This window comes from Bombina bombina, chromosome 7, assembly GCF_027579735.1.
Source record: "Bombina bombina isolate aBomBom1 chromosome 7, aBomBom1.pri, whole genome shotgun sequence".
Taxonomy (NCBI): Eukaryota; Metazoa; Chordata; class Amphibia; order Anura; family Bombinatoridae; genus Bombina; species Bombina bombina.
Genome location: NC_069505.1, coordinates 505,084,324 through 505,228,502, shown reverse-complemented (window position 1 = coordinate 505,228,502; position 144,179 = coordinate 505,084,324). Strand labels below are relative to the sequence as shown.

The following is a 144,179-nucleotide window of genomic DNA, read 5'->3' as shown; positions in this document are numbered from 1 at the left end:
CTGTTGTCTTGCTGGATTAGAAAGGTGTCCCTGTTTTTTTTAAGGTCGTAGTAAGTTTGTCTTGTTGTATGAAAGGGATTAGAAAGATAATTGTTATATGCCTCTGTTAGTTGTGACAAAAAATGTCTGTCTATTTTTTTGGACAATTTGCTATAATGAGCAGTGCAGGAAGTAATGTGGACTCTCATGACTGCTTTAGAAGCATGCCAGAATAAGTCCAGATCTTCTATGTGTTGGTCATTGTCTGTTGTGTATTGTGCTCATGCCTGTTTTAGACATTGTCGGAATTCTACGTCATTATATAAGTGAGAGGGAAACCTCCATGATTTATTTGTGTGTTCCTGCACTATTGGCTGAAGCCTCATATGGATCGGTGCGTGGTCCGAAATTGTTATTTGTCCAATTGTGCTTGAATGAATCTGAGGTGTCAAAGCGGTAGAAGTCAGGAAGAAATCAATACGCGATAATGTGTTGTGTGACTTAGAGATGCAAGTATCATCCCTCTGGTCTGGGTTCTGTGCCCTCCAGGCATCAACCAGGCCCAAGGTTTCCTTGAATGTATTCATCCTTTGTGGTTGGGGTAAATGTCATGGGGTCTTTGAATCTGTCTAATGGCAAGGTTAGTGCCAAGTTAAAATCACTGCCTACAATTAGGAATAGGTTGTCATATGTGGCCAACTTTGCTAGCAGTGTGGACCAAAAGCTGGGGCAATATGCATTGGGGCCATATACGTTGCACACAACATATGCAAAGGTGTGTATGTGCATTAATGGGATTTTATGTATCTGCCCTTGTCATCTATTACGGTGTCTGTAAAAGATACTGGGAATCCCTTTCTGACGAATATTGCTACTCCACGTTTTCTGGGGAACGTTTTTTAGAAAGAATGAAACTCAAACTTTACTAAAAGAATCTATGGCGCTATGCAGCTTAAAGGGACAGTCTAGTATAAATTAAACTTTCATTATTCAGATAGGACTTTTAATTTTAATGAACTTTCCAATTTACTTTTATCATCAAATTTGCTTTTTTCTCTTGGTATTCTTAGTTTAAACTAAACATAGGCAGACTCATATGCTAATTTCTAAGCATTTGAGGGCTGCCTAATATCACATGTTTTTTAAATCTCTTTTCAACACAAAGAGACAGAAAGTACACGTGGGCCATATAGATAACACTGTGTTCAGGCACAGGGGGTTATTTAAGATTTAGCACAAAACAATGCTAAATTTAAGACAATAGATAATAAACAGTCACAGTCATGTGATCAGGGGGCTGGGAGAAGGTTCCTAGATACAAGGTAATCACAGAGGTAAAAAGTATATTAATATAACTGTGTTGGTTATGCAAAACTGGGGAATGAGTAATAAAGGGATTATCTATCTTTTAAAACAATAACAAATCTGTGGTAGACTGTCCCTTTAATGTAAATTTAAGGGCCTAAAATGATTTATATATGGAATATTCCAAAATATGTATATATGCAAAAGAATATAGATATGTAAATTTTAAGAATTCTAAATATCAGATGGCGGTAGTATAATAAATAGATATATTTTAATACATAAAATAAAAATGTATACTAAACACAATAGACTCTAAATTACATCAGCATAAAAACAACAATTAAAATTCATAAATGCATAAATGATCCTTAATAGTTAAAAACAAATCAGTTAGACAATATTAAAAATAATAAAAAAATAGGACAATAAAAAACACTGGTGCAAAAAACAGTATCCAGGTATACTGCTTAAGTATAATGATTTTGTTAACCCACAGTCTTAAAAAGTCTTTAGAATTTTTTGAGGTTTGATAATTTCCTAAAGGAAAGAGAGAGAGACAGACAAGAGAAACTTGTCACAATTACGGCAGATAGTTCAAGTAGGTATTTTACGTCTTACTTACACCGGATGGTGTTGGACGTCTCTCCAGATGCTGTGGCGGATCCAAGAGTTCTCCCAGAATCGGCAAGGTGTGGATCTCACTAAACCACAGGGGGTTGCTGCGTCCAGGTATCAGTTGCCGGTTAGAACCAAACACAACGGCTACGCTTCTTGCCGTTCCTGCGTCTGGGTATTAGTCACGTGAAATTTCACAAATATGGATCCTCAAATGGACCACAATTAGAGCAACGCGTTTCAGCTATTACGCCTTTCTCAAGCTCTATCTCACACTCGCATCCCAAAGCCTTTTATAGGGCTATTCGTTATTCAATTATTTAATTGAAGTTTATGTAATTTAATTTTGGTGTTCAAACTTTATAGATTTGGATGTGTCAACACACTCACTTTAAATTAAGTGTATAAGTAATTGATGTAATAGATGTAAATACAGTTAACAAATTGTTTCAACCTTATAAGAGGAAATGGTAGCGGTATGTTCACAATCTTAATTGCAGAATACAAAGTTAAGTCCAATTTATACTTTAAAGGGATATACTAGATTATTATACTTAGATGGTTTATTTGTGCATTGTGATTTACTTATGCCATTGTGGTTTATTTTACCCATTTCATCATGTTTCATTAATACCTATGATGACTAGTATAGGGTGTTTGGACTTAATGTGATATATTGCATATATTTTCTTTACACATTTTTTACATTTTGTTTTCATGTTTTTTCAGTAGTTGGTGTTATCCAGAGAATTTTGGTACCACATAGTCACAGGTGACACAACAGAACCACAGAAACTAAGTTGCTGTTGTCTCAGCAGATACGCTGTAATACAGGTCATAATAATAACCGTCCCAACTCCACAGTGGTCCACCTCCCCACAAGCTAGCAAAATGATCGGGGCCCTATAGGTCCTAAACTGATGTTTGTGAGGGTAATGCCCCCATCTTTAGGTATTTGATGAAACACTGCAGTCACATACACTGCAACATGGGTCAAATGGCTGTCAGTATTATGATTAGGGATGCTTGTAAGTGACCCCCCACTGGCACAGGACTTGACAGTATACTGTAAAGGTATGTGAAGTCTGGAGGGGGTTGAGAGATATCTAATCATAACCCCCATGGTACTATGGTCCTTTGTCTTTCCAGGTGTTGCAGTGACCAAATACGGCGTAGCGTGTCTGCTGGTGATTTGTATTGTAGTTGGTTATGATCCCCGAAAACCCTTTCGAAATATGAAACTTATTACTATAACTCTGCAGTATTATACTACTGAACAGCCCTGGGGTAAACTTACCCATACAGCCCAGGACATAACAACAAACAATTTTCATAAACAAAAGAAAGATGACAGTAAACATTTGTCTATGCAAGACAAGGTACATCGCTGAAATACTTAGGGATCAGAGTTCTTGTTGCTTTAGTTCAGCCATCTTCCTGTCTTCTCTCTGAGTCCAAAAAGGCCTGTACAGCTGCCGGTGTGGTGAAGAACTTTGGTCCTGATGGTGTCTGTAGCCGTAGTTTTGCTGGATATATGAGGGCTACCTGACGTCCCTGTTCATGTAGGAACAAAGCGGGAAAATTATTTTCTTTTTTTTGTTACTTCAGCAGAAAAGTCTTGGAATAATAGAAGAAAATGATCTTCAAATTTGACTTCTTTCTTTGTCCTGAAGTCTCTCATCACAGATAACTTTTCCTGATAATTGAGGCACTTTAGAATCACTTGGCGAGGTCTTGCCTTTATGTTGTCTAATTGCCATTCAGGACCCAGGCGGTGCGCTCTCTCTATATCCAATGGTAGATGGTCTGAGGAGATGACCAGTAGCCTTGGGAATGTCAGTGCTGTAAATTCCAGCAGGTCTTTATCTTTAATGGATTCTGGTACCCCGACAATGTTCAGATTATTTAGTCTGCTGCGGTTTTCTAGGTCTTCCAGACCAGGGGTCGCCAACCTTTCGGACCTCAGGGACCACTAAACTCACAATTTTGAATCCCGTGGACCACTAACAGGATTTTTTTTTAAAAGGTACAAACCTCTATGAGTGTGTGTATATGTATTTATATATATATATATATATATATATATATATATATATATATATATATATATATATATATATATATATATATATATATATATATATATATATATATATATATATATATATATATTGAAGTGTCCATAACTAGTATAACCATAGCTAAGTTTACATGATGTATATATTTACACATTTTTAAGAATTATTTTTTTGGAATTAAATAACTGAATGACAGAACAGAGGATACTTCCAAATGACAGATGAAGGGTGAGTGCCAACTTTTGAGCTGGAGACAGAGAGGCAGAAAGTGGGAAAAAAAGAATTATGTTTAAAAGGACCACCTGACTTCCAAGTCTTCCAAGTTACCTCCCCAGTTAGGAATTATTCAAAACTACTTATGATCATGGACAGACATTGGAGTGATAATTAAGTTTATATCAGAAAGCTCTCAATATGGATGTGAGCTAACCCTGACTGATGTTACTGACAATTACTATAATACTGGTGGGATATGGCTGATCTGCTGGATGGCAATTACTGGAATTCAGGTGGAATGGCTTTGTGTGCTGGAAAATTATTAGAATAAAAATAATTAATCCAAACACACCATCCGCCGCTGCAGATCCAAAAAGAGGCTATGTGACGAAAACAGAGCAGTTGTAGGAATGAACCATCCACACTAGGTTACGGGGGTGCTAGGCTGTAAAACCGGCCAGGAGGACCGTATGTAATGCAGAAAAAAGAAAAAATAATAGCCGCACTAGTAAGGCACCAAGGAGAAAAGGCTGATAAAACCAAAAGTTTTATTAATGCATATTAAAACAAGGTAGGTGGCAGGCAAACATCCGAATGGATGTTTGCCTCCCACCTACCTTGTTTTAATATATATTAATAAAACTTTTGGTTTTATCAGCCTTTTTTTTTACCCAGTATCTGATTCTTGGGGGAATAAAGAATTATAGTAGATCTTGTTACTCATTGTTACGGTTAAGTAACTTTGTCCCCAGGAAAGTCTAGCAGTCCTCCTTTAGTGTCTGCCTGCCTGTGTCCGTAAAATGCAAGCCCCACACTAATGTAGCCCTGCAGGGGCCAGTAAGAAAGCGAGAGACTGTGCCCGCAGTCAGATGTGTATTGCAGCATGTGGCGACTATTTTCCTCCTCACTCCGGTGGCAACTTATTCTGTGTCCCCAGTATTGTGTATGCAGTAAGCCTCTGGTGTAATCTGCTTTATATTTCCTTGCCTTACCTCCTCATTTGTGGTTGTTTGGGCAAAAGGGGGGGCTTGCTGCCGTGTAGGTGTTCCATCCCTTGCTCCGGCTGCTCGTTATTGCCTGCAGAGGTATGCACAACAAAATGGCCTTGTTTTTGTTTTTTAAATAATTTTTATTAGGATTTTTTGTATTTTCAAAACATTTTCACAGGTATATCAGAATGTGAGAAGTTACAATCATCATGACAGTTTAAAATATTCACTCAGGGTTAGAATCACAAAAAGATATGAATAACTCTTTTGTCCTCTCTCTAAACTGAAGTATTGAGTAAGACAAGACATCTATTAGTTTTCTTCCTAATGGGAAAGAGTCCACAGCCGCATTCATTATATGTGGGAAATTAGAACCTGACCACCAGGAGGAGGCAAAGACACCCCAGCCAAAGGCTTAAATACTCCTCCCACTTCCCCTATCCCCCAGTCATTATTTGCCTTTCGTTCTAGGAGGTTGGCAGAGAAGTGTCAGAAGTTTTGTTTTTATTTATTTTTGAAATGTCTCTTATGGAGGGTACTACTCTTCGACTCGGGACTGGAGTTTTAAGTAGTCCTGTCAGTCTCTCAGTGAGGCCCTGGGGCGAATGTTAGAGTCCGGAGATGCAGTGGGATTTTTCACTGCGACAACCATCCCGACTCGATTTAACAGCTCCTTTAGCACTTGGCGTTGCCGAATTTCGTTTTGCTACATGCGGTCTTCTCTCAAGTTCATGGTGGAGGCGATACTACTATCCGTCACACTTGAAGGACCGTGTTCCTGTTCCACGGCGTTGATTCCGGTAAGATTGTTTAATTTTATTATTCCGAATGTGATGCGATTATGTGACAGTTGAGTATGGACCTCAGTGTGGTGCCTATTTACCGATATAGGAATCATGGGATAATTTCCTCTTTAGGGGGGATTTTTTTTGAACTGGGGTTTTTTTCTTTAATCATGTTTCTTATGTGATTCAACCTGCTTTGTGTAGTGGGTATTGGCTCTGGGGCTGGGACATCTAGTTTTTCCGTGTTTGCACGTGGGAACCTGTGACTTCTCCTGCATATCAGTTTTGTTTGTACAGTTTTTCAGTGGGGCCCTGTTACCGCATTTTTGGTGGTGCGCTTTCTGGACTATATGGTTCACCTTGTGACTGGGCGTTGTTACGCTTGGTTTTTTTCACTTCTGCATTCTTGACTTTGTGGTGTCACAGTGAATTTCCCTTCGCCAAGGTCTGGTCATAGGAGGTGGTGAGTGCCCCAGCTATTGTGGGTGTCAGGTGTCGTTAGTTTTTTTCAGTAGTTTTTCAGCTTTGGAGGATTCTGACGCTGAGACTGTTATTATTTCAGATTCTGATTCGTCCTCCTGTGAAGTTAATGCTTTGGCCCCGCTGACGCAGGTTTACCAGTCATGTCTCTTGTGCCTTTTTAGAGCGCCTGGTTCCTCAGGCTCGGGGATCCAGGGGCCTGCTGAGCCTTCAGCCTCTGGGGGCTCTGTTCCTCAGGAGGTGACTTCCCAACCACTCCCTTCCACTACATAACACCCTATTATTGATTTTGCTTCCACATAGGGTGGATTGTTCCCCCGGAGCTTGTTAGTCATTTTCGTTTTAACTTACTAATGGCCCGTCTAAATGAACCGGAGGTGTCTGCACAGTTGTGTACTTGCCCAATTCTCCCGGATGTTTGGCGCTTGGGTGGGGCCGATACAGTTTTTCCCCGGGGGTAGTTGTTCCCCCATGTTGTGTCTTTAGTTATAGGATTGCGCCACTGCGTTTCCTACTTCGTCGTCTTTTCGAATTTTTCGGAGATCTTGACTCCTTGTCAGGGGTTTTCTCTCCTTGGGTTAATTTCTGCACTTTCGCAGTCTCCTCCCTAGGTGGTTTGAATATTTCCTCAGTCAGGGATTGTTTGTACAGAGTGGTCTGGTTGTGGCTCATGTCTTATTGACTTGGGTTCCACCCTGGGGATTTCTCTCTGTAGTGTCCTCCTTCATTCAGGTCTCCTCGCGGATCTGGGGTGGGCCTGGGATTCCGTGTTTATGTTGGTATAGTTCTGCTATCCCTGTCCTGTTTCCCTATGGGGTTCGGGGTTCCGTCAGGAAGGGTTCTTGTTTCTCTGTTGAGCGAGTCGGGCCTTTTCTTTTTCCCTCTGATTAGCGGTGCCCTGTTTTCATTAGAGAAGGCTTGTTCTTCTTGGGCCCTGGGGTTTCCAGGGGCCTTTGGTTCGGACATTGCGTCTACATTCCACAGTGGTTCTGGGGCAGATGTCACTTGGGCATGAGTGCTAGCATGATAGTTTTTATCATAGGGTCCAGAGACCATTGTCTCATGGGTGTCTTACATTTTTCCAGGTACTGGCTCTTGTTTCCTTCGAGCCTTGCGTTTCTGTAGGCAGGTCTTCCCTGCATTACACCTCCTTCAGGAGTCGTTTGACCCTCGGTAGGAGTGTCTGCCACGTTTGTCCTTCTTCAGGGATAGAGCTAACCTTGTGAGCTTGTCTCTTTTGGTCCCTGTTCCTCCAGTTTTCTGGGTGGACTCACACCAAGCAGCTATTTTAGCATAGTGGTTAGTTTTGTGGACTTGCAACGCAAGGGTTGTTGGTCGAAACAAGCCGCTGTAGCTGGATGTCCAGTCTTTTGTTTTTTTTAGGGTCGCTCTCTGTTGGGGTGACTTTTTATGTTCCCTTTTGTTTGAGTGGGGCTCTGTTCCCCCGGATTTAGCCTTGTCTGTGGCAGGTTTGGTCTACCCGTATGTGGACAGTCTTTGTTGAGTGCGGACGTTTCCTGTTAGCTCAGGTTTCTCAGACAAGGTTCTGGTCTTTTTTGCGTCTTCAAGCTTCTTCTAGCTTTTTCAGGCTGTGGGGGGTCCCTGTTGAGGGGCTTTCCAATCTCTCTGTGAGGGTTGGTTTGCTAGTAGTTGGGGGATGTCGCTCAGGGGCTGGTTTTTGCTTGGTTCCTCCCTTGGTGCTGTACAGTTTTTTGGTGTAGGTGGCACTCTTAGTCTCTTTGCTAGTCTGGGGCCCACTCCTGGGTCCCTTCTGCTGGGTTGCTTGGTGAGGGAATTTTTCCCTTTTTTTGGTTTGCTTTCGCAGTTTACCCTTGGATGTGCTATGTAGCGGTCTGTGCGGTTGCTGTGTTCGAGATCCTTTTCTTCTGGTCTCTGACCTTGATGCGTTTTGCTGGTAATGCATTTTTCGGGCATCTGGTTGGGCTTTTTGAGCTGGACTTGGTTGGTCTTTTGGAGGAACTATTTCTAATTCCTTCCTTTTCTGCATTGTTTCTTCCCTCTGGGGTTGTTCGCAGGGTCCCCTAGTTGTTTGGGGGTGTTGACTGGGATCTTCCTTTGGGCAATAGTGTTTTTGAGGTCTGTTGGCTCGGTTGTGTCTGCTCATGGTCTCTGGCCAGGCCTTGGGGCTGTCTGTTGATGGTTTACTTGGGGCCATTTTCTTTCCTTATTTTGTTCCCTGTTTTTGAGAATGTGGTCTAGGTCTGGTGCCCTCAGATTGGGCCGCCTTTTACCCTCCCGTTTTGGCATTCAGTGTCCTCTTTGGCTTGAGTATAGTTTCCCACAATGTGGCTGTGGACTCTTTCCCATTAGGAAGAAAAATATAAATTATGCTTACCTGATAATTGCGATGGCTCAGAGCTGTCGTTAGCACTCAAGGGGTTAAGGCTTCAGAGTACATTATCCAAGGTTCCCAGATCTTTAAGAAATCATCTCTCTGATCTAATAGGCTTGCTGATAAACTAGATAATTGATGTATATGTTACATTTTGCGGGTGATAAGGGGAAAGGTAGGTATGTCCCTCTTCAAGTAACGAGCTATGCTTAATCTGGTAGCTGTACAGATGGTCATAGCTAGTTTATTTTCCTTTGGGGTTAAACTAGGGATAGGTTGATATAGTAAAGCTTGGGTGGGAGTAAGTTTGATTTGCTTGTCTAGCACCAAGCTCAGTAAGTTTGAGGTCTGGGTCCAGATCTGTGAAGTGGATGTGCATTCCCACCAAGTATGTAAGTAGGTACCTTGTTCCCCACAACCCCTGAAGCAAACTGTAGTATCAGCCCCTTCTTCCCTATGAATGTGTGTTGGATGTATGTACCATCTATAGACTTGTTTTAAGAAATTCTCCCTAAGGTTGGCACTAAGGGTGAATGAACATCCCCTTTTTATTATCTTAGCCCATTGTTTTCTATCCCAGTCCAAATCAAGATCAGTTTCCCAGTTGTGCATAAAGTGGTCCTTGCTCTCAGCGTTCGGAGTATTAAAGAAGGGGTATAACTTAGCAATAGCGCCTTTTGGTCTCATTTTAGAGGCAGATAGTCTTGTAACTTGTCGGGGGGTCAGGGGGCTTGGAGTGTGAGATCGCCTGAATCCTTGATCTAAGTTGTAAGTAGAGAAACCAGTTGTGTCTGTCAGTGAGGACTTTATTTGTTTGAGTAAAGCTTCAGATGGGCTAATTTTATTTGTGCAAAGATATGCTCTAAATCTTTTTTTAGCTGGTCCAGACTAACGGTTCAATTTTCTTTTGTTTACTGGATTCTCCCATCAAAAGGCCTCTGGTGTACGCTTTCATTGCTCCCCATTCAATAAGTGGGCTAGATGAAGTATTATTATTTCTCTAGTAAAATGTTTCAGATTCTCTTTCAAAGCCTAAACTAGAAAAAATCAGTACAAGACTGATAATAATGTACACTTGTATAGCACTCACTTTACGGTTAAAAACTGTTAAATTGAAGAGCAGTTTAATGATAGTAATTGGCAGAAATATGCAAAATTTTAAATATAACCTTTATTAGGATGTTTTAAAATAACAAATTAAACTCACACACACAACTTAAAAACACAGAGGAGAGAGTCAGATTATAAATATTATTATAACACTTTTAAAGAGGTGGAAGTTGGAATTCAATTTATATATCAATCCTAGCCTAGGATGTCGGTGTTAATTCATAGCTAGGTGATATGCAAGATTTATAATGCTTTATTAGAGTATATTGGCAGTTAGTGGCATAAACATCAATCTATCAAATAGTGTTAAAGGGACACTGAATCCAAATTTTTAAATTTGGGTTCAGTGTCCCTTTAATGGCACTATTGTAAAGTGAAGTATAGTATTTAACTATGCATATATGTGCTCCTATAATGGATCAAGTGTTCAATTCATACAACTTCTTTCTGAAGAATCAGTTCATAAGTATTTGAGCATACTTATATAAATATTGTACCAGTATTTCAGAATATTGGCAGCCCTAAATAAATATTCCAATTTATTAAATCATAATGGAAGTCAAATGTTTCTTTATTACCGAAGAGCTTAAATTTGTGGTAATAAGATATAGTTCTTCTTGTATATACTATTATTGCTAGCAGTAACGGTAAAGAGATTATACTGCAAGAGATTGATCCATTTACTCACTCCTAGGACTTAAATAGTCAGTTAGGTATCTACGATTATATCTAAAATTTATGTTTTCACTCTTAGTACAGTGTATGACAGTTTACACATGCACTTTATTAACTATTAGACACGCGTCAACAACCGCAGCGTGTCAGAGACTAATGTATCTATATGGTTCCTCATTGTAAGCGTGGTAAAAGGAAATAAAGTGTCTCTTTATTCCGAAAAAGTATCAAAATTGTGATAATGAGATATAGTACTACTTAGATACACTTTAAATGCTAGTGGTAAATTAAAATAAGTTATAACATCTTAAGATAACGTACTCTTACTGCTTGTAATAGGTTTATTTACTCACTACTTGAACTTAAAGTGAAGGTCAATTTTTGCTATTCTCAAGACATCATGTATAAACTTAGGTTGAATATATTACAGTCGCTGACTTTATATGTATAACTAACTATTGCTTTTCATGTAAAATTTATTTTTTATATACCTCCGTTATCGCGCTTAGCTCCGCCCCTACAACACTTCCTTATTCTGCTCTAATGACGTAGCTTTGGTTGTTAGAATTGGACTACGCTCGTGCACCAGTGATTTCGTTTAAATGCGCATGCGTATCCTCAAGTCAATAGCGCATGCGTTTCAGTAAGTGCCGTAATAAAGTAGTATAGATTGTTGGAAATAAAATTATATGCTGCTGGATCGTGCAAATATTGTTGACCGCGGTAATGAAAATAATTAATAATTACAATGTTAGCCCAATAAATTAATAAGCCATGCTGTAGATTCAATGTAACAATGATTATGAGCTGACAACGCATGCGCGTTACATGAACGAGCATGCCGATGATGCGCTGTTTGCTTAAACGCATGCGCATAAGGTGGCGATGACGAAAGTGAAAAGGGGCTGGACGCCACAGGGTTAAAATATCGATTGGAGCGCAATTATGTCAATCAATGAAGGCACAATGGCGGGCGGATTGTACAGCTGAAACAGAGCGTATTAAAAAGTTAAAATTACAACTTTTTATTGCGTTAACATATAATTTGATGAATGAACATCATAATGAATTTAACTAAGATATTGAAAAATGCTATCCACAACGTCAGACTTGACCTTCACTTTAAGTCAGATAATGTCAGATAGTTAACATAAGAACTTAGTAGCAATAGTTATTAATATATGTTTATATATATTCCATGAAACGAAGCCAAGTATATATGAAAACTTAATCCAATTTATTCCAGTTTAAAAAGAACATACAGGAACATGGGAAAAAGCTCTTAAGAAAGCATAATCTGACCGGTTTCGGTCGTATTGACCGCAATTATAGACTAGCACCTGTTAGGTGGTGCATCCTTTTATGCAAAGTACTCCATTTCCTGATTGGCTAAAACCATAGGGTCAAGAAACTTAACCCTGTACACACTCAATACAAATTATATACAAATTGTCAAGTGGATAATTGAATATTTAGAGGAAAAATTGACTAATATTCTAGATATAATCCGGATGTAGAGTACTGTCTACAATAAACATGTTAGTTTAACCCCTTAATGACCACAACACTTTTCCATTTTCTTTCCGTCTGGGACCAAGGCTATTTTTACATTATGTTTGTGTTTAGCTGTAATTTTCCTCTTACTCATTTACTGTACCCACACATATTATATACCGTTTTTCTCGCCATTAAATGGACTTTCTAAAGATACCATTATTTTCATCATCCTATATTATAAAAGGCCAAGTGTTTGTCTGAAGCCGTCATGCGCAGGTAGAGACAAACACTTGGCCTTGAGATAGGGAGCGCGAGGAACACAAACAGCTGTGAGGTCTGGGGGAGCGCGAGGTAAGCTGATTGAAACAGCCTGTGGCAAGAGATATGGAGCGCGAGCTACTCAACAGCTGTGAGGTGTGCTGCGTGAGAAGCGGCCCACACGCTCTCCCAGACCTCACAGCTGTTTGTGGCCGACGGGAGCGTTGCGATGGGGGCCGTGGCCGGGCGTTGTGATGGGGCGTGGCCGGGCAGGTGCCGCCGCGATGGGGCGTGGCCGGGCGGGGGTCCCGCGATGTGAAGACTTTAAGACAGAGCCAGAGAGGGAGCAGGAGAGGGGGGGAGAGAGGAGCAGGAGGGGAGAAGGGCCAAAGAGGGGAGAGAGAGCCAAAGGGGGGATGAGAGAGCCAAAGAGAACGGGGGAGAGAGAGCCAAAGAGAAGGGGGGGAGAGAGAGCCAAAGAGAAGGGGGGGAGAGAGGAGCCAAAGAGAAGGGGGGGCAGAGAGCCAAAGAGAAGGGGGGGGGGAGAGCCAAAGAGAAGGGGGGGAGAGCCCAATAGAGAAGGGGGGGGGGAGAGCCAAAGAGAAGGGGGGGGAGAGCCAAAGAGAAGGGGGGGGGAGAGCCAAAGAGAAGGGGGGGAGAGCCAAAGAGAAGGGGGGGGGGAGAGCCAAAGAGAGGTAGGGGGGGGAGAGCCAGAAGAGAAGGGGGGGGGAGAGCCAAAGAGAAGGGGGGGGGAGAGCCAAAGAGAATGGGGGGGGGGAAGCCAAAGATAAGGGGGGGGAGAGCCAAAGAGGGGAGAGAGAGAGACAAAGAGAAGGGGGGGGGGAGAGCCAAAGAGAAGGGGGGGGAGCCAAAGAGAAGGGGGGGGAGAGCCAAAGAGAAGGGGGGGGGGCAAAGAGAAGGGGGGGAGAGCCAAAGAGAAGGGGGGGGGAGAGCCAAAGAGAAGGGGGGGGAGAGCCAAAGAGAAGGGGGGGGAGAGCCAAAGAGAAGGGGGGGAAGAGCCAAAGAGAAGGGGGGGAAGAGCCAAAGAGAAGGGGGGGAGAGCCAAAGAGAAGGGGGGAGAGCCAAAGAGAAGGGGGGGGAGAGCCAAAGAGGAAAAAGAGCCAAAAAGGAGAGAGAGCCAAAGAGGGGGGAGAGAGAGCCAAAGAGGGGGGAGAGAGAGCCAAAGAGGGGGGGCAGAGCCAAAGAGGGGGGGGGGAGAGCCAAAGAGGGGGGGGCAGAGCCAAAGAGGGGGAGGGAGAGCCAAAGAGGGGGGGAGAGAGCCAAAGAGGGGGGAGAGAACAAAAGAGGGGGGAGAGAGCCAAAGAGGGGAGAGAGAGAGCAAAAGAGAGGGGGGGGGGAGAGCAAAGGAGGGGGGGCAAAGGGGAGGGGAGAGCCAAAGAGGGGGGGAGAGAGAGAGCCAAAGAGGAAAGAGAGCCAAAGAGGAGAGAGAGCAAAAGAGGGGAGAGAGCCAAAGAGGGGGGAGAGAGAGCCAAAGGGGGGGGGGAGAGCCAAAGGGGGGGGGGGAGCCCAAAGGGGGGGGAGAGAGCCAAAGGTGGGGGGGAGAGAGGCCAACAGGGGGTGGAGAGCCAGAAGAGGGGGGGAGAGAGAGAGCCAAAGAGGAGAGAGAGCAAAATAGGGGGAGAGAGCCAAAGAGGGGGGGGGGGGAGCCAAAGAGGGGGGGAGAGAGCCAAAGAGGGGGTAGGAGAGCCAAAGAGGGGGGGAGAGAACAAAAGAGGGGGGAGAGAGAGCAAAAGAAAGGAGGGAGAGAGCAAAAGAGGGGAGAGAGAGAGAGAGCAAAGAGAGGGGGGGAGAGAAAGCAAAAGAAAGGGGGGGAAGAGAGAGCAAAAGAGAGGGGGGGAGAGAGCAAGGGGTGTGACCGCTGTACTAGCAAAAAATGGCCCGTGTACACGGGCTTTAGTACTAGTATCTTATAATTTACTATAAAAGAAGTTATAAAATGGAAAAAAAACACACTTTTTCTAACTTTGGACTCCCAAAATCTGTTACACATCTACAACCACCGAAAAAAAACCATGCTAAATAGTTTCTAAATTTTGTCCTGAGTTTAGAAATACCCAATGTTTACATGTGCTTTGCTTTTTTGCAAGTTATAGGGCAATAAGTACAAGTAGCACTTTGCTATTTCCAAACCATTTTTTTTTTTTTTATTGGAACACTGATATCTTTCAGGAATCCCTGAATATCCCTTGACATGTATATACATTTTTTTAAGAAGACATCCCAAAGTATTGAACTAGACCCATTTTGGTATATTTCATGCCACCATTTCACTGCCAAAAAGCGATCAAATAAAAAAAAAACTTTACATTTTTCACAATTTTAGGTTTCTCAATGAAATCATTACTAAAACAGCTTGTGCAATTATGGTTTGTAAATGCTTCACTGGGAACCACATTGTTCAGAAATAGCAGACATATATGGCTTTGGCGTTGCTTTTTTGGTAATTAGAAAGGCAGCTAAATTGCCACTGTGCATCACACGTGTATTATGGCTAACAGTTAAGGGGTTAATTAGGTATCTTGTAGGAATCTTGCAGGGTTTATTTTAGCTTTAGTGTAGAGATCGCCTCCTACCTGACACACATCGGAACCTCCTGATCCATCCTAAACAGCTCTCTTCCCTCCCCACCCCACAATTGTCCCCCACCATCTTACGTACTGAGTAGAAAAGTCTGCCAGTAGTTAAAATAAAAGGTATATTTTTATTTTATTTTTTTAGCATATTTACATATGCTGCCTGTGTAGGATCCCCCATTAGCCCCCAACCTCCCTGATCCCCCTCCCCCAAACAGCTCTCTAATCCTCCCCCTCTACCTTATTGGGCGCCATCTTGGGTACTGGCAGCTGTCTACCAGTATCCAGTTTAGAATAAAATTGTGGGGGGTTTTTTGGTGTTTTTTTTCCCCCTTTTCTGTAGTGTAGCTTCCCACCCCCCAAAGACCAACCCCCCATCCCCTCCAAGTACCTCTGAGGTATAATTTATTGCAAACTCCCACACTCCCACTACTTTTTTTTTTTTCTGTATTGTAGCGGTTCCCACCCGCTCCTGCCCCCGTGTACCGCCGCGCCCGCCGCCCTGTGCACGTGTCTGCCCGCTTCCCCCCCGTGCACGTGCACGCATCCGTGCGCTCTTCCCGTCGATCCTGCCCGCCTCCACATCACAGGGCCCATCAATGACCGCCTCCCACGTCGGCTCCCACCCATCAACGATACCGGCCATCGATGTCCGGTGCAGAGAGGGCCACAGAGTGTCTCTCTCTGCATCGGATGACTAAGAAGGGTTATTGCAGGATGCCTCGATATCGAGGGCATCACTGCAATAACTGGAAAGCGGCTGGAAGCTATCAGGATCACTTCCAACCGCTTTCCAAGACCGACGACGTATGCCGTACGTCCTCAGGCATTAACTGTATTTTTTTTTTTTAGGGACGTACGGTGTACGTCGTCGGTCATTAAGGGGTTAATACAATAATATTTCAACTATATTGAATAACAGCAAAAACAAGAAGAATACTATTGAAATTGGCATTGTATAGCTCAAAATAGCAATGGTAATATCATACAGAAAGAGAAATTGGTTAAAGGGAAGTTAGCACATTCTAACAACATATTTTCTCTTGAATGTACTCTCAAGCAAGAGAATTAATCAGAGATTGTATTACAACTATCTATTAGTGTCAGATATGGGTAAAGGAACCTGTTATTAACCTATATATTTAGCTTTATTATATCTTCTATCTATACAGGGGGCTAAGGGCACCTATAGCAGTTATATGTAATACATATATACAGTTGTGCTCATAAGTTTACATACCCTGGCAGAATTTATAATTCTTGGCCATTTTTCAGAGAATATAAATGATAACACAAAAAACTTTTCTTTCACTCATGGTTAGTGTTTGGCTGAAGCCATTTATTATCAATCAACTGTTTTTACTCTTTTTTAAATCATAATGACAACAGAAACTACCCAGATGACCCCTGATAAAAAGTTTACATACCCCACTTCTTAATACGTGTATTGCCCCCTTTAAAGGGACATGAAACCCAAAATTTTTTTCTTTAATGATTTAGAAAGAGCATGCGCTTTTTAAACAACTTTCTAATTATTTCAATTATCTATTTTGCTTCATTATCTTGATATCCTTTGCTGAAAAGGCATATCTAGATAGGCTTAGTAGCTTCTGATTGGTGGGCTGCAAATACATGCCTCATGTGATTGGCTCACCCATGTGCATTACTTTTCTTCAGCTAAGAATATCTAAAGAATGAAGCAAATTCCATAATAGAAGTAATTGCAATGTTGTTTAAAATTATATTCTGTACCTGAATCATGAAGAAAATGTTTGGGTTTAGTGTCCCTTTAACATCAACGACAGCTTGAAAAGTCTTTGTAGTATTTGTGGATGAGGCTCTTTATTCTTCCTGGCAAAAAGGCTCCGGTTCCTGTAAATTCTTGGGCTGTCTTGCATGAACTGCACGTTTGAGATCTCCCCAGAGTGGCTCAATAATATTGAGGTCAGGAGACTGAGATGGCCACTCCAGAACCTTCACTTTATTCTGCTGTAGCCAATGACAGGTTGACTTGGCCTTGTGTTTAGGATCATTGTCATGTTGGAATGTCCAAGTACCTCCCATGCGCAGCTTCCGGGCTGATAAATGCAAATTTTCCTCCAGTATTTTTTGATAACATACTGCATTCATCTTGCCATCAATTCTGACCAAATTTCCTGTGCCTTTGTAGCTCATTCCAAATTCAAAAGATTTCCAGCCTCCAAAAAAAGTAGTTTAAAAAACCTTTATTGTTTCATGCAGGGTCCATAGTACAAACAAACAACGTTTCAAACCAGCAATTGGTTCTTAGTCATGTTAAGGTATCTATGTACTGGTGTGCCTTTTATACCTATTAAGCAATTTATCAGGTTGAGCCACACTGCCATCTTGTGGAATTTTTCCAATACACATGTCTTTAAACACAAAATTGCAAATATTGACTTCAAATCTTTCCACATAATTTGTGTATATTACATGTGTTTGTTTTTTTTCTCAACAGTTTTTATTGAGGTTATACAGTACATACATATCAGTAAGGTTGCAAGGCAATCATTGACATAACATATGTCTGAGCAGTATCATCTAAATGATACAACATATCACCAATGCACAAGTTATACATTATAAATAAAACATAATATTATAAAATGCAAGCATAATCCTTGATAAATAATTTACCTATGTACTCTCAAACGAACCTCTGTTGTTGTTTTTTTTATATTATTTAGTCGCCGCTATTAAGGCTATGTTAACTTATCTCTGATGCATGTGCTTATGCGTGAAATGCGTAAGATAGGAGCTTACCTGATGTCCAATATGGAAGCCTGCTCCAAATAAACCATTTGCATCTACCTAAAGACTCAGGGCCTCTTTTTCCTCATTCCTATATGTAAACTTATCATTTACCCCCAATGGGAAGCGTAAAAATAAACTAGATAAAATGACACCACATGCAACGGATGACAGTCACTCTTAGACCTCTGATGTTATTACGTAGTGGTTTGAGGGTAGAATATGGGCTATGTAACAAATAAAGGCATATAGGGTCGCTCTTGGACCCTTGGTAATAAGATACATGATTGTGACATAACTAAAATATAGAACGGCAAGGTAATAAACAACAGCATGTCACGTGTAATTATGATTAAATAATATCAGTATATATGTATCAATATGTTTTAATAATATAAGGTAAAATTTCTATAGGATTTATTTCCTTTGCTTACGGAGTAAAGCTCAATGGTGTAAGGGGGAGGGGGAAAAGGGGAGTGGGGAGACAGAGCCGAAAGGCAAAATGTTAAGATTGGGTTGGCAAAGAGTACATATAGCCCTGTTAGGAGAAATAAGAGCTAGGCATGGAGTTTCAACCCCATAAGGTTTTCAGTTAGATATATTATCCCTCCAGGACTCTGTGTCACCAATCCTATATGGGGAAGGGACGTGAATTGTATCACCCCTCAGGGGTTGCTGTCACCACTGGACGGAGACGGAAAAGGGTGTCGGATATGACCCAACTCTGACTAACAGAGTGGGAAAGGGTGAGGGGAGATACTTTTCTTATCTTATTTAATATTATTTTTCTTAAGGGGTTGAAGAAATATAAACATTCAATACATTGCATTTTCTAAACATATCATGTGATCAAATGTTTAAATGATATAAACTAACACAACTATGTCAAGACATGGAATTCTGCGGGAAAGATTGCTGAGTTATCTAAGTTACCAACTTATAAGAATGTTTCCGAACATAACCGTCTGGTGAAAGACAAGTCTCATCTGGAATCCTAGATGTCACATAGAAGGACTATAAGAGCTATGATAAGGGGTCAATATATAGAAATGTATTCTAGGGTAAGGAGAAATTACTACATTATAGGGATTCCTCACTGAAATTGGAGATAAGATCTAGACTGCGCCGTCCTGGCCACTGAAGGCACAGAAAGACTGTATTGACTTTTAGGAATCATAGCATATATACAATAGCCCCATCAGACACATCATAAGCATATACATAAACAACATTCAGCTCCCTGTAGACAGATGTGTTAAATTGCAACAAATAGAATGTATGAGCCTATACAATCCCATTAATATCATAAAAGGCAGCAACTTAGGCTATGGGACTTTAAGTTGGGCTGTTATCCTTATGTACTAGGTATTATTAATTGGTAATGGGGCATGTCTATTTATCCAGGTCCCAATCCTTCTCAAACCTCCAACAGAATTAACTCTGCAAACAGAGAGTATGTATATATGTATTACCCTGTGGCATCTATAGTTGCACGCAATATCAATAAGGTAACAAATATAATGGTGAGAAAAGTCACTGTAAACATGTATTAACTAACAAACAGTAAGGAACTGGCAATATAGTCATTATGGAAAGTTGGAAATTTATAAATATAGGCATATGTTTATAACAAATGTTAAACAAGACTTATAAAGCAAATGTTTATGATCTCCTATGGTCTTGTTTCAGATTTAAGAAATAAAGCTTATAATCACAGCATATGGTTGACAAGAAAATCCCGTACAATGGGTGAGCCTAGAGATTGTCAGGGTAAGGGCACAATTATCAGATACCATAGCTAAACTTATCAAACTATTCTTGTGGCTTTTGTATATTTGAACCAAACAGTGTGATAAGAATATAATTATAACCATATCATGGGGGGAAGAGAGAAGGCAGACGTAACATTATCGTGAATCATATAACTCACATCTAAATTTACAAATAAGTGACACTACATTCCACATTAACAGTAGTAGTTCCAATATGCTTAATGGGACAACAGAGCGAAGCATCTTCCAAACTACATACTACTATTTCCAACCTATAGCAGTGAGATAATTATAGGTGTAGGTTAACTTTGAACCCTTTTTCTACCGAAAATGGCCTGCAGCTATATAGTAATGGTACGGAAATTTTAAAGGAACCATTTGAGGCACGCTATATTGCTTAGTCTAGGTGTCTGGTTATGTAACGTAGCTTCTTAAAGAGACATGAAAACACCCCTGTCTATCAAAACACCATATACAAGACCCACTTGAGTATGAACCATTTTAGCTCAAAGAAAAAGTCCTGGAGTTGTAGGGTCCAGAAACATTCATCTATGGGTATAACCAACTCTGGAACAGAACACATTGCGCTGCATAGTAGCCACCATCGGAGCGCTGTATAGTCCGCAAACCATTCAGTAAAGCTGTGAATATGGTCTCACCACCATCTTCTTCAAGTTGGTAAAGGGTGATTTCTCCCAAAAATACACCCGCTCTCTGTAGCATGCCCCCGTATACCGACCAAGCCGTCAGCAGCAACCATACCAGCTGATCTCGGCTCCATATGTTTTGGTATATCTCGATTAGGTCGTGTGCTACTCTCATCTCCTTTGGTAAGGCTATCCGGCAATGCCAGCTGATCAGAGCCCGGTAACTTTAGAGGGCCCACAACCTGGTCTGTTGGTCCCGCTGCAGTAATATGTGCTCCCCAGGGGCACCTGCCGTCAGTGCTACTCATCTGAAGGGAGTTCGACTCGCAAGTCATATCAGGTAAGGTTGGGGTTGGCATAAATATTCCCTCCACCGGAACATTAATCTCCCCAACTGCTTCTTCAGCGCCGATCACAACATCTGGGGGACTTAACGTAGTGGGAGCCAGGGCCCAATAGAGCTGTTCCTTCATTTTAACAAAATGGAGATGCAAGATGTTGTGCATTTCGGCTTCCCATAAATTGATTACGGTTGTAATCCCGAGAGTAAAAGACATTGTTAAACATTGTAAATGCTATGGGGCCACTACGTAGATGTATAAGTCCTTCGGTAGATTATAGCCACATTGCTTAAACTGCAGAGCTTAAATATAGCGGATAAGCCCGAAGTTGGTTTACAAACAGTGGTATCCAACTTTGCGTAGCTTCTTGATGGTATTATAGGACTGAACTTATAGCTTTTTTTCCAAAATCTGTAAAATATCACATAGATGTATAAGTCCTTCGGGTAGATTATAGCACATTGCTTAACTGCCAGAGCTTAAATAGAGCGGATAAGCCCGAAGTTGGTTTACAAACAGTGGTATACAACTTTGTGTAGCTTCTTGATGGTATTATAGGACTGAACTTATAAACTTTTTCTTCCAAAATCTGTAAAATATTACATATAGGCCTAAACTGATCCAGGAGCTCTTCCAAAACACAAACCTGTCGCTTTGGCGGTAAGCTCGCCCCCCCACATGTGTATTTTTAAATGTATATTTATTATAAAATCATATTAAAACAAACCCATACATAAAATTAAAATTACATTTCAGAATCATGCAACATGAATATTTAACAGCATTGTCTTAAAGAAACAGTGACCAATCAAAGTCTTTATTAAGCCCTTTTGGTTGTTAAAGCATCTAATTTTATTATCCAAAACATTTCTCTTTTTTTTTCAACATTAATTCCCTATCACCTCCCCTCCTGGGTCTAGCTACATGTTCTATTACCTGAATGCATAATTGGCTTATATTTTGGCCCATGGAGAGCAAGTGATAGGAAAGGGGGGGCATTTCTATTATTGGTCCTAATATTAGATTTGTGTTCGGTCATTGTTTCCCTGACCTCCCTACTCGTTTCACCAACGTAAATCCTAGCACCAAGGGCATTTGATAATGTATATTACATATGTATTCTACAAGTTAAGTATTCCTTTATTTTGTATTTAGTCCCCATTAATAGGGTGGAAACAATTATCACCCTTAATAATGGAGCTACAATGGCTGCAGTGTAAACAGGGATAACACCCAGTTTTGTGGGATCCTATTCTAGTTTGTACACTTTTCTTACTACCGCCTATATCAGCACGTACCAAAATATCTTTCAAACTTCTACTTTTTTTGTTGCTGTCATTGGTCTTTCCTGAAAGTTTTCAAATATGAGGGTTATAATTTTTTAAGATATACCAATACTTATTAATCATTTTTTGAAATTTTAAAGCCCAAAGTTGTTAAATTGGATAACAAATATCATTCTACCCCTTTTCTTGTTTTGTTTTTACTGATTTGTTGGTTGTCACTTTTATTTGCAAATTCAAATTGGTCATTAATCAATTTTCTCAGGAAAGCCTCTCGCCTTAAATTTATTTGCCTTTTCATTCAATTCTCTGCTTATATCTCCCTTTGTCAGTCACAATTCTTTTAACATGCATAAATTGGACCTCTTTGGTATAGCTTCTATTGTATTTGTTGGATGAAAACTATTAAATTGTAACACTTTATTTTTATCTGTAGGCTTTGTATACAGGTCTGTTTTTGGGAATCCCCTTATCAATATATACAAAGGTGTCCAAAAATTGAACACCGGTTTCACTCATATTTAATGTAAATTTTTAGGCCATTTAGGATCATTGTCATGTTGGAATGTCCAAGTACGTCCCATGCACAGCCTTCCAGCTGATAAATGCAAAATTTTCCACCAGTATTTTTTGATAACATACTGCATTCATCTTGCCATCAATTCTGACCAAATTTCCTTTGCTTTTTGTATCTCACACATCCCGAAAACATCAGCGATCCACCTCCCCGAAAACATCAGCGATCCACCTCCGTGTTTAACAGTAGGAAATGGTGTACCTTTTATCATAGTCCTCTCCAATTGTAGTGTTTATGGTTGTGTTTGGTCTCATCACTCCAAATCGACTATGTGTCAGAAGGTTTTGAGCCTTGTCTTTGTGCTTTTTAGGGTAATTGTAAGTAGGATACTTTGTGGCATTTGTGTAGTAATGGTTTTCTTCTGGCGATTCGACCATGCAGCCCATCTATTCTTTCAAGTGCCTCCCTTATTGTGCATCTTGAAAAAGCCACACCTGTATTTCACCCCTAAATTATTTGTGGGTTTTTCTTTGCATCCCGAACAATTTTCCTGGCAGTTGTGGCTGAAATTTTAGTTGGTCTACCTGACCGTGGTTTGGTTTCAACAGAACCCCTCATTTTCCACTTCTTGATTAGAGTTTGAACACTGCTGATTGGCATTCTCAATTCCTTGGATATCTTTTTATATCCCTTTCCTGTTTTATACAGTTCAACTACCTTTTCCCGCAGATCCTTTGACAATTCTTTTGCTTTCCCCATGACTCAGAATCCAGAAACGTCAGTGCAGCACTGGATGAAAGATGCAAAGGGTCTGTCAGGAGTCCAGAAACTCCATTGACCTTTTATACACACACATTAATTACAAGCAAACAGATCACAGGTGAGGATGGGTTACTTTTAATAGCAATTCAAACCCCTTTGTGTCAACTTGTGTGCATGTTATCAAGCTAAAATCATCAGGGTATGTAAACTTTTGATTAGGGTCATTTGGGTAGTTTCTGTTGTCATTATGATTTAAAAAGAGTAAACAAAGTTGATTGATAATAAATGGCTTCAACCAAACACTAACCATGAGTGAAAGAAAAGTTTTTGTGTTATCATTCATATTCTCTGAAAAATGGACAAGAAATCATAAATTCTGCCAGGGTATGTTAACTTATGAACACAACTGTATAGTATAATTTACTATATTACTACCCTTGTCTGTTTATTAACAACTATAGACCAAAGGCTTAGCCCAAAGCATAATCGAAACATACATTAAGATAATATATGGTCATTGGCAATAGCCCCTTCATCTGTTAACCATATATAATGTTCAAAATACGATACCAAATATTTAAGCACAAAAATTTATATACACGCCAATGATTGGCCAGTGCAAAGGGGCTCTGGAGTGTTGGCTATTTCTTACTTCTGCCAATAGTTTATTATGTCATACTCAGAGTTAAAGCACTGTGGCAGTAAACTCTTAATTTTAAAGATCCAGTAGGTTTCTTGTTTGCATAATTTAGGCAACTTATCTCCACCCCTTGCTGGTATCCTGACCTGTTCTATAGCCTGCCATCTGAATGTATTAACATTTTGATGGTGCAAGTCTATAAAGTGTTTTGAAAGTGCATAACATGCCCGCCCGTTTGAGATATAAGATAGGTGCTCTCTAATGCGTTTACCTACCTCTCTGGTGGTCCAGCCTGTGTACTGTTTCTTGCACTTAGTGCACTCAACCTATGTAAACAACAAATGTGCTCTTACAGTTAACAACAAACCTTTGGTTGGAAATTCCTCCCCTATAACATGGGATATAAATGTGTTGGATACATTTATATAGTCACATGATGTACATGCCTTTCTTCCACATTTATAGGTTCCATTAAATCACATCCAAGAACTGGCAGTATTGGTTTCAGTTCTTAACATACTTGGGGCATGAATATTGCCTAGTGTTACATTCCTTTTTGGGACAAACATGCAACCTGGTTCAATGGTTTTTCTCAAGACTTTGTCACCCATCAGGATTGGCAGATTTTTCTTCACTATTTGACACACCTATTCATACTGGTTAGAATAAGATGTGATACATTTGGGTTTGTATTGATTAAACAATTTATTCATTTCTTTGGGATGAATTTTTCTCTTTTACAGGGTTTTTCTGTTTACAGCTTTGCTTTCAAAATAAGCCTTGTCAAATCACCTTTTTAGGATACCCTCTCTTAATCATTCTGGTTTTCAAATCTCTACTCTTTATTTGAAAAGTTTCCTCCAAAGTACAATTCCGTTTAGCTCATAGGAATTGGCTCTTGGCTATGCCTTTAAAGACATGTTTCGGGTGGCAATTACGGGCATGTAGTAAACTGTTGCCAGAAATGGGTTTTCTATAGAGAGCAGAGATTATTTTTCCACCTTTTGCATCACCTGAGAGGGAGATGTCCAAAAAGTCAATCCTATTTTTCATCCATTCAAAGGTGAATTGTAAACCTACATTGTTGTTGTTTAAAGTATCAAACAAATTTACTGGGCAGACTGTGAGTCGGAAGACCATACAATAAGTAGGTCATCTATAAATCTACATATTTTACAATATGATCAGAAGAGACAGTACTACCTCCATAGACGTGGGCCCTCTCCCACCAACCCATAAATAGGTTGGCATAGGAGGGGGCAAATTTGGCCCCCACCGCGGTCCCACATATCTGGAGGTAGTAGAGTCCTTGGAACATAAAGAAATTATGTTCCAATAAGAATCGCACAATTCTTATGATCAGAGTTTTTGACTCTAAAGACAAGTCGGTAAATAAATTGAGAAAATACATAATGGCAGTCAAACCATGGGTGTGCGGGATGGAAGAGTACAGCGAGACCACGTCCACTGTTAACCAGCTGTACTCCTCCATCCAAGTCACAGACTCCATGAGTTGAAGCGCATGAGATGTATCCCTAATGTAACTGGGGAGCAGTAATACTAATGGTTGTAAAAAGTTGTCAACCCACTTGGATAATGGTTCCAATAGGGATCCGATACCTGCTACTATGGGCCTCCCCTTAATGTCAGACAGACTTTTGTGGAACTTTGGGAGGTGGTGGAAAATCAGGGTCACCGGATCAGTAACTAAGCACTGGTTAGCCGTTTCCTGGTCCATCAAACCCTCTTCCACCACCTCATCCAATAGGTGGGATAGTTCTCTATTGTAGGTTGCTGTAGGGTTCTTGGGTAGAACTAGATAAGTATTTACATTGCTGAGGTTGCCTCAACGCTTCATTAATGTAGTCTGCCCTGTTCATAACTACAACACTTCCACTCTTGCCTGACTTTCTAATCACAATCTCTTTCTTTTTTTGGAGATTCAATAAGGCCTCATGTTCTTTGATAGTAAGATTCAGGACTGGGGTCTACTGTCTTTGAGAGGTCTGTGAGGTCTTCAATGACCCTCTCATGAAACATCTCTAATAGTTTACCCCTGGCCTTAATTGGATAGAAATTAGATTTTGTTTTACGTTTGAGGTTGAATTCTTCTAGTGTGACTATTGTCTTCAAAAGACAAATGATCACCATCAACTGCCCTCAAATTAGAGGGTAATATTTCTTTATTTCTGGGCAGTTCGCTGTCTTGAAAGAACTTTTTAAGGGTCAAATCCCAACTCAACCTTGTTTAAATCTAGAATATTTTGAAAAAGGTTAAATTTCCTGTAAGGGACAAAACCCTAAACCTAGATTAAGCAGTCTAATTTCAATCTCTGTTAGTTTATAAATTAATATGTTACTAAACATATTTATTGGTACTTCTTCACCTTGGTGTTTCCCCCCCCTCAATGTTTATCTTGTCTGTTTTGTATTCCCCTTGCTGTTTGACTCTCCAGTACCCTGCCCCCCCCCACTGGAATTGTTTGGGGACCTCGTGAAAAACCTGGAGACTGGCATCGGCTTTTGTTGCTGACTGTGAGACTGTTTGGTACTATTGATTTTACTCTCATGGTGGATATTTGATCCACAAGTTTTGGGTCTAGCCCCTTGTTCTTGGTGTCCTTTCAGACAGGGCCGGCGTTTGTGAAAGGCTGTACAGGCTGCTGCCTTAGAGCGCCTCCAGCAGGGGGCCCCTGATCTGCCTGGCTGCCGGCATTGGGAAAGCAGCATGAGTGAAAAAAATTTATGTATGCAGGGTGAGCCCTATGTACTCTAGGCAGCTTTTAAAAGAGTTCCTACTCCTTGTAGGTTTAGAGGGTATTGACCAAATGCATTAAATATTTGGGGTTATTTAGAGGCATTTACAATGTATTGTGGGCTTTGTTGCTTCCCTTACATCTGAAAACCTAGTCATATTGGTTACATGTATGCAATGCTGGCCTGGCTCTGTTTGCTATCTTACTACATACTCTTTATGTATCCATTTAACTAATTGCAATGCATCATCACTTTTTTGTGTTAGTGTGTGTGTTTGTATATATATAAATATATATATATATATATATATATATATATATATATATATATATATATATATATATGAGTGTCTGTGACTGTGTGTTAGTGTGTCTGACTGTGTAAGTGTGTGTGTCTGTATATGTGTATTAGTGTCTATGTGTTAGTGTATGTGTACATATGTGTATTAGTGTCTGTGACTGTGTGTTAGTGTGTGTGTTTATGTCGTATTAGTGGTCTATGACTGTGTTAGTGTGTGTGTTTATGTGTATTAGTGTCTGCAACTGTGTGTTAGTGTATATGTGTATTAGTGTCTGACTGTTTGTTAGTGTGTGTGTATATATGTGTATTAGTGTCTCTGACTGTTGGTTAGTGTATGAGTATTTGTGTCTGTGACTGTGAATTAGTGAATGTGTGTGTATATGTGTATTAGTGTCTGTGACTGTGTGTTAGTGATTTGCTATGCAGCACTACCACTGTTTGATTTGCTATGCAGCACTACTACTGTTTGATTTTAATTTTGCCACCAATAAGCAAGTGCTACCCAGAAGCTAAACCAAACATGGGCTGGCTCCTAAGCTTACATTCCTGCTTTTCAAATACAGTTACCAAAAGAACGAAGAAAATTCATAATAGGAGTTAATTAGAAAGTTGCTTAAAAAGTTATGTTCTATCTGAATCATGATATAAAAATTTTGGCTTCATATCCCTTTAACTAACAATGGAATGGTATGTTATCGGGGGGGGGGGGGGGGCAAAATTAATCGCCTGTGTGGCCAAAAATCCTAGCACTGGCCCTGCTTTCAGAATACCTTTATGTGTGTTAACTCCTGTGTTATTAAATGTAAAATTAAATTTAATTAAATTTAATGGCTCCTCTTCTTCTGAGTTGGCCTCTCCCCTGATGCCCCTCAAAACTGATCGTTGGAACTAGGTCTTTAAAGCTTATATCTCTTCTTATAGAATATAAGCATATATAATGTTAGATTTAACCTCACATAAAAGTATATCCTTATATTGTATAAGAAGAGATATAAGCTTTAAAGAACAATCTGTCAGGGCTTGGTTCCAACGATCAATAAATGATTGATCCTTAATATCATAGGTTGGAAATGTCTTAGGCCCCTGGGGATCATTTTCAAAGCTAAATATTTTGTTAATATCCACTTGTCCCACTTCAATTTTTGTTCTTTTAACTTAAGATATTCAAAGTCCTGATATAGGTCTCCCAACTTGGTTTTGGGGGAATCATAATTAAATACATCCTCTAGATCCTCTATGTCCTTAAATGAGTATGTACTGTCCATGTTTTTTATATCCTCCATGTTGCTGGAACCTCAGTTACTCCAACAGTTCAGAGTCAGCTGTATTCAGGCGTGCTGTGTGTATTGACAATACAAGATCGCTGCTCGTCTTTTGATTCTGATTCTCTCCAATCGGGAGAGTGGAGCTGCTGCTAGTCCAATAAATGACTGTGTGGCCAGTTTTGGAAAAAAATAAATATACATTGGAGAGAATAAGAAGCAGAAGATGAGCAGTGATCTCATAGTGTCAATACACACATGTAATGAATGAGTAAGTGGAACACAACTGCAGATTTACCTGAGATTGGTATCTCTTTAAATAACAGGTTGTATCACTATTTGAGTAGATATATACTATATGAAGTATATATCTTAGTGATTTGAACATTTAATATATAAATTCTCTGGATAGAGAATAATGGATGAGCAGGTGCATTTATATAATATTCTGCTGAAAGAGTTTTGTTCTCCAAAATGGTAATGTATAGTGCATAATTAGGAGGTTGTCCTGAATACTGAATAAGAGTTTCTCCAGTAGCAAATAATACAATTCACCTGAGTATATGCATTAAACTTATTCACTGGCTAGAACCATATCAGCAACAGTAATGTAAGTAGAGAACTGGATGTGTGTATCATAAGCTTAATGAGAGGTATTACAGTGCCGCAAGGAAGGAGGTAAGTTCCGTTGTCACAAATGAGAAAAATTAATTCACCAAAGATGGATAATAACAACAGTCTTTAACCTGCACCGTACTGACAGATGGTAAGTGAGAACAGACAGGTACGGGCTGGTGAGGGAGGAGACAAGTTCCATTCTCAGAGATAAAGTTTTTTTAACAACGGTAAACAGAGAGTCAAAACAGTTGATTGAGAATTATGAAAGTACTTAGTATGGCAGTCTTTACAAAGTAAGTATATACAGAAATACCTCGGTCTTTGATGCAGAGAGATGAACTGCGTGACAATGAGACGTAGATAGTTTTCAGCAGAGCTCTGCACAGACGAGTTTCAGTTTGGAAACCATAAGTAAGCAAATCCACCTGGAAATGGTTAAAGAAACTGTAAAAAGAATCCTTATAGGGAAAAAATCAGATTATGTTAGGATAGCTGATAAATAACGATATTTTGTAATCAGTTAGCGAAGAGCTCAGGAACAGACAAGTGCTTCAGCAAACATCATCAATACTAAGCACCTGGTAGTAGGTGCGTGCACAATTTAAATGAATAGTAGGAGGGTTTTGTTTCCAAAAGCAGAGAGGCAAGATTTAAAGGGGAAGTAGAAAGGAATTGATAATGAGCCCTGACAGGACCCCCCCCTTCAGGCAAGCTGTTCCACAGCTTGAGGGCATGGACAATCAGGATTCCTCCTATGGAAGAGAGATACAAGTCTAGAAGTCTTCAGATTAGATATTGGTTCCTAAGTTTCCTCATCTAATGAATAGCCCTTCCATCTAACTAAATACTGTAACTCACCTCTGTAGTATTGCGAATCAATTATAGAGTCAACTTCGAATTCCTCAGAGTCAATAACAGGTGATGGTGGTAACACTGTCTCAATCTGCCTCATATGTTTATAAGGTTTGACTAGTGACACATGAAAGGTGGGATGAATTTTCATACTTGGGGGTAAAGTGAGGGTGACAGCATTATCATTGACGACTCGAAGAATAGAAAAAGGTCCTATGAAATGTCCAGCCAACTTTTTCAATGGAATTTGGAGTCTCAGATTCTTAGTGGAAAGCCAAACTTTATCTCCTTGTCTGTAACTAGGTGGGACTCTCCTCCGAAGATAGTGGCGTCACTAGGGGGGTGCGGGCTGCACCTGGGTGACACCCTCCAGGGGGTGACACCACCAAAAAAAATTTTTTATTTTTTTTTTACATTTTATTGAAATTCAAAGAAATACAATGTAGAGATTCATATATATTTTTTATTAGAGGAGCCAGCATTTGTGAACATTAGTGGGAGTGGGGAAGTTGTAGACACTTCATTTTTTTGAGCCAGCGCTGCAATTTCCACAAATATGTTTTCCCCGGCTGCTTTTGCTTGTTTGTACTTTGCTCCTCCACTGCCCAATTTCACTATGAAAGTTATGGGTGTGCTGTGGGGCTTGTAAAGTTGCGCTGCTAGCCTAAACCTGCCTGCCTATCTGTGCTCACTGCTCAGTGGCGTGTGGAGCAGTGGAGTCACTCACTGCTGTGCTGTCTCTCTAATCGGGAACTGGGAAATCATGAGGGGGATGCCTGGCACCTGACCACATGACTGTCTGACACTGTCTCTAAAGGGAAGGAGCCATGTATGATGCCCACCAGGACTGGTTACGATTACGGTACACTAAGTTCACACTGAACAGGTAGGAGGGGAGGGCAGGCGGGGGTCTGGGGGTAGGCAGAGAGCAGAGGTGCTTGGCCATAAGAAGCAGTAGACACGCGGCCCGGGACTGTGCACTGACAGACTTGGAACAGAGTCAGAGTGCAGAATTTTCATAGTTTGCACACCTAAACCTTTTCCTTAGTGATTTATTTTTAGAGTGCTCTGTTTATCTTTCATTTGATGCTCTGCTTAGCCAGGGAGCATCTCCAGGCATGAGCTTTATAATTAATGCAGTGCAGTTTACATATTTTGTATGTGTGTGTGTCTGAGTGTTTGTGTGTGTGTGTGTCTGAGTGTTTGTGTGTGTGTGTGTCTGAGTGTTTTTGTGCGTGTGTCTGAGTATTTTTGTGCGTGTGTCTGAGTGTGTTTCCGAGTGTTTGTGTGTGCATCCGAGTGTGTTTTTAAGTGTGTCTGAGTGTGTCTGAGTGTTTGTATGTGTGTGTGCCTGTTTTTGTGTTTGTGTGTCTGCTTTCTGGGGGGAGGGGGGGGTGACACCATAATGTACCGCACCGGGTGACACCAACCCTAGTGATGCCACTGTCGGAGATCATAATAATGTTTTTGAGATAGTTGAGCTTCTTCAATATTTTGTTGTATCGTCTTGATGTTATCAAGTAGAGAATTGGTTAGTTCATCTACTAATGGAGAATCCAAGGTAGTAGAGGGTGTTAGATTAAAGGTGGGGTGATACCCATAGTTTGTGTAGAATGGCGTCATTTTGGTGGATTAATTCACTGAATTGTTGTATTCATATTTAGCCATGGGCAAGGACTGTATCCAGTCTTCTTGATGATATAAGCAGTAGCACCTAAGATACTGTTCTAACCATTGATTAAGTCTCTCCGCTTGCCCATTGGTTTGTGGGTGAAATGAGGTAGTAAAACGATGATTAATTTGTGTAATGTTACATAAGTTAGTCCAAAAGCGTGAAGTGAACTGAGTTCCTCTGTCTGTGGTAAGTATTGGAGGAATACCATGCAAGCGAACAATATTTTTTAAGAAAAGTGTTGCAGTTTCAGCTGATGTGGGGAGTTTGTGATAAGCAATGAAGTGAGCCATCTTTGTAAATATATCAATTACTACAAGAATGGTATTGTTATTCTTAGAATTTGGTTCAACTATAAAATTCATGGCAACATGTTGCCATGGTTTATTTGGGATAGGTAAAGGCATTAGTAGTCCATAAACTGGTATTTTTTCTGATTTTGATGTTGTACAGATGACACAGGTTTGTATGTAGTCTTAAATTGTTTTCTTCATCTTAGGCCACCAAAACTCTTTTGAAAGTTGTTTGTACGTTCGGTGAATCCCTGGATGTCCGGACATTGGGGAATCATGAAAAACTTTCAGAAGATTAGTTCTGTAATCAGGTGGTATATATAGTTTGTCTTACTAAAGAACAATAATGATGGCACCACTATAAATAGATACTTAGAGTCTTATCACCATCATGGATCAGGACAAATTGGCCTAAAACTATATTATTTAGCTGGGGTGTGGTGCTTAGTATCAAAGTTACATAAACTTAAATTCAATAGAGAATTGAATACAAGGATACTATGTTAGCACTCCTAAGACTCTATGAACAAATTTGAACGGAGAACTTGATAGTTCACTGGGGTTAAAACATATAATCTTTATTAGAACATATTTAAAATAATGGGTGTTGTTAAAACTAAAATGTTAGCAGAGAAATAGAGATGATTTACATCTAATTGTTAATGGGTTGGTGCAGGTAGTTGAGTTACCTTGGACACAATTGAGTATAAATAATTGCCTAGTAGGTGGCAGGATATTGGAACTGGTAGGTCAAAGAGGACACAAAAGTAGCACAATGTGCACTAATTCACTATTATTGCTGGGTTACATTAGAGATATAGTCTCTCTCCAATTCCCCATTAGGATATAAGACCTAAGTACTGTCAGTTCCAATATATTACATGAAAATATCAAAATTTAATTTACTTGTTCTTTATTAACGTTCGTTGAACAGTATATACAAGTATTCTATTATCTGGATGGAATGACACCTTGCCACCAACTATTTAAATTATAAAGATAATTAATAAAATCCAAGTTAGAGACCTGAATTCTATCAGCTCCAATAGATAACATAAAAAAGTAGCAAAGTTAAATTTCCTAGTTCTTTATTATCGTTTGTTGAACAGTATATACAAGTATTGTATTATCTGGATGGAGTAACAACTTGCCACCAAATATTTAAATTATAAGGATAATTGATGAAATCCAAGTATTTAGTGGACTAAGTGTATTGTAACATGTTAAGTGTACACTTTATTATATTTTCACAATGAGCCTATTTTCACTGAATCTCTAAGTGTTTATCTCACTTAGGATTCCGAGATGGCAGGCTGTGTCAGTGAACCACTTATATTAAATATTATAGACAAAAGTGTCGGTCCACTTGTAAAAAATATAAACTAGGATATAATGGTATTAGTAATGATTAACAGCTTAATGGTCAACCTTATATTAATTATAATAAATATACCAAATATCACAAAAAACAGAATGTGAAATAAATGTGATAACAAAAATCATAAAAAGAATGAAACCAAATAAAGTTCTGAATTAAGGATATGTCTGGGTCTTCTGGATGAATTATTCAGCTTGTTAGCGTTCCTCAGTGGGATCCCATGAAAAAGGAAACAGAAAATTGCAACATAGTGTGAATCTGTAATGGCACTTTTGAGGAAGTAGTTGTTTTGTAAACAAATGACTACTCACATTTGTTGGAGCTTTCCACTAAGCTCAAGGATATGCGCACTCCCACTTTATACTGGTGGGAAACAGTACACTAGGCAAAACTTGGATACAAATTTATTTTAAAATATATAAAAGCGTCACAAAAGCCTTAATAACACCACAGTGTAAGGGTACAAAAGCAGATTTAGTATGACAAATGCTTCAAATCGCCAAACTTGCAAAGAGGTAAATGGATCAGCAGAAGTGTAACCGCCGAAACCAATACCTCTTAGTAGCAAGACAATAGCGTTATTTCCCCAGGTGTCCTGGCTAGTGTAGAAGGACGCGATAATAGTCAAATAGAACAGTTCAGTTCAGACCGTACGTTTTCGCTGGTATGCTTTGTCAAGGGAATATATATGTTGGTATATGTACCGATTTGCTATTGGTTGGTAAAAGGTTAATGGGCTGGATTGTATAGCTCTGCACAATTCCTGCTGAGCTTCTATGCTAGGAGCAGGCGTGTTATTGTCAAACAGCCTATTGTATATCAGGTGAAAAGCCAATACACGCTCTAACATTAATATACAAGTGATACTCGAAAATTATAAGATTTGAAAATTGTTATCTATATATTACCACGTTATCACTATTATTTAATAAAATGCCAGAGCGTGTCAGTCCACTTATGATAAAGTTATTATTCAAGTTGTTATTACCAGCTCAGGAAAGTTGTATAATAGGTATATGCTTAATGAAACCTTAGCATCTTAATGTATATATAGCATAGTCGCTTTTGTATTTAGTGAAACCAATAAATTGTAATAGCGCTTTAAACAGTCATTTGGCTCGGCATCAGTGTTTTAATAAATTGTGCAATAACGCTTGTCCGTTATTAGCCAGCAGTAGACCATGTTAATATAGCGTTAATTCGGTACATAAATGTTAATCAGGTAGCTTGACCACTCGCCCCTGTTGGGGTCTGTATAGACTAATACCAGGCACTTATGTTACCCACAAATTGACCACTAGCCCCTATTGGGGTCTGTATAAACTATTACCAGGCACCAATATTGCCCACAATTTTACCGCTAACAAGTATATTTAAAACCACATTGGAGCACCCATTAGCTCACTCCCTCCCTGACATGTTTCGCCGGATTCCCGAAACGAACGTTAATAAAGAACAAGTAAATTCAATTTTGATATTTTCATGTAATATATTGGAACTGACAGTACTTAGGTCTTATATCCTAATTGGGAATTGGGGAGAGACTATATCTCAAATGTAACCCAGCAATAATAGTGAATTAGTGCACATTGTGCTACTTTTGTGTCCTCTTTGACCTACCAGTTCCAATATTCTGCCACCTACTAGGCAATTATTTATACTCAATTGTGTCCAAGGTAACTCAACTACCTGCACCAACCCATTAACAATTAGATGTAAATCATCTCTATTTCTCTGCTAACATTTTAGTTTTAACAACACCCATTATTTTAAATATGTTCTAATAAAGATTATATGTTTTAACCCCAGTGAACTATCAAGTTCTCCATTCAAATTTGTTCATAGAGTCTTAGGAGTGCTAACATAGTATCCTTGTATTCAATTCTCTATTGAATTTAAGTTTATATATAGTTTGTCCCATAATAATAGAGACCATCTGAATTTTTGACAACAAAAGAATGAGGTATGTCTTTGGTCATTACTCAGATTGCGTTTTAATTCTTTGATAAATTTGCAAGAAAGTTCAATAAACTTTTCAGGAGGTATGACAGAAATAACCTCCGAGGTTACATTAGGTTTCTTTCATGTAATGGCAAGAGTCCATGAGCTAGTGACGTATGGGATATACAATCCTACCAGAAGGGGCAAAGTTTCCCAAACTTCAAAATACCTATAACACCCCTCACCACACCCACAATTCAGTTTTACAAACATTACCTCTTTATGGAGGTGGTGAAGTAAGTTTGTGCTTAAATTCTATGTTGATGTTCGCTTCTCAGCATTTTGAAGCCCGATTCCTCTCAAAGTACAGTGAATGTCACAGGGATGTGAAGGGAGTATCACCTATCAAATGCAATGGTTTTCCTCGCAGGAGATCTATTTCATAGGTTCTCTGTTATCAGTCGTAGAGATTCATCTCCTACCTCCCTTATTCAGATCGACGATATACTCTCATATTCCATTACCTCTACTGATAACTGTTTCAGTACTGGTTTGGCAATCTGCTATATGTGGATGGGTGTCTTTCGGTAAGTATGTTTTCATTACTTAATACACTCTCAGCTATGGTTTGGCATTTTATGCATTAATATAAAGTTCTAAATATAGGTATTGTACTTACAGTATATTTGCCATGAGTCAGGTTTATGTATATTTACTTTTGCAGAATATCAAAAAAATTCTTACCTGGGGTATAGTCTTTTCTCAATTGACTGCTTTTTCATTAAATTTCGCGGGCAAAATTAGACTCGCGAGGGCGCAAAATGCCAAAGTTAATTGCGTCATTCTTGGCGCGAGAATTTTTTTTTGGCACAAAGGTACGTCCGATGACGCAAATTCGTCATTTCCGGCATCTTAGTTGACGTCGAGTTCCTTGCACAAGGTTGCATCTTCAATGATGTGAGTGTGTCATTTCCGAATGTTGTTAGCGCCAAAAAAGTTTCAGTTTGCATTGTGCGTCATACTTGGCGCCAAATTATTTCATTATTAAAAGCCCCATTCCTAGATGCCTCTTGCCTTTTAAAAAAACTCAGAGGACTATGCATTTGCATTTTTTTCCCATTCCTGAAACTGCAATAAAAGGAAATTGATAATTTTGTTTATATGTTGTTTTTTCTCTTACATTTGCAAGATGTCTCAATCTGATCCTGTCTCAGAAATCACTGTTGGAACCCTGCTGCCTGATAACAGTTCTGCCAAAGCTAAGTGCATTTGTTGTAAATTTGTGGAGATTATATCTCCAGCTTTGGTATGTAATAGTTGTCATGATAAGCTTTTACATGCAGAGAATTTGTCCATCAGTAATAGTATAATACCTGTTATTCCTTGAACATCTAATGTACATGATATACCAGATACTAAATGAAATGATATTGTGCTCGACCTGAACTAAATATATCTATTAAGGAAACAATTCTTATTTGTTTGTATTAAAATCCCTAATTTGTATTCTACAACACAAATTAGATGAGCTAAAAAAATATGATATTACTATTATATATGTTGATAAAATCTTATACCATATATGTGGGAATGACAACTCTAAATGTGAACTTTAGTAGGAATCAAAACATATGTTCACACAATATTGTTATAACAGTCCCATACACGTATGACATTGACAATATGTTCCTGTTGCAGATGTAAAATTGTTAGCTGGGAAAAGGAGAAAAAGTACGATCTCAAGCTGAAAAGATACCAAACGTGCTGAAATAACACAGTACCTTGTTTAGATCCGATAAGGGGTGTTTGTCTTAGCCGTGGCAAACCTTGATGTATCAAATGATGTTATATCCTTATGTCCATGTATCCTGTTATAACTGAGCTTCAGTTTGATGCAGACTTCTATTTGGATTTCTGTTCAAAGCGGGCTTCCTCCGGTGCTGCTACTGTCAAGTCAGGTAATCCCTTGTTTGACTTGATGGATAAAAAATATATGAAAAAGAAAGAGAAAGAAGCACATACAAAGTACGATTCAAGTGATGATTTAATAGGTTAATACATATACGCAACACACACTGTTGCACTTACTAGATGTGAATAAAAACAAGCAATTCAGACAGATGTTGCTGTGATACACCTCCTGGTCTTGTTGGCACAAATCGATGTTATAGTACCCAACACCGGCTCCAGAATCTGTTTGGCCTCCGGACTGCCTACTACAGATAACAAGAGATCGAGTACACAGAGGTATCAAGTGTTTGTATAATGTTATATGATTTCTATTCCTCGACACGTTTCCCCCGATCTGCGGTCGGACTTTTTTCAAGAGGTGAGAATAGTTTTAAACTTTGCGCCTTTTTGGCTTTTAAAATGTCCAGATTCAAGTACGCCCCTAGTAGCTCGTCATGGGGCGTTAATCTAGCTTACTAGTTCATTGATGAAATTTGATATTGAGCAAAGTCACTGATTAACAACGCATGAACACTTCAAAACATTGTAACACATTGTAACAAACAAACTCGTATTTGGATGTGAAAATATCTAAAAAGCAAAAAACATTACCGCATGTATATACCTAATTCATAAGATTAATGCATTGTATCGCATTTTTTTTTACACATACCAAAGTTATTAAAAATTTATACAAAAATCCTAAGGATATATATACAACATTACTAGAAAAGTTAATAAGAACCTTATACTCTGTACAATTTAAAAATACATATTAAAAGACAAACATACGCTCCATTATAATTTGTTTTCTAAAATGTGACTAACCGTTTTTACATAAATGTGCATTTAAAATTACGTAAAACTATATAACTTATTTAGATGAACAATCTCTCATCGTAGTAAAAGGGTTGGTCTAAAATGTCAAAAGTGATGCCAGGACAAAGTCAGAAACCACCTGACTAACTGCAAAGATAACTCAATGGGTGGATTTGGAGTAGAGTTAAAACTAAAATTGAAACTAAAACTACTAGCTTGGACACCACATTATGAACAACAAAATCCACAATAGCCAGGAATGAAAAGATACTACTTGGATCAGGAACAGACACTATTTTGGACATTGAAAAATTATGTCTGAACTATATAGACAGTTGTTTGCCTTTATATATTTTTCTGAATATTTTATTTAAAATATTTTTGGAAAATATTTTTTAAAATACTACGTCAGTTGCACTACTTTAATACCTACATTTTCAATTTACAACAAAACTTTATTATGGATTTTCTCCCTAAATATGTGCAACCTTCTTTTATAGAATACACTAAATCAGAGCAACATTACATATACGCAGCCACATCAATATCTATACTTAACCCAAGTGGTTGTAGTGTTTTTAATTTATATATCCATTTGGTCTCTAGTCTTCTCAGTTCAAGCAATCTATTTGGTTTAGTTGGTGGAACCCAATCAATTACCTGAACCTTTAATGATTTAGGGTTACCACCATGATGATCTAAAAAATGCTATAGAGACACTATGTTTGAGACATTTTTCTTTTATGTTATATATATGTTCATTTGTTATTTGTCTAATCTTTCTTTTTGTGCGGCCTACATAAAGTAGGCCACACCCACACTGCAACAAATAAACCACATATGTGGAATCACAATTACTCCTAGACGTTATATTAAATGTTTCCGCTAGCTCTGAATTTGAGAAAGTAGGTGACTTCACATATTTACACGTTACATCTAGCCTTACCACATTTAAGGGTACCTTTCCATGCTGTTAGCCAGTTATCTTTAGCTGAATTTGTGAAAACTTTCTGCTCTTTCTTATTTCTTAGTCTGCTTGGTGCTAGGATGTTCTTCAGACTTTTTCCCTTCTTGTATGTAAAGACAGGTTTTTCATTTAAACGAGATCCTAATAAAGGATCTGTCATTAAAAGAGGCCAATGTTTTTTGATAATATTTTCAAATTTTCTTGAACCTTCATTGTATGTAGTGATGAATCTAATGGGTTTAATATTTATGGAAAGGGATTTAATTAGTGTCAGGTTTTTTTCCCTGATCTGTTTGCCATGTGCTGCTGGCAGCCATTTTACTCACCTCTCTTCCTGACTCTGGTGCATACTGTGTGATGCTGCTCATTTCCTGCACTTCCTTTTATGGCTAGACTGGTGTACATCTTTCGTGTGAGACAGGATGCAGTCTCAGAATTGTGATGTCAAGGGCCTATGTTCAGTATGCTTTGCCCTTGCGTTGTCTCAGACCTGTTTGTGAGAGCTCCTGTGTATTACATGGTTGTCTGAGGTCCCTCCTGGTTCCTGATCCCTGGCTTGTTCCTGACTCTGCTGTTCTCCTTGTTCCTGATTCCGTCTCGTCTGATTATTCGCTTTGGCTCCTGACTCGGTTCGTCTGACTACCAGTTCTGGTTTTGATTCTTGGCTTGTTATTTGACTTGTGGACTTTTTATTATTTTTTTGCTTTTAATAAAGGTGTGATTATTTTTGCACTTTTTGTCTGATTCCTGGCACCCTGACATTACGCAAGGGCCATGAATCTTGATAGTGCTAATAATCCACCTTTACCTGCCATAATTTCCAGGATGGATTAACAGGATCACCGTTTGGATCAATTTGCACTATCCCTGCAAACCCTGCTGACTCGCACTGCACATTTAGACCAAAGTGTCCCGCAAGTTATGGCTGTTTCCGCTGCTGCACCTAGTACTACCAGGAGCATGTCCGGTTCTGCACCTCTACCTCAGCGATATGGAGGCAATCCTAATCAGTGCAGAGGGTTTTTGAACTAGGTGGGCATTTACTTTGAGATGTTATCTCAGGCGTTTCCCTCTTACAGAGCTAAGGTGGGATTTCTCATCTCATTACTCTCTGACACAGCTCTTGCCTGGGCTAATCCCTTGTGGGAGACTAATAAACCTGTGATTTCAAATTACCCTGGATTTGTGGCCTCCCTTCGAAGGGTATTCAATGTTCTGGCTCACTCCTCCTCTGCTGCTAAACGACTCATGTCCATTCAGAAAGTTATAAGATCTGTTGCTCAGTATGCTATTGAGTTCCGTACGCTTTCCGCAGAGGTAATTTGGAACAATGAAGCCCTTGTTGCCGCCTTTTTTCATGGGCTCTCTGATGCGATTAAGGACGAAGTTGCTGCCAGAGATTTTCAGAAGATCTCGAGGCATTGATCCTAATTGACATCAGACTAAGTGGGAGGCCCTCTTTCAAGGAGCGCTTGCAGAAGTCTCCTGTTCCATTGTCTCCTACGTGTTCGTTCCCACCCATGCCTCCCTCTCCTCCCATGCCTCCTTGTCCCGAGTCACCAGGTGCTGCTGAGCCGATGCAGTTGGGATTAACGCATCTCTCCACGGCGGAGAGAGCCTATAGGAGGAGGGAGGGGCTCTGCCTCTATTGTGGGTTACAGGGCCACCTTTTGAAGTCTTGTCTTACACGGCCGGGAAACGCTCACACCTAAGGTCCTGTTGGGGGCAGACCTTGGGTGGTTTATCCTCGTCCCCGGAACCACTAAAAGAGAAACCTTTGGTCACAGTTGTCCTTTCCTGGGTGGACTCCTCCATAGTCACCCAGGCTCTTGTTGACTCCGGTGCTGCGGGCTATTTCATTGACAGTGCTTTTGTATCAAAGCACTCCATTCCTGTTTTGCCTTTGTCCTTTCTGCTTGCTATTGAGGCCATTGATGGCAAAACTGCTCCGTTATCCATGGCTGTTGGGTCTCTCCATTTTGAAACCCTCCAGTTCCAGGTGATAAACTCTCTACAGTTTCCGGTTAATCTGGGTTATCCCTGGCTCCAAAAGCACAATCCCACTCTCGGCTGGCGCAGGTCCGAAATTTTGTCGTGGTCTCTGCAATGTAATTCCACTTGTCTTCGGAAACCAATTAAAATCATGTGCACGTCTTCGGTATCTCAATTGCCAGAGGAGTACCGAAAGTTCCTAGACATTTTTGACAAGGTATGTGCCGCTACGTTGCCTCCTCACCGGTCTTACGATTGTGCCATAGACCTGCAACCCGGAGCCATTCCTCCTCGGGGCCGGGTTTACCTTCTGTCTGTTGCGGAGAATTGTGCTATGAAGGACTGTGTTGCCGATGCTCTGTCGCGGGGGATCATCCGCAAATCCTGCTCTCCTGCAGGGGCTGGCTTCTTCTTTGTGAAGAGAAAGGGTGGCGAGTTAAGACCATGCATCAATTATAGGGGTCTTAATCGTCTTACCATTAAGAATGCTTACCCTATTCCACTCATTACGGAACTCTTTGACCGCCTCAAGGGAGCTACAGTCTTTACTAAACTTGATTTGAGAGGAGCGTACAATCTCGTTAGGATGAAGGAGGGCCACGAATGGAAAACAGCATTTAACAGCAGGAGCGGGCATTATGAGTATCTTGTAATGCCCTTTGGCCTATGTAATGCTCCTGCTGTTTTCCAGGAAATTATTGATGTCCTACGAGATATGTTGCAACAGTGTGTTGTGGTGTACTTAGACGACATCCTCATACACTCAACCACACTTGAGGCTCATCGTTCTGATGTTACACGGGTTCTTCAGAGACTACGTGAGAACGGCCTGTTTTGTAAAGTCGAGAAATGTGAGTTCCATCAGACTCAAGTAACCTTCCTAGGTTATGTTATCTCTGTTGCAGGGTTCTCCATGGATCCTGACACGTTATATGCAGTTCTGCAGTGGCCTCGCCCAGTTGGTCTTCGGTCTAATCAACGTTTTTTGGGGTTCACCAATTACTATAGAAAGTTTATTAAAAACTTTTCTTCCTTGGTCAAACCTATCACAGACATGACCCTTAAAGATAGTGATCCACTCCATTGGTCACCTACTGCCATTAAGGCCTTTGATAGTCTTAAGACTGCCTTTGCTGCCGCTCCAGTTCTGGCTCATCCTAACCCTGTCCTGCCTTTCATTCTTGAGGTCAATGCATCTGAGACTGGAGTAGGTGCCCTCTTGTCTCAACGTCCTACGCCTGTCGGTTCCTTGCATCCGTGTGGTTTCTTCTCTAAGAAATTGTCTCCAGCGCAGTGCGATTATGAAATTGGCAACAGTATTACTGGCCATAATTTTGGCACTCAAGGAATGGAGGCATCTTCTCGAGGGTACTTGCGTGCCAGTGCTCATTCTTACAGACCACAATAATTTAACTTATCTATCTGAAGCAAAACGTTTGTCACCCCGACAGGCCAGATGGGAGCTGTTTTTGTCTCGGTTTTATTATGTGGTCTCCTACCTGCCTGGTAGTAAGAATTTTAGGGCTGATGCCTTCTCTCGACAATTTTCGCCTCTGTCCAAGGAGGAGTCTGTACCTACTCCAGTTATACCTCCTTACCATATTTTGGCTACCATACGTACTAATTTGACTTCTCCCTTGGGGGAGGAGATCCTGGCTGCACAAACCAATGCACATCCTGAGAAACTTAGTGGTAAGTGTTTTGTTCCTGAGAATCTTCGAACTAAACGTTTGCACACTTACCACTATCCTAAAGCCGCAGGTCACCCAGGCAAGAACCAAATGATTTGGTCTGTCACTCGACAATTCTGGTGGCCAGCTCTTCGTTCTGATGTTGCTGCATATGTTGCCTCCTGCTCAGTTTGTGCACAGAATAAGACTCCTCGACGTCTTCCTGTGGGTCTTCTTCAACCTATTGCTAATGGTAAGCGTCCTTGGACACATCTTTCCATGGACTTTGTCAAGCTACCTGTTTCCAATGGCAATACTGTTGTCCTTATGGTGGTTGACCGTTTTTCTAAAATGTCGCATTGCATTCCCTTGCAGAAGTTGCCTACCGCTCAGGAGCTTGCTTCAATTTTTGCCCAGGAGGTCTTCCGTTTACATGGTTTTGTGTCGGACCGGGGTAGCCAGTTTGTCTCCAGATTATGGCGTTCCTTTTGTGCTCAAATGGGGATCCAGCTTTCCTTCTCCTCTGCATATCATCCTCAATCCAATGGGGCTGCGGAACGGTCTAATCAAGCTCTGGAACAGTTTCTCCGTTGCTTTGTCTCAGATCACCACAATAATTGGTCTGGACTGTTACCTTGGGCAGAGTTTGCTCGTAATAGTGCTATTAATGCTTCCTCCAAGTTATCCCCGTTCATGGCGAATTATGGGTTTCATCCATCCTTGTTGCCCAATTCATTCATGTCTCAGGGTATTCCGGCTTTGGAGGCGCATCTCCGGCAACTCCGTTCCACGTGGTTGCAGATTCAGGATTGCCTTCATCATTCTATGCAGCGCCAAAAGTTCCAGGCTGATCGTAGGTGTCTGCCCACGCCTTCCTACCAAATTGGTGAGAGAGTTTGGCTGTCCTCCCGCAACTTGAACCTTCATGTGCCTTCCAATAAACTGGCTCCCCATTATGTTGGTCCTTTTCGAATACTCCGACAGGACAATCCTGTGGCCTACGCTCTTGACCTTCCTCCTGCAATGTGCATCTCCAATGTTTTTCAGGTCTCCCTCTTGAAACCATTGGTTTGTAATCAGTTTACCACTGTGCTGCCTCGTCCCCGCCCTATCTTTGTTGATAACCATGAGGAGTATGAGGTCAGCAGCATTATTGACTCTCATATGTCCAGGGACCTCGTACAGTATTTGGTTCACTGGAGGGGCTATGGTCCGGAGGAGCGTTCATGGGTTCCCTCCTCTGATGTTCATGCTCCCGCCCTCCTCCATGCCTTCCATGCCCATTTCCCCAATAAGCTTTTTGTCCTCCTGCGGGGTAGGGGTTGTTGAGGGTAGGGTACTGTCAGGGTTTTTCCCCTGATCTGTTTGCCATGTGCTGCTGGCAGCCATTTTACTCACCTCTCTTCCTGACTCTGGTGCATACTGTGTGATGCTGCTCATTTCCTGCACTTCCTTTTATGGCCAGACTGGTGTATATCATCCATGTGAAACAGGATGCAGTCTCAGAATTGTGATGTCATCACTTATTATTTAAAGGGCTTCTGTTCAGTATGCATTGCCCTTGCGTTGTCTCAGACCTGTTTGTGAGAGCTCCTGTGTATTACCTGGCTGTCTGACGTCCCTCCTGGTTCCTGATCTCTGGCTTGTTCCTGACTCTGCTGTTCTCCTTGTTCCTGATTCCAGCTCGTCTGACAATTCGCTTTGGCTCCTGACTCGGCTTGTCTGATTACCAGTTATGGTTTTTTATCCCTGGCTTGTTATTTGACGTGTGGACTTTTTATTATTTTTTGCTATTAATAAAGGGGTGATTATTTTTGCACTTCTTGTCTCAGTCTGATTCCTGGCACCCTGACAATTAGTTCTGTATGTATACTGGTCCCTATAGGTTCATTTGTCTGTCTTGCTGTTTTTTTAAAAAGAGAATTTATATCCTTAGTAGTGGCCTTGTTCCTAGCTGATTTGATGATTTCTATACTGTAACCCTTTTCTAAAAATTTATATTCAAGGATATTGGCTTCCAACTTGAATTCATCTGGATGGGTACAGTTCCTTTTTAAATGAAGGAACTGACTATAGGGAACGTTATCCATCCAACATTTTTTATGTGCACTTTTAGGTTGGATAAAGCTATTCCTATCTGTTGTCTTCCTATAGTTTTTAACTGCTATTTTCCTTCTGAGTCACTATATAGGATGAGATCCAGAAATTATATTTGGACTTTGGAATGTGATTTAGTGAATTTAAGGTTATAACTGTTGTTATTGATATATTCTCTGAAATTGTCTATTCATTTTTCTTCCCCTTTCCATAAAATTGGAACGTCATCTATATATCTCCCATATTTGATGAGATTTTGGTGGAAGGGGTTATTGTTCCAGATGTATTCTAACTCAAAAGCATTAACGTATAAATTTGCATATGAGGGGGCAAAAGTAGTCCCCATTGCTGTTCCTCGTGTCTGTAAATAAAATTTATGTTCAAAAAGAAAATAATTGTGTTGCAGAATAAAATTCATACTATCTACTAGAAAATCTATATGATTCATAGGGATCTGCCATTTCACCAATTCCTCTTTGATTTTTTCCACCCCTTTATTATGTGGTATGCATGTGTAAAGGGCCGACACATCACAGGTGACCCAGCACATATTCTTTTTTCATGTTAACCCTTCATATTCTTTAATGACTGATACAGTGTCTTTAAAATAAGCTCTAGTATTCCTCACTAGTGGCTGTAGATAAAAGTCAACATATTTAGAGATGTTATCACTGATAGACTCAATCCCAGAAATGATCGGCCTACCTGGGGGATTCTTGGGGTACTTGTGTACCTTTGGGATGTGATAAAAGGTAGATATATTTGGTTGTGGGGTACATAGAAATTTGTATTCATCGTTATTCAAAATCCCATCTAATTTGGCCTTATTGAGCATTTTACTTAATTCTCTCGCAAAATCCTCTGTAGGATCTCTGGATAATAATTTATATGTACTTTGGTCACTCAAAAGTTTATATGCTTCCTGTAAATAATCCTCCCTTGACTGAATAACTATACCCCCACCCTTATCGGCAGAGCATACTACAATTTCCTCATTGTTCATAAGTTTATGGAGGGATTTTCTTTCAAGAATCTTGAGGTTATCATTATGTTTATTAAGATAACTATTGTTTTTACTGAAGGAATCTTCAATGTCTCTGAGTACAAGTTTTGAGAACATCGACACTTGTTCCCCTTGAGCCCCTACAGGATTGAAACTAGATTTCCCTTTGAATCCTGAGTGTTGGACACTAAGGGGCATACTTGAATCTGGACATTTTAAAAGCCAAAAAGTTGCAAAGTTTAAAACTATTCTCACCTCTTGAAAAAGCCCGACCGCAGATCAGGGGAAACGCGTCCTTGTTATCTGTAGTAGGCAGTCCGGACGCCAAACAGATTCTGGAGCTGGTGTTGGGTACTATAACATCGCTTTGTAACAACAAGACCAGGAGGTGTATCACAACAACATCTGTCTGAATTGCTTGTTTTTATTTGCATCTAGTAAGTTCAACAGTGTGTGTTGCATATGTATTAACCTATTAAATCTTCACTTGAATCGTACTTTGTGTGCGCTTCTTTCTCTTTCTTTTTCATATCTTGTACATGATATACCTGTGAATATAAAATATTTTATTGCTGATGCAATTCAGAAGGCTTTGTCTGCCATCCCGCCTTCTAATAAACGTAAAAGGTCTTTTAAAACTTCTCATAAAGTTGATGAAATTTCAAATGACCGACAACATACTGAATTATCCTCCTCTGATGAGGATCTATCTGATTTAGAAGATCCTTCCTCAGATGTTGACACTGACAAATCTACTTATTTATTTAAAATGGAGTATATTCATTCCTTATTAAAAGAGGTGTTGATTATATTGGATATTAAGGAAACTAGTCATCTTGATATTAAAACTAGTAAACGTTTAAATTCTGTTTATAAACCTCCTGTGGTTACTCCAGAGGTTTTTCCAGTTCCTGATGCTATTTCTGATATGATTTCTAAGGAATGGAATAGGCCTGGTACTTCTTTTATCCCTTCTTCAAGGTTTAAAAAATTGTATCCTTTGCCAGCAGTTAGATTGGAGTTTTGGGTAAAGATCCCCAAAGTTGATGGGGCTATTTCTACTCTTGCTAAATGTACTACTATTCCTATGGAAGATAATACTTCTTTTAAAGACCCTTTAGATAGGAAACTTGATTCTTATCTAAGGAAAGCTTATTTATATTCTGGATTTCTTCTCAGGCCTGCCATTTCTATGGCTAATGTTGCAGCTGCGTCAACTTTTTGGTTAGAAAGCTTAGCACAACAGGAAATGGATCCTGATTTGTCTAGCATTGTTTGCTTGCTTCAACATGCTAATTATTTTATCTGTGATGCCATTTTTTATATCATCAAAATTTATGTTAAATCTATGTCTTTAGCTATTTTAGCTAGAAGAGCTTTGTGGCTCAAATATTGGAATGCTGACATGGTATCTAAGTCTAGATTACTATCTCTTTCTTTCCAAGGTAATAAGTTATTTGGTTCTCAGTTGGATTCGATTATTTCAACTGTCATTGGGGGGAAGGGAGTTTTTTTCCTCAGGATAAAAGAGCTTAGGGTACATCTAAAGCTTCAAACCGTTTTCGTTCCTTTCAACAAAATAAGGAACAGAAACCTAATCCTTCCCCCAAAGAAACTGGTTCCAATTGGAAACCTTCTCAAGTTGGAGTAAATCCAAACCATTTAAGAAATCAAAGCCAGCCCCCAAGTCTGCATGAAGGTGCGGCCCTCATTCCAGCTCAGCTGGTAGGGGGCAGATTAAGATTCTTCCAAAACATTTGGGCAGATTCTGTCCAAAATCAATGGATTCAGAGTATTGTCTCTCAAGGGTACCGACTAGGATTCAGAGTAAGACCTCCTGTGAGAAGATTTTTTTCTCTCACGCATCCCAGCAAATTCAGTAAAGGCTCAGGCTTTTCTGAAGTGTGTTTCAGACCTGGAGCTTTCAGGGGTAATCTTACCAGTTCCGTTTCAGGAACAGGGTCTGGGCTTTTATTCAAATCTATTCATTGTCCCAAAGAAAGAAAATTCATTCAGGCCAGTTCTGGATCTGAAAATTTGGAATCGTTATGTAATAGTGCCAACCTTCAATATGGTGACTATTCTGCCTTTTGTTCAGAAAGGGTATTATATGTCAACTATAGACTTACAGGGTGCATATCTTCATATTCCGATTCATCCAGACCACTATCAGTTTCTGAGATTCTCTTTTCTAGACAAGCATTACCAATTTGTCGCTCTTCCATTTAGCCTAGCGACAGCTCCAAGAATCTTTTCAAAGGTTCTCAGTGCCCTACTCTCTGTAATCAGAGAACTGGGTATTGCCGTGTTTCCTTATTTGGATGGTATCTTGGTACTAGCTCAGTCTTTACATTCTGCAAAATCTCACACAAATCAACTAGTGTTAATTCTTCAAAGACATGGTTGAAGGATCAATTTACCAAAAAGTTATTTGATTCCTCAGACAAGGGTCACCTTTTTAGGTTTCCAGATAGATTGTGTCCATGGCTCTGTCTCTAACAGACAAGAGATGATTCAAATTGGTTTCAGCTTGTTGGAACCTTCAGTCTCAATCATTCCCTTCAGTAGCTATGTGCATGAAAGTTTGAGGTCTCATGACTGCAGCATGGGAACAATCCCCTTTGCTCATTTTCATATGAGACCTCTCCAGCTTTGTATGATGAACCAATGGTGCAGGGATTATACAAAGATATCACAATTAATATCCTTAAATCCCAATGTTCTACTCTCTCTGACTTGGTGATTAAATCACCATCGTATAGTTCAAGGGGCCTCTTTTGTTCATGGAATGTGATCACAACAGATGCAAGTCTTTCAAGTTGGGGAGCTGTCTGGTTATCTCTGACAGCACCAGGGGTTTGGAAATCTCAAGAGGCGAGATTACAAATCAATATTTTAGAACTTCGTGCTATTTTCAGGGCTTTTCATGTTTGGCCTCTGTTAAAGAGAGAACCGTTCATTTGTTTTCAGACAGACAATATCACAACTGTGGCATATGTCAATCATCAGTATGGGACTCACAGTCCCCAAGCTATGAAAAAAAGTATCTCGGATACTTGCTTGGGCGGAATCCAGCTCCTGTCTAGTTTTTGCTGTTCATATCCCAGGCATAGACAATTGGGAAGCGGATTATCTCAGCCATCAGACTTTACATCCGGTGGAGTGGTCGCTCCATCCAGATGTGTTTTCTCAGATTGTTCAAATGTGGGGTCTTCCAGAAATAGATCTGATGACTTCCCATCTAAACAAGAAACTTTCCAGGTACCTGTCCAAGTCCAGGGATCCTCAGGCGGAAGCGGTGGATGTGTTAACAGTTCCTTGGTGTTACCAACCTGCTTATATTTTCCTGCCTCTAGTTCTTCTTCCAAGAGTGATCTCCAAAATCATTATGGAACAATCATTTGTGTTACTGGTAGCTCCAGCATGGCCTCACAGGTTTTGGTATGCAGATCTTGTTTGGATGTCCAGTTGCCAACCTTGGCCACTTCCATTAAGGCCAGACCTTCTGTCTCAAGGTCAGTTTTTCCATCAGGATCTCAAATCATTAAATTTGAAGGTATGGAAATTGAACACCTAGTGCTTAGTCATAGAGGTTTCTCTGACTCAGTTATTAATACTATGTTACAGGCTCGTAAATCTGTTTCTAGGAAGATTTATTGTCGAGTTTGGAAGACTTATATTTCATGGTGTTCTTCTCATAAATTCTCCTGGCATTCTTTTAGAATTCCTAGAAGTTTACAGTTTCTTCAGGATGGTTTGGATAAAGGTTTGTCTGCAAGTTCCTTAAAGGGACAAATCTCTGCTCTTTCTCTTTTATTTCACAGAAAGATTGCTAAGCTTCCTGATATTCACTGTTTTGTACAGGCTTTGGTCTGTATCAAGCCTGTCATTAAATCATTCTCTCCTCCTTGGAGTCTTAATTTGGTTTTGAAGGCCTTACAGGCTCCTCCTTTTAAGCCTATGCCTTCTTTGGACATTAAACTACTTTCTTGGAAAGTGTTGTTCATTTTGGCCATCTCTTCTGCTAGAAGAGTTTCTGAATTATCTGCTCTTTCTTGTGAATCTCCTTTTCTGATTTTTCATCAGGATAAGGCAGTTTTGCGGACTTCATTTAAATTCTTACCTAAGGTTGTGAATTCCAACAACATTAATAGAGAACTTGTTGTCCCTTCTTTGTGTCCTAATCCTAAGAATTCTTTGGATAAATCCTTGCATTCTTTGGATGTGGTAAGAGCTTTGAAATAATATGTTGAAGCTACTAAAGATTTTAGGAAGACTTCATTCATCAGACTTATTTGGAGTCGGGTCAGGCCCCACCTCAGAGAATTACAGCTCATTCTACTAGATCAGTCTCCACGTCATGGGCTTTTAAGAATGAAGCTTCAGTTGATCAGATTCTTTGCATACATTTACTAAATTCTACCATGTTGATGTTTTTGCTTCTTCGGAAGCAGTTTTTGGTAGAAAAGTTCTTCAGACAGCTGTTTCAGTTTGATTCCTCTGCTTATGTTTTAAGTTTTTTTCTTTCATTTATGAGAAAAACTTTATTTTTTGGTTGTGGATTTAATTTATCAGCGGAAAATGGCTGTTTTTATTTTATCCCTCCCTCTCTAATGACTCTTGTGTGGAGTTCCACATCTTGGGTATTGCTATCCCATACGTCACTAGCTCATGGACGCTTGCCAATTACATGAAAGAAAACATAATTTATGTAAGAACTTACCTGATACATTCATTTCTTTCATATTGGCAAGAGTCCATGAGACCCACCCTTTTTATGGTGGTTAGTTTTTTTGTATAAAGCACAATTATCTCCAAATTCATTTGTTGATGCTTTTTACTCCTTTCTAACCACCCCACTACTTGGCTATTCGTAAAACTGAATTTTGGCTGTGGTGAGGGGTGTATTTATAGGCATTTTGAGGTTTGGGAAATATTTCCCCTCCTGGTAAGATTGTATAGCCCATACGTCACTAGCTCATGGACTCATGCCAATATGAAAGAAATGAATTTATCAGGTAAGTTCTTACATAATTTATGTTTTTGTCACAATGAGATTTTTAAAGAAATTGCACACAAATATATCCAAAAGTGAAACTGTTATTAAAACTGTAAATTATTATTTTCTTATGATTTTGAAACAACATGAATATAAGAAATTATTTGATACAATCATCATGTACAAAAATAATATATACAGATGTCTTAAACTTTCATGATTCAGATAGAACAGCAATTTTATACAACTTTCCAATTTACTTCCTTTATCAATGTTTCTTTGTTCTCTGTGTATCTTTTATTAAAGAGTAAAAGTAGGTATGCTCAGGAGTGCACACGTGTCTTTAGTTCTCTATGGCAGCCGTGTTTTGCAACATTATTTGTAGCTTTGTTATACAATGTTAAAATGAGTACTAAAGACATGTGCACTCCTGAGCTTGTATGATCCTACCTAGTTTTACTCTTCGAAAAAAGATACCAAAAAAAAAAAAAACTATTTTGATAACAGAAGTATATTGGAAACGTTGTTTAAATTTGCATGCTCTATCCGAATCATGAAAGTTTATTTTTGACTTTACTGTCCCTTTAATATTTACTTATGCGCCTTAAGCTAACTTATTCTTCAAGCACGCTAACCCGTTAGACCTACAGCGCTAAACCCAAATTGAGTTATGCATATTTGACATTCAAACAGTGGCGTCACTAGGGTTGGTGTCACCCGGTGCGGTAAGTTATGGTGTCACCCCCCCCAGAAAGCAGACACATACAAAAACACATACAAACACTCAGACACACTTAAAACACACTCAGATGCACACACAAACACTCGGAAACACACTCAGACACACACACAAAAACACACACACAAAAACACTGAGACACACACACACAAAAACAATGAGACACACACACACAAAAACTCAGACACACACACATACAAAATATGTAAACTGCACTGCATTAATTATAAAGCTCATGCCTAGAGCTGCTCCCTGGCTTAGCAAAGCATCAAATGAAACATAAACAGAGCACTCTAAAATAAACCACTGAAGAAAAGGTTTAGGTGCGCAAACTATAAAAATTCTGCTCTCTGACTCTGTTCCAAGTCTGTCAGTGCACAGTCCTGGGCAGCGTGCCTACCGCTTCTTATGGCCAATCACCTCTGCACTCTGTCCACCCCCGGACCCCCGCCCGCCCTCCCCTCCTACCTCTTTAGTGTGCACTTAGTGTACCGTAACCGTACCGGTCTGGTGGGCATCATACGTGGCTCCTTCATTTTAGAGACAGTGTCAGACAGTCATGCGGTCAGGTGCCAGGCACCCCCCTCATGATTTCCTAGTTCCCGTTTAGAGAGACAGCACAGCAGTGAGTGACTCCACTGCTCCACACGTCACTGAGCAGTGAGCACAGATAGGCAGGCAGGTTTAGGCTAGCAGTCCCCAGTCCCACTAATGTTCACAAATGCCGGCCCCTCTAATAAAAAAAATCTATGCATCTCTACGTGTATTTTTGAATTTCAATAAAATAAAAAAAATAAAAAATTTTTTTGTGTCACCCCCCTGGAAGGTGTCACCCAGGTGCGGCCCGCACCCCCCCCGCACCCCACTAGTGACGCCACTGCATTCAAATGTTTTTCACATTGAAATAAATGTAATATTTCTATTTCTATAGGGTCAGAGCAAGACACAGATCCACTAAAAAAAGAAAAACAATATATATCTGAGTATTTTTTTTAAATATATATCTATACCTATATAAGTATATAAATTTATACAGGTATAGGTATATATACAGATGTACATAGAAATATATATATATATATATATATATATATATATATATATATATATATATATATATATATATATATATATATATATATATATAATTATACAAATATTTCAATGTGAAGAACATTGGAATGTTTAAAATAAATAAATAAGTTTGGGTTAGCGCAGGTTTATAGGTGTTAGGTTTTTCTGAACAGCACGCTCCATTGAAATCTATGAGGAGAATATGTTAACGCTGCTGCTTACTTTTTACTTTCAACTTGTAGGGACACCCTTAGCATCTGCGGGGCCCTGGGCAAGACAAATGTGTGGGGCCCCGCAGCCCAGTGCCCTTATTCCCCTCCCCCTGTATGCCCCGCCCTCCTTATGGCCCACTCTTGTCCTAACATTGAGTGTTATGTATATAAAGAATAAAAGTATATATAACACCTCCTGATACCATAAACATTTCTTCATAAACTAAATACAGACTATAGATTGCACCTTCTCATACACTCACCCATGATGGTGCGTGCCCCCCCCCCCCCAAAGCACGGGGCCCTGGGCGGGTGTCCCTCTCGCCCAGCCCGTACTACTCTATGAACGCAAAAAATAAAAGTCTAGCCAAGTTACCGCTCCACTTGTAGTCTGGAACATAATCTTTGCAATATTAATTATCGAGGGATGAAGCAGATTTTGTAGGGACGAGGAACGCTCCCCAATCCACTTATCTGAGGGGTTAAATCTAATTCTTCAATGTCCACTACGGATTTGAGGTTAAAGCTCTGTAATATTGTGCTAATAAAAAGAAAGAGTTCCATCCGCGCAAGACCCTCTCCGGCACAGATCCGCTTGCCTAAAATAAGAAAAAAGATTAAAGTTATCTGGTTTTCTACATTTCTGCCTATGGGCTCTATTTATGATGTGCCGGGCGGACAAGGTTCACTCTCAGTGAGCAGCATCTGCTATCACCATTTTCCAGTGCATAAGCCTCTACTTGTGCAATACCGCTGCTGTCAATCAATCAGGTCAGAATGATTTAAAGTGAAGGACAATTTAGATGAATCGGTGCCTGGTTTTTAATAATGCTACTAAAAACAAGAGTCTTTAATTCATTAAAATTGACATTTCACTAATTTTCTTCAAATATTTACCTTTTAATCTTCACAGCCACTCCAGCGATTCCCCCGACCATCGGAAGCCTCTTCATACGTAAGAAATGACGAATCCAGCTTCCTCCAATCACGGCTCCCCCCCCCCCCCCGGGAATCTTGGCCTTAGGCAAAGCCTTGATTGGAAGAAGCTGGATTCGTCATTTTGGACCCGGGAAGAGGGCTTGTGACGGGCGGAGGAAGCACTGCAGCGGCTGTCAGGATTAAAAGGTAAGTATTTGAAGAAAACGAGTGAAATGCAATTTTGATGAATTCAAGTGCCCTTGTTTTTATTAGGATTATTAAAAACCAGGCACTGATTCAACTAAATTGACCCTCACTTTAAATCTGTCACTCTTTAGGAAGCAGACAGGTGAAGTAGCAGCAGTATTAAAGCGGTATAAAACCAAAAAAACATTCTTTTCTAATTTTCCTGTTTACTTCTATTATCAAATTTGCTTTGTTGCCATGATATTCTTTGTTGAAGAGATACCTAGGTAGCATCTGAAGCACTGCATAGCATAAAATAGTGCTGCCATCTAGCACTCTTGCAAATTGATAACATGCTTGTAAAACTGCACACAACATGCACGCTTCTGAGCTTACAGCCCTGCTTTTTAACAAAAGATACCAAGAGAACAAAGAACATTTGGTAGCAGAAGTAAAATATAAAGTTGATTAAAATATTCATGCAATCATTAAAGACAAATTTGGGTTTATTCTTCGCTCGCAAAAGCTTGAAACACTGTGGGTTGTGTGCCTGCTTGTATGTGTTTATGACTGTATATTTTGACATATAAGGGCAGCACATATTTCTTTTTTAAGACACGATGAGTCCACGGATCATCCTAATTACTAATGGGATATTCACCTCCTGGTCAGCAGGAGGAGGCAAAGAGCACCACAGCAGAGCTGTTAAATAGCTCCTCCCTTCCCTCCCACTCCAGTCATTCTCTTTGCCTACGTTAGTGATAGGAAGAGGTAAAGTGAGGTGTTAGATTAGATTCTTCAATTAAGAGTTTGTTATTTTTAATGTAGTACAAGATTGTGCTGCTTTGTTCTAGGGTGTAGCTGTAGTCCATATCAGTCTCTTCAGTAGAGCTTTGGTGGCTTTAGAACAATGGGAACTTGTGAGACATAATTCTCACTGCGCCTCACATATATTTATGCTGCCCTATATCCTATAGTCTGAGGTACAGCTTACTCAGCATTCTATTTCTCCACAGGTCGATTTGAGGGAGAGGACCTCTCAAGCCTGTGCGCTGCCTTGCAGTCAGGCAGAAGTTCAAGGTAAGTGCTAACTTTAATATTTTCTGGGGATACAATCCCTAAGAAGAAAGTGAGCACTACATTACTGACTATCACATAATCAAGGGCTAAGATAACAGATTGGGCTCTTTATTGTGATGGTTACGTTTTTTTGCCAACGCCCACGATGGGCGGATCTTAATGCTGCGCGCGATTTTATCTGCGCTTGTATTGTGTCACTCTCGGACCCCATATTGAGTGACTAGATCCATCTGCGCAATCTGCCCAAATATGTAAAGCGCTTAGCACATAGGCGGACATTAGTGCTGCGCGCCATGATTATAAGACTGAGGGGTTCTCCCGGCGGTTTTAACATTGAAATATACCGATCTGGAGATGGTTCCATTTTTTGGCTACGCCCACGATGGGCGGATCTTAATGCTGCACGCCACTTTCTCTGCGCTTGTATTGTGTCACTCACGGACCCCATCTTGAGTGATTGAATCCATCTGTGCATTCTGTCCTGATAGGAAGAGTGCTTAGCGCATAGTCAGGTTTTACTGGAACCGGAGGAACGGACAAATAAAAACTAGCACTGGTGCAGAGTGGCAGGTGTAGAGGTTCTAGTTAAGCCCTTACATTGTACACATATATTTGCAATTATCTTCCATCGGTCTCCCCTTTGCGGCGACTGGAATAAAACAATACTTCTAATACATTCTGCAGTTTCATTGTTTTTATGTTATATTGTGTTTCTAGCACACAAAAAACATATTAGATGGGCAACTCAGTTTTGCTGAGGTGTGGTGCAGGGGGCATAACTTCTGCGTTACTTGTGTACTGTTTTAGTTTGTTCTGCACACAAAAAATAAAAAGTTAGAGTTTAGAATTTAAAGAGACAGTAACGTTTTTTATCTGTTCATTTTTATTAAAAGAATTTCAGCTGTTTCTTGTTTATTTCATCCTTTGTGACTTAGGATGTAACAACAGCACACAAAAAATGAGGAGTTACTTTTTAAAAAAAAATTAAAAAATTAAAGAGACAGTAACGCTTTTTACGTGTCAATTTCTCCAACATTGGTGTGTCCGGTCCACGGCGTCATCCATTACTTGTGGGAAATATTCTCCCCCACAGGGAAAGGCAAGGAGAGCACACAGCAAGAGCTGTCCATATAGCTCCCCCTCTGGCTCCACCCCCCAGTCATTCTCCTTGCCGCTCTGAACAAGTAGCATCTACCACGGGGATGGCGAGGAGTTTGTGGTGTTAGTTGTAGTTTTTTATTCTTCTATCAAGAGTTTGTTATTTTAAAATAGTGCTGGCTTGTACTATTTACTCTATAACAGAAAAGTGATGAAGATTTCTATTTAAGAGGGCTATGATTTTAGCAGACAGTAACTAAAATCCATTACTGTTATCACGCAGGACTGTTGAAACAAGAGAACTTCAGTTGGGGGTAACAGTTTGCAGACTCATCTGCTTCAGGTATGACTGGTCTCCTTCTAACAACACAGGCTAATGCTAGATGACAGTCATATTTCCCCTCAGGGGAAAAGGTAAGCCATTTTTCTTTCACCTCAGCAAAAAAGATAACAGGCTTCCCCTTTTTGTTTTTTATGCTGGTAGACACTGTTAGGGGCAAAATCAATTGGTTTTTATTACAATATGATACCATTTGAAATATTTTATAAGCTCACATACACTGGGGAACGTTTTTTATTGATCTGGCTTGTTTTAGACACCTAAATCTAGTCAGGAAGGCCCCTTCACTCTAGTGTGCTGAGGGAGGAAGCCTCATTTTGGTGCTTCAGCTGCACAGTTGATTTACAAGGCAGTGCATGCAGATAGGGTCCTGTGGCTCAGAAAGTGACTCCAAAAGGCTTTTTTCTGTGAATGGTGACCCCTAAGGAAGGTAAAAAGCTGCAACAAGGCTATAGCAGGGATTGTAGTGTATAAAAACGGTTAAATCCAACAATTAGCTCCGGTTTGCTTGTTTTAAGAGCTAGAGTCTCCATATTTGCTGTGCAATACTTTCTAAGCATTAAGACACTGGGGTCCAAATTTCAGAAAAATCGGATATTGCCTTCATAGTTTTTTGAACATTCAGAAATAAATGTGTCATTTTATTATTTAAAGAGACAGTAACGTTTTTGTTTAAAATCGTTTTTATTGCATTGTTTGCCTGCCTAAATCTGTTTAACATGTCTGTTCCATCAGATAACCTATGTTCTGTGTGTATAGAGACAAATGTGGTTCCCCCTTCGAGTGTTTGTGATAATTGCGCCATAGCGTCCAAACAAAATCAGGACAGCTCTGTTATTTTTCATAATGTTGCCCAAGATGATTTATCTAATGAAGGTAGTGGGGATAGCTCTACATCCTCTCCTTCTGTGTCTACACCAGCTTTGCCCGCGCAGGCGACACCTAGCGCGCCAGTGCTTATTTCTATGCAACAATTATCAGTAGTAGTGGATAATTCTATAGCAAATCTTTTATCCAAACTGCCAGCTTTTCAGAGAAAGCGTGATTGTTCAGTTTTAAATACAGATAAAAAGGATGAACAATCAGACGCTGACGATGCCTTATCTATTTTACCCTCGCATCAATCGGAATTGGCTGTAAGGGAAGGGCTGTCTGAGGGTGAAATTTCAGATTCAGGAAAAATTTCTCAACAGGCAGAACCTGATCTAGTGGCATTTAAGTTTAAACTAGAACATCTCCGCGCTTTGCTTAAGGAGGTATTAGCTACTCTGGTTGACTGTGATTCCATGGTAGTACCAGAGAAGTTGTGCAAATTGGACACATTTTTAGAGGTCCCAGTGCACGACGACGCTTTTCCAATACCTAAGAGGGTAGCGAACATAGTGGAAAAGGAGTGGGAGAAGCCAGGTGTACCCTTTGCCCCACCTCCTATATTTAAGAAAATGTTTCCCATAGTAGACCCTAGAAGGGATGCATGGCAAACGGTCCCGAAGGTTGAGGGAGCTGTTTCAACACTAGCGAAGCGCACAACTATTCCTATAGAGGACAGCGGCGCTTTCAAAGATCCTATGGATAAAAAATTGGAAGGATTGCTTAAAAAGATTTTTGTTCAGCAAGGGTTCATCCTTCAACCAGCTACGTGTGTTATTACTGTCACTTCAGCGGCGTCCTTTTGGTTCGAAGAACTAGAAAGGTCGCTCCAGAAAGAGACTTCCTATGAAGAAGTCATGGACAGAATTCACGCATTAAAGTTAGCTAATTCCTTTATATTGGATGCCGCCTTTCAAATAACGAAATTGGCGGCGAAAAACTCAGGTTTTGCTATAGTAGCGCGGAGGGCGCTTTGGCTAAAATCCTGGTCGGCAGATGTGTCGTCCAAGACTAAGTTACTGAATATTCCTTTCAAGGGTAAGACCCTTTTTGGGCCGGAATTGAAGGAAATTATTTCAGACATCACTGGGGGTAAGGGCCATGCCCTCCCACAGGATAGGCCTTTTAAGGCTAAGAACAAGTCTAATTTTCGTTCCTTTCGCAATTTCAGGAACGGACCGGCTAATAACTCCACTGCCGCTAGACAAGAAGGTAACGCGGCCCAGCCCAAACCCGCTTGGAAGCCCATGCAAGGCTGGAACAAGGGTAAACAAACCAAGAAACCTGCTGCTGCTACCAAGACAGCATGAAGGGGTAGCCCCCGATCCGGGACCGGATCTGGTTGGGGGCAGACTATCTCTCTTCGCTCAGGCTTGGGCAAGAGATGTTCTGGATCCCTGGGCACTAGAGATAGTTTCCAAGGGATACCTGTTAGAATTCAAGGGACTTCCTCCAAAGGGAAGGTTCCACCTGTCTCGCTTATCTTCAGACCAGAAAACAGGCATTCTTACATTGTGTAAGAGACCTATCAAAGATGGGAGTGATAAACCCAGTCCCCTCCGGGGAACAAGGTCTAGGTTTTTACTCAAACCTGTTTGTGGTTCCCAAAAAAGAGGGAACTTTCAGGCCAATTCTGGATTTAAAGATATTAAACAAGTTCCTCAGAGTTCCATCCTTCAAGATGGAAACCATTCGGACAATCTTACCGACAATCCAGCAGGGTCAATTTTTGACTACCGTGGATCTAAAGGATGCGTATATGCATATCCCAATCCACAAATCTCATAATCAGTTCCTGAGGTTCGCCTTTCTGGACAAACATTACCAGTTTGTGGCTCTTCCATTCGGTTTAGCCACCGCTCCCAGAATTTTCACAAAGGTGCTAGGGTCCCTTCTAGCGGTCCTAAGGCCGAGGGGCATCGCTGTAGCACCTTATCTAGACGACATCCTAATCCAAGCGTCGTCCCTTTCCAAAGCGAGGGCTCATACAGACATTGTGTTGGCCTTTCTCAGATCTCACGGGTGGAAGGTGAACATAGAAAAAAGTTCACTGTCACCGTCCACAAGGGTTCCTTTTCTGGGAACAATAATAGATTCTGTGGAAATGAAGATCTTTCTCACAGAAGTCAGAAAGGCAAAGCTTCTAAAAGCTTGTCGAGTTCTTCATTCTATTCCTCAACCCTCCATAGCTCAATGCATGGAAGTAATAGGACTAATGGTCGCAGCAATGGATGTGGTTCCTTTTGCTCGAATTCATCTAAGACCATTACAGCTATGCATGCTCAATCAGTGGAATGGGGACTATACAGACTTGTCTCCCCAAATTCAAGTAGATCAGGTAACCAGGGACTCACTTCTCTGGTGGTTGACCCAGGATCACCTGTCTCAGGGAATGAGTTTCCACAGAGTGGGTCATCGTCACGACCGACGCCAGCCTCTTGGGGTGGGGCGCGGTCTGGGACTCCCTGAAAGCTCAGGGCCTATGGTCACGGGAAGAGTCGCTTCTCCCGATAAACATTTTGGAACTAAGAGCTATATTCAATGCGCTCCTGGCTTGGCCTCAGCTAGCGGAAGCCAGGTTCATAAGATTTCAGTCGGACAACATAACGACTGTTGCGTACATCAATCATCAGGGGGGAACAAAGAGTTCCCTAGCGATGAAGGAAGTAACCAAGATAATCCAATGGGCAGAGAATCACTCCTGCCATCTATCTGCTATTCACATCCCAGGAGTAGACAACTGGGAGGCGGACTATTTGAGTCGTCAGACTTTCCATCCGGGGGAGTGGGAACTCCATCCGGAGGTCTTTGCTCAGTTAACCCAATTATGGGGCATTCCAGACATGGATCTAATGGCGTCCCGTCAGAACTTCAAGATACCTTTCTACGGGTCCAGATCCAGGGATCCCAAGGCGACTCTAGTGGATGCATTAGTGGCGCCTTGGTCGTTCAACCTAGCATATGTGTTTCCACCGTTTCCTCTCCTTCCCAGGCTCATAGCCAGGATCAAACAGGAGAAGGCCTCGGTGATTCTGATAGCTCCTGCGTGGCCACGCAGGACTTGGTATGCAGACCTGGTGAATATGTCATCGGCTCCACCATGGAAGCTACCTTTGAGACAGGATCTTCTAGTACAAGGTCCATTCGAACATCCAAATCTAGTTTCTCTGCAGCTGACTGCTTGGAAATTGAACGCTTGATTTTATCCAAGCGTGGGTTTTCAAATTCTGTGATAGATACTCTGGTCCAAGCCAGAAAACCTGTGACTAGAAAGATTTACCATAAAATATGGAAAAGATATATCTGTTGGTGTGAATCCAAAGGATTCTCCTGGAGTAAGATTAAAATTCCAAAGATTCTCTCCTTTCTCCAAGAAGGTTTGGATAAAGGGTTGTCAGCTAGTTCTCTAAAAGGACAGATTTCTGCATTATCCGTCTTGTTGCACAAACGACTGGCAGCTTTGCCAGATGTACAAGCTTTTGTTCAGGCTTTGGTTAGAATCAAGCCTGTTTTACAGACCCATGACTCCTCCTTGGAGTCTAAATTTAGTTCTTTCAGTTCTTCAAGGGGTTCCGTTTGAACCTTTACATTCCATAGATATTAAGTTATTATCTTGGAAAGTTCTGTTTTTGGTTGCTATTTCTTCTGCTAGAAGAGTTTCTGAATCATCTGCTTTGCAGTGTAATCCACCATATCTGGTTTTTCATTCAGATAAGGTTGTTTCCAACAAGAACATCAACCAGGAAATAGTTGTTCCTTCTTCGTGTCCGAATCCAGTTTCAAAGAAGGAACATTTATTACACAATTTAGATGTTGTTCGTGCTTTAAAGTTCTATTTAGAAGCAACAAAAGATTTTAGACAAACCTCATCTTTGTTTGTCGTTTACTCTGGTAAGAGGAGAGGTCAAAAAGCTACTGCTACCTCTCTCTCTTTCTGGCTGAAAAGCATTATCCGCTTGGCTTATGAGACTGCCGGACGGCAGCCTCCTGACCGTATCACAGATCACTCTACTAGGGCTGTGGCTTCCACATGGGCCTACAAGAACGAGGCTTCTGTTGACCAGATATGTAAGGCAGCAACTTGGTCTTCTCTGCACACTTTTGCCAAATTCTACAAATTTGATACTTTTGCTTCTTCGGAGGCTATTTTTGGGAGAAAGGTTTTGCAAGCCGTGGTGCCTTCCGTTTAGGTAACCTGATTTGCTCCCTCCCTTCATCCGTGTCCTAAAGCTTTGGTATTGGTTCCCACAAGTAATGGATGTCGCCGTGGACCGGACACACCAATGTTGGAGAAAACTGAATTTATGCTTACCTGATAAATTACTTTCTCCAACGGTGTGTCCGGTCCACGGCCCGCCCTGGTTTTTTAATCAGGTTGAAAAATTTTTTTTTATACACTACAGTCACCACGGCACCCTATAGTTTCTCCTTTTTCTCCTAACCGTCGGTCGAATGACTGGGGGGCGGAGCCAGAGGGGGAGCTATATGGACAGCTCTTGCTGTGTGCTCTCCTTGCCTTTCCCTGTGGGGGAGAATATTTCCCACAAGTAATGGATGGCGCCGTGGACCGGACACACCGTTGGAGAAAGTAATTTATCAGGTAAGCATAAATTCTGTTTTTTATTAAAAAATTTCACTCTTTTCTGAACCTACTCCTTCTAAGGCGTTTGCTGTTTAGGAATCTGTTGACAGTGGTCATTCTATGCCACAAATTCCTCCTATAGTGTCCCACAAAATTTTATGGCCCACATGCAGTGCCCTGCGTTTCCTTTCACACTCCACCCGGAGTTTCTCTGCATTTCATGCATTATATGTTTTTCCTACGTGGAAGAAAACATTAGTAGAGGAATTATTTTCAATCAGTTAAAGGGTGATTGACTCAGTAGTTGCTATTCTGAATGGTTCTTCCCTGTTACCTGAAAGAGGAAGATACTTCGGGATTACCTGAGAGAGAAATCTCAGACTCAAATGAATAATATCTTTATTTGATCATGAGGTTGGTTTTCTTTCATTTTTTTTAGCTTAAACACCTCCATTTGTTGCTTTAGGAGGTTTTAGTTACCCTGGGCGACTCCGATACTTCCGGTGTAATCTATCCTAGGGTGCCCAGTAAGTTATAAGGAATGGAAGAGACCGCATTCCCTATATTTAAAAAGAAGTTTCACATAGCCGACTCATTTAAGGAGGCTAGACAAACATTCCCTAGGGTAGAAGGAGTAGTTTCCACTGAAGAGAACTACTATACCCTTAGAGGATAGTTTGATTTTTTAAAGGTCCTACAGACAAAATTAGAAAAGGGATGTACACCAGGGCTCATAATGGCATCCAGCTGTGTACTTTGCTACCGTCACTAGTGCAACGGCATATTGGTTTCATGCGTTGTCTGATACGAGTCAGAAACTCCCCTGGATAGACCTCGCTGGGATCTAACTTGAAGGAAATAATGTCTTTTGAAATTTAAAGAATCCATTTAGCCTGCTGTTGACTCTAAGACAGCATGAAGGACATGCCGCCAATACAAGATCGGATCTTGCAGGGGGCAGACATTCCGTCTTCACTCAGGCTTGGGTTTGAGATGTTCGTGATCCCTGGGCAATAGAAAATAGTGTCCCAGGGATACAAATTAAAGTTCAAAAGTTTTTCCTCCCAGAGGCAGGTTTCTGTTTTCAGGATTATCTGCAGATTAGACAAGAGGAGATGCATTCTTACACTGCATAGGAGACCTCTCAGACCTGGGAGTGATTGTTCCGGTTCGCATACAGGTACAGGGACTGGGTTTTTTATCCCAATTGGTTTGTGGTTCCCAATAGAAGAGGGAACCTTCAGACCATTTTTTAGATCTCAAGGGTCTAAACAAATGTCTTAGTGTACCATCCGTCAAGATGGAAACTATTTGTTCCCTTCTTCCCTTGATCCAAGAGGGTCAATTTATGACAACAGTGTATTTAAAGGACGCTTACCTTCATGTGCCATTCTCAAGAATCTTCTCAGGTTCTAAGGTTTGCCTTTCTGGACAAACGCTTCCAGTTCGGGACTCTTCCTTCGGTCTTGCCACAGCTCTCAGTTTTCACAAATGCTCTGGAATCGCTGTTGGTGGTGCTTCGGTTACGGGGGTTTGCAGTGGCACCCTATCTGGACGACATCCTAGTCCAGGTGCCATCCTTCAGCAAGTAAGATTTCATATGGACATGGTGTTATCCTTCCCGCGATCTCATGGGTGGAAGGTAAATTTGGAAAAGAGTTCCTTAGTTCCAAGCACAAGGATAATTTTCTTGAAAATCATAATAGATTCCATGTCAATGAAGATTTTTCTTACAAAATGTCAGGAAATCTGAGATTATCAATACTTGTCTAGTCATTCAGTCCACTCCTCGGCCTTCAGTGACTCAGTACATGGAGGTAATCGGACTGATTGTGGCGGCAATGGACAACATCTCGTTTCCTCGGTTCCATCTCAGATCTCTGCAGTTAAGCATGTTCAGGCAATGGATCGGAGATTATACAGATTTGTCTCCTAGAATACTTCTGGAGCAGGAGACAAGGGATTCTCTTCAATGGTGGTTGTCTCTAGATCATCTCTCCCAGATAACCTGCTTTTGCGGACCATCTTGGTTGATTGTGACAACAGATGCCAGCCTTCTAGGGTGGGGAGCAGTCTGTGGCTCCCTAAGGGCTCAGAGGTTTTGGACTCAGCCAGAGTCTGTTCTTCCTTTAATCATTCTGGAGCTGAGAGTGATCTATAATGTTCTTCTGACTTGGCCCCAGTTAACCTCGGTCCAGTTTATCAGGTTCTAGTCGAACAAAATTACGTCAGTGGTTTAAATCACTCATCAGGGAGGAACTCGGAGTTCCTTAGCGATGACAAAGGTATCCAAATAATTCCCTGTGCGGAGGCCCATTCTTGCTGCCTGCCGGCAATCCACATCCCATGGGTGGACAGCTGGGAGACGGATTTCCTGAGCAAGCAGACCTTCATCCGGGGGAGTGGGAACTCCATCCGGAAGTGTTCTCCTGCTTTTTCCTCTGTTTTGCTTTTCTTTCTCGGGTCATTGCTCGAATCAAGCTGGAGGGGGCATCTGTGATCCTAGTGCCACCGGCTTCGCCTCACAGGGTTTGGTATGCAGATCTGGTGGACATGTCATCTCTGCCACTTTGGAGACTTCCGTTGAGGAAGGAGCTTCTCATTCAAGGGTCCCTTCTTCCTCCAAATCTGGTTTCTCTGAAACTGACTGCTTGGAGATTGAATGCTTAATATTATCCAAGCAGGGTTTTTCTGACTCGGTCATTGAGACCTTGATTCAGGCTCGTAAGCCTGTTGCTTGAAAAATGTATCAGAAGATATTACGTAAATATCTCTATTGGTGTGAATTCATGGGCTATTTATAGAAGTAAAGTTAGGATTTCTGGAATTTTGTCTTTTTTCCAAGAGGGTTTGGAGAAAGGTTTATTGTTATGTTCCCTAAAGGGTCAAATCTATTTTGTTACACAAACTTCTAGCAGATGTCCCAGATGTACAAACACTTTGCCAGGCCTTGGTCAAGATTCAAGGGGCTCACTTCTCAGAGTTTGAGCCTATGTTTTCCTTAGATATTAAGTTGTTATCTTGGAAGGTTTTATTTCTTTTTGCTTTTTCTTCTGCTCGGAGAGTGTCAGAGCTCTCGACATTGCAGTATGTCACTTTGTCTTATTTTCCATTCTGATAAGGTTGTTTTATGTACTAAATTAGGACTTCTTCCTAAGGTTGTTTCTGATTGGAACATAAATCAGGAGATTGTTGTTCTTTTCTTGTATCCTAATCCTTCTTCTCAGAAGGAAAGACTTCTGCACAATTTGGACATGGTCCATGCAACTAAGGACTGTTGTCAGTCTTCTTTGTTTGTGGTTTTCTCAAGAAAATGAAAAGGGACAGAAAGCTATGGCTACTTCTCTTTCTTTTTAATTGAAGAGTATCATACATTTTGCATATGAGACTGCTGGACGGCAGCCTCCCGGGAAAGTTACGGCTCATTCCACGAGAGCTGTTGCTTTTTCATGGGCGTTCAAAAATGAAGCTTCTGTGGATCAGACTTACAAGGCTGCAACTTGGTCCTCTCTTCACTCTTTTTCAAAGTTCTACAAATTTGACTTTTTTGCCTCGGCTGAGGCCACTTTTGGGAGAAAAGTTCTTCAAGCAGTGGTGCCTTCCATTTAGGTGCCCTGTCTTGTCCCTCACATATCATCTGTGTACTCTAGCTTGGGTATTGAATCCCATTAGTAATTAAGATGATCCGTGGACTCATTGTGTCTTAAAACAGAAAAGAAAATGTATGCTTACCTGATAAATTTATTTATTTTTTGATACGATGAGTCCACGGCCTGCCTTGTACTTTTAAGCCATTTTGCGGGTTATTATAAACTTCAGACACCTCTGCACCTTGGCTTTTCCTTTCTCTTCCTAACTTCGGTGAAATGACTGGAGTGGGAGGGAGGGGATGAGCTATTTAACAGCTCTGCTGTGGTGCTCTTTGCCTCCTCCTGCTAACCAGGAGGTGAATATCCCATTAGTAATTAAGATGATCCGTGGACTCATCGTGTCAAAAAAGAAATACATTTATCAGGTAAGCATAAATTTTCTTTTTTATGATATGTTTTATATTTGTAAAGCACTAAAACCTCCCCTGCACTCTCAGATATCACTCTCATAGGTTTCCATTTAACAAGCGCCAATAGCTGCTTCGGAGCCCCCATCATCTCAGTCTCCCTCAGAGCGAATCTGAAAGGTACAGTAAACGTAAAAAATAATGTTACATATATACAGATTTATGTAACATTATCTTAGCGACAGCGTGAAAAATCAAAAGATTTGTGAGATGAAAGCCACAAAGTTCCAGGTCTTCTTTTCAAAATCAGATCACTGGCGTGCTTTTCACGCCTGATCGCGCTATTGAACTAAATGTAGCTCACTCCCGCTACCAGACTAGAGTGGGAGTGCGCTACATTTAGATTAATAGCATGATTGAGGGCACTGTGATTAGACAGCGCGTCCGCAAACAGCTTTAGAAAAGAAGACCTGATCAGAAAAGCCTGGAGAGGAAATGAGGTAAGTGTAACTTTGGGGGGTTAAAATCTCTCTAATCTTTTGATTTTTCAAGCTGTTGCTAAAACAATGTTTACATAATTCTGTACTATGTGCATAATTATTTAACATTAATTCTTACTTTTACTGTCCCTTTAAGCAGCAGCTGCAGTAGATTGCAATCTATCTGATCAAATATATCTGATCGAATCAAGATAAATGGCAGCCCCCTCTTGCACTATTGCGTGCTGCTGCACACTCGCTTGAACACTTAGGTCACTTTTCATTTAATGATGTTTATTAAAGTGTTTTGCTATTGGTGTCGTAGGGGGGACAATCTCAATTGATGATACATGTCCTCAATTAATAAAAACTAAAAGAATATGAAAACACTTATCTTCAATTGAGAAAGTTCCACCTAAAACACCAATAGCAAAACACTTTAGCCAACATCAAGAACCCTAAGTTTTCAAGCAAATGATTTTATAAAACCAATTAAGAGAGGAGGTGACTGCTATAGAACATCCAGAAGAAAGTCCAGTGGATCTTTAAATTAGGTACATTAGTTTCTAAGGAACCTTTGATCCAAAGCTAGTAATTGTGTTGCTATAATAAAGGGTCAGTAAAGGCAAAATTAAGATTTCATGATTCAGATAGGGCATGTCATTTTTAAACTTTCCAATTTACTTTTACAATCAAATTTGCTTTGTTCTCTTGGTATTCTTAGTTGAAAGCTTAACCTAGGCAGGCCGCCTCTTATCTGAATGCATTTGACAGTTTTTCACAGCTAGAGGGTGTTAATTTGTGCCATATAGATAGCATTGTGCTCACTCCCGTGGAGTTACTTATCCTTGGTTAAAATGCAAGTCTGTAAAAAGAACTGAGATAAGGGGGCAGTCTGAAGAGGCTTAGATACAGCGCTTCACTTTACAGCGATTCGCCAATACAGCGCTTTGTGGAGCTGAAGTTCAACCTCCAAGGATTTTGAAACAGTGCTGTAATTATTGTGAGATTGCAAGAAAAGTGACTGGCACCATTCTGTTATGTGCAGTTCACTCTGTTTACAGCACTACAGTGCAAGCTGTGTCTGTCTTGTAGTCTGGCAAATTTTACTACAGTATTTGTCACTATTTTACAGGTACAGTATTTATTGAATACTGTGCTGTGCTAGTGTTAAACTAAACGTAGCGCTATTGCACCCCTAATATTTATTAGTTAAAACATGTTTTCAAGTTTTTAAACACACTGGCAAGTGAAAAGAAAGCTAAAACCACCTTGTTTCACTTTAAGGCGGTTTTCACTTTACAGCGGGGCTCCGGTCCCTAACCCGCTGTATGAGCGGGGTATACCTGTAATTGTCACAACTTTGAAATATATTTATATAAAAAAATGCCAGTGATGCAATGTCTCTTTAAAGTATTTATGTAAGTCATATGTTGCTCTGTTTAGCAATTTTCATTTTATAAATATTTCATTTGCAATTTAGTTCTTGAAATAAATGTGTGTAAAATCACCAGACCACACAAATTCATAATGAATGCAGACACTCTGATCTGTCTGCCTGCCTATCTAATTTATCTTTCTATCTATCTATCTATCTATCTATCTATCTATCTATCTATCTATCTATCTAATCTATCTATCTTATCTATCTAATCTATCTATTAATCTAATCTATAGCTATCTATTTATCTAATCTATAGCTATCTATACGTATATTTATAAATATAACTACACACGCAAGCACGCACACATAATCACATAAATGCACCTGCGGAGAAGGGCATGAAACCATCATTCTTGCAGAATTTTCCATTAGCATCTAGGAAATGTCCAGGATTGAATTGGTTTGGATTTTTAAACTGTTTTGGGTCCCTTAGGACTGTGCTTAATATTGGGTAGACAGTGGTTCCCTGAGAAAAACAAAATGATAGAGTTGTTATTAAAAACTATAGAATTAAAACCTCTCAAATGGGCAAAGTTCATATTCTATACTCAAATCTATTCTAACTAATAATAAATAACAAATCATGTATTTTAGTTAATAAGATCCAAAGATATTTTCAACAAAAAATGAGATATTCTGAATATTTTTTTCTAATCTTTTACCCAAGTATTTAAAAGAAAATTGTTTGATAAATGTCAAGATTTTCATATCTTTTAAATGGATATTCTATCATAAGTTGCTGTAAATGACTTTTTAATTAAAGGGATACTAAACTCATTTTTTTTCTTTTATTATTCAGCTAGAGCATACAATTGTAAGCAACTTTCTAATTTACTCCTATTATCAATTCTTCTTCGTTCTTTTGCTGTCTTTATTTGAAAAAAGCAGAAATGTAAGCTTAAGAGCCGGCCCATTTTTGGTTCAGCACCTGGGTAGCGCTAAATGTAGCAACTAAACAGCACGTGCTATCCAGGGTACTGAACCAAACATGGGCCGTCTCATCAGCTTACATTCCTGATTTTTCAAATAAAGATAGCAACAGAACAAAGAAAATGTGATAAAAGTAGTAAATTAGAAAGTTGCTTAAAATTGCATGCTCTACCTGAATCATGAAACAAAAAAATTGGGGTTTTGTATCCCTTTAATATCATAGTGTTGTCTCATGTGTAGGCATCGATTACATTTATTTTCCAGATATTATTATGAAATGGATATATCCTCACCTTAGGAATGACATAGTCTCTAAAATAAACATCACAAGTTACTTTGTGTGGGAGCCCAAGGGGTATGAGATCAATAAATCTCTGAATCTCATGGATGACCGCATCTGTGTAGGGCATTTTAGAACGATCTTCAATACCTGGTGCTCTGTTTTGGCCAATGACTTGATCAATTTCTTTTTGAACACGTTCTGTGGAGATGTAAAGTTGTATGAAAATCTTGGTGCGTAAAAATGATGGTCAGGTGGTAAGAACACGCTTTTTGCCATTGTAGGAGATTTAAAAATTAAAACTCTAGCTAGAACATTATTACCCCAATTATTTATTTGTACCATCTGAGAACAGACTAATTTTTTCCCCCTCAGAACTCTTGAAAATGTTTTTGTCTTTCTCTGAACATTTACTTTAAATATAATCTATTATCTAAAACAGGGCTCGACAAACCCAGGAGCCAGGGTTATCTCCATATATTTATATACCAATACCACTGACTGGCTGTAAGGATTCCGCTCCATGTTTTACCTATGCCTTTTCCACTCACCTGACCTCAGCCTTACCTGTACTTAAGGCATCAGCTGACAGCAGACAGGTGCTTAATTATTAAGTTTCTAGACTAGCTCTGAAGCGTGTCTAATTTCAACTTGCTGTGCGTTTATTCTGAAAACAAACCACATTGCTTTTCTACCAATTCTGAATCAGCTACTACCTTGGGAGTACTTATATCATACTGCCTGTTCATATGGTCATTTGCTTACAGAAAGTTTTACAGAGGCGAGTTTTGCTTTTTAGCGTGCACGCTACAACAGAGACTTACTTCATACTGCAGTGTGTTTGTTGCCGTCTCCCTCTGAGTTATCTATCACCTCTGAGCCTCTGAAGTGTTTCTCACACACCGGACTCCACCCCCCCCTTTCACTGCAACACAGCGCAACTCTCCTACAGACAACGTCCCACGGACCAAGCACCGGGACGTCTCACAATCAGCTCCGCTTCTGTTACACACCATCCGGTGACTGGGGGTAAGCGCTGTAGTTACGTTAAGGAGTTCTGTACAACTAACCATTGGACTTTACTTTTCCCTGCTGCTTTACTGACCGCAAGACTATCAGCACATGTGAACACTGATCTGTGACAAACTAACTAACAGAGTGTAAAACTGACAGTTACACATGACACAGAACTGTTATATCTTACTCCAGCACTAATAGCAACTTTACCTGCTTTCTGGAACTCTGCTTTTCTTTACCAAAATTTATCGTACTGTGAGCTAGCTGAAGTCTAAAGATCGCTACTAACAAGCTGATTTATTTTCTATGATTTCTTCTGATCCAGCCTTTGTTTATGTTTATACTGCTGCTGTGACGTTCAACAGCATAGGTGATTTACATCACTCATTGCCAGACAAGTCTCTGGTCTGCAATCCAATTACCTGAGAATAATAACTTCACTGAAAGCAGCTTGGTCTATGCTGTTCAATAGTCCATTTGCCAAAAGTGATACAAATCATTTATTTTTGCATTCTCTGCAGTTGTGATCCATCCTCACTCTCTACTAAATCCTTACAGAATAATTAAGCCCTTTTAAAATATGGATCCAGCAGAATTGCCTCAATTCGTTTACAACCTGTCTAAAAGAGTAGACGAACTCAGTCAAGGCCTTAGGGATCTAAAGGTTGAAAATGAGACTTTAACAAAGGTTATAAGAGAGACAACTCCTCCCAAAGCAAAAGCTGCTGAATCTATTGTGGAACCACAGATTGCAGCACCTGATTTGTTCAATGGTGATAGGAGTCTCTATCGCCAATATAGGAATGCCTGCCTCCTCACTTTCAACCTTAAGCCACTCACATATCCTAATGATAAGATTAAAGTTCTCACAATGATCACCTATCTACAGGGTGAACCCCGAATCTGGGCAGACACCCTTTTCGAAACCAACGATCCTATTCTATCATCCCTACAGTCTTTTCTAGCAGTCATGGATGAACTTTATTCAGACTCAAATTTACAATTGACTGCAGAAAGTAAGATGCGGAAACTAAAGCAAGGCAACCGTCCTGTTGAAGTCTATATAACGGAGTTTAAACAACATGCCATTGACTCCCAATGGAACGTGATTGCCTTAAGAAACCAATTTCGTCTTGGACTCTCGGAAGCAGTTAAAGATGAGCTAGCCCGAACTGATCTCCCTGACTCCTTAGACGGCCTCATGAAGCTCTCAATGCAAATTGATAGAAGGCTTCGCGAAAGGAAGTCAGAGCGTCAAATTTGGGATTCTTCTTACAAGAGATCATTCCATCCTCCTCCAACTGCTTCTTCATCAAGTGTGCCTGTGTCAGGCTCACTGCTGCAAGGCATATCGATGTACCTGTCCCTTTAAATAATAAACTCTGATTAACAACTTTCTCTATAAAACCTCTAATCTACTATCCTACATTGCTTGTTATTGACCGTCTGCCACCCAGTGGTAGCTAAACGGTATTATCCTGAGCCTTGCCTGTTTCCCTGCTCCTCTCTGAACCTTGCCTGCACAGCCTCTCTCTGAGTACCGGATCTACTTTGAATCACACACCATAAACAGAACTACCTGAGCCCTGATCAAGCTCTCTACACCGGACCAGCTTACTCCCCACTGGGGTTCCCTATACCAGATTCCAGACCTCACTCTCTAGGGTATTAACTTCCACTCAGGTACTTTTAAAAGTTCAGTTGTTACAAGTTTGTTCTTACTGCTACAGCCTGTATTTTCAGTTCACCCTAAACAGCAACCTGTCAGTTTTTCTTTTGTTGTGCACATTTCTCTTATCCTCTCAAAATACCACACATATATATATATGAATAAGTTGATCAACATTTATCCGCTGCATAGCTGTGCTTTATGATAATTATTTTTCACAAGTACTTTGTAAGTTTGTTCTTTTTTTATTTGGGATTCACAGTGAGAGACACTGCTATATAAAAGCAGTGTTAATACCAAACACATGTGATAGCAATAGTGTTTTCTCACCTATTCCCCTAATATCAACCTTGCTGACTGTTAAATGTGCTGTTTGACACTATCACTCATGATAGTTTATGTCACATAGCAATATTTCATTCTGCTACAATCATTCATATTTTTTAGTACAAGTATGATTCTCAGCAGCTGTGGTTCACACAACTCATTATATAAATCTCATTACTAGCTATCGTATCTGAGTCTGACAGAATAACAAGCCAATTAATACAAAATGGACCCAGCTGAGATGACTACAAGTATGCAGAATCTAAAGCAAAGAGTTGATTTACTAACAGAGGGCTTATCCACACTTAAGGCAGAAAACACTGCACTTAAAGCTTACATTAAAGAATACATAGAACCTAAGTTGCATACATCAGAACCACCAATAAGTCTCCCTGATAAATTTTCTGGTGACAGATCTCAATATAGAGATTTTAAAAATGCCTGCCTTCTGCTTTTCACAATGAAACCACAAACCTACCCAAATGATAGGTCACGTGTCCTGACTATCATTTCTTTCTTGAGAGGTGAGCCCCGTACATGGGCTAATACCTTTTTTGAGACAAACGACACTATATTGAACTCACTTGATGCCTTCCTAACAGCTATGGGTCAATTATATGAAGACCCGTTCAAACAACAGACTGCTGAGACAGCTCTTAGGGCTCTGAAACAAAAGAAAAGAATTGTAGAAGAGTACATCTCTGACTTTAAAAGATGGGCAAAAGATTCCGAGTGGAATGATGTATCTCTTAAAAACCAGTTTAGAATCGGTCTATCTGACCCTATTAAAGATGAGCTGTCTCGCATAGACTTACCTCCCACTTTAGAGGGGCTTATAAATCTAACCATTACTATAGACAGACGTCTCAGAGAACGCATGCATGAAAGGTCTTATCAGGACACACACTACAAAAAGCACTATAACACTGCTACACCTCAGGCCTCTAGTAAATCAACAGCTGAACCTATGGATATCGGGTTCCTAAAAGGACCCCTATCTACCCAAGAGAAAAATAGAAGACGAGAGAACAACCTGTGTTTATATTGTGCTTCAGAAGAACATACTGTAAAAGACTGCCCCTCCTTGCTGAGACAACGAAAGGGTAAGAACTATTCAACCTTATCCTGCTGTAATACTTATGACTCCACCACAACCTATTGTAAAATTAATCTTCTATTACAGTGGGATCTTCTACGGGTCAAAGTTCCAGCCATTATTGACTCTGGGGCAACCGCCTCCTATATTGATAAGGAATTCACCTATAATAATAAAATACCACTTGTGCACAAAAAATCTCCTATTTATTTGCGTGGTATAGATGGTAAGATCCTTTCCTCAGGTCCAGTTGAATATCAAACAATACCCCTTTTAGTATCCACGACTGACCATCACAGGGAATATATGTCTTTCAATGTCATTTCTTCACCAGTTTCCCCTATTATCCTGGGTTTAACGTGGTTGATTCTACATGACCCCAAAATATCCTGGGAAACACTCTCTCTCAGCTTCAATTCTAGATACTGCACTACCACATGTTTCCCTATGCCTATCCTACTCACTCCCCAGGCAGATACTGAGAACCAAATACCCAATGAATACAGGGATTTTATGGATTTATTTAACAAAACTGAGTCAGAGAGTTTACCTCCCCATAGGAAGTACGACTGCCCTATAGACATAATACCTGGAGCAGAGATTCCCTGTGGGCACATTTTTCCCCTCTCTAAAAAAGAGCTTGATCATTTAAAATCGTATTTAGAGGAAAACCTAAGGAAAGGGTTTATCCGCCCCTCGACATCACCGGCGGGAGCCGGAATATTCTTTGTAAAAACAAGGACGGCTCCCTAAGGCCTATTATAGACTATAGACAATTGAACAAGATCACAGTAAAGAACAGATACCCTTTGCCCCTAATCCCAGAGTTAATCGAGAGGTTAGAAGGGGCCAAGTTCTTTACGAAATTGGACCTTCGGGGGGCGTATAATTTAATCAGAGTGCGAAGTGGCGACGAGTGGTTAACGGCATTCAGGACCCGATGCGGCCACTATGAATACACAGTCATGCCGTTCGGGCTCTGTAATGCCCCGGCCACTTTCCAGTATTTAATAAATGATCTCTTCAGAGATATCTTAGATGTTTATATAGTCATATATCTAGACAATATATTAATATACTCTAAAACACTCTCTGAACACGTTCTACACGTCAGACAAGTCCTATCTCGTTTAAGGGAAAACCACCTGTATGTCAAACCAGAGAAGTGTATATTCAATTCTCAGACCATAGCTTTTCTTGGGTATATCATCAGTTCCTCAGGTATACATATGGAGGAATCAAAAATACAAATCATTAAAGATTGGCCTGTCCCTAAGTCTAGAAAAGAAGTCCAAAGTTTCCTGGGCTTTGCGAATTTTTATCGCAAATTCATAAAAAATTTCTCTGCCCTCACTAAACCATTAACGATGCTAACAAGAACTAGCATACCTTTTAGATGGAACCCCGCAGCACAGGAAGCTTTTGAGCTGTTAAAACTAAAGTTCACTACCGCTCCTATCCTTAGGTTTCCTAATCCAGAGTATCAATTTATACTGGAGGTCGATGCCTCGGACGTTGCTGTGGGTGCAGTTCTTTCACAAAGAAAAGGCTTAAAACAACCTCTCCATCCTATTGCTTTTTTCTCTTGATCACTGAATTCTGCTGAACAGAACTACCCCATTGGGGAAAAAGAAATGTTAGCCATTAAACTATCACTCGAGCATTGGAGACACCTACTCGAGGGTACAAGTGTTCCTATATTGATCTATACGGACCATAGAAATTTACAGTACTTGAAAAGCACTAGGACCCTCTCCTCCAGGCAAGTAAGGTGGAATTTATTCCTCACCAGATTTAATTATCAGATAGTATATCGACCAGCAAGTCAGAAACATAAAGCAGACGCCCTCTCCAGGTTACCTTGTTATGTACGGAAGCCTATACCTGATACCAGCCTAATCCCTAAAGACAGGTTCGTTTCTTTTATCTGTGACTTCAAACCACAGCTACTACATGAACAAATGGAGGATCAAACAAAACCATTATCGCTCCTGCACAAGAGAAAGGATAAATTATACTACCACCAAGATCAGTTGTACATTCCTCCAACTCGTAGACAAATGGTTCTTCAAACCGTCCACGATTCTTCGCTTGCTGGACACCCGGGAATGAAAAAGACACTAGAACTCGCAAAGAGATCCTACTGGTGGCCTAACATGGCCAGTGAAATAAACCAATATGTAGCATCCTGTCACAAATGCACCGTTTCCAAATCAACAAAACAAGCACCCTATGGATTTCTACTGCCCTTACCTACTCCATCAATCCCATGGTCAGAAATAGCACTTGATTTCATAGTAGACCTACCTGTATCAAACAACTTTAATACCATTTTAGTAGTAGTAGACCTATTCAGTAAAATGGCACATTTCATTTCATATCACAAATTGCCTACCGCCATGGAAACCATCCAATTACTCATAAAACATGTCTTCAACCACCATGGCCTTCCTACTACTATCTTGAGCGACAGAGGCAGTCAATTCTCTAGCAGGTTATGGACGAAGTTTTGCAAATTATTTATGATTGACAAGAGACTCACTACTGCATATCATCCTCAAAGCAACGGACAGACAGAGCGTTGTAACCAATGGATCGAACAATATATACGGCTGTACTGCTCTGATCAACAAAACACATGGTCCCAGCATTTACCATATGCTGAATTTTCATTTAATAACACTATCAATACCTCCACTGGGACTACACCATTCTTCGCAAACTATGGTTTTCACCCCAGGTTTCATCTACACCCCGATAACCGTACCACTTTCCCAGGTTTATCTGAACTCTCCGATGCCATCTCTGCCAGCTTCTCTGCTACACAGAATGCTATTGAATCAGCAAAGGAAACACAAAAAAAGTTTTACGATAGGAAAAGAAGAAAACCGCCCCTGTATGCTGTAGGTGACCTCGTCTGGTTATCCACAAAAAACCTGAAGCTCAACACTCCTTCAAAGAAATTCTCTCCTTTATTCCTGGGACCCTATCCTATCACCCGAATACTCAACGTGAATGCTGTCACCCTGAAACTACCGGACAGCATGAAGGTACACCCTACCTTCCATGTGTCCCTTCTAAAGCCCTACAAGGCTTTAAGAAACGTTCCTTCGGATTCTGTCCCTCAGATCTCAATAGACCTTACTACCGAATATGAAGTTCGAGCAATTCTTGATTCCCGGTTGTTCCGAGGGGTGTTGCAATATCTTATCAGTTGGAAAGGGTATTCTTCGGAGCACGATTCCTGGGAACCTGCTAGTAACATCTCTGCACCTCGACTGGTGTCGCTTTTCCATAGGAGGAACCCGGATCGGCCGCATCCTGAGCACCGGAGCTGCTTCTAGAAGGGGGGATACTGTCAGGCTCACTGCTGCAAGGCATATCGATGTACCTGTCCCTTTAAATAATAAACTCTGATTAACAACTTTCTCTATAAAACCTCTAATCTACTATCCTACATTGCTTGTTATTGACCGTCTGCCACCCAGTGGTAGCTAAACGGTATTATCCTGAGCCTTGCCTGTTTCCCTGCTCCTCTCTGAACCTTGCCTGCACAGCCTCTCTCTGAGTACCGGATCTACTTTGAATCACACACCATAAACAGAACTACCTGAGCCCTGATCAAGCTCTCTACACCGGACCAGCTTACTCCCCACTGGGGTTCCCTATACCGGATTCCAGACCTCACTCTCTAGGGTATTAACTTCCACTCAGGTACTTTTAAAAGTTCAGTTGTTACAAGTTTGTTCTTACTGCTACAGCCTGTATTTTCAGTTCACCCTAAACAGCAACCTGTCAGTTTTTCTTTTGTTGTGCACATTTCTATTATCCTCTCAAAATACCACATATATATATATATATATATATATGAATAAGTTGATCAACATTTATCCGCTGCATAGCTGTGCTTTATGATAATTATTTTTCACAAGTACTTTGTAAGTTTGTTCTTTTTTTTATTTGGGATTCACAGTGAGAGACACTGCTATATAAAAGCAGTGTTAATACCAAACACATGTGATAGCAATAGTGTTTTCTCACCTATTCCCCTAATATCAACCTTGCTGACTGTTAAATGTGCTGTTTGACACTATCACTCATGATAGTTTATGTCACATAGCAATATTTCATTCTGCTACAATCATTCATATTTTTTAGTACAAGTATGATTCTCAGCAGCTGTGGTTCACACAACTCATTATATAAATCTCATTACTAGCTATCGTATCTGAGTCTGACAGCCTGAACCTATGGATATAGGCTTTATGCGGGGTCCATTGACCTCTGAAGAAAGGTTTAGAAGAAAATCAAAAGGACTGTGTATGTATTGTGGAAGTCCAAACCATCCTATCCGCGAATGCCCCTCTCTACGTAAAAATAAAAACAGTAAGTCTCTCTTACATTTGACTTCAATGATTGTACATGATAAACCAATTCACTGTACTTTAACCCTCTTTTTACAGTGGGACAGCAATCGCATGACGAAAGAAGCTATAATTGACACAGGAGCCCAAGGGAATTATATAGATAAAGCTATTGTTGAAAAAAATAAAATACCTCTCATCACTAAATTGTCTCCTGTCTCTATACGGGTTGTAGATGGGTCTGAAATTTCTTCTGGTCCTATTACTCAGCATACAATTCCCATTCTGGTATCCACCCTAGGTTCACATCAGGAATACATCACGTTTGATGTTATTACCTCTCCTCTATTCCCCATTGTACTAGGGTTGCAATGGCTTCGTCTACACGAACCTGTGGTCAATTGGAGATCTTTGGAAGTAAAATTTGATTCACCATATTGCCAGCAAACCTGTCTAAATCATTCTCTTCTGTTCCAATTGACAGAAACTCCACACATACCTAAAGTATATGAGAAATTTGCAGAGGTATTCAGTAAGAAGGAAGCTGATACTCTACCTCCTCATCGGTCGTATGACTGTCCGATCGACCTCAAACCTGGTACCACTCCTCCCTACGGTCATCTCTACCCTCTTTGCCAACCCGAGCTTGATCATTTAAAGACGTATTTAGATGAAAACTAATCTAAAACTAAAACTGAAAAAAAAAGGTTTTATACGTCCTTCAGTCTCTCCAGCAGCTGCCAGGTTTTTCTTCGTAAGAAACAAAGATAACTCCCTTCGACCAATCATCGACTTCAGGGAACTCAACAAAATTACGATAAAAAACAGGTATCCCCTACCACTCATCCCCGAACTCATTGAACGCCTCCAACATGCCAAAATCTTCACCAAATTAGATCTAAGAGGGGCTTATAACCTTGTCCGCATAAGAGAAGGGGATGAGTGGTTGACCGCTTTTAGGACAAGATACGGCCTGTTTGAGTACCTGGTAATGCCGTTCGGGTTAACTAACGCCCCGGCCACATTCCAGTATTTTATTAACTATATTTTTCACGATCTTCTTGATACTTGTGTGGTCGTATACCTGGACGACATTCTAGTGTACTCAAACACGCTTGAAGAACATGTTAAACATGTTAGTTGGATACTTTCCAGGCTCCAAGTCCATAGGCTATATGCAAAGCTAGAAAAGTGTTTATTCCACACCAAAGAAATAGATTTTTGGGGGTACTCCATTGGCCCAAAATGTATCCAAATGCAGGCTAACAAAGTCGATTCAGTAAAAAACTGGCCACAACCAAAAAATAGGAAGGAACTACAACGTTTCCTCGGGTTTAGCAACTATTATAGAAAGTTTATTAAAAATTTCTCTCAAATTGCTAAACCTCTCACTGTACTCACCAGTTCCAGTACACCTTTCACCTGGAACACCAAGGCAACTGAAGCTTTCAACTCATTAAAAAACTCCTTCTGCTCAGCTCCAATACTTCAATTTCCTGACCCTTCCCTCCAATTCATTTTGGAGGTGGATTCCTCGGATTATGCCCTTGGAGCTGTCCTCTCGCAAAGACGCAGTATAACCCAACCACTACATCCAGTAGCTTTCTATTCCAAAATTCTTTCTGCACCTGAGATGAACTATGCCGTTGGAGAAAAGGAACTCCTGGCGATAAAACGTGCCTTTGAACATTGGAGGCATCTCCTGGAGGGCACCATCTTACCAATAATCATCTTCACAGATCACCGTAATCTCGAGTTCCTACAGAGAAATAAAACTCTCTCTAGTCGACAGGTAAGATGGAGCCTATACTTCAGCAGGTTTAATTATCAAATCATCTACAGGCCCGGCTCTAAAAACGGAAAGGCGGACGCACTTTCCAGGAAAGACCCTAGACCTCCAAACACTCAGGAATCTACTTCTATCATTCCTCCAGATAGATTTTTGGGTCTACTGTCCACCTTCAAGACGCAGCTTCAAACAGCTTTACGGACAGATCCTCAGCTACCTCAACTCCGACTATCTCGTAGAAACAACCTCTACTATCATGGCACTCTCTTGTATGTTCCCGAAATTCTTAGACCCGCTCTGATTAAACAACATCATGATCCACCTCTCCTTGGACATCCAGGTATTACCAAAACAAAGGAACTTCTCAGCAGATCCTACTGGTGGCCAAATTTGGAAACGTCTGTTAAAAACTATATCTCAAACTGCTCCATCTGCATTACTTCCAAAAAGGAAAGGGCCAAGCCGTATGGACATCTTCTTCCAATTCAAATACCTGATAGACCTTGGTTACATCTCGGCATGGACTTCATAGTTGAATTACCTGTGAGTTCCGGTTTCAACACCATTCTAGTTGTTACAGACATCCTGACCAAAATGGCTCATTTTATTCCTTTTAACAAACTTCCCACTTCCAGTGAAACAGCACAACTCTTCTTAAATTCTATTGTCCGATACCACGGAATTCCTTCCATCATAACAACTGATAGGGGTACTCAGTTTACCTTGAAGTTCTGGAAAAGTCTTTCTGTTCAACTGAAAATTGATCATCGCCTAAGTACTGCCTTCCATCCACAAACAAATGGCCAAACAGAGAAATTAAACCAATGGCTAGAGCAGTATCTACGCTGTTATTGCTCTTATCAGCAAAGTGAATGGTCACAATACTTATATCTGGCCGAATTTGCCTACAATAACTCGGTTAATTCATCCACCAAAGTTTCACCTTTCTTTGCAAACTATGATTTCATCCTCATTTCTCCCTGGAACAAACGGATAACCCAAATTCTCCTTGTGTAGATGATCTACTACAGAAGCTCGCTGAAAACTTCCACTTCCTAAAAACAAATATTCAACAGGCTCAAACCTCACAGAAGAAATACTACGACTTACGGAGACGACCATCACCATCTTATGCCATAGGCAATAGAGTTTGGCTTTCGACAAAAAACATCAAAATCCCTGTTCCCAGAAAAAAACTAGCAGGATTATATATCGGGCCATTCACTATCACTCACGTTGTTAACCCAAATGCAGTTACTCTGGACCTTCCTAGTTCTATACCCATCCATCCTACCTTTCATGTGTCTCTTCTTAAACCAGCTTCAGATGATCCTTCAGTGAAAACCATATTACCTCCTGTACCTGTACCCCTGGATTCGGACACTTATGAAATTCAAGACCTCCTGGATTCCAGATGGCATAAAGGTGTTTTACAATATCTGGTGAGATGGAAAGGCTACTCACCTGATGATGACACTTGGGAGCCCTATACTAATATCGATGCACCTAGACTCATCTCTCGTTTCCACAGACGATATCCCCATAGACCTAAACATCAAGCCGACGATCGGCTTGCTTGAAGGGGGGTGTATGTAAGGATTCCGCTCCATGTTTTACCTATGCCTTTTCCACTCACCTGACCTCAGCCTTACCTGTACTTAAGGCATCAGCTGACAGCAGACAGGTGCTTAATTATTAAGTTTCTAGACTAGCTCTGAAGCGTGTCTGATTTCTACTTGCTGTGCGTTTATTCTGAAAACAAACCACATTGCTTTTCTACCAATTCTGAATCAGCTACTACCTTGGGAGTACTTATTTCATACTGCCTGTTCATATGGTCATTTGCTTACAGAAAGTTTTACAGAGGCGAGTTTTGCTTTTTAGCGTGCACGCTACAACAGAGACTTACTTCATACTGCAGTGTGTTTGTTGCCGTCTCCCTCTGAGTTATCTATCAACTCTGAGCCTCTGAAGTGTTTCTCACACACCGGACTCCTCCCCCCCTTTCACTGCAACACAGCGCAACTCTCCTACAGACAACGTCCCACGGACCAAGCACCGGGACGTCTCACAATCAGCTCCGCTTCTGTTACACACCATCCGGTGACTGGGGGTAAGCGCTGTAGTTACGTTAAGGAGTTCTGTACAACTAACCATTGGACTTTACTTTTCCCTGCTGCTTTACTGACCGCAAGACTATCAGCACATGTGAACACTGATCTGTGACAAACTAACTAACAGAGTGTAAAACTGACAGTTACACATGACACAGAACTGTTATATCTTACTCCAGCACTAATAGCAACTTTACCTGCTTTCTGGAACTCTGCTTTTCTTTACCAAAATTTATCGTACTGTGAGCTAGCTGAAGTCTAAAGATCGCCACTAACAAGCTGATTTATTTTCTATGATTTCTTCTGATCCAGCCTTTGTTTATGTTTATACTGCTGCTGTGACGTTCAACAGCATAGGTGATTTACATCACTCATTGCCAGACAAGTCTCTGGTCTGCAATCCAATTACCTGAGAATAATAACTTCACTGAAAGCAGCTTGGTCTATGCTGTTCAATAGTCCATTTGCCAAAAGTGATACAAATCATTTATTTTTGCATTCTCTGCAGTTGTGATCCATCCTCACTCTCTACTAAATCCTTACACAGGCTCCTAAATATTCTTACTGGCTCGTAACTTTATAGGTATTTGTTGAGCACTGATCTAAAGGTCTAAAATATCTGAAATGTCTATGGAGCTCTATCAAAACTAAATTTTTTTTAATGAGACTTATAAATTAAGAAAATCATACCCTAATAAATAAATTGATTCTTCTAGCATTCTGATAATGAAAATATTGCTTTTCCCATATATTTATTTACTATATCCCAGAACTATGTCAAATCCCAGTTCATCAAATTAACATTATAATAATTGTCACAGTGAGGCCTACTTATCAAGCGGTCAACCGCAAATACCCTGGAATTCCACAGCGTAATTGTGGAGAGCCTGATTCCCCTTAGTTATCAAAGCATACAGACCGGCAAAAGTTGAAATTTGTGACGTAACATGCGATCCGCCGGTCTCAGTCCGACACAGATCGATGCTTACATCATTACAGATGTTCCGAATGCAAATTTGGCACTATCTGACAACTTTTGCTAGTTAACAAATATCTACCAGGTACGCTCACCACTTTTCCGGCCCAGCGTACTTGGTTTTCAATCCGCAGCCCTGGAGGTGGCGGATACAATAGCAATCAATGGGAGTCTGAAAGCAGCAAAAGCTCATGATTCCTATGGGAGAATGAAAATTATGTTTACACCTAACACCCTAACATGTACCCAGAGTCTAAACACCCCTAATCTGCCGCCCCCTACACCGCCACCACCTACTTTATACTTATTAACCCCTAATCTGCCGCCCCATTAATTTAGTTTATGGCGATGTGGGGGGCTGGCGGTTTAGGGGTCAATAGGTTTAGTAAGTGGGAGTGATGTGGGAGGCCAGAGGTTTAGGAGTTAATACCTTTAGTTAGTTGTGGCGGGATAGGGGTTAATAACCTTTTTTAGTTGCGGCGGTGTTGGGAAGCAGCGGGATAGGGCTTAATAACTTTATTTAGTTGCGGCGGGGTCTGGGAGCGGCAGGATAGGGGTTAAACAGTTTAGTATAGTGGCTGTTTTTAGTGACAGTATACAAATAAAGCTGGGAAAAAGTCGAAGAGCAGCGAGATCGATGACTGTTAGTTAACAACAGTCCGCTGCTCATCGCCCCATACTTGGTGTGCGGCTTTTTGATAGTTTTTTATATAAATATGGAGAGCGTATTCAGGTCCACGGCCGCGATGTTAGGCGATGTCAGTCAAGCGTATTGGTGCCGTTGAATGCAAGTAAGTTGACGGCTTGATAAGTAGGCCTCAGTGTCTCATCTTTTACATTTACCCTGTATGTTGCTGGTTGTTAAAGTTTTTTTGGATCATAATAGCATGAGTCTTGTTACCAGCGGCAAGACCATGCAATTATTACCTCTCTCCCTGCTGCTGGCCTCCTGAAATCATGTGGTCTCGCTATCAAAAAAACATTTATGCCTGTGTAATTTACATACAAATTTTTACGTTTTTGATAAAATATGATTTTGGGTGAAAAATTTTGTTACCTTTTTTGATGCACCCTAACAATACATTTTTTTTCCTGCATATTTTTGTGTGAATGGTTCAGTTATTCATTTTGTATGATTTTTATATTATGATTTTCATTGTGCACTTTTGTAATGTATACATCTCCTTCCCATACGAAAATGCAGTATGTGCCCCTTAGCGAGACATCCTGTTATCAGAGTAAAAAGTGGCTTTAAAGAATTCCACCAGGGAAAGGCTGGTGAGCATTCCTATAGAATCTCACCAGCCCAGAGACCTTTATAAAATCATGCTCTTAGTTTAGGCATTCATACTAAAAAAAGCTGGACAAAAATACCTTTTTGTTACTGTAAACACACTGACTATCCTCCGCCCGAATCTCCTTCAGTATTGAGCAGATCGATGACGAATCTGGCTTCCTCTTATCGTTGTGTGCCCCCTTTGGCATCCAGCTTGTGAGGCACCCAACAATTGGAGGAAGTCGGATCATCATTGATATGCTAAGTACTGAAGGAGATGCGGGCAGAGGATCGCCGGTAAGTTTACCGTAACAAAAAGGTAAATATTTTTAAAAAGAAGTGTAATTGTAACATTTAATGAATTAAAGTGCCCATGTTTTTAAGAGTATTTTTAAATAGTGGGCTTTAAATAATTCAACTTTACAAACACTTTAAGTGTGTGTTAGTCCTAACTATAATGGAATAAAAAATAAGCTCATTGAGTAGTAAACCATGGACCTGATATCATTTATAGCTTCACAGCTGTGAAGTTCTGTGGATTTAGAAGAAACTTTATGCAAACTATTAATACATACATGCATATAATCATGAATATATTATATTATGCATATAATCATGAATATATTATATTATATTATATTATAGGTTTCACAAGAGTAGTTGACTATCTGGTTCTTTGTACCTTCCACATCTGGATTCTTGAGTAGGATTAAGAGGCCATACCGTAAGGTGGTGCTAACGGTTTCAGTCCCGGCAGCAAAGAAATCTACCATGGTGTTCAGCAAGGCATCCATATGAAACTCAGATTCTGGCATATCTTTTTCCTAATGACATGGAGGAAATCATTAAAATTTATCTTAAAATCCAATTTCAAGGTGAAACAGGAGAAGAATGCTCTGAATCACCATGAGTTGATTATGTTGAATTTGATCTAGCGAAGAATATTTTACATAAAGTGGCTCATGTACATTTGTACTTATATCCCATAAATAAATGAGTTATGATAATGTTTATGCTATGACCCTCCATGAACTACCATGTGACTATATTTATGATAAATCATTATGGTTTGTCTCTCCTGGTCTGGATACTAATCATAATAATTAAAGGGACATGATACCCAAATGTTAAAGCACCTGAAAGTGATGCAGCATCATTGTAAAATGCTTACTAGAAAATATCACCTGAACATCTCTATGTAAAAAAGGGAAATATTTTACCTCAAAATTTCCTTCGTTGTCACATCACATTGTAAAAGACTTAAAGCAGCCAATCAGGATGCTAGTCACCAGACATCTGCCATGTGCATAAACAGTCATGTTATTTCCAAACTCAGTTTAATTTTGTTTTATGAAATCTCATAAGATCTTAGCGAAATCTCATGTGATTTCACTAATGCAAAGCATGACCTCAGCACTACTTTGTCAGGGTGTCATATCTCATGTACCATCATGGGTTAACTTTTCTGCCTCTGTTTCATTTCCCTCCTATAAAGGGGTTTTACCTATCCTCTATCATTGCTTGGTATTAGCTGTGATTTCCCAGCATCCTGCTGTTGCTAATCAAGCTCATCTGTTCTCAGTTTCCTGAAGTGTTCACTTTCCTGGCTACACCCTCTCCCTACTGGTTTACAGGAGATTGCTTCAATTCTGAAACGCTTACCTGAGGCTCAGATCCCTGAGCGTAACATCGGACCACTCCTCTTCTAACAGCTGACTGGCGGGTGACGTCACCGACTGCCGCTTCACTCACACTTCCGTGTTCGCCACGCTACTGAGGACAAGCTGTACTCCTACAGCAGCTACGAACTTGTAAATTACCTCCGCTCCCATCCTGAGCCAATACTTAAACATATCCTTAACCACGCTTGGTAAGAGAACTTTTATTTACTCAGACTGCACCTTATTTGATTACATATTTTGCTAATGAGCGCACCTCCTTAATGTTATTTACTTTTAAATGACATGCTTAACACTTCATCTCTCCCTGCACAGAGTTGAAGAAAGTAATCTTGTGGTATCACTATATCATAGACAGGATATACTAACCATAAGTAACTATATAAACTTCCCAGTATAACAGTTATTAGGACAGGTCAGTTCCTTTTAACCAAACAGCTGTGAAAACACACTTTATGCTTAAATGAATCTCCTAAGTTTATTTACATTGTGGATTTTATTGGAACATTGTAATTTAAAGTATATTTGTAATTTGAACTGTTACAGAAATACCAAGCAATGATAGAGGATAGGTAAAACCCCTTTATAGGAGGGAAATGAAACAGAGGCAGAAAATTTAACCCATGATGGTACATGAGATATGACAGAAACCAAAGTCTAAGAATGAAGTACAGAAATTTCTTGGATTTTCCAACTTTTATCGAAAGTTCATAAAAGATTTCGCTAGAATAGCGAAACCTCTTACTGAATTAACAAAGGCCAACATACCCTTCAAATGGTCACAAGATGCTGATGAAGTTTTTCAGTATTTACAGACTAGATTTACCACAGCACCCATTCTATCATACCCCAAACCTAATTTACAATATATATTAGAAGTTGATGCATCTCACTATGCAATAGGTGCCATTTTATCACAACGACCATCACCTCAAGAACCATTACACCCAGTAGCGTACTACTCTAGAGTTTTAACAGTCTCAGAAATCAACTATCATGTAGGGGAAAAGGAGTTGTTGGCAATGAAATCGGCTTTGGAGCATTGGAGGCATCTTCTGGAGGGTACAGACATACCCATACAAATTTACACCGATCATAGGAACCTGCAATACCTAAAGACTCACAGGACCTTGACTTCCAGGCAAGTCAGGTGGAGTCTATTTTTTTCAAGATTCCTATATAACATCATTTACAGACCTGCATCTAAAAATACCAAAGCAGATATACTCTCAAGATTACCTGAAAAACCTAAAGTAAACTCACCCTATGGTACAATAATTCCTGAACACTGTTTACAAGAAATGATAGGAATTGCATTCAACTCCAGATCACAATTACAGGTTGATCAAGAAACAGAAAACACCCTTCCAAGGGATATCCTAACCCAAGACTCAGAAGGTTTATATTACTATAAGGATAAAATATATGTTCCTCCATCACAGAGAATGAACATACTTAAAAGCATGCATGATACCTGTTTAACTGGACACCCAGGAATACAGAGAACTTTAGAACTAACTAAGAGATCTTACTGGTGGCCACATATGAACCCAGACGTCATTAAATATATACAATCCTGTGAGATTTGTACTACTTGTAAATATGAAAAGGCTAAACCAGTCGGATATCTATTATCTTTACCTATTCCTGAAAAACCATGGACTCATATTGCAGCTGATTTTATTGTTGAATTGCCAAGATCTAATAACAACAACACAATCCTGGTAGTAGTAGACCTGTTCTCTAAGATGGCACACTTCGTCCCTTATCATAAATTGCCCACATCACTGGAAACTGCAACTTTATTAATCAATAATGTCATAAAACTTCATGGTCTACAACAGTCAATAACTACGGATAGAGGAACCCAATTTACTTCTCGGTTGTGGAAAGAACTTTGTTCCTCTTTATCAATTGAACAACGTTTGAGTACAGCCTATCATCCCCAAACAAATGGGCAAACGGAAAGAACCAATCAGTGGTTAGAGGAATATCTCAGGTGCTTCACTACTCAAAACCAGGACAATTGGACATCGCTGCTGCCATTAGCAGAATTTGCTCATAATAACGCTCATCACTCATCTCTTAAATCCACACCATTCTTTGCCAACTATGGGTTTCACCCAACTTTTCATGTTAATCCTCAGCAAGAGAGCTCCTGTCCGGTAGTTAATGACACAACAAATAACATTGCAGAAACTTTCACTATACTCGCTGATAATATCCGAGTAGCCCAGGAAAGACATAGGAAATACTACAACCTTAGGAGACGCCCAGCCCCAAACTATATGGTTGGGGACCTCGTCTGGTTATCAACAAAGAATTTGCGTCTTAGCACACCCTCTAGAAAATTTAACAGGTTTTTTGTTGGACCCTTTCCTATTAAAAAAATTGTCAACATCAAAGCTGTGACGTTGGATCTTCCGGATAATTATAAAATACATCCTACATTTCATGTTAACTTATTGAAACCATATAAAGAATTAAGATCTGCACCATCAACTACCAATGCACCGTTACCCATAGCTCCTGACTATGAGTTTGAAGTTGAAAAGATATTGGACTCACGGTTAGTATCTGGTCGTTTACAGTATTTGGTTCACTGGAAGGGTTACACCACTGAAGATGACTCATGGGAGCCCTCTGTTAATTTGTCAGCACCCCGACTCGTATCTTTATTTCATCGAAGGAATCCGGATCGCCCTCATCCTTGAACCCCGGTGTGGTTCATTTTTTGGGGGGTCTCTGTCATATCTCATGTACCATCATGGGTTAACTTTTCTGCCTCTGTTTCATTTCCCTCCTATAAAGGGGTTTTACCTATCCTCTATCATTGCTTGGTATTAGCTGTGATTTCCCAGCATCCTGCTGTTGCTAATCAAGCTCATCTGTTCTCAGTTTCCTGAAGTGTTCACTTTCCTGGCTACACCCTCTCCCTACTGGTTTACAGGAGATTGCTTCTATTCTGAAACGCTTACCTGAGGCTCAGATCCCTGAGCGTAACATCGGACCGCTCCTCTTCTAACAGCTGACTGGCGGGTGACGTCACCGACTGCCGCTTCACTCACACTTCCGTGTTCGCCACGCTACTGAGGACAAGCTGTACTCCTACAGCAGCTACGAACTTGTAAATTACCTCCGCTCCCATCCTGAGCCAATACTTAAACATATCCTTAACCACGCTTGGTAAGAGAACTTTTATTTACTCAGACTGCACCTTATTTGATTACATATTTTGCTAATGAGCGCACCTCCTTAATGTTATTTACTTTTAAATGACATGCTTAACACTTCATCTCTCCCTGCACAGAGTTGAAGAAAGTAATCTTGTGGTATCACTATATCATAGACAGGATATACTAACCATAAGTAACTATATAAACTTCCCAGTATAACAGTTATTAGGACAGGTCAGTTCCTTTTAACCAAACAGCTGGGAAAACACACTTTGTTACAGTTTGGCAATGTGCTTATGTTATAGTTCCATTTCAATCTATATATTGTATGCATGAGCATATTTATGTATTTGTATAATATTCTAGTCATCATATTAGCCATGAGAAATATAGAAGCTGTCTATCTTTCTATGCTCTATTTTCAGTTACAAAAGTTATGAAGTCTTTTGGTTACTGCCCTGTCTCAAGAACAAAAGCTATACATGCCTTTTTGTTTACCATGCCCTGTCTATCTCAAAGAGAATCAAGATGGTAAACAAAGGAGTTATTTTCTCAGGCTTATTCCCATTCATAAAGAGTCACCAACTGTTTACATGTAAATAGGAGTCTTTCATGTACCTGTTGGGGTGTGGATGGTAAATAACAGGTTATCATGGAGAAAGGAACATCTGACCTTACAATCACAACAGCTGTCCAAGCCATATGATTTATAGGTATCACCCACTCCAATAGCCCCTATTTACATGTAAACAGCTAGGACCAATAGCATTCAGTCTTCCAAATATGGTGAGGCGGGAACAAATGAACCAATGGTATCAAGAGTAATACTAACAGGTGGGGCAAGGATTGAATATATAGTAGTAGATGTAGTCAGTTAGAAAAGAGAGTCAGGAGTATGAAGGGAAGGAGAGAGGACACAAAGAGAGCTAGCTGAAAGAATTTGTCCACAAGATAATCTCAAGGTACCCATGTATGTTTGTGTAAATGTATATTTTTAAGTAAATGTTAATTGTTATTGTCTTTAGGCCTATGCATTGAATATTGTGTCATTTTATGTTTTATAGCTGACCTAATAAATAATTGTGTATTTTGAAACCAACAGTAATTTTAAGAGTCTTATTATATTGGGTTATTTATCAGTTCCTCATCTATATGTGTATTTATGCAATATTTTAAACTAGAACTTAGTCAGTTCTATCTATTAATATAATATAGAAATATTTAATCCCATAGCTATAATTTGTACACTGTAAGCCCCTTTTTAGCTAAATAATAAGCCAGATTTCATATAATTTATGCCTTGCATGGTCAAGAAGACATAACGTGTATATATCTGGATTAGTTAGAGTTTAATTGTTAATTCCTCAAATGAGCCATAAAAGCTGTGTAAATAAACAGATATACTTTATGGACGTATGCTATATTGTCACTCTGGGATAAAATCAGAAAATATTGCATAAATATACATATATATATATATACGCACTTTACAAGTCAGATTAAGGATCTAAAATTCCTCATATTAAATAACCTTTAAGACTAAATATTATATTTATACTCTAAAATTATCACTCTATTAAGAGTTCTTTATTAAAGATTATTACTTTTGAGAGCTCTTTTAAGAGTTGGCGGCCACTTCAGGTAATAGAAATTTGCGTCTCCATTAAGATATTTTTTTTTTTTTGAGAATCAAAGTTTTTTTATTGAGGGATACCAGGAGTACAAAATTAAAGCACAATAAACATTATACAAAGAGTAAATACATTATACATCAAAGGCTTGTACATTCCTAAAGTCTCCAGTATAATATAAAATAATCACGTTCTGGCATTCCCTCTTTTCTATTTTGTTTTGTTTCCTATGTAGATACATAATAAAATAATAAAATGATAGAATTTAAACAACCCTGATAGATTATACTTCCTATAGAATGGTACATTAATTATAATAGAGGTGTATTTATTTTTGAAGGATTGACAAATTATAGGGAATCATAACAAGTTGCTCCTATTAGATACACGTGAACAGGGGGCAAAGAGCCTCATTTTCATGATAAACAAAAGACTAAGAGCAACTTATGACAAAGTGATGTTTGTAGCGGGTTAATACCGCTTATTTATCCACCTAATATAAGAGTGGATTATAGCTATGAGGGCGGGGGACGGAGCTATAAATACTTTTGAGGATGGGGGAGGAGCCATAAGTTATATTGGGTGAGCCCCTCTCCTGGGGAAATGTCAGCAATAGACGATGCGGGAAAAAGGAGAAGGGGTATGACCCGCAGGCAACCAGTACCGGCGGGAAAGGAAGGAGAGGGGCCCAGCAGTAACAGATAAATTGTACAAGCTATAAAGTCACCGCAGAGAATATCATTTTCTTGAGAAAGAACGATAATAAGGCTTACAGTGTAACTCTCATATATATCCTTAGTGTATAAAAAATGGGAGCTATAGATAGGAGTGACATCACAACCAGGGAATAGTATAGACTGACTCTTTAAGGCCCTAACTGGCATGATATTAGCTAGTATGCATCACCTAAAAGTATACAACGAGAACGGTACCAATATATACTGTGCAGGACAGTTATCAATATTCTCCTAGCGTGACAATAGGTAGAAATGTTTTATACATTTAAAAAAAAAAAAAAAAAACATTAAACCTTATAACCTTTAAAATAGGCATATATAAGTGGTCTTAGATAGAAAATGTTGAAGATAATCTAATGACGGACCCCGTCTAAGGCTTTAACAGTCAATTACAAGGATACACCGGTAGAGTTGCTGTTATGAACTAGGAAGACATCTAGATATGTCAAAGTAAAATATGGCTAAATAGAGGAGTTCTTTATGACGCATATAAATAGGAAAATCTCAACATTGATATTACAGCAAAAAATGTTTAAGTAACAGTAAATCTTTGTGCCCAGTGGACAATAATAATCATGAAAGGTACCAGAAGCTATTTTTATGGGTCTGTGCTGGCATGCTAGAAGCATATTAGCCTATGCCTGCTTTAGTATAGGAGGAGGGAGATGGTATATAAGTGCAATCTTTGCTCCATGGGCAGAAATCAGTCTCAACATTTTGGTTGGTCGCAGGTAATCTATACTGGAATTTAATCACTTAACTGCTTGGGCTAATTACTAAGTGTATAATATAGGAAGTCAATAACTACCTATTTCTAGAGAAAAAACTTTTAGGGCATAGATATGTAGTAGACTAAAATGGAACAATCAGTTATAAACTCAATAACAATTAACATTAACATACATTTTCCATATAATCAAGGTTGTCAAAAGAGAGGTGATTGTTAGAGCTAGTAGCTCCATCTATACTCAATTTTAAAGTCACAGATGTAGACACATTATCATATAGCAAAACTAAAGCCCTTTAGTAATGATCTCTGCTATCCTACATAAACATGTAAACATTTTATTACCATCAATTCTAACTGACACTTTTGGGTATGATCAGTATCCTAAATATTACTACATATGCCGATAATGTGCAGAATTACAGTTTAATAAAGAGTTCCATATCGTTGCAACGGGACCCACTGTAAAGCCACAGACTGTCTGCCTGCGTCACAGTCTCTCAACCGAATCTGTCCGCAAATAATGGAGATAGCCTCCCGGATCAAAAGGGCCTCTCACTAGGCCGTTGTAGTGTATGACAGGCAACTTGTGAGGCCCGGCTGGTGATATGCTCAGATCATGCGATACTTTCATGAACCTCTGTTGTCAGTAGCGAAGTACAGGAACATCATTCATATACTTTATGTAAGCATGTGTAGTCCTTGCAATGTGAGGAGTTTATCTTTTATCATGGGAAAGTTCCATGGGTAGCTTGTTCAAGTGACCACATAAAGACTTAAGGAGCTAGCTTAACATAAACCCCTTCTGACAACAAGAAAACATATATACAGATAACAGCATGTAGCAAATAAAAATAATAAAAAAAAATAAGGATATAGTTCTAGCTGCTAGTCGCTATCATCAATTTCCAAAGTCCTCTACATCTTAAGCACAGGGTTGCCAGCGAAACTTTCTTTGGCTAATAGGGGACTGCAGGGTGCCGTTCTGATAGCTATCCTACTCCAGCTCTAGTAGTACATTTATTAATGTCAAGTCTACTGTGAGCAAAGATTACTGGTCTGCGACGTAGGGCCTCCTCAACCAGAACGGCATAGCCAGGGGTCTGCACCATACCAGCGTAAACCGGACTAAATGATGGGGGAAAGTCAGAAAACCATATCCAGGTCCACGACTGCAGAGAGAGTGTAAATTCTGGATTCTCCTCACACCGGAGTATCAGCACTCCGCAATTAGGGCGCATGCTGTGCGGCTTCACTACTGAGAGGGGATTCACCTTAGCATGTCGGTAGCGCTCTATATTCTGTGGGTCTTGTTCCGGCGATGATGCGATACCCATAGTAGTAACTGTGTAATCCAAATCTAACTCCGGGTACATGTGGGTCATGCTCTGAGTCCTTGTATGTATGTGTTCCGTTAGTATAAGGGATTTTGCCACCGAAGGAATAGGTTGAGTATTCTGTAGTACATCCACAGCCGACTGCATTGTTAAGGACCCCGTTGCCGAGTTAGAGAGGCCTGGAGCAGTCTGATCCGGTGTGCTGAGAGTCCTCTTACCATTGGGGACCAACTTATCCTCATAAGACCCATCGGGGTAAACACTGATCTTGCTGTTACAAACTGCAAGGAGGTCCGTATAGCAAAAGTCCATCTGATCTGCCAACTTTTTAAGTGCGGCTTGCAGAGTGGCGCAGCTTCCTTCCATGCTGAGTGATATCAGAAAGCCGCGTGGCTTTGCTCCCATGAAACTATACAGCACCGTATTAGAGTAGTAATTCGACTCCAAAATAGCACACACTGAGACTGGAGTGGTCTAGTTGCTGTTAGAAATTAATTATAAGGTGATATAGGTGCTGATTAGATGGTAGTTAGCGCCTACAGTTCCCTAATTATCGGAGCTCTATGTTTTAGCAGCCATCCATGTTGGCAGCTGGCTCCGCCCCCCTCCATTAAGATATTTTATCCGGCATATACGTTTTACACGTATGGTGAGGCTATTAGCAGTGTTCAGGCTGAGGCAGCCACCAGCAATAACTGAATTATAGTATATTCTTATTATTGAGCTAGTAGTAATACCTTGTTGGAACGTTTACTTCTATTCAAAGATTCCTCATCATTTAAAACAAATATAGTTTAACTGTTGGTATTCATTTACAACAATTTCTAGCTATGGTTCTGACCATAGAAGATTATTAGGCGAGTTCAGGCTGATCCAGCCACTCAGCAGTGATAAAACCACAATTATTCAATGCCATAAAATAAGCTTATTTCTGGCTTCATTTTGAACCAGTAAAATCCCTCAAGAGGATTAAATTTGAAACGTTTCTTTTTGAATTAATAAATAAATATTGTTGCCGGCTAAGCAAAGGGAAGCTTTGTTTTATTAATATTGAAAAGGTTTCCCTCTACTAACTTGTCTTGCCTTTGATTTTTTTTTTTTTTTCTTTTTGATTTTTTGATTTGGCAATTAATGGTATTACAAGTAGTACATAATTAAGGGAATTTTTTTTTTATTTTTTTTTATTTGATTTTTTTTTTTAACTTTATTATCATTTTGTTTGAGTTTTTTCCAAGATGGCTACAATATCTGCATTAGAAAGCTTTTTAGTTACTTACATCACAAGTCACAAAAGTAAAGATTTTGCTTGTGATGTTCATGAAAAAGAGAATCCTTGGAAATATGTCCAGGATTTATTTGAAAAAGAGATGACTTTCTCTAAAAAAAGTAAAAAATTAAAGGGCAGAGCAGTAGCAAGTATGTTTGCTGCATGCTTGGCAATGAATGCCAAAATAGAAGTTTTAAATGACGCCCTTCACAATTCTAATGAAAATTTAATTCTCAAACAAAAAGAAATTGACCAGAAAGAAAAAGAAATTGACAAATTGGAATGTAAAGTCAGTTTCTTAACATCACTTAATGATGAAATAAAATGCTTAAAAGAAAAAAGTGATGAGAACTGTGCTACTGCACAAACAGAACTTAAAATGTGTAAGGAAAAATTGATTAAAACAGAAAATGAAATGGATAATATAATTAGTGAAAATAAAGTTATCCAAAATAAACTTACACAATCACAAAGTGTACAAAATACTCATTTGCTACAAACTTTGAAAAAAGATGCATCCACCCAAACATATTCATTGAATAACTGTGACAAAGTGGGGGAGACAGGGAATGTAATTTTATTTGACAAAACTGATAAAACAATCAATTTGAGTTTAAAAGATACAGTGAATTCAGTAAACATAGGTGAAATCCCTGTTTTTCTAGCAACACCTGTGTTATGCCCTGCTACCAGAGGCAATATTTCAAATACTGTATCTAACAACCACTCCACACCAATTTTAATTACTACAATGCCCAATTCAAGTTTTATAGCAAATTCAGGCCAAAATTGCACAGCTCAAAAAGAGTGTGATACATGTGTATCTAAATTACCAAATTATACTATAAAAATGCCACAGTTACACAATGATATCTGCAGTGATTTGCTTAAAAATGAGAACATGGATCTCTTCAAAATATGTTTGGGGAATGCATTAAGAACTAAAACAGATATTGTAGTTAAGGTTTTGGAACTTGACATATTAACAAATGATTTACAGAGCAACAGATGGGTGGAAATCATGGATACAATTAATGGTTTTAAAGAAAAACAGTATTGTTATGATCTACCATGTAAACCTGTTTTTCCTCATTTCTTGGAAAAACAGAGGTACACTTGGAGTTTTGATACATCCCATGGTTCCCAAAAATCATATGCAAAATGGTTACATGATCTAAATCTATTTTCTACAAAGAGTATTTTTCAGCTCCAATCCAACACATGTAACGAAGAGAAGCATGGAGGAATCTTTCTTACAGAGATGGGTGGTATTTTTACAGCAATGGTGAGTATAATTGTATTACCATTGTTCTTGGAACTACTACAGCTTTTAATTAGTTCTAAACAAACATTGGGCCCAAGGGGGGGAGAGAGATGTCTTTCAGGGAAGTGTCCTCCTGTCTGGGCACTTGTTTGTTAAATTGTTAAACAGTTAAAATAGGGTGTGCCTACCTTAGAATAGAATTAACTATTGGTGGTCCTGAGGCACATTCACCCTTTGTCTCCCAGCATGTTTACAAAATGTTCTTCCTGTCTATCTTTAATTTGGAAATATCTCACTCCATTGTTTGTTTAAAACAGAGCATCCCTAGTGCAATTGTTTGTTTTTGTCACAGCCAGTTGTATTACCCCTAGGAAAAATAATATTAAATGATTTTAACAAAATGATGTGCTCAAAATATTTTGGATTGCTTTAGAGCAGTATTATAAAATTTAAGAGAGGGATGTCCGAGAGATGTTTCCAAAATGTAAATAATAGTTGTTCAATTAGAAAAGTAATTACATTTGTTTTGTTTGTTTTTTTCTAGAAAAATCGAAAACCAGTGATGGATATCTGTAAATGCTTCCTCAGAATCCCAACAGCTGAGCAGAAACGCAGAAACAACATCTACAATGATATTTCATTATAGTTATTGGACTGATATACTATGCCTGTTAATAATAATTTGTATCACAATTAATGGGCATTCTTTGGATAGACTTACTGTAGTAACCAAAGCAAAAAGCAGCATTGCAGCATGTTATCACTGAAAGTTGTAAATATGTGTATTTAGATATGTTATGATAAATTTTAATTCAGACCTACTTTATCATACAGAACTTCCATTCAATCTAAATAATTAACAGAAGCTCAATATCTCCATATAGGATGGTATCCCTTTCCCATTAAAAACCAAACATTAACTAAATTTATTTTTCCTCTTTATTATTAAAGCCTGAGGAAAAGATTAATTATCCACAAATCCTAATGATTAGTTATATATATTTATTAAAGCAAAGTGGGATTCCAGTTTTTAATACCATCTCTATAAGATATTGAGGTTCTGATAGAAATGTGTCTTACCCAGTACATTTATGACCTTAAAAACATCATGAATACTATGATATAAAATAATATACATAATAGGTGTTAGACCATTTTAGGGAAGTCAGGTAGACATCTGGTTTAAAGTGTATTATAGGCATATTGACATAGAGTGAGTAATGCTTTTGTTTTAATACTTAGTGTAGAAGGTGTAGGGAATTATTTTTGTTTTATTTTGTTGTGTTTATATGTTGGTTAATATTTTAATCGGAGTAACATAAATATGTTGATTTTTCAGTTATAACCTATATGGTTTTGTGTTCAAACCTATCAGGTGTGAGATGAATGTCAAAAGAGAATGTAATTCTCAGGAGAATAATGGCAGTATTTGCCTCTCCAAGATTTGGGATACCAACACCACTGTCAATAGCTTTGATTCTGCCAAGCAAGTTTTTTTTTAACTACTGAAGATGTGCTGTGTAGATCTGGGACTTCTCTGCTGATGATATTACTTCAAGATAGAAAATAACATCCCAGAGACAGAAGAAAGATGGAAGATTCAAGATCCTGTCACAACCTATCACAAAGACACTACCATCATCCCTGAAGGAAGCATAGTGCAGCTATGCAAGTGGATCATCAAAAGGGGTACATTCATGTTACAGAGCCAGGGACCCACATCATTTCACGGTGACTACAGCATGAGAAGAGGCCACCACAGGTTCCTGTGTTCACAACATTTCCACTGAATTCGAAACCCTTTACTTGCATGTGCATATACTAAAAAAATGGACTTGTGGCGCTGCAAGGTGATAACAGTTTACTAAAATATCACCACTTACCGAGCAGGCCCCTGTGGAAAAAGGAAAGAAAACCTGTTCCAATACGAAAGTGTATACGCGCCTTTGCCCTCATAACAAACGTTTGTACAAGAAGGTGTTTAAGACGTACAAAATGGACTGATGGATGTACAGATCTTGTCTTACATAAGGATACCAAGCTTCCAGATGCCAGCACCAGTGTAAAATAGCATAATTAATACTATTGGCTAGTCGTGTTAATCTTTGCTAAATTAAACTTCATCTCACGGAACACATTACCATGAGTTATAGCAGGATACTGTACATAATACTTTGTAATAATGCATAGGTTGTCTAGTAAGGGTCTGATCATGGGAGAAATACATAAGCAAGATACATAATGTGTGGCCATTGGCTAAAGCTTTCAAGGCCACAAAGCGGGGGACTGTTACAGTTTGGCAATGTGCTTATGTTATAGTTCCATTTCAATCTATATATTGTATGCATGAGCATATTTATGTATTTGTATAATATTCTAGTCATCATATTAGCCATGAGAAATATAGAAGCTGTCTATCTTTCTATGCTCTATTTTCAGTTACAAAAGTTATGAAGTCTTTTGGTTACTGCCCTGTCTCAAGAACAAAAGCTATACATGCCTTTTTGTTTACCATGCCCTGTCTATCTCAAAGAGAATCAAGATGGTAAACAAAGGAGTTATTTTCTCAGGCTTATTCCCATTCATAAAGAGTCACCAACTGTTTACATGTAAATAGGAGTCTTTCATGTACCTGTTGGGGTGTGGATGGTAAATAACAGGTTATCATGGAGAAAGGAACATCTGACCTTACAATCACAACAGCTGTCCAAGCCATATGATTTATAGGTATCACCCACTCCAATAGCCCCTATTTACATGTAAACAGCTAGGACCAATAGCATTCAGTCTTCCAAATATGGTGAGGCGGGAACAAATGAACCAATGGTATCAAGAGTAATACTAACAGGTGGGGCAAGGATTGAATATATAGTAGTAGATGTAGTCAGTTAGAAAAGAGAGTCAGGAGTATGAAGGGAAGGAGAGAGGACACAAAGAGAGCTAGCTGAAAGAATTTGTCCACAAGATAATCTCAAGGTACCCATGTATGTTTGTGTAAATGTATATTTTTAAGTAAATGTTAATTGTTATTGTCTTTAGGCCTATGCATTGAATATTGTGTCATTTTATGTTTTATAGCTGACCTAATAAATAATTGTGTATTTTGAAACCAACAGTAATTTTAAGAGTCTTATTATATTGGGTTATTTATCAGTTCCTCATCTATATGTGTATTTATGCAATATTTTAAACTAGAACTTAGTCAGTTCTATCTATTAATATAATATAGAAATATTTAATCCCATAGCTATAATTTGTACACTGTAAGCCCCTTTTTAGCTAAATAATAAGCCAGATTTCATATAATTTATGCCTTGCATGGTCAAGAAGACATAACGTGTATATATCTGGATTAGTTAGAGTTTAATTGTTAATTCCTCAAATGAGCCATAAAAGCTGTGTAAATAAACAGATATACTTTATGGACGTATGCTATATTGTCACTCTGGGATAAAATCAGAAAATATTGCATAAATATACATATATATATATATATATACGCACTTTACAAGTCAGATTAAGGATCTAAAATTCCTCATATTAAATAACCTTTAAGACTAAATATTATATTTGTACTCTAAAATTATCACTCTATTAAGAGTTCTTTATTAAAGATTATTACTTTTGAGAGCTCTTTTAAGAGTTGATTAGTTTACTTTTAAGAACTTTATGCTTAAATGAATCTCCTAAGTTTATTTACATTGTGGATTTTATTGGAACATTGTAATTTAAAGTATATTTGTAATTTGAACTGTTACACAGGGTTTCACCTGACTTCCCTTGTTGTTTGCAGCTTTTTGTTATGGCTGCCATTTCTCTCACCTGTGTTTTCTCCTTGCTTGAAGCAGAGTGTGTAATGCTGCTCACTACACCCAAGCTCTCTCTTATGGCCAAACTGGAGAACATCATCAGTGAGAGACAGGTTGCAGTCCCAGAATGATTATGTCATCACTTACTATTTAAAGGGCCATGATACCCAAATGTTGAAACACTTGAAAGTGAAGCAGCATAGATGTAAAAAGCTCACTAGAAAATATCACCTGAACATCTCTATGTAAAAAAGAAAGATATTTTACCTCAAAAATCCCTCACTAGCCACATCCCATTGTAAAGGACTTCAAAGCAGCAAATCAGTATGTCTGTCCCGGGACAGCTAAGGGAGTGAGCTTTCGTGCACACTCATCTTATTTCCCTATTCAGTTTACTATTAAATCTCATGAGAGTTAAGTGAAATCTCATGAGATCACAATAAAAGAGTGTATGACCTCAGCACTGCTGATGCTGATTGGCAGCTGTTCATTTCTTAATATATTTTTTTTTTTTACCTGCAGCTGAGCAGCAGTTGAGTATAACTTTTTACACAGAACTTACTCTGCTGTGCTGAGGAGATTGGGATGTAAAATATCTTCCTTTTTTACATAGAGATGCTCATGTGATATTTTCCTGTCAGCTATTTACAGTTATACTGCATCAGTTTCAAGTGATTTAGCATATGAGTATTATGTCCCTTTAAGTGCCTCAGTTCACTCTGATTTGCTCTTGCGTTGTCTCTGACTTCTCTGTGAGTTGCTGAGTTCTGACTCCATGTATTACCTGGCTTGTTTAACATCCGCTCTGGTTCCTGATCCCTGGCTTGTTCCTGACTTCGCTGATCTTCGTGTTCCTGACCCCGGCTTGTCTGACTACTTGCTTTGGTTCCTGACCCGGCTCGTCTGACTACCCGCTCTGTCCAGTAGCGGACCTACTCAACAGAGGTCCCTGGTGCAAGATTTGTTTGGGCCCCCACAAAGGTAACTCAGTAGAAAGCAAAAGTATTAATATTCGTTTTGCTCTATATAATGATTTTGATGGTAGATAGATAGATCGAGACAGATAGGCCTACCACCCGCACTAATAATAGGCTCCCCCGCATTAGGATTTTAAACATTCTGCACACAACTATGTATGGACTGGCTGTTATGGGCCCCCTCCAGCTCTTGGGCCCTGGTGCGACTGCACCTGCTGCACCAATGGTCGTTCCGCCCCTGGCTCTGGCTTTGACTGCTTGTTTGTTATTTGGCTTTTTGTCTCGTTATAACTTTTAGTTATTTTTTAATAAAGATGTGATTCATTTAGCATTTCCACTTTTTTCTTTTTATTAACGGCTAGATTTAGAGTTTTGTCGGTAACGACCCGCGTAACTAATGCTGGTTTCTTTTCCCCCGCACCTTTTAAATACCACTGGTATTTAGAGTTCACAGAAGGGCTGCGTTAGGATCCAAAAAGGGAGCGTAGAGCATAATTTACGGCCACTGCAACTCTCAATACCAGCGGTGCTTACGGACGTGACCAGCTTCAAAAACGTGCACAATAGGAAACAATGGGGCCATTTGAGCTGAAAAAAAACCTAACAACTGCAAAAAAGCAGCGTTCAGCTCCTAACGCAGCCCCATTGTTTCCTATGGAGAAACACTTCCTAAGTCTGCACCTAACACCCTAACATGAACCCCGAGTCTAAACACCCCTAACCTTACACTTATTAACCCATAATCTGCCGCCCCCAACGTCGCCGCTACCTACCTACAATTATTAACCCCTAATCTGCCGACCGGAATTTACCGCTACTATAATAAAGTTATTAACCCCTAAAGCTAAGTCTAACCCTAACACCCCCCTAAGTTAAATATAATTTTTATCTAACTAAATAAATTATTTCTTATTAAATAAATTATTCCTATTTAAAGCTAAATACTTACCTGTAAAATAAACCCTAATATAGCTACAATATAAATAATAATTATATTGTAGCTATTTTAGGATTAATATTTATTTTACAGGCAACTTTGTATTTATTTTAACCAGGTACAATAGCTATTAAATAGTTAATAACTATTTAATAGCTACCTAGTTAAAATAATTACCAAATTACCTGTAAAATAATTCCTAACCTAAGTTACAATTAAACCTAACACTACACTATCAATAAATTAATTAAATAAAATACCTACAATTATCTACAATTAAACCTAACACTACACTATCATTAAATTAATTAAATAAATTACCTACAAATACCTACAAATAAATACAATTAAATAAACTAACTAAAGTACAAAAAATAAAAAAGCTAAGTTAAAAAAAAAATAAAAAAATAATTTACAAACATAATAAAAATATTACAACAATTTTAAACTAATTACACCTACTCTAAGCCCCCTAATAAAATAACAAAGCACCCCAAAATAAAAAAAATGCCCTACCCTATTCTAAAATTAAAATTGAAAAGCTCTTTTACCTTACCAGCCCTTAAAAGGGCCTTTTGCAGGGCATGCCCCAAATAATTCAGCTCTTTTGCCTGTAAAAAAAAACATACAATAACCCCCCCAACATTACAACCCACCACCCACATACCCCTAATCTAACCCAAACCCCACTTAAATTAACCTAACACTAAGCCCCTGAAGATCTTCCTACCTTGTCTTCACCACGCCGGGTATCACCGATCGGTCCTTCAGAGGGTCCCGAAGTCTTCATCCTATCCGGCAAGAAGATGTCCAGAAGGGGCTCCAAAGTCTTCATCCTATCCGGGCAGAAGAGGAGATCAAGACCGGCAAACATCTTCATCCAAGCGGCATCTTCTATCTTCATCCATCCGCTGACGAGTGGCTCAATCTTCAAGACCTCCGGCACGGATCCATCCTCTTCTTCCGACGTCCTAACACAGAATGAAGGTTCCTTTAAGGGACGTCATCCAAGATGGCGTCCCTCGAATTCTGATTGGCTGATAGGATTCTATCAGCCAATCGGAATTAAGGTAGGAAAAATCTGATTGGCTGATGGAATCAGCCAATCAGATTCAAGTTCAATCCGATTGGCTGATCCAATCAGCCAATCAGATTGAGCTTGCATTATATTGGCTGATCGGAACAGCCAATAGAATGTGAGCTCAATCTGATTGGCTGATTAAATCAGCCAATCAGATTTCTCCTACCTTAATTCCGATTGGCTGATAGAATCCTATCAGCCAATCGGAATTCAAGGGATGTTATCTTGGATGACGTCCCTTAAAGGAACCTTCATTCTGTGTTAGGACGTCGGAAGAAGAGGATGGATCCGCGTCGGAGGTCTTGAAGATGGAGCCGCTCGTCGTCGGATGGATGAAGATAGAAGATGCCGCTTGGATGAAGATGTTTGCCGGTCCGGATCTCCTCTTCTGCAGGATAGGATGAAGACTTTGGAGCCTCTTCTGGACTTCTTCTTGCCGGATAGGATGAAGACTTCGGGACCCTCTGGAGGACCGATCGGTGATACCCGGCGTGGTGAAGACAAGGTAGGAAGATCTTCAGGGGCTTAGTGTTAGGTTTATTTAAGGGGGGTTTGGGTTAGATTAGGGGTATGTGGGTGGTGGGTTCTAATGTTGGGGGGGGGTATTGTATGTTTTTTTTTTACAGGCAAAAGAGGTGGGGCATGCCCCGCAAAAGGCCCTTTTAAGGGCTGGTAAGGTTAAAGAGCTTTTCAATTTTAATTTTAGAATAGGGTAGGGCATTTTTTTATTTTGGGGGGCTTTGTTATTATATTAGGTGTAATTAGTTTAAAATTGTTGTAATATTTTTATTATGTTTGTAAATTATTTTTTTATTTTTTGTACTTTAGTTAGTTTATTTAATTGTATTTATTTGTAGGTATTTGTAGGTAATTTATTTAATTAATTTATTGATAGTGTAGTGTTAAGTTTAATTGTAACTTAGGTTAGGATTTATTTTACAGGTAATTTTGTAATTATTTTAACTAGTTAGATATTAAATAGTTATTAACTATTTAATAGCTATTGTTCCTGGTTAAAATAAATACAAAGTTGCCTGTAAAATAAATATAAATCCTAAAATAGCTACAATATAATTATTATTTATATTGTAGCTATATTAAGGTTTATTTTACAGGTAAGTATTTAGCTTTAAATAGGAATAATTTATTTAATAAGATGTATTTTATTTCGTTAGATTTAAATTATATTTAACTTAGGGGGGTGTTAGGGTTAGGGTTAGACTTAGCTTTAGGGGTTAATAAATTTATTAGAGTAGCGGTGAGGTCCAGTCGGCAGATTAGGGGTTAATACTTGAAGTTAGGTGTCAGCGATGTTAGGGAGGGCAGATTAGGGGTTAATACTATTTATTATAGGGTTATTGAGGCGGGAGTGAGGCGGATTAGGGGTTAATAACTTTATTATAGTAGCGGTGAGGTCCGGTCGGCAGATTAGGGGTTAATAATTGCAGGTATGTAGCGGCGACATTGGGGGGGCAGATTAGGGGTTAATAAATATAATATAGGGGTCGGCGGTGTTAGGGGCAGCTGATTATGGGTACATAGGGATAATGTATGTTGCGGCGGTGTGCGGTCGGAAGATTAGGGGTTAAAAATTTTTATTAGAGTGGCGGCGGTGTGGGGGGGCCTCGGTTTAGGGGTACATAGGTAGTTTATGGGTGTTAGTGTACTTTAGAGCACAGTAGTTAAGAGTTTTATGAACCGGCGTTAGCCCAGAAAGCTCTTAACTCCTGGCTTTTTGCTGCGGCTGGAGTCTTGTCGTTAGATTTCTAACGCTCACTTCAGCCAAGACTCTAAATACCGGCGTTAGAAAGATCCCATTGAAAAGATAGGATACGCAATTGGCGTAGGGGGATCTGCAGTATAGAAAAGTCACGGCTGTAAAGTGAGCGTTAGAGCCTTTCCTGACTGACTCTAAATACCAGCGGTAGCCCAAAACCAGCGTTAGGAGCCCCTAACGCTGGTTTTGACGGCTAACGCCAAACTCTAAATCTAGCCGTAAGGTCTTCAGCACAGGTTTAAACAATTAAGATGGGGCATAGTATAAATTAAAGAACACCATTCAGGACAAAATAATATCTGACAGTTCAGGCAGGTTATTATACAGACAGGTATCACAGCTACATTAATTACATACAGCATGCCCTGAGTTACTGAATAGGAAAAAAAAAGGAGAAAGGATACAAAAAGGACTGCCGTAGAAAATATTATAATTTTCAAAGGATTTTTATTGTATATAGCGCTGGACTTAAAATGCTTAAGCCTCCTTAATTACTGTCCTCCTCCTAGACAGAAACCTCAGTAAATAAATAAAAAATCTTTTAAGAAGGCGCTAGACAAGCTCTAAGCATTAAAGACAGGGATATAGTATGATGTGGCAATAGGGGTTTTAGTTACACAGAAGGATATTACCTTAGTATATGTTATTCTAAAGCCTTTTTGCAATGTTTTTCAATAAGTATATTTTATTAAGGTGGATACGGTATGATTAACAGATGAAAAATGCCTATTGCCACATCATACTATATCCCTGTATTTAATGCTTAGAGCTTGTCTAGCGCCTTCTTAAAAGATTTTTTATTTATTTACTGTGGAAAATATTATAATGTGCCTTGCTGATACTTAGACCTTTTTTCCCAGAAATGAGGACATATAACAAAATTAAAACTAACATATCCCAACTAATCAAATAATGACTCTTTCATGAATTAAGGATAGTAGGTTACCAAAATAGTTTATGAGTAGTGAGTCATATTAACCAAAAATATCCAAGTCGGGGCTAGTTGGGTAATGCATAATAGGAAATATACTACAAACATAAACCATTAAACGTAAATCAACAAAACAACGAGAAAAAGAAAAAAAAGCATTTCATGTCTCTGTCTGGTTCCTAGTACCCTGACATATTTATGCTGATTGGCTATTGGTTTTTTTTTTTTTAACTTGTAGCTAGACAGTAGCTGAAGGATAACTGCACAGATGTTTAACTAATGTAAGCTGATAACATTTTGAGGTCAAATTTCTTCTTTTGTTACATAGGGATGTTCATGTGATATTTTCTTGTTAACTTTTTACCGTTATGCTGCATCATTTTCAACTGATTTAGCATAGAAGTATTATATCTTTTTAATTCAGATCAACATATGAATGAAAGGGGACTATATTTAACAATCCCTGGGTAAAAACAGGTGCACTTCTCTCATTCTCATTGCCCATTTCGTTGCCAAAAACCATGGATGAAAATGTAAATTTTTTATAAAAAAAAAGTCATTGACTATGTGAAAAATGTAATGTTTTTGTTTAAAAATTGATTTTAGCATTTTTAAATACAATACAAAATTACAGAAAAAATAAAATAATCAAATTGCTTTAACTACTCAACAAATGAGTTAGCAATCCCCCAGTTTTCTTTCATTAGTTAGAGAGAGCATACAATGGTAAAAGGTCTTAAATTTACTGCTATTATCAAGTTTGTTTTGGTCTCATATTACTCCTTGTTGAAGAGCAAACCTTTGTAGAAAGTGTGCACATGCCTGGCGCGGTACATGTTACCAAACACAATTGCAATCTAGTGCTCATAGATCTATGATTACGGCCATGGGCGAAACGTGTGATGCTTTTTAGCTCTTCAAGTTACCTGAATAAATTAAATGACTTTTAAATCAGGAGTCTTTTCTTTTGTTAATTACTCTTGAAAATGTATAACACTGTGAAAAGTATTCTTACTGTCATATAGTGCTTCAGACATTTTGCACTCTCCTGAGCCTACTTACCTGCTTTTCAACAAGGATACCAAGAGAACATGGTAAATTTGAAAATAGAAGTGAATTGGATTTTTTTTTTTAAAACTGTGTGCTGTATCTGAATCATGAATTAAACATTTTGGGTTTGATGCCCTTTTAATGTATCAGCATGTGTTGCTGACAATTAGAAAATTCAGAAATGTGTCCATGTTAAGAACCTAAGCACCATATTCAATGCCTTCATCATCTTATTTTCCTAATATGGCTACCATCATTTTTTTCTGGCTTTACTCCAAGATGGATCTTCCTTCCAAAATTCATCTAGGTTTCTCCCACCACCATGCACATATCCCTTTCATAAGGGAAGACGATCCCTATCTCTATCTTGCTCAGCTGCAGCCTCTTATACAGGCATCGGTCAGAATGGCTTTGAATTTCAAAATCTGAACAAAAGCCATTCAAAGAATTTCATGTGTTAAACAGTATGAAATGAAGTCAAGGTTTCTAAATGTGTCCCTTTTAAATGTACATTACCATACGCAATGTAATTAATTATTCTAGGTCACTGGTTTTCAAACCTCTCCTCAAGCCTCCCCAACAGGACAGGTTTTCAGGATTACCTTGAATGAGAGCAGGTAAAATAACCATGTTGACTAATCCGCTGATTATTTCACCTGTGCTCCAGTACAGATATCCTCAGAACGTGGCATGTTAGGGAGGCCTGAGTACAGGTTTGAAAACCAGTGCTCGAGGTTGTATATTGCAATATCTGAATCATTTCGCTAATGTCCATATATTCTATTTTCCATCTTCATGGTACTTAGAAAAATGTTAAACTATTTTATATAGAATTGTTGGCATTCTATCATAACTTTGGATGGACTTCCAATGGTTTCATCCTCTACTCGTTTTTCTATAATGTTGTCTTTCATTTCTTTCTTTAATACTCATGATAAAATGTACTTTTCACTTACCTGTTCCATCTTTATAAGGAAGCAATCAATAAAATCTCTAGGAGAATTGGGGTCCAGTGTTTCTTGATGGGTTTTGACTCTTTGGGCAACAAATGTCTTAATTTCTTCGAAACCATTAAACAGTTGGTTGTGTAGTCCAGGTAACTTCTTCATGATGTTCGGATAAACATTGTACATCTATGAAAGATGATGTTGCTGTTAATTTTTTTGTTTGAAATTCTCATTACACAATATCCCCTTTTTCATAATGACAGTGAGAGGTTTAATGAGAAAATTTTGAAGTTTTATAATGATCACAACCTTCTTGATAGGTAATAGTGATTACCTGTACTGAGACTGAACTAAATCCACTGAATAACTTGTTAAATATATCAAGGAGGTAAAGATATTGTTTGTCTTCATATTCAAACCGTTCTCCAAAAACTACAGAAGCAATAACATTGGAGACAGCCTTGCTGAAATAGAATGTGGGGTCTACTGGATGACCTGAGGAAACAAAGAATAAATGTGAGAACCTGGATGTATCTACTCATTTGTTTATACAACAATCTATATTAATTTTGCAAACATTAAAGTGTGTTGACTTACTTTTTGTCTTCCGAAACTCTTCCAAAAGAAACTGAGCCTCCTCCTGAATTCTCTCTTCTATGCTTCTCTTTCCCATTCCAAAATTCCTCATATTCATCAATGAAAAACGACGTAACTGTTTCCACCGTTCCCCATTACTGTAAATAACCCCTGATATAAAAAAGAGAAATGTATCAAAGTGATATGACATTACAAGACTTACAGAGGAATATTGGTCATACATATATATTTTTTTCATATTATTTCATCTTGTTTTATATACAGTACATATATATAAATATATATATATATATATATATATATATACACACACAGTATCTCACAAAAGTGAGTGCATCCCTCACATTTTTGCAAATATTTTATTATATCTTTTCATGTGACAACACTGAAGAAATTACACTTTGCTGCAAAGTAAAGTAGTGAGTGTACAGCTTGTATAACAGTGTAAATTTGCTGTCCCTCAAAATAACTCAACAGACAGCCATTAATGTCTAAACCGTTGGCAACAAAAGTGAGTACACCCCTAAATGGAAATGTCCAAATTTAGCCCAATTGGCCATTTTCCCTCCCCAGTGTCATGTGACTCATTAGTGTTACAAGGTATCAGGATTGAATGGGGAGCAGGTGTATTAAATTTGGTGGTATCAATCTCACACTCTCTCATGCTGGTCACTGGAATTTCAACATGGCACCTTATGGCAAAGAACTCTCTGAGGTTCTGAAAAAAAGAATTGTTGCTCTACATAAATATGGCATAGGCTATAAGAAGATTGCCAAGACCCTGAAACTGAGCTGCAGCATGGTGGGCAAGACCATACAGTGGTTTCACAGGACTGGTTCCACTCAGAACAGGCCTTGCCATGGTTGACCACAGAAGTTGAGTGCACATGCTCAGCGTCACATCCAGAGGTTGTCTTTGGGAAATAGATGTATGAGTGCTGCCAGCATTGCTGCAGAGGTTGAAGTGGTGGGGGGTTAGCCTGTCAGTGCTCAGACCATACGCCGCATACTGCATCAAATTGGTCTGCATGCCTGTCTTCCCAGAAGAAAGCCTCTTCTAAAGATGATGCACAAGAAAGCCTGCAAACAGTTTGCTAAAGACAAGCAGACTAAGGACATTGATTACTGGAACCATGTCCTGTGGTCCAATGAGACCAAGATAAATTTATTTGGTTCAGATGGTGTCAAGCGTGTGTAGCTGCAACAAGGTGAGGAGTACAAAGACAAGTGTGTCTTACCTACAGTTAAGCATGGTGGTGGGAGTGTCATGGTCTGGGCCTGCATGAGTGCTGTCGGGACTGGGGAGCTACAGTTCATTTAGGGAACCATGAATGCCAACATGTATTGTGACATACTGAAGTGGAAACTGGGCCGCTGTAACATATCTCAGCCTAATGTCACTATCCCTTTAAGACTTCCTTCTCTGACTGCTGCATTTGGGCAGTATTCACATTCAGCTTGCCTGCCTGCCTGATTAATCATTCATGCACCTGATTACCTCAGCCTCTTTTTAAGCCTTCTCAGGTCTACTGTGCCTTGCATTAACATTGAAGTTGTGATCCTGAACAACAGAGGTCTGTGACTGTTTCCTGAATGAATTTACCAACTATTTCAACCTACAGCATTTTCTATTCCAATGCCTAAAATCATCAAATCGCAAGTATCCAAATAATTCCATTTTCTGTTTCCTGGACACTGCTACTTAACAATCTCAGAACTTTATTATAAATCAAGCATACTTTTGGTTATCATCACTCTCTAATTACAACAGCATCCTACTCAGAACTTTATAACTTTTTCTCTGCTACAAGTTCTCATTGCTGAAATATCCTGCTGCAAATATGTTAACATATTCTGAACTCTGCATCTATGTGTTCAATTAAAAGCTTTCCTGTGATTCTCCAATATATGTTCAAACAGTAATTGATGCCTTAAACTTAACTTTCACCTGTGCTGCTCTGCTAATTACTGACATACAGCTCTTTATAATAATATGTACTGTGAACCTGCAACAAACCAAGTTTGCATCTAAATGCACAAACAGTAATTAATGCCTAAACTTGCAGCTTGTCTAAGTACCTGTGCAGCTGTGCTTTAACTCTGACATACAGCTTTATATAATATTATGTACTGTGAACCTGCAACAATCCTTAGTTTGCATCTAAGTGTCAATCTTTTACCAGATTACTCTGAAGCCTGTACATTCCACTTTGCTATATTTTTCTCTCATTGAATCCTGCAGTTACTTCTATTAACTAACTATAAGTCACAGTGAACTCAAAATATATTGTATACAAATGTTACACTCTCCATTTATTCTACAATAACTTCTAGCAACTATGAATCACAGAATATCATCTATCCACGTCCAGGATACTCTTCCCCGGGTCAAGGGGCGGTGTCTTCAAATCCCTACCACTGCCCCGAGGGTCTGTGTCCTGAGCGCATGTACACCGGATCATGACAGAATGGTGGTAGTGGATGCACCGACCCTCAAAGGAAAAAAAAAATTACAACATAACTCAGACCCAAGCAATCCCTAAAGGAAAAACAGAAGATTTTCAAACTTTAAAAAATTTAAAGACACAGTACTCCCATTCTAGACAATCCTCTACTCAAGTTCGTGGTTACCATTTTGGTGTAACTGATCCTGAATCTGACTATGAAAATGAAGAGGATTTAACCATAGCTTCAGCAGAAAAAATTCAGATTTTTAAAGATTTAAAGAGACAGAATCACTTTTCTAAAATGTCATCTGTTCCTCAATTTCGTGCTTACCATTTTGGTGAAACTGATCCTGAATCTGACTATGAAAATGAAGAGGATTTAACCATAGCTTCAGCAGAAAAAATTCAGGCTTTCAAAGATTTAAAGAGACAGAACCACTATTCTAGAATTTCATCTGTTCCTCATGTTCGTGATTTCCATTTTGGTGAAACTGATTCTGAGTCTGACTATGTAACTGAAGAGGATGCATTCATAGATTCAGCAGAAAAAATTCAGACTTTTAAAGATTTAAAGAGACAGGACTACTGTTCCAGAAAACCATCTACTCCTCCTGTTTGTAATTCCTATCCTGGTGATACTGATTCTGAGTCTGAATATGTCAACATGGAGGATGACTTCACAGATCCAGCTGAACTGGCATTAGACTGGTATGAGCGCAACTTTAATTTGCCACAAACTCAGACAAGACCTCAACCTATTTGCTATAATGACATCCTTGGTTGTTATATTTACAACATGGATGATACAGACAGCTCCCATCATGAAACCTCTCATGGAAATACTGATCTTCCTATTTCTGATATTACCATGGATTCGTTAGATTGGACAGATTCAGAGCTGGAAGAAAGGACATCTGGTTTACAGACTGCTGTTAGGAGTAAAGGTCCCCTCAACTACTATGCTGATTTATCACATCAGAATTATGCATCCAGTGATGAAGAGGATTTCTGTTCTCAACCTTACTACAAGCCACAATGGCAGCAACCTAAGAAGCCTCATACTGGGAAGAAATCTAAGCTCTCTAAGAAGAAGAAGAAGAAAATCCTTCTGCCCACAGAAAATCAGAAGTGCAAAGAGGAAACTCAGCCTGAGTCCCCTGTTTTAGATTCTGTTGTACCAGACCCTCTCTTGCCTCCTGACACTGTCAACACCGAGCTGGATGATGTCTATAGTCACTATCAGTCTCTTCTTAAAGCATCTAATGGTTTCTCTTCTCAGACTCTACAACAACTACAAAAACTGTTTCCAACTATTGATTTCTTGCATCCCTCTCATGCTGCCTCAATACCTGTAAACCCTGTGCTAGAAGCAAAAGATAATTCTGTTCCAGATATACAACCTTTCAGTTTACCAGAGATAATCCCTGGAGAATTTAGCTCTGATATTCAAACTCAAATAAGCATGCCTGCTGAACTCCAGATAACTTCTCAGTCAGAATCTTGTGTCACAATTCCTCCGCATCTACCTGAGTGTGGCATATTTCAGTACACTTCACCTTCTCAAAATTCTTCTGTTATTGCATCTAAGACATTGTTTCCCTTGGGAGATACTTTGCATCAACCTACATTTTCTACTACATCAGTTTCCTGTACAGGAATTCCTGATACTCAATCCTGTGAGGACAACTTTGAACCAAGTTCGCAAGTGGACATTCTTGAACCTGAAACTTGTACAAAAGTTCTTCAAGAAGATTCCCCTGTGCCCATTCCTGTTCCTGTTTTCCATGATTATACTACTAAACCTGACATCAAGGTGGACTCTCCTGTTTTTGACCCTGGTATGGGTATTCCTTTGTTTAACCCAGAAATGGGTGTAATAATACTTGATCCTGAAGATAGCCATGCCCTCTACTCAGAAGCGAGTATGGTTCTTGGCTCTAAAGTGGGTCTTGTTAATTCTTCGTTTATGAACCCTGAAGAAAGCCTTGCCCTCTGCTCAGAAGAGAGTATGGTTCCTGGCTCTAAAGTGGGTTCTTTTTCTTTCTCTATAGTTGAACCTTGCCCTGGCATGGGCATTCCTTCACCTGATCCTACTGAGGATATTCCTGAACCTTGCCCAGATGTGGGTATTCCTGAACCTTGCCCTGGTGTGGACATTCATATACATATTCTTAGTGAGAACACTTTTGATTCTGAATCCAGTAAGGAGACATTTCATTTTGAATTAGAAGATGGCAAGAACTGGACAAATCTTGCACTCTACACTCCTATCTCCTATTTTGAAGAAAGCCCTGCTATTGTGTTAGAAGTGGCTATAGCTTTTTCTTTTGGAGTATATCTAATCCTCAGCCAAGAGGTTAATTCTGAGGATACTCAAATCTCTGACCCAAAGGTGGTTAATCTGGTTATCAATCCAGAATGCTGCATCTCTATTTCTGAAGCTGAGGAAAGCCTATTCATATCTCTAGGACTGGCTGCCTTTTCATTGGCTATGTACATGGTCATCTATCATGAAGAACATCCACCTGTCTACCCTCAGGATGATTCTGTGGTAGGAAGCTCATTGTATGTTACGCTCATGCATTCTCACGATGACTACAAAAAAGTTGACTTCAAGTTTTGCTCTCATCATTGTCAAAATCTTTTGATACCTGAATTACATGGCCTTTACTTCGTCATTCAACTTTTTAAAGAGATCTCCAACCCTCCTTTCTTGATTTCCGATTGGACTCACTACCTCCATACACCTACTACCGATTCTCCATATCAATTTTGTTCTCTCTCCTTTTGGATTGTATTGGGCGCCCGGAGGTCGCCTTTAAGGAGGGGAATCTGTAACATATCTCAGCCTAATGTCACTATCCCTTTAAGACTTCCTTCTCTGACTGCTGCATTTGGGCAGTATTCACATTCAGCTTGCCTGCCTGCCTGATTAATCATTCATGCACCTGATTACCTCAGCCTCTTTTTAAGCCTTCTCAGGTCTAATGTGCCTTGCATTAACATTGAAGTTGTGATCCTGAACAACAGAGGTCTGTGACTGTTTCCTGAATGAATTTACCAACTATTTCAACCTACAGCATTTTCTATTCCAATGCCTAAAATCATCAAATCGCAAGTATCCAAATAATTCCATTTTCTGTTTCCTGGACACTGCTACTTAACAAACTCAGAACTTTATTATAAATCAAGCATACTTTTGGTTATCATCACTCTCTAATTACAACAGCATCCTACTCAGAACTTTATAACTTTTTCTCTGCTACAAGTTCTCATTGCTGAAATATCCTGCTGCAAATATGTTAACATATTCTGAACTCTGCATCTATGTGTTCAATTAAAAGCTTTCCTGTGATTCTCCAATATATGTTCAAACAGTAATTGATGCCTTAAACTTAACTTTCACCTGTGCTGCTCTGCTACTGACATACAGCTCTTTATAATAATATGTACTGTGAACCTGCAACAAACCAAGTTTGCATCTAAATGCACAAACAGTAATTAATGCCTAAACTTGCAGCTTGTCTAAGTACCTGTGCAGCTGTGCTTTAACTCTGACATACAGCTTTATATAATATTATGTACTGTGAACCTGCAACAATCCTTAGTTTGCATCTAAGTGTCAATCTTTTACCAGATTACTCTGAAGCCTGTACATTCCACTTTGCTATATTTTTCTCTCATTGAATCCTGCAGTTACTTCTATTAACTAACTATAAGTCACAGTGAACTCAGAATATATTGTATACAAATATTACACTCTCCATTTATTCTACAATAACTTCTAGCAACTATGAATCACAGAATATCATCTATCCACGTCCAGGATACTCTTCCCCGGGTCAAGGGGTGGTGTCTTCAAATCCCTACCACTGCCCCGAGGGTCTGTGTCCTGAGCGCATGTACACCGGATCATGACAGCCGCAGGGCAGTATTCCAACATGATAACGACCCCAAACACACCTCCAAGACTACCACTACCTTGCTAAAGATGCTGAGGGTAAAGGTGATGGACTGGCCAAGCATGTCTCCAGACCTAAACCCTATTGAGCATCTGTGGGGTATCCTCAAACGGAAGGTGGGGGAGCACAAGATCTCTAACACCCACTAGCTCCGTGATGTCGTCATAGAGGAACGGAAGAGGACTCCAGTGTCATCCTGTAAAATTCTGGTGAACTCCATGCCCAAGAGGGTTAAGGCAGTGCTGGAAAATAATGGTGGCTACACAAAATATTAAAACTTTGGGCCCAATTTAGACATTTCCACTTAGGGGTGTACTCACTTTTGTTGCCATTGGTTTAGACATTACTGGCTGTGTGTTGAGTTATTTTGAGGGGACAGCAAATTTACCTCAGACCGTCTGAGTAAGGGGATACTTTGTTCCCAAAAAGTCACTTTTCACAGTTAAAGATTGTTTCAAAAAAGACCAGAGTGTGCAAGTTTCTTGTTTTGCTGTACTTACACCACACTAGCACCCTGGCAGCTGTTTGACTAAGTGAGAATGCTCTCCTTTGCCAATATATATATATATATATATATATATATATATTTACTAAGGAACATATTTTCATTATGCTATCCTAGGCATGCTTGTTGTATAGATACAATAATTGCATCCTCCATAGTTGATCTAACATTTAACATTATCTCTTTCCCAGTTTATATATATATATATATATATATATATATATATATATATACTGTATATATATATATTCATTATGCAACTGTTTTCTGTCTCTTTATGTATTAACCATATAGGAGTATTAGGTGGTAAGTCCCTTAATATACTTGAAATTTACTATCATATCACCGCTTTCTCTTGTGTCCTCTAAGCTATACCTATTTAGGTCATGGAACTTTTCCTGGTAAGTTTAACATTTTTAGACCTTGTACATCCAACACACATTTCAGCAGTCAAATTGTATTAAAAGGTTCCTCATGTCTACTCACCATGTCCTGAGGTTAACCTCTCCATCAAAGGCATGTACCCACGGCCACTAAACTTGTCCCCATTATCAATGAGAGCTTCCTTCACTGCATCACAGCTAGAAAGTATCACTATCGGTTTCTGGCCCATGTAAATGGTGTATATTGGACCATACTTCTCACCGAGCTGCAGGTATAAGAGAAATTATTCTACATATCCATTTTTATATATTCTTTATTACATTTTTAATAACCTAATTGAAATTATTGATATGGCATCTATCTATCAATCTATCTATTATTTATCTATCATTTATCTATCTATCTCAGTCTGTCTATCAATCATCGATTTCAGTCTATCTATCTATCTACCAATCATCAATCTCAGTCTATCTATCTAGCTATCTACCAATCATCTATCTCTTTATATCTATCTATCTTCTATAATCCATATATCTATCAATCATCTATCTAAAAAAAAGAAAGCAGCTTGATCCTCCTTTTCCTACAGAGCACCACAATTATGGAATGACCTCCCGCACACTTTCAAACCTTCCCCAAGCCTAATATCCTTTAAGAGATCCCTCTCTACATATCTCAAAACAGAATGCACCTGCCATGGTTGATTAAATATTTCCTACCTGTTCTATGTTCAATTTTTTGTATATATTGTGTATTATTATTGTTCTTGTTTTTTATTGTACCCTATTGTATCAATGCAATGTCTTGTGGACCCAGGACATACTTAAAACGAGAGAAATCTCAATGTATCCTTCCTGGTAAAATATTTTATAAATAAATAAAGTTTTTTTTTTATATAGTCTTTTTTGGATATATCTATCCAACTATGGAGGATTCTGATGCTGAGACTGTTCTAAATTCAGATTCGGATTGAGGGCAGCCTCATCCCTTCATATCACCATGGACTATCTGGTGCCCAGATTTTCTGAGTGCCGATGCTCTCTCCGATGTTCCTTACGCTTATGGTTAGATTTCCCTTGGCTTGCTGTCTTAGCCTTTTGACTTTTATGCTCTCTTTGAGGAGCTGCTGCTGTGAGGGCACCTGTTGGGTGCTAGCAAGCTATTGTTGAGGGATTTCGACCTTTGCCTTGGAAATTTGCTTCTGGGTCCCCTTGTGGCCTTGTATCCTGTGGACAGGTACTTTCTCCTTTCAGTCCCCTTCTTTATAAGGGAGGCTTGTCTCCCCTTGCGGGAGTGTGATCCCGGTTTTAGTTCTCCTGTCTTCAGGAGGTTGGGACAGTGGGGTAGCCTTGTTCTGAGATCACGTATCTCTGGGTTGCTCTTTTCCACATGGTATCTGTGCGGAGTTTTAGCCAGATCTATGGGTCTACAGTCTATTGACTGATTTTCTATGTGGTGTTTCGAGTTCTGGGCACTTTCATAGTGGCTGTGCCATTTTTCTCTGCTCCTTTTGTTGAGCGGGATAGGGGCTCTTCTATTCCCCGGTTTCAGACCTGCCTATGCTGGGCTGGTCCGTCTAAGTTGGTGCACTGTTGCTTGTACCTAGTGTGGCGGGCCTTGTCGGGTTTCTGGTTCCGCTGTTCGGCTCTGGGGCTGAGCTTTGTAGCATCCTAAGAGTATCATGTTGTTCCTCATTGAGGTTCTCTCTGAGACCTCTGTGGGGATCTGGCGGCTTTTTGCCTCAGATTGTACCCTTATGGGGGTTTCACAACTTAGGTCTATTGGCCATTCTTGGCTCTAGCACGTCCCTTTCTTTGCCATCTTGGATGGCTGCGTGTTCTGGACTCAGGTATTTACTCATCTGGGTCTGTTGCAGAAGAATTTTCCTGAATCTTCAGTGGGCTGAGTTCGGATGACTTTGTCTCCATTTTCAGCTGGTTCGATGGTTGGCTTGCTGCTAGGCAAGTGAGGTTTTTCCTTTCAGCCTGCTGCAACTGTTTGAACTTGTGGCATACTGGCTAGCCTCTTGTGCCGTTGCACGATGTTTGGAGATTTTTTTCTCTGTTCTCCTGTTAGGTCCTGGACCTTAGAGTTCTTTTTTTAATTTTTTTTTTAAAGGCTTTATTCAACACTTTAACATGCAGATAATATAGATAAACAGCATGAAACATAATCAGTCAAATTTAACTCAGGTATCCTCCAGGTATCTTTCTTTTTATTTAAATTATTAAAGTTCTTAATAGTCCACAAAAAGAGAAAGGAAAAAAATCCCGTAAGTTTCCATTGATTCCGTTGCCGTCATCTGGTAGCTTTTCCTTAACAACAATAATTCTTATTAATTAGGAATTTAAAGTGTGTATATAAAGCCTAACGAAAAATAACTCTAATTATTTATATTCGTAGAAAAGAACAAAATTGAACTAATCTAATATAATATAGTATTGTATCTTCAGCAATATAGAATGTTAATTAATCTCCTTCACATTTCATTTTCATTTTGACCTAATACCGCAGATGTGATCCTTTACTTTTATTTGTAAAATATTCACTATATTATAATATAAATCCATTTGATCCATAAATTGATAATGTAGCTTTTCCATTGATATTGAGTATTGTATTTGTGATTTCCATTCTATTATTATCGGAGCTCTTTTCTGTTTCCAAAGTACTGGTATTATCTGTTTGGCACTATTCAAAAGGATATACAATGCTCTATCATATACTGTTGATAATTTTGGTATCGAGTTATACAGTAGAATTGTTGTCGGTTCTAAAGGTAGTTGTATTGATAATAATCTATTTATCTCTGTTATTATTAACGACCAATAATTAAATATTATTGGGCATAACCACCATATATGTAACAATGTACCTATCTCTCCACATTCTCTCCAACATTGTTTCGAGGAGTTAGGGAATATTGCTTTAACCCTGTTAGGAGTTAAATACCACCTCATCAATAATTTATAATTTGTTTCTTGTATACCAGCTGAAATTGAAGCTTTGGCATGTCGTTGAAAAATTATATTCCATTCTTTCCTTGTAGGGGGTATTATACGTTCTCGCAACCATGCTTTAGTGTATGATGGTAACTCAGAAGTTGTAGCTGTCATTATTATTTTGTATATAAGTGATAGTATGCCTTTTGTAGGTGATTTTCCTGAGCAGAGTACTTCAAAAGAGAGCCTTTGTCTAGTTAAATCCTGATTCTTTGAATGTGTAATTAAAAAAGATTTAAGCTGAAAATACCTAAACCAAGGGTTAAATATCTTCACCCTAATATTAGTTAATTCTAACTTTGACTTTAGAGTGCTTCCATTCATAAAAATATACGGCTAGATTACAAGTTTTTGTCGTTAATGTTGTGCGGCGCTAACACACAGTTTCCCTCACCACTCACCACAGACAACGCTGGTATTACGGGTGTCTAGAATCCTGGCATTAGCTGCAAAAAAGTGAGCGTAGAGCAGAATTTAGCTCCACATCTCAACTCAATACCAGCGCTGCTTACGGTAGCGGTAAGCTGGCAAAACGTGCTCGTGCACGATTTCCCCATAGGAATCAATGGGGCAGAGCCAGCTGAAAAACAACCTAACACCTGCAAAAAAGCTTCTAATGCAGCCCCATTGATTCCTATGGGGAAACACATTTATGTCTATACCTAACACCCTAACATGAACCCCGAGTCTAAACACCCCTAATCTTATAATTATTAACCCCTACTGCCACCCCCAACGTCGCCGCCACTATAATAAAGTTATTAACCCCTAAATCTAAGTCTAACCCTAACCCTAACACCCCTCTAACTTAAATATAATTTAAATACATCTAAGTAAATATTCCTATCATTAAATAAATTATTCCTTTTTAAAACTAATTACTTACCTATAAAATAAACCCTAAGCTAGCTACAATATAACTAATAGTTACATTGTAGCTAGCTTAGGATTTATTTTTATTTTACAGGCAACTTTGTATTTATTTTAACTAGGTAAAATAGTTAATAAATAGTTATTAACTATTTAATAACTTCCTAGTTAAAATAAATACAAATATACCTGTAAAATAAAACCTAACCTAAGATACAATTACACCTAACACTACACTATAATTAAATAAATTACCTAAATTAACTACAATTAATTACAATTAAATTAAATAAACTAAAGTACGGAAAAAAACAAACACTAACTTACAGAAAATAATAAAATAATTACAATTTTTTTAAACTAAATACACCTAATCTTATCCCCCTAATAAAATAAAAAGCTCCCCAAAATAAAAAAAAAATCCCTACCCTATACTAAATTACAAATAGCCCTTAAAAGGACTTTTTGCAGGGCATTGCCCCAAAGTAATCAGCTTTTACCTGTAAAAAAAAAAGTACAATACCCCCCAACATTAAAACCCACCACCCACACACCCAACCCTACTCTAAAACCCACCCAATCCCCCCTTGAAGATCACCCTACCTTGAGACGTCTTCACCCAACCGGTCAGAAGTGGTCCTCCAGACGGTCCGAAGTCTTCATCCTATCCGGGCAGAATCGGAATTAAGGTAGAAAAAATCCTATTGGCTGATCCAATCAGCCAATAGGATTGAAATTCAATCCTATTGGCTGATTAGAACAGCCAATAGGATTGAGCCTGCATACTATTGGCTGATTGGAACAGCCAATAGAATGCAAGCTCAATCCTATTGGCTGAATGGATCAGCCAATAGGATTTTTTCTACCTTAATTCTGATTGGCTAATAGAATTCTATCAGCCAATCGGAATTGAAGGAACGCCATCTTGGATGACGTCATATAAAGGACCCGTCAATGTTCCAGTCGCCGTCAAACAAAGAGGATGCTCCGCGTTGGATGTCTTGAAGATGGACCCGCTCCGCTCCGGATGGATGAAGATAGAAGTTGCCGCCTGGATGAAGACTTCTGGCCATCTGGAGGACCACTTCTGCCCGGTTGGGTGAAGACGTCTCAAGGTAGGGTGATCTTCAAGGCGGTAGTGTTAGGTTTTATTATTATTTATTAAGGGGGGATTGGGTGGGATTTAGAGTAGGGTTGGGTGTGTGGGGGGTGGGTTGTAATGGGGGGTATTGTATGTTTTTTTACAGGTAAAAGAGCTGATTACTTTGGGGCAATGCCCCACAAAAAGCCCTTTTAAGGGCTTTTTGTAATTTAGTGTAGGGTAGTGATTTTTTTTTATTTTGGGGGGCTTTTTTATTTTATTAGGGGGATTAGATTAGGTGTAATTAGTTTAAACAAATTGTAATTATTTTATTATTTTCTGTAATTTAGTGTTTTTTAGTAATTTAGTTTATTTAATTTAATTGTAGTTAATTTAGGTAATGTATTTAATTATAGTGTAGTGTTAGGTGTAATTGTATCTTAGGTTAGGTTTTATTTTACAGGTAAATTTGTATTTATTTTAACTAGGAAGTTATTAAATAGTTAATAACTATTTAATAACTATTGTACCTAGTTAAAATAAATACAAACTTGCCTGTAAAATAAAAATAAACCCTAAGCTAGCTACAATGTAACTATTAGTTATATTGTAGCTAGCTTAGGGTTTATTTTATAGGTAAGTATTTAGTTTAAAAAAGGAATAATTTTTTTAATGATAGGAATATATTTACATGTATTTAAATGATATTTAAGGTAGGGTTAGACTTAGATTTAGGGGTTAATAACTTTATTATAGTGGCGGCTACGTTGGGGGCGGCAGATTAGGGGTTAATAATTGTAGGTAGGTGTCAGCGATGTTAGGGACGGCAGATTAGGGGTTAATAAAATGTAACTAGTGTTTGCGAGGCGGGAGTGCGGTGGTTTAGGGTTTAATATATTTATTAAAGTGGAGGCGATGTCCGGTCGGCATATTAGGGGTTAAAATTTTTATTTAAGTGTTTGCGATGTGGGGGTGGGTCGGTTTAGGGGTTAATAGGTAGTTTATGGGTGTTAGTGTACTTTTTAGCACTTTAGTTAAGAGTTTTATGTTACGGCGTTAGCCCATAAAACTCTTAACTAAACTACTGACTTTTAAATGCTTTATCAGTCTTGACAGGAGAGGCTTTACCGCTCACTTTTTCCAAGACTCGTAATACCGGCGTTAGGAAAATCCCATTGAAAAGATAGGATACGCAATTTACGTAAGTTGATGTTCGTATATTTATTTCTCCTATATATTCATTAAATGATAAGGATTCATCTAATATAATAGGTGTAAGTGGGGATGGTATTGTTGTAATAGGATTTTTTAATTTAAGAATGATTTTCCATGTTCGTAACAGTTCTTTTAAAATAGGTTATTCTTGCATTATTTTAGGCCATTTTTTTATTGGTAACCAGCAATTGCCTCCTAACTGTCTAACTTGTATTAAATTATGCTCTAATTGTACCCACTCTTTCTGTTTTGAATTCTTACTCCAATCGATTATTCTTTGTAGTTTTGTTGCCCTCCTATATTTCAATAAACAGGGTACCCCCAGCCCCCCTTTATCCTTTGGAAGGTAAAGGGTTATTTTAGATACTCTTGGAGCAGTTCCATGCCATATATATATTTATTTAATAGAGATTGAAACTTAGTAATATAAGAGGTAGGTAGAGGGATTGGCAGTGTCTGAAATAAGTATAGTAGTCTTGGCAGGATAGTCATTTTTACAGCTTGGATTCTCCCTAACCAGGAGAGAGGTCTATTTTTCCATCTGTTTATTTCTATCTGGGTTTCTTGAAACAGTTTGTCATAATTTAGTTTAACTAAATCTTTTTGGTTGTTTGCTATGGTAATTCCCAAATATTTTATAATATTTGAGGTTATTTTTAAATTTGTATTTTGGGTAATTAATTGAAGATTAACTTTGGAATATTTACCATAAGCTTTAAGTGTGGTTAAAACTGCAGGGATAGATTTAACTGGGTCAGATAGTGTGAAGAGAACATCATCTGCATATAGTGAAATGTTAAAGTTATTATCACCTATATTAATGCTGTGTATTTTATCATTTTGCCTAATTTTAGATGTCATCACTTCAATTGCTAATGCAAATAATATGGGTGATAATGGACACCCTTGCCGTGTGCCATTACTTATATTAAATGATACTGATAGATAGTTGTTAAATTTAACAGTTGCATAGGGGCTTTATATAAGGAAAAAAAATGTTCTACGAATAATTTACTAAAACCAAATTGATATAAGGTAAAATGTAGAAATTGCCAGTTAAGCCGATCGAAAGCTTTTTCAGCATCCATCGCTAAGATAACAGTTTGGATACCTTCTTTCTTCACAAATTCTAAAATCTGTATGACTTTATTAGTGTTATCCCTTGCTTCTCTCCCTGGAATAAAACCCACTTGATTAAGATGGATAAGATGGGGCAAGAAATTATTTATTCTAGTGGCTAAGATTTTCCTGTATATTTTTATATCTAAATTTAGTAGGGAAATAGGTCTGTAGTCGCTTGTAGAATCCATTGTTTTCCCCGGTTTTGGAATAACAGCTATTCTAGCTTCTAACATACTCGATGGAAAGGGGTTTCCTATATCTATTTGTTGAAAAACAGTTAGTAAATGGGGAATAAGTATTTTCTGAAAGTTGTTTTAGTATTTTGCCGTTAAACCGTCTGGACCATATCTATAGAGAAAGATGGTAAACCTGTACCTTGAATATATTCCTTACATTCTTTGACAAAATCTTCCAAAGAGGATTTGTCTTGTAAATTATACAATTCTGAATAATAATTGCTAAAAATTTGTCCTATTTCCTTTATAGTCTTAACGTTTTTCCCTTCTTTAGTTTTTAATTCATGTACATAAGATTTAAGACTCTTCTTTTTAAGTGCCCTTGCTAATAGTTTCCCAGATTTATTACCTTCATTAAAAAATTTCCTTTTTAAATAGAAAGCTGATTGACAAGCTTGTTGGTTTAATTGGTTTTGTAATAGCTGCCTAGTATCTTTCAGTTGTTTTAATATATTGTCATCTTTAGGATGAAGTTTATGTAAATGATCTTGATAGATCCGAAGTTAAGGAATTATATCACCCCTAACGCAACACTTATGTGTTTCCCATAATATTGATGGAGTCACATCCAGTGATTTGTTTATACTAAAAAATGATTGGAGTGACATAGAGAGCTTCTGTATAATAGCTGGGTCATACAACAGGAAGTCATCTAATCTCCACAGGAAGGAAGTGTTTGGTTTAGTAGGCCAGTCTAAAGAGATTATCATTGCTGAGTGGTCTGATCATGAGGTATGACTGATATAGGCTCTATTAATAAACGGTAAACTCTTCTGATCAAGAAAAATATAATCAAGACGTTAATATGTTTTACTTGAATATGAGAAAAAGGAGTAGTCTCTTTTATTGGGGTTAAGATATCTCCATGAGTCATGTACATGTTTGTTAGCAAAAATAGACCAGATAGTTTTGAATGTTTTCTGAGAGACTGTGTATTTCGACGTAGAAGAGTCTAACTTTGGATTAAAAGAGAAATTTAAGTCTCCTCCTAGAATTAACATTCCTTGAGCAAAGTGTAGTATTCTATTAAATACATTTTTGAAAAAATCAATATTAGTTTTATTAGGTGCATATATATTTATAATTGTCCCTAGGCTCCCGTATAGTAATCCCTTTATTGCCAAATATCTACCCTCTTTATCTTTATCTACTTTATGTAGTAAAAATGGTATCCCTTTCCTAAGTATAATACTAACTCCTCTCTGCCTAGAATTGAACGAGCTATGGTAATGGCGATCAAAGTTAGATTCAAAATATTTTGGCTCTCTATTTGGTCTGAAATGCTTCTCTTGAAGCATCAAGATATCCTCCCCTCTAAGCTTAAAGTCTAGAAATGCCTGTTTTTTGGGGGGTATATTAAAACCTTTTACATTCTGTGTAATTAAAATTAATGTATGTTTATAAGTATGTGCCATATTCTAAATAGGAATTGGATTTATGGATTATATATTGCTGAAGATGCTTAAACATTTTATTAAAAAATTGATACATAGCTAATATAGATGAATATCTGTTATAGACATAAGTCATACAGTTCAACATATTTCTAACCATCCTGGTAGTTAATTGGTAATATAACTTATACCCTAAAGTAAAATAGAAAAAAACACCATAAATGACTTCAAAATGAAGCCAAAACTGCATCTCTCTTTGAGAGTGAAGTTTAAGGAAGGACCTTGGAGACCATTGTTTTGTTGATTATATGAATTAGCTCTTTACAAAGTAAGAACCTTTGGTAGCTCTATAATAGCTCTAATATTTCACATATAGTTTACAAATATCTAATATGCATATTTACTTAATATATATCTAGTATAGTTCAAGTTAATCGTGTCTAATATTAAGAACTGTACCTCTCCATATTTTTCTGTTAGAGTAATTAGATATAAAATTATTTGTCTCTTAAAGAATCTTCTCTTTCCATGTTTAGTGGAGCTCCTGTATCTCTAGAATTTGGGCTTTCCATCCCTATATCTGAGTTAGCAATAGTCCCCTTTTTCTTCACAGGAATCATTTTCCATTTTTCTTGCAGTCTCCCCTTATTATTTCCAATGTCAGTTGTGCCCTTTACCTGTGGGCTTAGTGATAGATCTGGTTGCTCTATTCCTAAAGCTTTGCAAAAGTCCCATATCTCTATTAATTTGGAACAGGTGATTCTTTTATCTTCATATATTACTGAAAGATGAAACGGAAAGCCCCATCAGTAATTTATCCTTTTTGATCTTAATAGAGTAGTAAGAGGAGCAAATTCTTTTCTTCTCTGAAGTGTTCTTCGTGATAGGTCCGCATAATGACGCTGTCATTATTTCCTCTTTCTTCGAGAAACTCTTGAATTTTATTATTATATCTCTTGGTGGTGCATTATCTGGTGGTCTTGGCCTCAGAGCATGATGTGCTCTCTCCCATTTAATATTTGTTAAGGCGGGATCTCCCAGCATAAAAGCAAAAAGGGCTGTAAGATAGGTCGGAAATTCTTTCGGTGACACCGACTCAGGGACCCCTCTAATCCTTATATTTTCCCTCCTACTCCTATTCTCTAGGTCTTCCACTTTGTCCTCTAACATAACAATTAGATCCGCTTGTTGTTCTGTAGTTGTTTAGATGTTAGTTAATTCTTCTTTTATAGTTGATTCATTATCTTCCAAGGCTTCTATTCTGAAACCCAAAGTGTGGATATCCTGACGAAGTTCTGCTAATTCTTCGCTGATGCAGGATCTAAGTATATCTGTGAGATCTTTAGTGGAAGCCAGAAAGGGAAGAGTATTTTCAGTTATTTGGGTAGTGTCCACCGGTGGAGTTAAGGAGGTGATACTTGTAATAGGAAAGTTCACACTTGATTCTGGTGTTTCTTTATTATTTACTTTTTGTTGACAGTTTTCTGCTGCTGTAAAAAATGTGTTCTCTATTGCTGGTAGTTTTTGTCTGTTTTGCAGACTTAACACTCTTCTTTGACGCCAATCCCCCCCCCCCCCTTTAGGGCTGTAGATATATATATGTTCAATTTACACCGTTTCAGAATAACAACCTTTTTTTCCAGTCATGTGACTGCTATTGAAAAGCATTGAGAAGCAGTGCATTTATTAAAATAGCCAGTAGGTGAAGCTGTCTGCTTGTGTTGCAGCAAAGCCAAGCAAGCTGAAATTAATCAGTTTAACCAGACCTGAGCTATCAAGCAGATTTCAAAGGAACAATATCTTCCTGTCTATAAATCAGTCCAGATTGGAATGCATAGAAAGAACTGTTTGCAGAAAAATGCAAGTGAAGTCTGTGTTGTGTGATTATTTTATTAGGTTTATAATGCTGTTTAGCAAATGTTTTTGTTCATTTAATTTAGTTTAATTATATATTCTGTGTTGTCTGATTATTTTATTAGGTTTATAATGCTGTTTGCATTTAAAGACTTCATTTCAAAGCTTTAAAAAGAATGTATTAGGTGTTACTTATGACAATTTTGAGAGGGGCCTGAAACATATCTCCCCCACTTCCCATTGATTTACATTATAAACTGGGTTTCAATTTACAACGGTTTCGATTTACAACCATTCCTTATGGAACCTAACCCCGGCGTAAACTGAGGGCTACCTGTATATATATATATATATATATATATATTTTTTTTTTGTAAAGTTATTTTTCCCAGACACCTTTTCACAAAGAGATACAGTAGAATATTAAACCAGTATTTATATTTTGTATTATCACATTTATATTCTTAGAGCACTCCTAGCATACTCATAGAGCTATCATATAGCCATCCTTGGACAAGTTTAGTAGAAATTCAGCATGGTTCAGCAGTTTAAAGGTGATACAAGAGATATACACGAGATATAAGAGATGAAAGTACCAGGTATCTCTGTTGTAACTTTATTACAGCCCCTTTTTTTAATTTTTTTTTATTTATTTACCAATTTAAAGTGTATTCAAAGTGTATTCTCTTCAGCCTACTACAGGCATACATAGTCAGGCATATAAAATCTAATGTTTAATCTAGTGTTTGATTTATACCAGAGTTCTCACATATTTTTCATATATTTTATATGCTTTATATGTATATGCCACCTGTCTTATATGTCTTATATGCCTTATATGTTTTGTTTTATGCTGTATTTTATATACTCTGCATATACTTTGCATATACTTTATGTTCCATACACCAGTCTTAAAAAAGAAAGAGAAGTCTCCTAAGTCTCTTAGGCTTTCAGCTCTTTGATTCTATCTAGGAGCCTCCTACACACCCATTGCTTCCTGTTATCGGCACTGTTGTATCTGTTATCAGCACTAAGGCACTTGAGCTTCAGAGGGCCTGGAAACCCCAATTTTTCCTTGTGTAGCTCACTCTGAGTCTGAGTCTCTCACTTCTCCGCTTCTCCACCTCTCCCTCCTCCCCAGTCACAGAGGATACAGAGGCTGTCAGCGTCAGCTTCCCTGCCTTTTGTAATGAGCGTTTTCCAGCGTCACATCAACACTATGTCTGCCGGGCCTGGCAACATACCCCTCTATCGATCGGCCAGACAGGGATCAGCAATCAGTGAACAGTGATCAGACAACGATCAACGGGTTCCTTCCTGCTTGCTCCTGTATGGGTGTACGCCTCTAATCTTTTTCCGTGTCTTCCGTGTCTCCTGAGAAGCAGGGTGTGTAGCGGCATATCATACCATCGGGCACGTCAGAGGTTTGTTACTTTTGCAGCTGTTTAAGTTACTGTTTTCCTGTTGTACTTAGTTGCCATTCAGCCGAATAGCTGCATTATGGTAGTACAATAATAGTAACATCATAATGTTGTCTGGTGTTCTTTAAAGATACTTTTGTTTGTTTTTTACTTGCTGAGAGATTTCAGTATTAGCCGGGTAACCAACGGAAGGAAGGATGCAGCTCACGTATAGCTATAACTATAGCTTTAGCATTTTATTTATTCACTCCATTATCCACTTATTATTTGGATTATTTGCTTGCTTGCTTGCTTTACCATTGCTTTACCATTGTCCTTTAAGATTCTTTATGTGTGTCTTTAGGTGAGTCTTTAAGTGAGTCTCTCTATACATTTTCTTGCATAGGTCTTACATAGGTCAGGACTCAGGAGCTCAGGGCTCACACCGCCATACTTGCTGCTGCCAGCTCCTCCTCCCTCCTCTTGTTTTTTTTTAAGCAGAAGTGCAACTCACACTGCTAAACTTCAGTGTAACCTTGGAGTTCTTTAGTTCGGATATTGCCTCCCCCTTGTTGTCAGGTCTTGTTGAGCCTTGCGAGCTGTGCTTGTTTGGCTTCCTTTACGGATTTGGGGGTAAACTTCCAGTTTTTCTTCTGCTCTCCTTGCTTTCTCCCTTCTGGGAATGGTCAACCAGGGTTCCCTTTGTTGGTAAGGGGAGTTTGGTTGGGGACTGACTGTTGGGCGATGGTGTCTCTTGGAGGACTGTTTGCTCAGTTAAGTCTGTTTGCAGTCTCTAGCCAGGCTTCCGGGCTGTCTGCTGTTCAGTGTCCTTGGGGCCTTTTCCCTTCCTGTTTTCTCAGCTTCGGACAAAGCTTTTTTTTTTGTTGAGTAGTGATTCAGACCTGGTGCCCTCAGAATGGGCCGCCTATTGTACCCTCCCATTTTGGCATACAGTGTCCTCTTTAGCTTTTGGTATTGTTTTCCCAAAGGTAGCGAATGCAGCTGTGAACTCTTTCCAATTAGGAAAAAAAACATAAATTATGCTTAACTGATCATTTCCTTTTCTTCTGTTGGAAAGAGTCCACAGCTCCCTGCCCGTTTTGTAATGTGGGGCGTCCTAGTTTTATTCTTCTGGCACCTTTAACCCTGATATTTCTTCTACTGTTCCCTGTTCCTCGGCAGAATGATTGGGCGATGAGGGAAGTGGGAGAGGTATTTAAGCCTTTGGCTGGGGTGTTTTTGACTTCTCCTGGTGGCCAGGTTCTTATTTCCCAAAAGTAATGAATGCAGCTGTGGACTCTTTCCAACGGAAAAAAAGGAAATTATCAGGTAAGCATAATTTATGTTATTCTCAAAAATATCAAAAGCCAAACACTTGCAAGGCGGCCATTTTTTTTACATTCCTACTTTTTGGAAAAGTCAATGTAGAAAGTGTTAAAGGAGCAGTAAATACAATAGATATGGATAATAAGCAAATGCATGATAAATAGACAATGCAAAACACTTAGGGGTGGATTTATTAAGCAGCAGATGCTGCTTTCTACGCCCGAAGTTTCAGGTCTGCTTTGGATGATTGACACCGATTTGGTCCGATTTGGATGATTGACACCCCATGCTTGCGGCCACGATTGGCCATGAATGTGAAGGGTGGCATTGCACAAGCATTTCACAAGAAATGCTTGTGCAATGTTAAATGCTAACAGGGTATGTTGTTGGCAATTAGCGATGTTCAGCGGACATGATTCGCTATAGCGAATTATGTCCGCTCGACACATGATAAATCTACCCCTTAGGGGCATATTTATCAAAGTGCGAGCAGACATGATACGATGTAGCATATCATGTCCGCTGCACATCGATAAATACTCTGTCAGCATTTATCATTCACCAGAACTGCTTGTGCAATACCGCCCCCTGCAGATTCACGGCCATTCAGCCGCTAGCAGGGGGTGTCAATCAACCCGATTGTATTCTTTAGACCACTGCTGCCTAACTTCTGTTTCAGAGCCCTTCAGACTCGCCGGAAACAAGTGGCATTAAGCTCCATTCGGAGCTTGATATTTCAGGACCCTTAGGGGGATATTTAACAAAGGTCTGGCAGACCTGATCCGACAGTGCGGATCAGGTCCGCCAGACCTCGCTGAATGCGGCAAGCAATACACTGTCTGTATTCAGCATTGCACCAGCAGCTCACAAGAACTGCTGGTGCAACGCCTCCCCCTGCAATCTTGCGGCCAATCGGCCGCTAGCAGGGGGGTGTCAGTACGATCGGGTTGAATTCCGGCGATTTCTGTCCGCCTGCTCAGAGCAGATGGACAGCGTTATGGAGCAGCGGCTGTCTGAAGACTCGCCAGAAACAGGGGCCCACAAGCTCCATACAGAGCTTGATAAATGGGCCTTAGTCTGAACTTCAAATGAGTAGAAGATTATTTTTTTTTTATGTCTATTTCCCTTCCTCCTGTATCATGTGACAGCCATCAGCCAATCACAAATGCATATATGTATATATTGTGAATTCTTGTACATGCTCAGTAGGCGCTGGTGACTCAAAAAGTGTAAATATGAAAAGACTTTTGTTAATGGAAGTAATTTGGAAAGTTGTTTAAAATTGCTGCTCTATCTGAATCATGAAAGTTTAATTTTGACTTCAGTGTCCCTTTAAATGAGGTTGACATATATTGCAGAGAATTATACCCAGACAAGAACTAACTTCCTCCTTTGCAATTTTAGTTAGAATCTCCATATTCCATCGTCTGGAACACCCCTTAATGGGACTCATGGTTTAACCCAGTTGCCATGTCATGTTCAATTTGCTTTTGTGATTTCCTTAAATGACATTAAAGGGGCATTAAACTCAAAATCTAATACTTCATAAAAAAATTATTATACATAATTTTTTTAAAAAATGTCACAGTGCAGCTTCATGATTTATTTACGGACAGATTACGAGTTTTGCGTTATGAGGGGTGCGGTACTAACTTGCACGTTATTGTCACCGCTCACTTTCCTACAATGCTGGTATTACAGGTTTTTATAAACCTGGCGTTAAAAGGCAAGAAGTGAGCGTAGAGCAAAATTGAGCTCCATACCGCAGTCCAATACCAGCGCTGCTTAAGTCAGCGGTGAGCTGGTTGTACGTGTTCGTGCATGATTTCCCAAAAGACATCAATGGGGAGAGCTGGCTGAAGAAAAGTTTAACACCTGCAATAAAGCAGCGTAAAGCACAGTAATGCAGCCCCATTGATTGCTATGGGGAAACACATTTTATTTTTTCACCTAACACCCTAACATAAACCCTGAGTCTAAACACCCCTAATCTGCTGCTCCCGACATCGCCGACACCTACATCCATCCTCAATGAAGCTGGGAGAAGTCTTCATCCAAGCCGGGAGAAGTGGTCCTCCAGACGGGCAGAAGTCTTCATCCAGATGGAATCTTCTATCTTCATCCATCCGGCGCAGAGCGGGTCCATCTTCAAGACATCCGGCGCGGAACATCCTCTTCCAACGATTTGATTGATGATTGGAACAGCCAATAGAATGTGAGCTCAATCCTATTGGCTGATTGGATCAGCCAATAGGATTGAAGTTCAATCCTATTGGCTGATCCAATCAGCCAATAGGATTTTTTCAACCTTAATTCTGATTGGCTGATGGAATTCTTTCAGCCAATCGGAATCTAAGGGATGCCATCTTGGATGACGTCACTTAAAGGTACCTTCATTTGTCGGGTAGTCGTCGTTGGAAGAGGATGCTCCACGTCGGATGTCTTGAAGATGGACCCGCTCCGCGCCGGATGGATGAAGATAGAAGATGCCGTCTGGATGAAGACTTCTGTCCGTCTGGAGGACCACTTCTCCCGTCTTGGATGAAGACTTCTCCCTGCTTCGTTGAGGACTTCTTGCCGCTTCGATGAGAACTTCTCCCGGCTTCATTGAGGATGGATGTCGGATCTTCAAAACTGTAAGTGGATCTTCAGGGGTTTAGTGTTAGGTTTTTTTTAATGGTGTATTGGGTGGGTTTTATTTTTAGGTTAGGGCTTTGGGCCTGCAAAAGAGCTTATTGCCCTTTTAAGGGCAATGCCCATCCAAATGCCTTTTTTCAGGGCAATGGGGAGCTTAGGTTTTTTTAGTTAGGGTTTTATTTGGGGGGTTGGTTGTGTGGATGGTGGGTTTTACTGTTGGTGGGGTTGTTTGTATTTTTTTTTTCAGGTAAAAGAGCTGATTTCTTTGGGGCAATGCCCCGCAAAAGACCATTTTAAGGGCTATTGGTAGTTTAGTTTAGGCTAGGTTTTTTTTATTTTAGGGGCTTTTTTTATTTTGATAGGGCTATTAGATTAGGTGTAATTAGTTTAAAGATCTTGTAATTTGTTTTTATTTTCTGTAATTTAGTGTTTGTTTTCTGCAATTTAGCTAATTGTATTTAATTTAGTTAATTGTATTTAATTTAGGTAATTTATTTAATTGTAGTGTAGTGTTAGGTGTTAGTATAACTTAGGTTAGGTTTTATTTTACAGGTAAATTTGTATTTATGTTAGCTAGGTAGTTATTAAATAGTTAATAACTATTTAGTAACTATTCTACCTAGTTAAAATAAATACAAAGTTGCCTGTAAAATAAAAATAAACCCTAAGCTAGCTACAATGTAACTATTAGGTATATTGTAGTTAGCTTAGGGTTTATTTTACAGTCAAGCATTTAGTTTTAAATAGGAATAATTTAGGTAATAATTGTAGGTTTTATTTATATTTATTTTAATTATATTTTTAAGTTAGGGGGTGTTAGGGTTAGACTTAGGTTTAGGGGTTAATAAATATAATATAGTGGCGCCAACGTTGGGGGAGGCAGATTAGGGGTTAATAAATGTAGGTAGATGACGGCAATGTTAAGGACAACAGATTAGGGGTTAATAATATTTAACCAGTGTTTGCGAGGCGGGAGTACTGCGGTTTAGGAGTTAATATGTTTATTATAGTTGCGGTGATGTCTGGAGCGGCAGATTAAGGGTTAATAATTTTATTTTAGTGTTTGCGATGCGGGAGGGCCTCAGTTTAGGGGTTAATAGGTAGTTTATGGGTGTTAGTGTACTTTTTAGCACTTTAGTTATGAGCTTTATGCTACAGCTTTGTAGTGTAAAACTCATAACTACTGACTTTAGAATACGTTGCGAAGCTTGCGGATAGGGTGTACCGCTCACTTTTTGGCCTAAAAAAAAAAGCTTGTAATACCGGTGCAATGGAAGTCCTATTGAAAATAGACTATACGCAAATTGCGTAAGTTGATTTGCGGTAAGGCCAAAAAAGTGTGCGGTGCCCCTAAATCTGCAAGACTCGTAATACCAGCGGTAGTAAAAAAGCAGCATCATGAGCCTTAACGCAAGACTCGTAATCTAGCCGTTAGTTTGCTTTCCTTCTAATTTAACACTGTAATTTAGTGTTTCCATGTTTCTATTCCCTACGACGAGGCTAGAGTGTATTCTGTGCTGCACAGTGATTGGCTGATATGTGCAGGAGCTTATTTATATCAGTGCCTAATTGGCTACTGTAAAAGAAGTAAAATAAAAAACATTCAAAGGGACATGATACCCAACTGTTAAAGCACATGAAAGTAATGCAGCATAGCTGTAAAAAGCTGACTAGAAAATATCACCTGAGCATCTCTATGTAAAAAAGAAAGATATTTTACCTCAATTGTTTAAAGTAGTCAAACTTCTCTGTAAAGAGACTTTAAGCAGCCAGTCAGGATGGTTGTCCCAAGACTTGAAAGTGAGTGTGCATCTGCCATGTGCAGGCACAGTCATGTTACTTTCCTATTCAGTTTAAGTAAATTCTATGAAATCTCATGAGATTGCAGCAAAGGCAAAGCATGACCTCAGCACTGATGACTGGCTGTTGTTTTTTTTTGGGGGGGTTTTCTTCAACTTGCAGCTTGACAGTAGCTGAAGTATAACTGTTTACACAGCACTTACTCTGGGAAGCTAAAGAAGTTTTGAGGTAAAATATTTTTACAGCTATGCTGCATCACTTTCAAGTGATTTAGCATATGAGTATTATGTCCCTTTATGAGGTATGGCAAATTGTACTTAAACTCACGACTGGCTCAAGATATTGTGCTTCCTGGGTCCTAGAATGAGATGACTCCCCCACAGTAGTAACATTAATGATTACTATATCAACCTACTAGCCTGGCTGCTGACCTTACTAAGCCTGCCTACCTGAATGCAACCAATGCTTATGCACAATTGTGCAATAAGTTTGAAGGAAGTTAGGGAAGAGATGCACTTGTCCTACCTTCATTCTCACCCCTGACCAATTCTGTGTCTTTGTGCATGATGAGGTTATGCTGCTGGGAGCCTGTGACTTTATCCACTTAGACACAGGACTGGACTGGTCTGGGCCTGACAGTGACTGACCATTGTGAAGTGCTGCCTGGGTCCATCTGACCCACTTGGTCCTATGGTTGAGCCGGCCCTGGTTAAGCTTGCATGATTCTGCACAATGATGGTTTAGATCAGAACACATTTACATCTTTTCAGAGAAACGGAGATCAGGATTTTCAAAAGGTATGTACCTAGACATCTCTTGATTTGCCAAATTTTGCTTGAAGAATTACTCATATGTTTTTCTAACATTTCTTTTGGAATGCAATACTTTATGGGACATAACATTCTTGTTACATGACTTAGATAAATCATACTATTTTAAATATTCAAATTTACTTCTATTATCTAATTTGATTCATTTACTTAGTAACCTTTGTGAAAAGAGCAGTAAGGCACTACTGGGAGCTAAGTTAAATCCAATAACAAGAAACGTGTGTGCAGCCACCAATCAGCAGCTGCTGAGTCTACCTAGGTATACTTTTCAACAAAGGATAAAAAAGGAGCTAAACAAATTAGATAATAAAAATAAACTGTAAAGTTACTTAAAAATCTATTTACTATCTGAATCTTGAAAGAAAAAAATATGGATTTCATGACCCTTTAATTTCTGACATATACTATAAGTTTAATGTCTCTTTACATATTTTGTTTTCTTTTAAATTGCGCTATTCCTACATCGTTCCTCTTCCCTTTTTCATCAAAATGTTTCTTTCCTCATACACAATATAAAATGTCATAATTGCATTAGATATAAAAAAAAAAAGTATAAACCAATGTTTGTAGCATCTATCTAACATTCTATAAATCTTAAATACTTGTTCTTACAACTTCAGACAGTTTCACCTTTTCTTGATTAATGGACCAGGCTGAAAACTCACCTTAAAGAAAGATTTGAAGGTGTCTTTGCCACATATCTGCAGGATGTTACCTAAAATAGGCAATGGTGTGGGTCCAGGGGGAAATTTCCCTTTGCCTTGTAGCCTGCTAGTATGTAGTATGTTTAGCAGAAAGAAAACCACACATGCTAATAGCAATACTGCTGATACCCCAAGAACCTCCATACTGGTCAGCTCTCAATGCGTCTACAACCCTTGTGTATGAGCCTTTTTATACAGCAACTCCGTATTCAGTAATGTACTTGGCGTCCTGCCTTTGTGTGTACAACAGTCCAGTGAGTGTCACAAAGAAATGAACTTGCCTGAACCTTTACCGTATCCTTGTTAAGAGTACATGTTGGCAGTATATAATCTCACCTGTGGTTTTCCTTGGCAATAATACACGTTGGATGGACAACTTTGATGTCAGCACTTCTCAATAACATGCAAGAAAACAAATAAAAGAAAAAAATATGTTTGATAGGAAAGATAATGCAGGTTCATTTGTTACAGATAACTGATACGATCAGCCGTGTTTAGGTAGCGGAGAATAAGATTTTGAAAAGTATAACATTGGTAAAGAAAGTAATACTGTCCTCAGGGAAGATATGAGAGTCACAAATAAAGACGTTACACTATATTACTACACATTTAGGGCTCCATCAAGTAGCTGCTGTTGATCTGGAGCATGAGTGAGCCTGCTTAAAGGGCCAGTAAACGTACCAAATAATGTTATATAATAACATTAGCTTAACGCTAGCTTTATAAAACAGAGGGCTGCATAGATATTTACCTAAGAAAATGACTTTAGCAGAACACCGCTCCTTGCTCTACTGAGCGAGTCTGTTTTTTTCAGAAGCGCATCGCGGCACGCTGTCTATTCACAGCCGGCCCGACCACACCATTAAACTCAATCTAGCTCACTCCCGCTCTCGTCTGGTAGCAGGAGCGAGCTAGATTGAGTTTAATGCAAGTTAAGAGGCAATGGTCATATATCCACCAAAATTGTTTGTTCGGAGTTATTGACAGATAGTGTATGGTCAAGAGGTGACCCTGCACAAGCAATTGCTTGTGCAATAATAAATGTAAGCACCAGACAAACAGCATCCGCTTGCCAAGAACTTTAGTAGACATGTTCCCTAGCTTTGAACCTTGCACAGCAGTCCTGTTTATGAGTACTAAGTTTGAAGATACTTATTGTGTTCCTGTGTTTGGTTGCTTACCACACCCAAAATCTTTCTTTCATGATTCAGATAGAGAATAGAAATTTAAACAACATTACAATTTACTTCTATTATTTATTTTGCTTAATTTTTTAGATATCCTTAGTTGAAGAAAAAGCAATGCACATGGTGAGCCAATCACACAAGGCTTCTATGTGCAACAACCAATCAGCAGCTGCTGACCATATCTAGATATGCTTTTCAGCAAAGAATATCAAGAGAATAAAACAAATTAGATAATATAAGTAAATTAGAAAGATGTTTAAAATTGCATTCTCTTTCTAAATCATGAAAGAAAAAATGTGGGTGTCATGTCCCTTTAAGCACATTTTCTTCCTATGGTGAACCCAGCCAGTTTGGGAAATTGCTGCCTTAATTTGATCATGGTTCCTGAAAGTATTAGGTATTTAAGGACTCTTCCATTGCCCCTTACAAGACTCTGATGATTTCTTGAGTTATATGACATGACTTACATGATCTAAGATTTAGAGGTCATTACTGTCTCACTGCCAAATTACAAAAATGGTCTTGGCTTTTTGTGAACTGCAAGTAATTGGTACCTACGACTTTCTTCATAATAATGTGCAAAAAAATGAAGATAACCTAAGTTACCTCTTACATATCATCTGCTTGGCATATCTTAGATTGGGGTCACTTTCATCCCCTGGTGCTCAAAATGAACTGCTATCATTTAGTATCTTCCTTTTTCATAGGCACTTCTTAGTGAAAGACAGCCATCTACATATAGCAGATAGCCAAACCAGTACTGAAACAGTTATCAGTAGAGGTAATGGAATATGAGAGTATATCGTCAATCTGAAAAGGGAGGTAGGAGATGAATCTCTACGACCGATAGCAGAGAACCTATGAAAAAGATTTCCTGCAGGGAAAACCATAGAATTCAATAGGTGATACTCCCTTCACCTCCCTCTGACAAACAAAATGCTGAGAAGCTCAAATTAATGAAGAAAATCAAGCACAAACTTACTTCACCACCTCCAAAGTTTGTAAAACTGTATTGTAGGTGTGGTGAGGGGTGTATTTATAGGCATTTTGAGGTTTGGGGAAACTTTGCCCCTCCTAGTAGGATTGTATATCCCATACGTCACTAGCTTATGGACTCTTGCCAATTACATGAAAGAAATCTAAATCTGTTTTTCGCCTTTCATTACTGATTGGTTCTTCCTGTACTGTCTTATTATATTGATTTTGTCCTGGAAGTTTAAATGTACACTGAACCCAATTTTAAGCAACTTTCTAATTTACTCCTATTATCAAATGTTCTTCATTCTCTTGGTATCTTTATTTGAAAAGCAAGAATGTAAGGTTAGATGTCGGACCATTTTTGGTGAACAACCTGAGTTGTTCTTGCTGATTGGTGGGTAAATTCACCCACCAATAAACAAGTGCTGTCCATTGATCTGAATCAAAAATTGGCTGGGTACTTAGCTTAGATGCCTTCTTGTTCAAATAAAGACAGCAAGAGAACGAAGAAAAATTAATAATAGGAGTAAATTAGAAAGTTGCTTAAAATTGCATGCTCTATCTGAATCACGAAATAAAAAAATTGGGTTCAGTGTCCCTTTAAGTATTTTATCATGACCATCCGGGGTCTTATATCACCATCAGAATATTTCTTACTGTTCCCTGTTCCATTTGCTCTTTCTACCTGTAATTTGTACTTGCCCCAAAGCTTAATAAATCCTCAAATTCCTGACTCTCAGGTAATCCCACAATCCGGATATTATTACGACAAGATCTATCTTCAAGATCGTCAATTTTAGCTTGTAATATTTTTATTTTGTTGTTATATTTTATGATATTTTCTTCTTGTACATTATATATATCCTCTAAATCAGAGACCCTTAGCTCTACCTCTATTATCCTTTTAGAAAATTGTTAAATCTCAAACGAGAGTCCGGCTATCTCTTTTTTTTTTTTTTTCAAAACAGCTTTATTAGTCAAAAGTCCAATTACAACTTGAAAATGACAATAACAAAGAAATAATCCATTACATAATGAAATTCCAAGTACATATGAAATAATAAGCTGTTATATTTTACGAATATAAACATCAAATAATAATACAAAACTATATAGCTCACTCAGTCAGAATAATTCAACTGCATTCCCCCAAGGAATCATCCTTGTAAGAAAAATTATGTCGCTTAATCTTTAATTTAAGTCACCATGTTCTCAGAATTCTACTGATTCGTGGGGTCTGAGGCTTGGTTGCATTAGTAATGTAAGTCTCCCAAGTAACCTTCATCTGAATGTATATATCTAGCCTGTTGCTTTTCATGATGGCATATTCCTCCAGATCCAATATATATTTCATCTTATGGTGCCACTGCACTAGTGTAGGGACTTCCCTATTCTTCCAACCCCTCGCCACCAACGATTTAAAGCTATTACTTGCTATGTATAGTAAACTCTTTTTATGACCATTAAATTTACCATATGTAATATTAAATAGCCAGATTGTCGGATCTACTGGTACCTCCACCTCTAACATAATTGACATTTCTTTTGCTATCCTTTCCCACATTTTTTGAAGGGGAGGACATGCCCTCCATATATCTGACATGTTTCCCGGTGAATCCCCGCATCTCCAGCAACTCTCATTGTTGGAAGGGAATATTTTATGGATCCTTGAGGGCGTGAAGTACCACCTCTGGATAATCTTCAGATTTAATTCTACTATCCTACTAGAAGCTGAAGTCTTGGTAACTGAGGCAAACATACGTGACCTATCTGTGTGTGATAATTCAATATTCAGTTCCCTCTCCCAACTGTCTATATAATGTGGTGTGATCGAGGTCTGTTGTAGGATAGAGTATGTAAGCGAGAGAGTTCTCCTAGTCGGTGTAGGTGATTTGCACAAAGTTTCAAATGGGGTTAAAGGGCGTAGAAGGTTCCTCCTATCCTTGTGTTTTAAAATATAGGAGTGACACTGTCTCAGTAGAAACCAGTTCCTAACTGGTTATCTCTTTTTTAACTGAATTGAATTGGTGTAATAATAATTCAGCTATTTGATTGGGTGTCAATTGTTTTTCTAGGCTATTTGTCATAAGCGTTTGTCCTTCTAAGAGTCCTTCTGGGCCTATATCATGCGCCATTTTTGTTTTTTTGTCTTTTTTTCAGTAACATGGCAGGAGATCTTGTTTTTGTGCTTGTTATATATTTTTCAATAAGTTATATAAAAGTCCTAATCAACGTGACTGACAGTGGAAGTGTCTGTATATTAAGCTATTGGATATGAATCCTGACTGAAAACATCAATAGCTAAGGGTGGAGAACAACAAAAAAAGAAAAAAAGATAAAAAAAAAACCAAAGAATAAGAAACAAGAAAAAAAAATGGAAAAATAAAATCAATCAATAAATAAAGTGAACTCAATAATGTGCAATGTGTGTAGTGTAAGTGTTCAGACCAAAGAAAATAAAAAATAAAAAAATGTGTGTCTATATTACACATGAAAATCTGCTTTAAGGCACAGTTATAATGAGGCAAATAGCAAAAACAAATTACAGAGAATTCAAAGAAGCCTCGGAACCTTAGTAAAAATGCTGGATATTTTCTCTAGCTCCATCACCCTTATCTGGGTTCCTTTAACTTGCTGAGGGTTTTAGATTGTATATATTTTTCTCATTAAAACCACCTTGGTCTCACAGTATTTCTCACTTGCTGACAACAAGTGATTCCCAATCATCAACATCTGACTGCATATTATACCAGATACAATTTTAAATCATACATTACTATTAACAAGCCATTCAGTGACCACAATTGTTGGTATTGAACAACTGGTGACCAGCTTGTTCTTCAGCTAAAAAGTCTATTTATACTGTCCCACCAAAAGGCTATCACTTTTCCAAACCGATAGTTCTTTTGCTGTAGTTCTTTATATTAATCAGTCATAAAGGTTTTCACCAGCAATATCACAATCGTTACTTATTGAGATTCAGAGATGAACTTCAATGCAAGTCTTACAATTTCTTGCCCTGGTAGATCTTAGATTATAGCTGCTGGCAGGAATTATATTGCTCTAAACGATTCCTCCTTATTACACAGCCAGCTTTTCGTAAGGGGCAATAACCAAGCTTTTCACCAAACTTTGTGTAGGGAATCAAATATTATCATGGGGTAAACACGTTTCAATATACGGTAGTTCCTATTCTTGTGTCTCTTGTGCTCTCTCACTCTTGCGCACTAGTCAGAATTATCTCTCTGGTGCTCTTACTCCATGAAAAAAATGTAAAAAGGACCTCCGTATCAGTGTACATATATTTGCAATTATGATTCTTGCTGATTTTGAGTATATTTTTAATCTTTGGTTATCGTGTTGTGATATAGCTCCAAAGCCAAGAGTGGTTTAAAGGCTTCCCAAACAGACACATGCAGCGGGTATAAAGTAGGGTTTTCTAGGTATGTCAGATTAGATACTTGCGGTTTCCCAGGTTTCCAGCATCAACAACAGCAAGTTATGTGTCTCCAGGCCACTTTACCAATGCATTTCTCTGAGCGGGACAACTCTCGCCCGATTCAGGGCCCCATGCATGGGGTGAAAGATCAAAGGAATTTTCTACGGCCACAGCTTGAGTCACTCTTTAACAGATTCTTCTGTTGTTATGCCCTCGGGAGTGAGTATTGGTAAAACGCAAACCGCAGTACTATAGTTGCATGACCACCTTTACCCTCCAATAGTTCTGTCTTATGCTTGTGTTTGTGGGCAGGGCCGTCCGGTCTATGCGAGCTTCAGGGACTTCTGCCCAGCTTCTAACAGCAAATTTCTCCCCAAGCAGTGTTCTCTTTACCCGGCAATAGGAGTCTAAAGCAGGGGTTAGTTGGTACACAGCTCTTCAATGACAGAGCTTAGGGTGCATGTTCTTCACACTTCTCCCACCGGAAGTCCCTGGGGTACTCTGGAATGTATCCTTTAATCATAGAGTTACAGTTGGCACACCCAAGACAGGGGAAAAAACAGTCCTGGTCTTGCCAACTTGGCTTTGTCTACAGTTCTTAGAGCTACCAGTATCAGTCCTCACTATCTTATCTTTAATATTTGGACATCTTCTGTATGCTCGAAAATAAGTAAATATATGCCAACGTTTTCCCAAGATTTTATTCACTTGTTAAAGGGACATTAAACACTAAATAATTTTTAGAATGATGTATCTAGAACAAAGATTAGCTTGAGAATAATTTGTACATGTATTTTTAAAAATGTAATTAGTTGGGGGGGGGGCGTGTCTAGCCGGCGGCCATGATAAGTCACACTTACTAGCAGCTCTGGAACCACCACCAACTTTTCTCTAAATATCTTCTGAATCCTACTGAATTCATCATCTTTGGAAGATATTTTGGCTCTATAAATCCTAACTGTTCAGAAGCATATATGCATCACTACGTTCCGGCGCTGCCTGGAGTGCTATCTCGGACTGTTGCAAAGAGAGGTGCCGGCCTGCTATTACCAACCCAACTAATGCCCCCCCCCGAGTAATCTGGGTTAAGTGAGACCACCTCACTGCCAACCTAAGATGGAGTTATCCAGCACAGACATCTTTGCCTTCCTAAAGGATCTTGAAAACAAGGTAGATGGGAGGTTTAACGACCTAATCGCAGCTGCTAGAGACACGCATTTGCAAGATGGCGCCAGACAACTAACAAGTAACGGCCTAGAAATCACTGAGTTGACAGAGGAAATATCCACCGCTCAGCAGGACTTATCATTCCGGAAGGTGAGGTCTAGCTTGGGCCTAGGCAATGCCATTAGATATAGTGATGCAGGTGGACCTATTCATTTTACTACAGACATCTCCCCCTCTATTGAAGTTCCACGGCAGCATGCACGGACGATCAATGCTCCAAAAAGTAATAAGAAGTCCCTGCTGAACGCACGCTGGCGAAGTACCCAATCTTTAGCTCTATACACCCTAAGTTCTGATGAAGAATCAAAGTTTGACTACTTACCTCTGTTCTCTGACTGGGGAGATCTGGCCGGCTTCCTTAGATGAGATCCGGAGCTAACTCGCCTTCATCAGGGACATATTACTTGTGAGGGGACCCGCTGGACAGGGAGGCTTTCACTATGCTGTAAATTGAGACGCTCAATTACTCCACTAGCCTGGGAGATCTACTCTGCCCCCTACAAACAACCGATCAAATATCATGACTTGCTATATAGATATTGATCTGGAGTGGGTTGAACTAAAAAAACACTATCATAAACAAGAGAGATCTTTCTCTAGATACCTCCGGACTTGATATAACGCATGTTGATGAATTTTAACCCTAAGTTCTGATTAGTTCATATGTTACATAAGTGCAAATATATATGCATCAGCTTGTTTAGTAATTAGTTGAATATTTATATTGATATTATCTTGTTACAGGATGGTAGTACCTAATTTACTGTTCACGTTATTAATGATGGTTTAATGATAGTTGGGCCTGTTTTCCAGTTTTCATAGTTTTATATACAACCTCTTTGAACCAACCTGAAAGTAAAGCTTACATACTATTTTAGCAGCAGTAGCCATATACAATCCTATATGTGGTTGCTGTGTGTGAGTACTTAACCTTTCTTTATCTGATATTGGATCTCTCGATTGTGAGACCTAGAACACTGTACAGGCAAATATTTACATATCTATTAATTTTAGTAACACTGGCTATGCCTCCACATTTGAGCTGGTGCGATGGTCGCATTTGAATTGCTTGCATTATGGAATCTATTCCCAGATCCTATAGGTTCATTACTTACATCCACTAACGAGAGCTCGGGTAAGCTTGGCCAACTTATATCCAGTTTAGAACTATCCACATAAATTCTAAGTTGGCAAAACATATGATTGCTCTATGCATCATTTCCCACTATATATTAAATTAGAACCTCATTCGGCAATGTATCTCTCTGCTCTCCAATATATTAAGATACAAGCCATACTTAGGAGGGTTTTTCCTCCCTCAGACTTAATTTCACAATCACATAAAGGTTTCTGGTGGCCTTCTGGTAAATTTTACATGTCTCCTCCTATCAAATAAAATTCATATTCATACTACCCATATACACTAAGGTCTAAAACTTACCTTATTTAAGTTCCCATCTCTATCAATGTTGGTAGATCTATTGCGACCCCTCTACATGGATTCATGTGTATCCTAGCTTGGACCTATAGGGTTCTTTAGACCCACGGTTAATTCATAGATGAAGGTCGATGCAAACTCATTAGCTAGTCTTATTTACTTAAACTCCCTCGTTAACATTTAATATAATCAGGCAGTATCCAACCTTACATTCACCCAATCCGGTGAATTTTCTAGCGATATTCACCCGCTGCATTGTCATTATGTCTTCATAGACACAACTTGGTATAATTCCCTTCTATTACACACTTTCCCCACTCCTCAATTTTCAAAAATCTTAGTAAGGTATCATTATATAAGGTGACCGTCTTCATAGTAAAGGTTATTCTAACGATTCTAAAAAAATTAGGTATCATATTATAGTATGCATGTTAGATTAAGCTTAAATAATAGAGATAACACAATTCATAACATTAATTGAGTATCCTTATTTACTGTGGTTTCAGAGTTATTGAACAGGAAAGTATCTGTGAATAATTTGGTTTATCATATTTTAATATTTGTTTATCATAGCCTTTTATATGCATTTGTTATTTTTCCGTTTGTCTTTTTTTCTATAAAACATGTATTCATATAAGACAATTCATGTACATGCTGGAATGATACAAATGCTGTACCACACAATACCTCAATAAAAAAACCTTGATTTAAAAAAAAAAAGGGGGGGGGCGGAGCTAACACCGGGAGAAGCTGTTCGCATTTTTAGCGAGCTCCCGCTCTGAGTTCTCTAATTCCCTCTGTTTTCCTATAGTTTCCCCCTTTTATTTCATTACTACCCCTATATTCAACCCTGCTCATTTGGCCATCCCTCCTAACACACCAAGAAACCGCAGATAGCTGTATTAGAACACGGAACAGATGTGGTAAGACCCAGAGTCCAGAAACCCCTACATTGGAAGTATAAGGAGATCTTCACATCTTGGAGTCTCCTGAGGATACCGGACCCAGTCTACACTAACGCATTGCGACTCAGTGCACACCTCTGGGCTGGCTGCCCAGCTTAACCGCAAGTGAACTTACTTTTGCTCCGGCACTACAAGCTGCTTTTAGGCGTTGCCATCTTGGTTCCTCACCGTCACCCACGTGGTGCTTGCTGAAAGGCGATCAGGGAGCAGCGGATACTAACTCTCCTCCGACCTGAAGTTGACGACTCATCTACTCTCAGCAGGGAGATCTTCCTAATAGACCGGAAAGGTGTAGAGGTGAGACATTGCCCATAATTACAGACGCCGCAGGTTTTTACATACCTTGTAGCCCATATCACCAGGGCCTTGGAATACACTTGCGCACCACAACTATTCTCAAGTACATGAACACGCTTGGTAGTGTGGGTCTACAGTACTCCTTTTGGATACAACAACACATTTAGATCTGCAGTCTCTACTTGTAGGGCCTCATTTCAACCCTGCACACTACTTTAACAATCTGTGGGAATAACTTATTGTGGGCCTCCTATACCTCTCACCTAGTATCCATAGACTGTCTTATATAGTTATCCTAAACAGGAATGCCACTCTAACTTGAACATATTACATCCTCTACCACAACCTTAACAGAACTGTTTACTGAAACAGAACAAAAGAAGGGGAAAAAATAAAGAAAGAGGAGAAAGGAGAAAAAAAAAAGGGAGGCTAATAGCAATCCATAGCTATAAACGGCTAGACACCGTGGTTTCAAGGAACATAACTCCCATCACTACCCATACTATCTATATCTGCAAGCTCCTCTGATAAACTGTTCCACTTTGCTCTTGAATTTTTTTTTTTATTGGTATTTACCGTATTCTCTTTGAATAAATTGTGGACTTTTGTTTGCATACTATCACTGCATGTGGTGCCTACCGTTCTACCTACACTCTTAATATAACATCTCTCCATGGGGGTTAATTCCATCTAATGAGTCATCCAGTATACATATATGGTCTCAGCTTCTAAACAGTATACTACCCACATCTGGCTTTATGTTTCAATATTAGTCTAAACTCCCCCAGTATGGACTCAGATTAAAGTCACATTACAGCTGGTGTTTTGAACATCTCATAACATACTGCTTCTTTGCA

General features: G+C 39.0%; 1 protein-coding gene across 1 annotated transcript; it reads right to left on the bottom strand.

Annotated features, from left to right (window-relative positions):
• Positions 1-52,159: 52,159 nt before the first annotated feature.
• LOC128666902 (cytochrome P450 2C20-like) lies at positions 52,160-133,935 on the bottom strand. The gene is made up of 9 exons (XM_053721713.1): positions 133,753-133,935; positions 114,423-114,585; positions 107,023-107,172; positions 106,760-106,920; positions 106,435-106,611; positions 83,781-83,922; positions 68,484-68,671; positions 67,585-67,726; positions 52,160-52,865 (listed from the first exon to the last, which is right to left on the bottom strand). The coding sequence occupies exons 1-9, from the start codon at positions 133,933-133,935 to the stop codon at positions 52,684-52,686; spliced, it is 1,488 nt and encodes a 495-aa protein (XP_053577688.1). The 3' UTR covers positions 52,160-52,683.
• Between the last annotated feature and the right edge of the window lie 10,244 nt (positions 133,936-144,179).

Excerpts from the sequence above, each read along its gene's own strand:
- LOC128666902 (XM_053721713.1), bottom strand. The coding sequence starts at position 133,935 with ATGGAGGTTCTTGGGGTATCAGCAGTATTGCTATTAGCATGTGTGGTT. Across the intron at positions 106,612-106,759 it reads TTAGTTCAGTCTCAGTACAG|ATGTACAATGTTTATCCGAA; the intron begins GTAATCACTATT and ends CATCTTTCATAG. Across the intron at positions 83,923-106,434 it reads TCCTTATAAAGATGGAACAG|GAAAAAGATATGCCAGAATC; the intron begins GTAAGTGAAAAG and ends CCATGTCATTAG.